Source organism: Silene latifolia, chromosome 7 (assembly GCF_048544455.1).
Source record: "Silene latifolia isolate original U9 population chromosome 7, ASM4854445v1, whole genome shotgun sequence".
In the NCBI taxonomy this organism is placed as follows: domain Eukaryota; kingdom Viridiplantae; phylum Streptophyta; class Magnoliopsida; order Caryophyllales; family Caryophyllaceae; genus Silene; species Silene latifolia.
In genome coordinates, this window is record NC_133532.1 from 128125571 (window position 1) to 128234930 (window position 109360).

Below are 109360 nucleotides of genomic sequence, written 5' to 3' on the forward strand. Positions count from 1 at the left end.
TGAGCTAAATACATGTTTCAAGTTCATGTCTATAGAATGGTGTCATGTCCTCAAGCAACAGAAGTGTGAACCACAGGATGATCAAGCCCTTAAACCAAATACAAGCATGACCTGAGTCCTGACCTTCTTCTCCTTAAACCAAAGCAAACATCTTTACGTATACGCAACATTCTCAGTCGCAAATTCATATTACATCTCAAGGCTATCTTCATCTTCACCAGCCCGAATTCCAATAATCTACATAACACACATCCCTAAAAAAAGCTACTCGTATTAGAAGCAACAAATCCACCAAACCAGCTCCTGATTTCTTATAAAATACGCTTTAACTGCACTGGGATAAGCAAGATGTGGTCAAGTCAAGGGTGCGATAAGTAAGCAGCAGGAGGGTTGGTGTGCAGCAACCAGTGGAAAATTATAGAACGATGTAAAGAGGGAATAACATAATCAGACACTAGAATTATTAAAAGACCTGACCTTGATACCTATTCTCAACACCAAATCAAACAATCAAATTCCTCAGTTTCTGAATCAGATCTCAAAGCAGATCAAGACAAATCAATCAAAGATTATAAGTCATAAAAGAAACCGCCTTGTTAATAAATTCAACACCAAATAAACAAGAATCAAAAGAAAAGAAAACAAAGTAGATGGATGGATGGATGGATGGATGAACCTTGAGAGCTTTTTGGTTGAAGACACCAGGAGAAATCTGCAAGGAGTTAGGGCCAGGGCCATCACTAAAAGCCCAAGTCCTGCAAACATTCAAACCCAATTGAGAAGCTTTCTTGAACAACCTTGAGACAGTATCTCTAGATGGAGCCTCGAACAACCAATACGAGTTCCAACCATTAACGTACAAGGTTGATTTACTACTAGTATGAAGATCATGAACATCGGTGACGGTAAAGTGAGTAGATTCAACAGCAACAAAACCCATGTTTTTCTGCCATAAAACTAAGGTGAAATCAAAATGTTGATCAAAGCTAAAGTAAAGGATGGTGGCTGTAACAGTGATTCCTATAAATGGGTACAAATATTTCTCTCTGTATCCTGAATTCATCGTCCAACTTCCTTCTTTCTTCAATTAACAACTAAAGTATTGCATTTTTATACTACAACAGACTAGTACTACACCGGCTGCTTAATCCTGATGCCAGTCAACGCGCCATTTTCACTGTCGGTGTGTTTGGTACCTATACATATTACATTACCTCCTCTTTTTCTCTGTTTTTTTCCTCACCAACCATCCCACTTATATTTTAATTTTGAATTTGGAAGATTGTTACTTCTTATTACAATAGTACGGGTTAAATATGTATCACTTGTCTCTATAAGCGTATTTATTTATTGTTTTTCTTAATGCATTTTAAGAGCATGCACAATATTGAAGATTTATTTAGCATCCCCTCTTATCTAAAAAGTGGTATATAGTTGACCCGTCTTAAACTTAGACGGATAGAGCCACCTTAAGGATACTTCATGGTTAAAAAAAAATTAGAATTATAATAAGGTTTTATTTTGTTTTTTTAACTTTCGTATGAACTTTTTCTTATTATATACCGTATATCGCAAAATATACGAAGAATTACGATTTTATGTGATATAATATGGTACACATAGAACAGGTAATCGTGTGGGTCGAGTCGTGCTTCGTGTCGGCCCGTCGCGCCCATCCCCTTACCAGGCCCCACCTAGACACGGTGGTGGGCCGTCCGTTTTGTGCTCGTGCATGACACGCATGCCAGACGGCCACCGAGGCATGGCTGGCGGTACGGCTGCCGTCGTGCTCAGGGTATTTTTAATTTTTTTTAAAAAATTATTTACCCCTAAAGGCGTCGTATTGGTTGTGTTTGACCCATCGTTCCTCAGGTTGTGCTTAGGCACAAATGTATGCCAATTGATGTGTTGTGGGCCGCTATCCAGCCCAACGTGTTGTGCTGTGCTTGGCACACACTGTACAACGGGCACAAGTGCACAACCAGCGAACGTACTGCCGACTTGGGCCAACCCGGGTTGATTGGACTTTGGTGCAAAGTAATGGCAATTGCACAATGGATAATTTTGACCTTGATTGTTTTGATTTTATGCTCAAAAACTCTTATTTGGATTCAAAACAATAGACCAAATATGAAAATATGATGCTGGTACAAAAAGAAAAAGAAAAAAAAAAGTAGGATGAAATCGGGCAGAAACTGAGCGCGAGACGATCATCTGATTTGGATTCATTCAATCATTCAATCATAAGTTGAAAGTTGAAACCCTAGTTCGTAAATCCGATCAAATCATAAAATCAAGGCCTGAAATGTCGTTTGATTTGATGCTGAAACCAAATTGCGGCGGATGCGGGTCAAACACCGATCTTTATGGCAGCAATTGTAAGCATTTAACTCTGTGCTCAACCTGCGGCAAAACCATGGCCGAAACTCGCGCCAAATGCTACCAATGTGGCGCCACTCTCACTCGTTTAATCAGGGTCCGCAACATCTCTCTCTCTCTCCCTCTATCTTTCATTTCAAAAGATTTCATTTTTATTAAAGGAGGGATGATTCATTCATGTTAGCATTTAATCTCAATTTGGTTGGATTTATTATATGTGTAGGAATATAATGTTAGGCAGAGTTCCAGCATTGACAAGAATTACTTCATTGGGAGGTTTGCAGCTGGCTTGCCTACCTTTTCTAACAAGAACTCTTCTCAAAATCAATGGAGTTTGGTTAAGGAAGGCATTAATGGTCGTCATTTAACTGACTCTTTGAAGGACAAGTTCAAGAACAAGCCTTGGTTGCTGGAAGATGAAACTGGTCAATCACAGTACCATGGGCATCTGGAGGGCACCCAATCTGCTACTTACTACCTCTTAATGTTGCAGGGCAAAGAGTTTGTTGCCATACCAGCTGGTTCTTGGTACAACTTCAACAAGGTTGCTCAATATAGGCAACTTACCATTGAAGAGGCTGAGGAGAAGATGAAAAATAGGAGGAAGACTGTTGATGGCTATGAAAGATGGATGATGAAGACTGCTAGCAATGGACCTGCTGCTTTTGGCTATCACCCTGAGCTCGTTAAGGAAACTCCTGTCGTTGGAGGTAAAGGACGCAAGAAATCAGATGCTGAAGCTGATGGTAATGTGTCGGATAAGGGAGAAGAAGATGAAGGCGAACAGGCTGCTCGCAAGTCTAGGCTTGGGCTTAATAACAAGAAAGGTAGTGATGATGAGGATGATGAAGGTCGAAGAGGAGGTGATTTTGATGACGATGATGACAATATTGAGAAGGGTAACGAATGCATTTCTTACTTTTATCTTTACAAAAAAATGAATGTTTAGATTAAAAGCAAAGAGGAGAGGAGGAATTGGGTGAACCTACAAGGGAATTAAGAAGAGCAATGAACATATATTGGTATTTTATTCGATTGAAATTAAGGTCTATGGATGATCTTTGAGCAATGGCTGATTGAAACTTGAAAGTTTTGTTGTCTGTGGTCAATCGTTCTATTTTTTTTAATCTTACCTCTGCTAGGTGATGATTGGGAGCACGAGGAGATCTTCACTGATGATGATGAAGCTGTTGGTATTAATCCTGAGGAGCGAGAAGACTTATTAGCGCCTGAAGTTCCTGCTCCACCTGAAATTAAGGAGGTTTGTTTTCAATGAGCTGTTTTCTCTCTTGCTGCGTACTGCTAAAAGTAAACAAACAAAGAGGGCTTATAATTAAGAAGGAGATGAATGAGACAAAATAATTACAAAATGTAAAGGTAGTGCTCATTGCTGTTCAGTGTTCAATAATTAGTGATTGTTTTTAATCTTGATGCCTTGGTACCTTAACAAGGTTTTATACTCTCAGTAGTTATTGAGTTTGTAGTATGACATGCAGAGATTTGCAAACTCTTTTTTTTCCTTTTTTGAAAAAGCAACCTACGCTCATGCTAATAAGTGCCATGTTTTAGGACGATGATGAAGAAGAAGAAGATGGTGATGAAGAGGAAGGCAAGCTGAGTAAATCGGGAAAAGAGCTGAAAAAATTGCTTGGACGGTCCAATGGACTCAGCGATTCTGACTCAGAAGAAGAGGATGATGGCTCAGGCAAAAGAAAGAAAGATGAGGATGAAGACGATGATGTAAGTCTACTGTCACTCATGTAATTTTATACATGCTAAAGGTGGAGGTGGTAAAGTAATTGTAATTTGTCAGGAGGATGAGGACCGCCCTTCTCCTGCTGTAGCTCCAAAATTGAAAGATCCTAAGGAAGAACCTAGTGATAGCCCTGCAAAACCAGCTCGAGGGACTTCTACCTCAAAATCGGCTAAAGGAAAGAGGAAACATGGTGAAGATACAAAAGCTGCTACTGGTGCCGCATCAAAGAAGATAAAGGCAGAAAGTGTATGAATCCTTTTAATCTGAATGCTTTAATTAATCTGTTGATTATTGTCTTCAATTACTTATGAGTTTTTGTTTGAGAATAGGATGTTAAGCCTACCATAAAAGAAGAGCCCTCAAAAGGCAGTGGGGCCGGGGCTTCAAAAACTACACCATCCTCTTCCAAGACTGGTACATCCTCCACTCAAGGGCCTGTCAGAGAAGAGGAAATTAGAGCCGTTTTATTGCAGAGAGCACCACTAACTACTTCTGAACTGGTTGCCACATTTAAAGCTAGACTGAAGTCACCAGAGGTACATTTTCCTACTTCTCACTTGTTCTGAAAAATTTCTAGCTTGTGAATTAGTTTGCTATGAAAATTTAAGATGCCTTATGTAAGTAGTTCTGGTTTTGTTCTAATCTTTAATAATTCCTTTTCTAGCTTGAATCTTGACATTGTCTTACACTCTTGGGTTTGATTTAAACCCTCTAATATTTCCATTTGCAAAATTCTCCTGGCCGCTTAAGTTTAAAAAACAGTTGAGGCTCTGTGGGATCTAACCTAAACGCCTCGAGGATGCTTATGTGCGACTTTTGCACAAGTTGTATCAAACAAAGTGTGCTACTATAAAATCTTCATATTTTCTTCTTTTAATATTTCCTTCCATTTGATCCATTATAGCTTAGTTTTGATACTTGTACTTGTTAGCCCTTTTTAGAAATCCAGAAAAAGGTGTTGCCGCAAAGTTTAATTTTTAAAATCCGTATATATGTTTTCTAAAACATTGCCATACTCATGTGAATGAGCGCCTCTCCGCCTTGGTGCGGCTCTCGCGTTTTTAAACCAAGGTTAAAATTTGTGTACCAGAATGTTTGCATTTTGTGCCAATGATAAATAACATTTGTGCTTTTCCATTGTGAAATTCCTTTGTGCAGGACAAGAAGGCTTTTGCCGAAATTTTGAAGAGGATATCCAAGATTCAGAAGAATAATAATCTGAACTATGTTGTGTTGAGGAAGTAACGTGCACTTTACAACTTAAAGCGCTCAGAGCTTTGTTGTTAGCTATTGCCGTTTGCACTATATAGATCGATATTTTGGTCATATAAGGATACTCTATGTGAAGAGCTTGGATCATTCTCGGCTTTTTGTTCTATTCCGTGTGTTCCAGGTGTTGATGAGGTGTTATGATTAATTCATTCGTTGCTAATTTACCAAGAGCTCAGATATGAAGGGGCAAAATTACTACTTTATACGGTTTATATATAGTGAATAATAACAAAGTCGTGAGGTACGTTTTTATTGAATGTTTTGATGGGGCGTTATTTGATTTTAGCGATATATTACTATCATATTTTTGCCAAACGTTTGGGGCTTATTTGCCCGATCAACCGATAATCCCTGTCTTTGTCAAAAGCTTTGCCATGGATTGAAGTAAACCAACACGTTAAGTAATTCAAGTGGATAAATGAGAGTGATTATCACCAAAACATAAGACACTCCCACGTTTCGTTATTTTCTGTTCTCAAAAGTTAACAAAGATGATTACCATAAATGAACGTCATTTAAAAGAGCAACACTGTGAAGATGATCAAACAAGTGAGCATAATAATGGATCCACAGATGCGGGTTGAAGAGGAAAGAGCAGAGGGTTCCTGGGCCAAGAATGCAGCATTCTTTGTTGTTAAGGGATGAAGAGATTGGTAGTAAGCGGCGGCAGTTTTGGACTTGACCTCCACTGGGAGCTTTAAACCTTGCTTACAGCTCTCAATGTTGCTGCTTGCAAAGTATCGATGTCCTTGAGCTGGAAGCGAAACCTTGTCAATGCCTTGAGTGAAGATGAGTATGGGGTTTGCCAAGTCACATGACTCCATCTCCTCTTTGGTCCTTAGCTCCACCACCTTGTCTTTGTCTACCCCATCCGAGTATGCAAACCCTGTCAATGCAACAACCTTTCTTCACTTAATATTCAGGTCATATCAACTTTAAAACTGGTAAATTTAACACAATCATATTTAATGATACTCGTAATAAGTAAAGATGGTAGGGTGGGAGGACATACAAAGGAAGTCGCCAACGGTGAAGGTACGACCAGCGGCCCAAGAAGCGATATCAGAAGCGAGATCCCAGCCACGGTCATCTCCGACCACATGGTGAACCTGGGCTTGAGTCTCTTTCCATCCATGCACAGAGAGTAGCAGTAGCACCACTAAAAGCATAAGGTTGTATTTTGCACTATCCATATTTTCAGTAAAAATGAATGAAGAAGAGAAAGTTATGAAGTGGAATACAAGTCCGTACTACTAATAAAGAGGTTATGATTTTATAACCACAAGTCCTTTTGTCCTATACACTGTGTACACACACATACTTTACTCTCTTTAACAAAAAGAAAGAAACTTCGTGACTCAAACAAGACTGGTTGCTTTTAACTTTTATAAGCTAAGCCAATGTGGCTTTGTCACTAGTATTTATATTGGCCCTTGTTATTTTGTGATAACGAGTGTGGGCCGCGTGCATCCATCATCCATCCCTGCTTATTATTCACCACCTACCAGATTAACCCTATGGATTTGTATTAAGTATGGATACTGGATATGAAGCAGCAATGGAGCTGAACGTAAAGGAACAACTCCTGTATAATCTAAATCAATCATGTTCACCACGTCGTCTGTAAGAAAGATCCAATCAGAGTAGGCAGAAATGGCCGCCTTAACCACATATCTAAGTCTACTAGTACAACACTGATTACCTGCATTGTTACAGAATCTCAAACCACTATATTACATGTTGTATTGCCTATCATAAAACCCTACACAGATTATTACATCAGACGTATAGCCTAGAGAAGAATAGCAATGATCCCAGCAAAAACCAACGAGTGAATGATGGTCCCTCTCCCGCGCCAAGTGGGACCCGAAGAGGTATCAGAATCTGCAACACCGACAAGAAATCGACATTGACCGACCGAGGGATCCAGAAAAGTAATCATACCAAGACCATCAAAATCACAGCTTACTGCATCTTGTTTCTGGAGCTGATAATAGCTATTGAATGCATAAGACACATTTCCTTTCAAACCAATTCCATAACATGAACTCCCATAGCTTAATGTAGTACAGTCTGCGACAGTACAAGCAAGTTTAATGTAGTTTTCAACACCTGAGAGGTCCTTTGCTGGGTTCGCGACACACCATCTTGACGGAAGATACTCAACATCTCTAGCATTCTTCAACATGTTACTGCCCAAACCAAGGTTCAGTGCATATTTAGCCTGGCCATCAAAAGAGAATATGCCCCAATGTCGTTCGAAGTTTCCTGGTAGGGTGTTCTTTTCACCTTCGTCGAGTAGGCCAAAAAGATAAACATCGAGAGGAGGAGAGCCGGGCCTCAGGGGAGTTCCCTTGTTGCTAAGTAGATGATTTACAAGGCCTTGGTTAAAAGCCCTGGCAGCAGTAATATTGGCGGATATGGCTCCATCCGTAGGCCAACCCACCTCTCCGATGAGTATAGGCATCTGACCATACCCGATTCTGTCAAGTGCAGCAACTAAAGTGTCATAGTTTCCATCAAAAGCATTGTAGTAGACATTGGATCCGTCTATTACGGGGTGGTTTGTTCCTCCAAAGAAGGCATAGTCTTGGGGGAAATCTGAATTTCCATAGAGGCTTAGAAAGGGGTAAATGTTGACCACAAAGGGAGAAGCGTAGGAATTGAGGAAGGATAGAAGCTGAGTGATGATAGGAGTGAGGTCAGTGCGAAAGGCGCCTTGAGAAGGGAGAGAAGACTCATATGCATCAGCATTGCAAGGAACAACCAGTTTGACGGAGCGTGCAAGGTTGGCTTTAACTAGTGACTGCTGCAAGTTAACGAGTGCTGGCACAACATAAGACTGAAACTGGCCAGCATAACTACTTAGGAAGGGTTCATTCCCAACTGCTACGTATCTGGAAATGGGTGCAACGGGGTGTCATTAAGGGTGGTGTTTGCATGAGTAGATGAGTAAGCATAAAAGTAAGAGCGGAAACACAATGAATGAAGAGATAATGCAGCAACAGTATGTTGGTATCAAGTAGAAAGGTATTGTCTTTGAAGAGCGGAAGTAAAGTGAGGAGCTGGCAATAATTAATTAATTAAAAAAAAAAAAAAAGCAAAAAGAAAGGGAGGAGACCTGATGTCGGGGGGAGGATGTGCAAGGAAGTGACGAGTGAGATTGGCCCTAACCCATGAATCTGCGGCAGAGGGTGAGGATGACAGCAGTTGGATCATATGGTTTGGGATACCGAGCATGAGCTGAATGTGGGTCCCCCTTATTGCCTCCACTATTGTAGGGTCCGCATCGAACAGCTTCACCTTTGATATACGGTTGCGGATGAGCAGATCCACCACCGTATCCGCCGACACACGGTGGTCAGATAGCGTCCCCCAGTTCACTCCTATTCCCACCGCTTCTCCACATCTTATTATTAATATTAATATTGTTACTATTGCAGCAACTATCATCACTCTCGCTTCTACTGCTCCCTTCATTCTCCAACTCAATTCCATTATGCAACACCTACAATGATTTTATCAATTTCTTTTCTGTTTCTTCAAAGGTACTCTACTTTTTTTATTGCAGAATGACGAAATGTACCCCTGTTTTACTAGTGTATTTTATTTCAATTCCGATTGCCCAGGGGCAGTTTCGACAATTCCTAACCAAGGAAGAACAAAGAGAGGTTTTATTTGGAAGGAGACGCAGAATGATGTGATGAGGGGGGTAATAAGACAAATAGGGAGGCCTTTGGTTTTACTATCCCTCTCACTTTTAACCTCACTCCTATTCATCTTCCTCACTGATCAAACACCTAAGCAAAACCCCAACCTCATGGCGACGGCGGCGGGTAGGAGCAGGAGCTTCGTATTGTGGCTTCATGGATTGGGTGATTCCGGACCTGCCAACGAGCCTATCAAGTCACTATTCACTTCGCCCCAATTCAATTCAACCAAATGGTCTTTCCCTTCTGCTCCTTCCAATCCTGTCTCCTGCAACTGTATCTTTTCTATCTATCTATCTCCCTCTTTTTCTTCTTTTTTATTTTATTACTAGTATTATCATATCTTAGGGACTAATATTCAGGGAACCACCAATGGTGATCACAAATTAGGTGCAAAGTTGACTACTTTTTTCATGAATTTTTAGCCACACATTATTATTATTATTATTATTACTCACTATTTGTTTTCAAATTCAATCTTCCCTTTGAAATCAACACATGGGTATACAAATTGAAGTTACAACTTACAAATACCTGATACTTGACTCATGACTGCACTAGTTGCTCAACAACATGAATGCCGAGGTTGCAACATTGCCACATCTTATAAACTCATCATCTTAATTCATAACCTTCTTCTGCTCACGCTCCTTCATGATTCAAATTGTTTCCAGATTAGCCTTGTATCTGTAAATACGGCTATTATCTGCTGCGTCATCATTCATAACACAAGCCAAAATATATTTACATCATATAATGGAGAATCTAGTTTCTCAACTAGATTTTTTATGATATCACAAACTCAAAACTATAAAGCTAATATAGTCGGGCTTTGATCACTCCTGTAGGCCATAAATGACGCATTTTGACTACTCTATAGATACACGCACTAGTAAGGGGAAACAAGAGATTTATACACTTGAATGAGTCCGTCTATTGATTCAACTGTTTTCTTTTTAAACTGTGCCACACTCTGAGAGTTTGGGCGGAGATCAGCACGTAGATTTCTTGTTTTTTTGTTATCTTTCCCTCCTGAAATTAAAATGCCTTCCGGGAAGTGCTGTAAGATCTTGCTCATCCACTTTTCTTGTAGATGGTGCTGTTATGCCCTCCTGGTTTGATATACATGAGATACCGGTCACCTCTGTAAGTTCTTTCTCATTTATTCGTGTTCATCACTTACAACATGCTCATTATATTTGTTTATGAGGCTATGGGTTGCCCTTTTAGCTCAAACTCTTACAATGTGTCCCCTGAGTCGTGGTTTTTTCCAAAACTTGTTTCTTTTTTACTTTTCTTTTCCTGAATCATAATAATATATACCAAAATAAGCAAACAAAGGAAAACAACAAAACGAAGTTGAAGAGAACACATTCTTGCTGCTTTCGCAATGTGTCACCTTTCTCTCCTAGGTTTTGTGATTATATGTTTCTGCACTAACTACTTTCCATTTCTGATGGAGTTTATGTATCACTATTATTCGACTTTTGAGTATGAAGCAAAATAACTAAATGAGCTGTCTTCTCTTATTTTATGTGAAGTAGGCAAGTAGCAATCATAACATTTAATGCAATTCCTATCTCATATTCATTGTGTCATCTACAAACAACCTTTATGCATTGTCAACAATTAATGCCGGGGTAACTGTAAGGTTGTGTAACTCAACCTCCCCGTTACATACCCATAGCCGAGAGCCTTTGATGCACTATAGTAACATCACTTTTGTTGTTTGGCACTAACTAAGAGAAGACCAAAAATGTGATGTTCAAGATCGGATTACGGTATTACTTGCTTAGAATTGGGTGCTGTAAAATAGGGTGGACACAGTTAGGCTACTCGTAGTATTTTGTTGATAGTGTGATTTTATGTTTGATAGCCAGACTCTGTGTTAACCATGGCAAGCCATGCGCTTGTCTCACCTTTTTAACCATTCTTGTCACACCTTTAAAATGTGGATCATCTTTATTATCTTTGAAGTGTCAATGGTGCTTATTGAGTTGTATTTAGATTACGTAGGACAATGGCACTAGCCCTATGGTCCTTGGTGGCAGTTCATATCTTACAGTTACTTAGTGTCTTTCCTACTCACTCGTGGTTTTTATGTTCTCTGTTCTGTCAGCACACCCCGAAAGATGAGACTTCATTGATGAAAGCAGTAAAAAATGTCCACGCTATGATAGACAAAGAGGTTGCCGCAGGCACAAGTCCTGCTAATATATTTGTTTGTGGATTTAGTCAAGGAGGTATCTCCCACTGACCCCTCACCCCTCACCCTCAAGGAAAATTGCATTTTTTTACTCTCTAATTTACCAATACTGCATGGGATTATTAAACTTGAGGTCTACTGTGCAGGAGCCTTGACCTTGGCAAGCGTCCTTTTGTATCCAAAGACATTAGGAGGTGGTGCAGTCTTCAGTGGATGGGTTCCTTTCAACCATTCCGTGGTTGAACAGTTTCCCGAGGATGCGAAGAAGGTACAAGTTATCTCAAGTACCAATGGCTTTGTGTTTTTATCTGCCTATGGGTTGACTTACAAAGCTTGCTTTCTAAACTTCAATGCTTGTCAATAGCTAATCATGCATAATGCATTCCATATTTATCCTCTTATGTCACCCAGTCTTAGTTAGATGTGTAAGACTTGCTTTTTGTGAAAATTCCACTGGTTTTCAGCTTAATATCTGTAGCCTAGTGTCGTACTAATCTCCAACTGTTGGACATGGATACACGAGTTAATTCAGAAAGTTGGAATACCATAGATTGCACTGCTACTCCGTACAAGGTGTTTTTCAATTTGTTGGTGAACACTTATGTTGGCTTGGTGTAGTACATAGAAAGCCCGTGAAGATGGGGTTGTGGTGGTGGTGGAGCAAGGGCTGCCGTTTTGAATACCTGAGCACATAAAACCTGATATATGTTGATTCAGATGTGCAGAGTCTTCAGTCTTACCCCTGTGTTAAGGGCACAAAAAAGGGTGTTTCTATATAACCCATATATAAAATGAAAATTGTGTCGAGAAGTGCATTGAGGCAGAGCTAGTTTAGTGGGTCATTTTGCTTTATTACGTCATAATCGAACAATAAAATAGTTGGCTTCACTGGTAATGGAAACCCGTCATAACACTTGCCTTCCACGTCTACAAACACCTTTTCTAAACTCGGCTAAGTTACTTTTGTCTCCTTTTTGTTTATCAAAGACTGAATGAGGTTTACTTGTATATGTCTAATACTCTTAAAACCTTTCCCAGACTCCCATTTTATGGTCACATGGAATGTCGGATCCAACAGTATTGTTTGAGGCTGGACAAGAAGGGCCTCCCTTCCTTGAGAGGGCTGGTGTTAGTTGTGAGTTCAAGGTACTAACTGAAACTCCTATTACTAATCTACACATATGAAGTACTGTAGTTTTTATCCATGGCTAGCATTAAGATAAGGATAATGAAAATGGCAGGCGTATCCTGGTCTAGGACATACTATAAGTACAGAGGAATTGAAGAATCTTGAAGCATGGATCAAGTCGCGTTTAACAAGCTCCTCTTAGCCCCCTCTTTCGATTTCTCTTTGCGACTGACTTATCCTGTGTCTACAACAATGGTATTTTTTGCCTTTTCAGTATGAACCCTGCCTTTTCTTTTTTGGAAGGCTTGTGTGTTTTCAGCATTCTTGGTCTCCTTAAGGTTTGTGTATCCCTGGAGTCATTTTTTAATTAATGGCAACCAAAATATGCTTTTGGTTCGAAGAATTGTTTCTCCCTCAATTATTTTTTCTGGCGCGGGACTACAACCTAATTTCTGTAAACTTCTCATCCCCCTTTTTGTTGGACAGCAACCACCACATAATCTGTCTTGACTGTCTTTCATCAGGTGGAACAGAAAATAGGAAGAATCCCTAACTCATATCTGTAATACAACAACAACAACAACATCAGAGCCTTAATCCCAAAATGATTTGGGGTCGGCTGACATGAATCATCCTTTCGAACCGTCCATGGGTGAACGCACGCCTCAGAATGCGAATAAAAAAGGGAAGATGAAAAACAAAAAGGGAGAACGAAAATGTAATGGAAAGTCAAGGTGAACTTAGAGGTTTTAAAATCGAATTCCGTCTTTCTTTTATAAAAACTTAAAATTTAAATCGAGAGAAAAGATTAAAGCGATTTTTAAAAACCGAAATAGAGTTAAGGATCCGGAATGAACCAGGTAAAAACTATAAGAAAGTGGTTGTTGAAAAAGTGTGTAATAAAGGAGAGAAAAATAAATAAATTAATTGCTTTAAATTAAATAAATAAAAAAACACTAAATCTGTCAAAAACATCAAATACTAAAAAACCACATGTATCTTTTCCCTCCATTGTGCCCTCTCCGTCACCATACTCTCCTCAAGCCCCCTTAACTCTCATATCGTGCTTCTATCACTCTCAACCATGTCTGTCTCTGGTCTTCCTCTCGCTCTAAGGACCTTTTTTCGTTCTCCAAGTCTCCGGCCTCCTAACCGGGTGCGTCTATAGGTCTCCTTCTCACATGGCCAAACCATCTTAATCGGTTTTCCATCATCTTGTCCTCTATTGGCGCCACTTTTACCTTTTCCCTAATCACCTCATTCCTTAACCGATCTTTCCTTGTATGTCCGCACATCCACCTCAACATGCGCATCTCCGCCACACTCATCTTTTGAATGTGACAATGTTTCACGCCCAACACTCGGAGTCGTAAAGTAGAAGCGAGCCTAATTGTCGTGCGATAAAATTTTCCCTTTAATCTTTGGGGCATATCTTTATCGCATAGAAACCCCGAAGCACTCTTCCATTTCAACCATCCCGCTTTAATTCTGTGAGCCACATCTCCGTCTAACTCCCCATCTTTTTGAATAATAGATCCTAGATATCTCAAGAAATCCGAACCTCAACAACATTCCCATCGAAAATAATACTCCCCGCCTCTGTCGATCTCAACCCCGCCACCTTAGTGAATTGACACCTCAAATACTCGGTCTTACTCCCGCTCACTGAACCCACGAGTCTCTAAAGTCCGCCTCCACAATTCCAACTTTCTCTCCACCCCCTCTTTTGTCTCATCAATCAACACAATATCATCAACAAACATCATACACCAAGGGATGTCGTCACGAAGATCCCTTGTCAACTCATCCATAACTATAGCAAAGAGAAAAGGACTAAGTGCGGAACCTTGATGCACCCCGATGGTAATAGGAAATTCTTCCGTTCTCCCAACATTAGTGCGAACACTTGCACTAGCCCCCTCATACATGTCCTTTATGAGGTCAATATATTTTCGCGACACACCCTTTCTCGCCAAAGCCCACCAAAGTACTTCTCTTGGTACCCTATCATATGCCTTTTCCAAGTCAATAAAAACCATATGCAAATCCTTCTTCTTGTCCCGATGGTATTCCATCAACTGTCTCATGATAAAAATCGCATCCATAGTCGATCTCCCGGGCATAAATCCAAATTGGTTTTCCGAGATGTCTACATATCTCCTAAGCCTTTGCTCGATTACCCGCTCCCATAACTTCATTGTATGACTCATAAGTTTAATTCCCCGATAATTGGAACACTCTTGGACATCACCTTTGTTCTTGTACAAAGGGACTAGAGTGCTTTTCCTCCAAGCCGATGGCATCTTGTTGCTCCTCCAAATCTTGTTGAAGAGCATGGTTACCCATTCAATCCCTTTCTCCCCGAAGCACCTCCAAACTTCTATGGGTATACCATCCGGTCCCTCTGCTTTCTTTGACCCCATCTTCCTTAACGCCTTTCTAACTTCACTCTTTTGTATTCTACGCACAAATTCCCGATTAACCATGCTTGGTGTTACCTCTACATCCCCAAAACCTTGTTCCTGATGTCCATTGAATAAATTATCAAAGTAAGAACTCCATCTAGCCTTTATCTCGTTATCCTGAACCAGAACCTTGTCGTCCATATCTTTCACACACCTAACTCTCCCAAGTCCCAATATCTCTCGTCTTTCGGTCTCTTATGCGGGCCAGTTTATAGATATCCTTCTCTCCTTCTCTCGTGTCCAACCTGGCATACACTTCTTGGTTAACTTTTGCCCTCGCATCCCGTACGGCCTTTTTTAGCGGCTCGTCTAGCCTCCTTGTACTTTTCAAAGTTCTCATCACTCATGCATTTCCCCAGAACCTTATAGCATTCACGTTTAGTCTTTATCGCTTGTCTCACCACATCGTTCCACCAAGATGTGTCCTTACTTGATGGTCTATTCCCTTTGGATTCCCCTAACACCTCCCTCGCCAAATCCTTTACAACATGCTCCAATTTATCCCACGTTGCATCAATATCTTTCTCCTCGCAATCCGACCAAATATCGCTACTTCCAACCTTATCCAAAAACGCTTGTTGGTTTCCCCCTTGTAGCTTCCACCACTTGATCCGTGCCTCACCGATTATCTTTCTCTTCCTCAAGTCTCTCTTACCCCGAAAATCAAGAACCACTAGTCTATGTTGTGTTGCGGCACTTTCCCCGAGTATGACCTAACTCATATCTGTAATCTGACGTGAAAAACAGTGACCCTTGCCTTCATTGGTAAGGGGCCCCTCCCCCTGCAAGTTAGAATATACCAATATAAGTAGCACGGTGAACCTGGCTCCTGCCATTATTTAGACCCAATGTGGGATATACCCCTTCAAATACGTCACCCTTAACTGCTATTCCTCTACCACCAATTCTTATTTCAGACCAAGGTATCCGTCTTATTAATAAGACGGATACCATATTCTCTCACAAAATACCCATTTAGGGTGAGTGGAGAGCACATGGGAGGTCCCACCTTTGTCCCCTCTACCCATTTCCTCTCACACAACAACCCGTCTTAAAATCCAACCCGTTTTAAGCAAGACTTACTCATTCCTCTACCAACATACTAGTAAGTTACTACTTGCATTATTGCACTCCAATCATTTGCATAGTAGTCGCATGCCATTAAAATGTAAATTAGGTAACATCATGTTTCTTAGTAAAACCTAATTTACATTCAAATCAAACGTTGATTTGACTTGATAAGTTATAATTTGCATTGAATTTACACTTTGAATATTTCTCTTTTATTGGAGACGAGACGATGACGTTTTGTTATTGTTAAGGTTAGTTGCTTACAAGTGAAATATAGAAAAGCGATAACGTGTTTTAGTAAAACCTCAACATTATTGTATGGGAATATAGTACATAGTTGAATGCACTTAATATTATTATGTTTGAGAAGAAGACAAGAGATTAGAGAAGCAGAGCAACCCAAAAGACACGAAGGAAAGACGTGACATTTGTTTGAAATTGGGATCATATTACACGGAACATTGTTCAACCATCCTATACGGTCCAATCTACTACGAGTACAATTTTGACCATTTCAACAATTTCCTCTGCCCTTTTTTGCTTCTCCTCCACCCTACATTTTCTTCTACACCAATAACCCAATCGCATTTTATGTTTATGACTAATTATTTCCTTAATCCTTATATTTATTTATCTCTAATTTTCTATGTTCAACAGAAAATGACATGAGTGGACTTGGATTATATTAAATTGTTTCCTTTAACACTAATGATAATATGTTATTAAATAACATTTGTTTTAATGGATATTATCTCAACCTAATTACTCGTATCGTATGATTAAGTTAGAAATATTAAACAATAATGTTTCTTATATCCTCTTTGATACTAACAGCGACCATTTCGAAGATGACATCAACTATTAAAGGATAAAAATTATAGGAAAAATATACTCGTATATCATTCTATGTATGTACTCGCATATGTAAGAATACTTGTTAAACATGAGTTATTATGTTTGTATTTCACCCTAACCTTACCCAAAATTCATATACAATGATCCTTATAATATTCAAACTGTAAAATATATGTATTCTTAACCAGTAATCCTTATAAATAAATATTAGTCAAAATGGTAGATGAATTCAATATATAACATGTCTTACTTAGGGTAATGACATGGTTTCAAAAATCCTTGGGAAGCTTACGTTGACATAAAGTCATCTCGGTGGTAGATAAGAAGGCTATAAGAAAGAGTAGTTGTTGCCATGCTCTCTTATAATCCTCTCAACTAAATCATACAACGACCAAGTAACCCAACCAACAAACAAACAAACACAACCAACACGCACAATAATGAAGAAACTCTATCGCAAAGGAACTGTCCACCCTTCTCCTTCTCCTTCTTCACCTTCTTCATCATCATCCTTCTCCCTCTCCTTCCTTCCCGCCGCGATCCTCACCCTAGCCGCTTCCCTCTCTGTCGACGATAAACAAGTTCTTGCATACCTACTTTCTTGCCCTCCCACCACCCCTTTTGACTCTCACCCTTCTAAGTCTTCCTCTTCCAACAAAAAACACCTCAAAACCAGCATTCATGATAACACCCATCATCATCCAAATTGTTTTTCCTGTTATTGTTTCACCTGCTACACCAGTTACTGGTCGCGTTGGGATTCTTCTCCTAATCGTCAACTCATTCATGAAATTATCGATGCTTTTGAAGATCATTTGTTGGAACAAAACAAGACCAAGAAGAAACAAGGGGTCAACAGGAGATCAGACAAGAAGAAAAATGTGAATGCTCGTCTACATGTTAATTCTCAAGGGTCTGGCCGAGCTAACCCCGAATCCAATACAGCTCGATCGGTGGAAGAAGACCGGCATGGTGATGAAGCAGGGGACAAACAGGGGTCTGTTAGGAAAATGGTGACTTTTCTTTGGCAAAATGTCTGGGGTTGATTACTTATATATCATCAAATCAATTGAAGATTTCTTTGCAAATTGAGCTTACTTTATTCCCCCTATTTTCAATCTTGTAAGCCTCCGTCTCAATCATTTATTTACCTTTTTTTTCTTTGTTTGAATTATTTTTACTAAATGTAAATAAATGATTGAGACGATGGAAGTACGTATTAGCTATGTTTTTTGTCTTCTAATGTATAAACGAAGGGCCGTTTGATACTCTCTTTAATTTCATTTTCCGTAATGTCAAAAAATTGATGAAGTTTACCTCTGGAATCATGGTATGGTATACCGTATACTCATGTGAATAATACATACTCATACTGTATAATTATTTGCACATTGGTTCCTAATATCTTGTTCTGTAGGGTAATGCTCTAGATATGTACTGATCCCAAAAACATTCCTTCCTAAAATGTTGTTACAGCGTAATGCTCTAGAAGTGTAGTGGTACGAAAATCAGTGATTCACTCCTAATATCTAACGACAGGTACGAAAATCAGTGATTCACTCCTAATATGTAACGACAACGTTGTTGTAATTTGTTGTTAGAAGTGGCAGTGATGTTGTTTGTTGATCTAACAGCATGTGTTAGGGGTTGCTTTGTCTCCATCTACCTAATAATTACGAGTTAATTTCATGCAGCATGTGTTAGGGGTTGCTTGGTCATTGTTGTTTGTGTTTAATCCCTCCCTCTCCATTTCTAATCGGAGGTTAACTCTTAGACCTGGCCGGAAATATTGAGTTGTAATTCCATTAACACCTTTGGTGCGTGTGAGAAGAATCCCAAATAACTTAAGCTTAATAACTGAATAATTAGCGGAGCACAACAACATTATATTTAAGGTCGTCAATCTATTACAGATTTACAGAGTGTACGTACCTCTAGTACTAAATTGTTTTTGTTTTTACATTGCTAGTAAGTTGAATATTGTTTATGTTTGAACCAGCTGACCGGAAGTCAATATCAAATACTGATATGCAAACCAAACTTGACTGTCTAAAAGTGTCTAGTCCGTCAAGAGTACCCTATTTTGACTAACATAAGCTCACCTACCTCGACTCTAAATTTTGACTATATATTACCATGCATCCATATATAGACTTGTTCAAACCTATTTTACGTATCAGTAGACTTGATAAATATGTAGGTCAATTAGATTGAATTACTTACATTTCAGATTTTAATTTAATTTACTACTACTGCTATATTACAGTCAATACTTGCAAAAATAATCTGTTTAATTAATCCTTTCAAAACAATCCCTTTAATTTCAACTTTATGATAACCATATATATATTGTCATATATCAAGTTCCTTTTTTATTTACCGAATGAGATCCGTAAATAATAGTGTATAGCCCCGACCGGCCTCGGGACTAATTTGAAATGAGTTGAAAATGATAGTGTAATTTATTGGATGAATTAAAATCATGTTCCCAAACAAGTCAGAGCATGCAACACCTCTATCTAATCTACTGCCCAAAAGAATCAACACTGAATGAAACCACCTTACATACCTTTGCAAGTTTGACGACATAGCTTAATTAGCAGCTTAGCATCTTCTAAGCCCTAAATCAATCACACTTTTTTTTTTTTTTTTTTTTTTAAAATAAAAGTAACTCTAAAATAAAACAGCATGAAGATAATAAAAGAGATGCAGAATAAAAGGTTAGTGCTAGCTAACTAGTAGAAACAGCAGAAACTACTACTTGTGCTGAGCATATGGGGCGTAATTGCCAACAGAGTTTCCAGCATTCGCAGTCGTAGTAGACTGATGAGTTGGACCAACAGTGGAAGATTCCTTAAGGTACTCGTTCATGGATGATGATGATGATCCCCCATAATAACCAGGGGGTCCAATGTGAAACACAGGCCCATAGGCCGCCGCATACTGATCCATCCCAGACCTACTCATCTTAAGGAGGGGGTCACAAGTGCGGATGGAGCCACGGTCTCCCTCAAGCTCCCTGTAGCGGTGTAAATAAAGGGTGAGGGGCTCAATGTAGTCATCAAAACCGAGTTTGCTCATGGCCCATAGAACGTCTTCTGCGGTGATGGTCTTACGTTGTTCTCTCTGGCATCTCTCGTTTGCTTCTCCTGTTATGAAGCTGATGTATTCAGATACACACTCCTGAATGGTTTCTTTTGCATCATCCGAGATTTTGGCGTGTGGGGGTAGAATCTTTCGCATTATCCTAATCACATTGGCGATGGGCATAAATCGATCTTGCTCACGGACAGTGCACTCATTGTTGTTGCTGTCTTGTTCCGTTGTTGCACCCTGATTATTATTATTATTCCCATTCCCATTATTGTTGTTACTGTGGTGGTGGTGGTGCCGATTCATCATCTCGTGGCCTAGTAAATTCCCATTCACATTATTTAAGTGCTTCATCTCAGCTGACTGTCCGACGTTCATCGTCTCTAATGATACTTAGCGCATATATATCTGTAAATAAAATGGCCTGGATCGATCATCAACCAAACAATACCGGAATCTCTAATCAAACACATGCACTCATATTTATACACCATTGAGTTAATACTTGTGATCATGTAATTATTCAAGAAATCAGCCCTAAACAAATAACCTACCTAGTAGTAAAGGGGTAGCAGTCGCAACATCAAATTTTCAAAAATTGGGTAAGACTATCGTTGTTTGCTGCCCAAAAATTCTCAAATAGAGACCTTAACATAACTCTAAAACAACACTACCCAAAATTTTAATTCTAGGTCCGCCCTACCTAGTATGCTTACAGCTAAGGATGTTAACGAGCCGAGCCGAGCCCGAGCTTAGCTTTGCGTGGCTTGTGCTCAAGAACCAAAATTCGAGTTCGAGCTTGAAAAAAATGTGCTCGTTATCTAGCTTGCGAGCTTTAACGCAAGTTCGACCAAAACTCAAGCCTATACATATTTGATATTTTTTTTTCCCTTCCGATATCTTCAATAACAAGCCTTGGAGATTATGTATAAAAATATTTGGCAAATTAGTGAGACATTTGATATGTGTGATCTAACAAGATATAATCATGATAAAATATTTTTATAAAATATGAGCAATATCTTATCTAATAACACAAGTTCGAGCTCAACCGATCTCGAATTGCTCGCGAGCTGTATGTCTCGTCTCATTATCATCAATACATACAGGGACCAATTTAACTCCAAGGAAAAGGAAAAAAAACAGTTGAAGTTGAATGAATACACAAAGTCATCCAAGTCAAAGAAAGACATTGTGGAATGACTTGGGAGTGAGCAGGTATAAGTATGTATCACCACATACATCGTATTCGCAGAGCATGGAAAAATCTAAAATCAAAGAAAATAATTATAGAATTCAACTTGCATGTAAAAAACAAGGCTCGCGAAACTAATTAAAATCATCATTTAAACTATATTAATCCTCTTTTAAAATGGATACATACATGCAAAAAAAAAACTAAATTGTCGAGATTTATTTCATCAATAATACAAAAACTTAAGGAACTTTGTTTAAATCATCATAATAAGTTGTTAATAGATAAAAAAAAAGAACTTAAATATATTTAAAAAAAAACATGACATATATCGAAAAGAAAAGAGAGATTTAATAAGAAAATACTTACCTCAACTTTAAGCATATATATCAAATTAAAAAAAATGAAAAATGAGAATCTTGAGTGAGTGAGTGAGTTTGTTGGAGATGATGGAAAGTTAGTGAGAGAGAAAGAGGATATTGTTATGACTATAGCTAGTGAGTAAATGGTTATAGTGAAAGTAGGATGGTAAATATAGGTGAAATATAAGTAGGAGTATTAGTGTAAAAAAGGGTGCATGGTAGACAAATGGATAGTAGGAGAGGGTTGAGTAATTACTGACTTTTGAATTTTGATCATCACCATTGGCTCTTTCCTTTCCTTGTTTTAATTTACTACTTCAACCCATGCATGCTTCCTTATTGGCTCTACTATTTCCTCTCTCCATCCTTTTTTGCTCCTTTCCTATATTTCCATCTTTTTAAGCAATGCAACAAGAACAAGATTCCATTTCCATTACTTGCAACAAACATGCATACAACAAGACCCCCAACCTAAGAGACGTATGTATAGTAGGGCTCAACATTTGAACGTATTTGTATGAAAAGGATTACAAATTTAACCAACTTTATATATCGTCTACATAAGAATTTACGGGTGCGTGGAGCTGAGCTAGAGGGAGTTAGTATGGGGCGTTCGTTTCGTTAAAGGATGAAATTTTAATATTTATAATTTAAAATTTTGAAATTTTTCAGAGTCTACCTTATACAATTAGTCGTTCAATGTGGTTGAAATTGTTTGGTCTCACTGAATTCAAATCTTGCCTCGCAACTACGTAAGATCGCATTTTATATCCTCATGGCACTTTGGATGCAAACATTATGCAACATAGGCTAGCTACTGACTCTTATGATGCCATTAAATTAACAATAATATATAATGAAGATACAAGTAATTAAGAAAGAAAACAAGGTATGGTAACGCACAAACAAGTTGATGAAATCACGTTTGATTCAATTCTCAACTGATTAAGTTAAAGGGAACAACCAGCTGGTGACCGGCCGCAAATATTTAACAATAATGATTAATGAAAAGATACAACAATGAAAAAAATAATAATACTTTGGATGAAAATATTTGTAACAAGTAAGCAAGCAAACTTGTTGTATAATACTATAATCTAGTTAGGATAATATATACTGTATGATGCATCGTTTGAAGTTTGAAGTTAGAGGCTTGAAGCGATCAACGACCAATCTAGCTTTAATTATTGTACCATATTTCATCTTTTAGTTTATCATTTAGTTTCATAATTCATTAAACCTTTTTACTTAACTAAACTAGACTTAAACAATCTAAGTAGTAATCCCAATCATACTTGTGATCGATCCCAACTTTTACTACATTATTAGTTGGGTTTATAAACAAGTCTCAAACGAAATTTATGTACTCCTTAAAAGTAATTGAATGCTTGTTATTTAGGGCTAAAATTATCGAATATGATAATATTATGAAGCAAATCAAAAGACGTGGTACAATAGCTGGGAGAAAAACAAACGTGACTTGGTACTGTTGTCAAAGGGCTTAAATTCAAGTGTATAATACACGGTTTTCAGGATTTTAGGGTCCAGTAACAAAAATGTCTGTAAATCATACGAAGGTTGCTCGGGTCAGATAAAGCAGTCACACAAATTTTGAGAAAGAACATAGAACATTTGAGTGTGCTAGTATGCGATAGACTAGTCTCAGACGAAAATCGGTTACTCCATAAAAATAGATTAATACTTGTTATTTAGGGATGAAATCGAATACGTTAACTCATGAAGCGACCTCTAGCACGTAGTAAAAAAGGGAGAAAAGGTAACATAAAACGGTACGACCTTCCAAATATCTCAAATTAAAGTGTATAATACACGGTTTTCACGATTTTAGGGTCCCAGAACAAACGTGTCCGTAAATCATACGGACGGTTCCTCGGATCAGATAAGCAACCACACAAATTTCGAGAAGGAAGAAAAGACATTTAAGGGTGTCGGTACACGATAAACAAGTCTCGGGCGAAAATCGGGTACTACTAAAAAATAGATGAATACTTGTTATTTAGAGTTAAAATCAAATATTGTAACTCATGAAACGACCCAGACACATGGCATAAAAATTGGAAGAAAAAGAAACATGATCACATATACAACCTCCTAAACGAACCAAATTTATGTGTATAATATAGGATTTTCAGGATTTTAAGGCCCTGGAACAAAAATGTCGTTAAATTAAAAAGGACGGTTTCTCAGCTCAGATAAAGCGGTCACATAAACTTTGAGAAGTAACAGAGGACATTCGAGTGTGCCGGTGTGCGATAAACTAGTCTCGGACGAAAATCAGATACTTATTAAAAATAGATCAATATTGTACTTGTTATTTAGAGCTGAAATCGAATACGTTAAATCATGAAGCGACCTCGTGCACGTGGTAGAAAAAATGGAGAAAAAGTAACATAAAACGGTACGGCCTCCCAAATAGGTCAAATTAAAGTTTATAATACACGGTTTTCAGGATTTTAGGGTTTCGGAACAAAAATGTCAGTAAATCATACGGACGTTTCCTCGGGTCAGATAAAGCAGTCACACAAATTTCAAGAACTAATAACGAAAGACATTTAAGGATGCCGGTACGCGATAAACGAGTTTCGGACGAAAATCGGGTTCTCCTAAAAAATAGATGAATATTTATTATTCGGGGCTGAAATCGAATATGGTAACTAATAAAGCGACTCCAAACACGTGGCATATAAAAATTGGAGGGAAAAGAAACATAACTCAGTACGACCTCCTAAACAGATCAAATTTATGTGTATAATACACGATTTTCGGGATTTTAAGGTCCCGAAACAAAAATGTCATTAAATCAAAAGGATGGTGAAGTACATGATATTAAAGTGTTATCTAAATGGGAATCGTCAGTCATACTCTGATGATGATTAAAGTGTCATGTTCTACCAAATCTAGAGAAAAGACTGGTTATATAAGTTTAATAACATAGCTTAGGATGGTCCATTAATTATTTACAATTTATGTTTCCTAATATCACCATAAACTAATCAAAGTGGAAATATAATATCGGTCCTATGTTGACATTTTTGTCATTAAAAACTTTTCGTGTTTTTTTGGCACAATGTCATTAAAAAACATGATCATACGAGGTGATTCTTGATACCCTCCCCTTAATCGACATACCATGCTATCATGAGCCATGTCTTGCACCACTTGTCATCGCCTGGTCAAGTAAGTACCTCCACATGCTCCTAAACTTGCATATCCATGTGCCCTTCTAGGGAATTTGCTACACATGCATATCAAGCATCCTCTACATCCAATATATCCTGGACCGGGTCCGTGACTTCAAAATTCTTAGAACACCAACGATCTACGGCATCCAACCTGGAAAAGACCCACTAGACCTGTGACACCCAACCTGATAAGAGTCCACCTGATCAACAGTTCTAGTACACAAGATATGAGTTCCATGCCTTATAGTGTACGCCACCTTCAAGTCTTGGCTCCATGCTTCTTCTTATGTTTAACCCAAGCCAACATTGGCTCTGATACCACTTGTTGCGCGGAAGCGTGAATACCTCGTGTTAGACTTATGTTGCACCAGTATCCACCGTCCATAATAGTACGATAATATTGTTCGCTTTGGGCCAAACTCTCACAGATTTACTACTGGACTCATTCCCAAAAGGTCTCGTACTATTATATTTTGTAGACACTTATAAAGATGATCTTAACTTCCATCTTTATTCTACTGATATGAGACATGAATTTGTACCCTAACAATATCCTTATTTATTTTCCTTAGTAAGTTGGACAAATAAATGCGAATGAAAATATAATACTCCGTTATAATTAAGTAACCTTTACTCCCCCCATTCAACTCCACTTTGCAAGTATTTCTTTTCGTTCATTCAACTCTACGTTACATGTTTCCTTATTTGGTTAAGAAAATGATTATTCTATCCTTGCTGAAAATCTATATTTACAAAAAATGACATTCATATGGACCATATTCCATACTAATCCACCATAAAACTCCACCTTTATATTTATTTAATATTTTTAACATCTCCATTCTCTTTCCCGATATATTTTTAATAATTTTTTTAATCTGTTTCTTAACATGGTTGTAAAAACAAACATGTAAAGTGGAGGTATTATAACAATTGCCTTTGCTTGAGATCGCCTTATTTCGCATCAGTAACAAGACCTCTCATGGAAGAAGACATGGGTGGTGGGACACCCCACGTGCTTTCCCACTCACACCCTAAATGGGTTTTTTATGATGAGAGAAATAAGATCCGCTCAACAACGATTTTAGAGCGGATATGGCGATCTGAAATAAGAATTTCAGATTATTATAAATGATTGTATCTTACCGGAAGGCCACGGGGAAGCTTGTTTAGAGGATGAGCTGGCAATTGTTTTGATTTTTAAATTGGCTGCCCATAAAGCATGGAGAGCATACACACTGTACGTACAAAATACAATTAACGAATTTCACCAAAATGAAAACAAAAAAACACATACTAATACAATAACAATGACAAAAAAAAATGATAAAAAGAGGTGAAAAAAAGCAAAGGGGGGAAAAGAGACAGAACCCGACCCAAAGCCCAGCCATTGACAGACAGTAAAGCACCGACTCCTTCATCTGACAGGGGTATTCTCGTCATTGAATATCATCATCAACAACACCATCCATCCATTCATCCCCGTCTTCTTCATTTGTGTCTTTCTCTTTCTCTCTCTTCTCACTTCACTCACTCTCTCACTTTCCACTCCTCTCTTCTTCATCATCATGTCTTCTCGTACCCAATCCCACAAACTCGGCAGCGGCCTTTACGTCTCCGGCAAACGCGACAACCACTCTTCCACCACCACTCGTACCCCAACCATGTCCTCCCGCTCTGGACCCTACACCGCCGCCGACCTCTCTAAATCCGGCGAACTCGCCAAAATGTTCGACATCTCTCTCTCCTCATCCTCCTTATCCCAACCCACCACTCCTAAACTCCCTTCTCGGACCCCTTCTCAGCCCAACTCCGGATCCGGCCCACAACCCGCCGTTCCTTCTCGCCTTTCCAACTCCGGACGCGTCGCCCTACAACCCACCGGCCTCATCATCTCTGGCCCACTCACTTCCTCTGCCGCCCCCACCAGGAGATCCGGTCAGCTCGAAGGGAACTCCGGTCAACAGCAACCCGGGAACAACCACCAGCAGGCTTCCGGCAAGATGGTGTATGGGGCGGCGGTGACGAATATGGGGAAGGAGAAAGGAGGGAGGTATGGGGTGAAAGTGTCTAAAGCGATAATGTGGGTATTTGGGATACTTGTTTTGATGGGTTTGTTGGTGGGTGTGTTTCTTATGGTGGCGGTTAAGAAGCCTGTTATTTTGGTTGCTGTTATCGCGGTTTTGGTTCCGGTGATGGCGGTTTTAGCGTGGAATTATGCGTGGAAAAAGAGGGCGGTTTTAGGGTATGTAACTAGGTTTCCTGATACTGAGCTTCGTGGTGCTGTTGATGGTCAGTTCGTCAAGGTTACTGGGGTCTGTATTCTTCTAAATATCCTATTTTACTTGTTCGATTGTCTTTTTTAGTAATTCTATCTGTCACCTTTTATTATTGTTTATTATTAATTACTCCTTCTTTGATTGATTGTCTTTTTTAGTAATTATTTGTCGCTGTTATTAATGTTTATGGCCCTTTGATTGTCTTTTTAAAGTAACAAGTTTAGTGGTTGAGAAATGTGGGCTGTGTGTGTGTGACTCTGTTGTAGTAGAAGCTTGAAACCGCGAGCAGATAAGAGAGCTTGATTGACAGTGGAAGGGAACAATTGGGTGAAAAAGCCGATCAAGAAAGGTGGTGAGAGGTGTGTTTGCTTTGGAAATATTTGTGAGCTCTTGAGGAAAGAAGAGTGAGTCGTTTAGGAGTGTGATTAAGGCCATGGCATTGATGAATGCCTGAATGTGGGTTTCTGCACATGTTTACTTGTAGTATTGGATACTGCAATACCGTCTGTTGTTGTGATTGTGTAGAGAAGGTTAAAAAGTTGTAGGATTAGTCATGTGACATTAGAGTTCTGAATAAGCAAAGTGGAGCAGCAGTTCAAATCACATGTTGACATGTAGTTTTAGCAACAAACTTGTGTTTAGGGGTGGGAATCTATAATGTTTATCATGCTTAATGACACTCGTATTATGTTGGCTTCTATTGTCAAAGGAATTTCATGCTACATTACTTAGGTAAGCTACAAGTGTCCGATGCTACATGATGTTGGAGTGTCCGACACGGCTATGTTATTAAAAAGTTCCATGTTTTTGGTTTAAAATGAAGTGTCAAGGTGTGCTGCCGTGTTGTGCCAAGCTATCAGAGTGTTGGATTTGCCACACGTCACAAAAGCGAAGTGTCCAAGTAACATAGATAACGTGCATAAATGTCACTTTTGTTTCATGTGCAGACTGCACTGCAAGTCGTGTTACCAACTCCCAACTATTGCTATGACCAGCTATTATAATCTAAATTTCTGATGCAATAACTGAGTGCTACATCTGCAACTTTAAGTTCGATTTGAATAAAAGGATTAAGCTTTCCAAAAAAAAAAAATATTTTGAAGAATTAACTAAGAAACCTATTTATGATATTGTAAGTCAGATTACTTTGCGTGCAAAGGATGGACTTGGTAGCATTCTAGTACCCGCTTTGTTTATTTAAGACTGATGCATTGTTTTTATGAGATTATTGGTGATATAGTATAACTTTATAACCCTTTTTATCAGTGCCATTTGTGTTCTAGTATCCTGTAGGCTACTTTTATTTGTCTTACGGAGAATTATGTACTTATAAAGGGATTGAATCGGTTCGTAGCGTGCTTGCGTGGTATACAATAACAGCAATACCAATAACAGCAAAAATATTACCCCAATACCTCAAGAGCTACAAATGATGGGATAAGCCGTAAGGGGGTCAGATGTACACAAATTTACCCTTGTGTTAACAACAAACACTGGTCGTTATGGACTGGACGGCCTAGAATGAAAATTGCTTCGAGAATTGCTCGAATGCCTACTTCCCAATGAAAACAAGCGCATAGTTTAGTGAACCATTCTTGCTTTTTTCTACCATAGTCTAGAACCAAAATATATCTGTCTTGACTCTATATTAGAAATCGAAATTAAACTATGTTCTCTTATCAGAACTGATAATTTACATGCGCATATCTGAATGTACTGATAATATATGAAATGCTTGTGTGCTATTTTTTTGATGCTCTCTTTTGTTATTCACTAGCTGGATTGAAGTTCATGATCTATTTATATGCAGGTTGTTACCTGTGGCAGCATACCTCTTGAATCATCCTTTCAGAGGGAACCTCGATGTGTATATGTGTCAACAGAACTATATGAATATAAAGGGTGGGGTGGAAAATCTGCAAACCCCAAACATCGTTGCTTCTCATGGGGAAGCAGGCATTCTGAGGTCAGTTTATCTGCTCTCATTCCGACTTTTCGTATCGGCATGTGGTTGGCTAAATTAATTCTTTGTAGAACTGGTACATTTGGAGTCTCTGCCCTATTAAAGATCCGTCATTAAACCATAATAAGCTATTATGGCGTAATGATGGATCTTTCCATTCTCGACTCTGGAACTCAATTTATGTCTGTTGAGAAATATAATATCACTAACTTAGTTTGCCCTGCAACAAAATGAATTTCTCTTGCTTATTGATTATTGAGTATTACTGGTTTGTTACAGATCGAGAGATGGCTTATGTAAACGTCTGCTTGTGATGAACATGATACTTGTTAGTGTCAACTATTTTGGTTCAATTTAATATATACGAAAATGTCATGTATGCTCATCTTTTTGGATTTGAAACCAATCGTCTCTTTTATTCACTTGGCAGAAATATGTGGCTGATTTCTACGTATCAGACTTTCACTCGGGATTAAGAGCCCTTGTAAAAAGTGGTAATGGAGCAAAAGTGACTCCTCTTGTTCAGCCTGCCACTGTAGCTGACATAACGAAGGAGAAGCGAGACTTATCTCCAAACTTTTTGCAATGGTTAGCTGGTAGAAGCCTTTCCAGTGATGACCGTGTAATGCGCCTTAAAGAAGGGTATGGACTCCTCTTTCACCTGGTGCTCCTATCACGTAGATTCCCCGACTAAACTTTTCCGTAGTTCTTAGATAGCAAAATGACATTATTCCTCCTTGCTTACTCAGGTATGTGAAAGAAGGTAGCACTGTCAGCGTCATGGGAGTCGTCAGACGCCACGAGAATATCGTCATGATTGTACCCCCTGAGGACCCCATTTCAACAGGTTGTCAGTGGTTACGTTGCCTATTACCGATGTACATTGAAGGCTTGATCTTGCATTGCGAGGATAATCAAAATGCAGAAGTGATCCCAGTGTAGAAAGCCCTCTCGTTTTCTACGTGGATTGTCCTTATGTGAGTGACTCCAGGAAAAGGTAAATATCTTGCACACAAAAAACTTGGGAAAAAGGGCGAAAAATTACATAATGCCTAGCGTAGCCCATCTCTGTCAATATTGTTCTTGATCTATTTAAGTTGCAAGTGGATGTTTATAACAAACAAACAAGGAGATCCAAAAGGCGCAGAGAAGGCAAAATGGTTTAATAAGTACGACTTGGTGGAGTCGTGTACTTGTAATGATCATTGTGTTTATAATCTGATCAAAGGGAGAGTTTGTTCTCTCCATACACTCTTTAAGAACGACGGATCGAGATGTCTTTCATGATCCATAATCTATCACTTCTGTATATCAGCCAAGGCAGATTTGCCAAGTTATGATGTTTTTCTGTATGCATTTTTTGTTTATTGGAGGCTAGCACACACCTAACAGGCTCAAAATAGAGTCTGTATTGATTATGATTTAGAAATGAGATGTTTAATCTGTTTATCTGTGATGTGATGTGATGTTCACTCTAATTTTGCTGATGTTCACCAAATCAAAAGTTTCTATAAGAGAGAATTCGACGCGAAATTAGCGTGTGACATGTCTGTTGTTGCCTAGTAAAGAAAGCGTGGACTCAATTTAGTTAGTGATTGTGCTTTCTTTTTGCAGCTTAGCTTTCCCTTGAATAACTAACTAGGTAGTGTTTATTGTTTACCATTTGTCATACACTCGTATATGAGACGTTCTCACTATAAGACATTTAGTGAGACATTTCAACAACTAATTATACAGATACGGAGTATAATTTTGGCATGGCGGCTACTCCCCGAGTTGTTTCGTCAGAAAATTCTGTGCATGTCATGACAATCCTTGTTATGAATGAATGAATGAATGAATGAATGGCAGCATTTTCCCCTGAACTAGATAGATAGATACGCAGTAGTAGAAATACCAATTACATTATGGAATCATCTTTTGGATTGTCAAGGTCAAGGATGGTACTAGTAGTCTAGAGAGGTCCATACACCATTGACTTCGTCACAGATCATTTTCCAAGTCTGCAAACACTGTTTGTATTATAGCAGGTTAGTATGTCATCGTACCTTTGTAGTTGAGGACTTTCAACTTTACATTCTCCAAGACTTGAATATTGTTTGCCACTTACTAGTCTTCCTTAAAATGGATGTATCCGTCTTAACATTAAAACGTGTTAAATATCAACCAACGTGTTCATATAAAAGAAATTTATTATTTTTCCGATGCATTTTTCTTTTGTCTTACTCACCCTACTTGAAGTATGAAGGTGTAATTAACCATCCCTAGCATTTCCCTCTCGAGTTATTTTCTGTGAGTAAATTATTACTTTTCTCTTTCACGTTAATCCCGTCTCGCCCACTCCACAAGCTGCCACACCTCCGGTGATCGATGTCATATGATCGTTTATTAAAAAGTAAATAAAGCAACCACCAGTTACGGAGTATTATCTTCAAGTCTGTGCAATAGAGTAGTATTGTTGAGTCAAATAAGTAAACAGAAGTCGTAGTAAACCAGAAATTTGCAAGCAGACTCTGAATAGTCTAAACTCTAAAGCAACACGTCTGCCACTTGTTGCTTGTCATCTCTGGTAATTCCTAACAAGAATTTATGACTAGTAATTAGTACTAACTTGAGCGCTGAAAATAATAGAATAAAACCCAAAGCCGTCATTAAAATATTCCGTACCTCATTGACTCCTTATCACCATAAAATGCAACCCATGTAAACTGTAAACACCATCATCATCTTTCCCCATTTATTCAACGTTACACCAAACTCCCTAAAACATGTCTTATTCATTTTCATATTCTATACTCATCTTCTTCATAATTCATCATCTCCTCCAAATTTCTTCATTTTTATCAGCTGCACAAACCATCTCTTCTTTCTCCATACAAAATTCACCTTGGAAACCTACCCTAAACATTACTCTTGTTTCTCCTAACTCCAGTTTTGCTGCAGGTTTTCACCCTTTAACCCCTTCATCAAAACTTTACGTATTCTCTGTTTGGTACGCCAACATTTCTGATCATGCTCTAGTGTGGTCTACTAAATGGGATGTTCCTGTTCAACAGACAGGATCATTGACTATCACCTCCAAAGGTGTGCTTCAGCTCACTAACGGCTCCTCGTCTGGTCCAAACCCATGGCCTGGAGCACCTCCTCCTCCTGTGGGTAATAACTCGACCCGATTGATTCTCAGGGATGATGGGAAGCTGGTGTTTGGTCCATGGGATAGTTTTCAGCACCCTACCGATACAATTCTACCCACACAAAGTATGAATAACACCATTTTGACATCCCGGAATGGAAAGTTTCAGTTCACTGGCTCGAAAAATCTGGTATATAACACGTCGGATTCCTATTGGACTTCAGCTAATGGGTTTTTAAGTCTTGGGATTGATGGGCGGATTGCGCAGGCTGGTGCAGACCCGCTTCTTACTTCAGATTTTGGACAAAACCTAACCAGGAGGCTTGTATTGAGTAATGATGGGAACCTTAGAGTCTTTAGTTTTGACCAGAAAAACGAAGAATGGGTGACTGTTTGGCTGGCGGTAGTTGTCATTTGTCAAATACATGGGTTATGTGGGCCAGGTTATATTTGTTATAGTGACGGGTCTACTTTATCGAATTACGAGTGTGTGTGCCCACCCGGGTTTAGACGTAGCTCCACGTCGAACTCCTGCGAGAATGAAATACCCATTATTGATACAGCAAGTAATAAGTTTTTACGCCTTGATTATGTTGACTACTTAGATGGATCAAATCAAACTGATTTACAGGTCCATAGCTTTGACCACTGCCAATCTAATTGCTTGTCAAACCCAAAATGTCTGGGATTTGGGTTCAAGTTTGATGGTAGTGGCTATTGTGTGCACCACTTAAACAGACTCTTAAACGGGTACTGGAACCCTGGTACAGGGTCTGCATTTTATCTACGGGTGGACAAGTCAGAGACTGAACCAACTAACTTCACTGGGATGTCGGAAGTTCTTGTAACTACTTGCCCAGTTCGTATCAGCTTACCAAACCCACCTGAAGATTCCAATGAGACAGCCCGCAATATAATAATCATAGTCATTCTATTCACAGCTGAAATTGCGAGTGGGGTACTCTTATTTCGGGCATTCCTCAAAAGGTATGTGAAGTACCGGGACATGGCCCAAGCACTTGGACTTGGCCTACTGCCCACAGCTGGACCAAGAAGGTTTACGCTCAGTGAGATTAAAGCAGCAACTATGAACTTCTCAGATGACAATGTGATAGGGAAGGGTGGGTTTAGTGATGTTTACATAGGTAAGTTGCAGGACGGCAGACCAGTGGCTGTGAAATGCCTGAAAAATGTTTCTGGGGGTGATGCTGAGTTTTGGGCTGAGGTAACGATCATAGCTCGTATGCACCACCTCAACCTGGTACGTTTATGGGGATTTTGCAATGAGAAGGGCCGAAGAGTTTTGGTTTATGAACATGTGCCAAATGGATCACTTGACAGATATCTGTTCCGACCCAGCAGAATTCCTGGGTCAAATGATGAAGAAAACAATGATGATATAGGTTCAGTGGAACTCCAACAAAAGCCGGTACTTGATTGGAATATTAGGTACAGAATTGCCATAGGTGTGGCCAGGGCAATAGCATACCTGCACGAAGAGTGTTTAGAATGGGTATTACATTGCGACATCAAACCTGAAAATATACTCCTAGGAGACGACTTCTGCCCTAAAGTTGCAGATTTTGGTTTATCTAAGCTCAGGAAAAAGGAACAAATCGTAACAATGTCAAGGATTCGCGGAACTCGAGGTTACCTAGCACCAGAATGGGTCAATAAAGAGACTATCACCTCCAAGGTTGATGTGTATAGTTTTGGGATGGTGTTGTTAGAAATTGTGAGTGGGGTAAGGAATAATTCAGTACAACTAACTGATATGCCTAGTGAAGAGTGGTATTTTCCAAGGTGGGCTTTCAATATGGCAATCGAGGAGAAGAGAATGGATATGATTTTAGACCGTCAGATTAAACATGCTTATGATGACAGGGTACATTTTAAATTGGTCGATCGTATGGTGAAGACGGCAATGTGGTGCGTGCAAGAGAAGCCAGAGATGAGACCATCTATGGGAAAGGTGGCAAAAATGCTTGAAGGTACTATCGAAATTATAGAACCTCCAAAACCGACAATCTTCTGGATGTGAAGTGATTGATTTGTGAATGTATGACCAAAGATGTGAATTTCTTTTTCTTCTGTAATTTGAGAATGTCAGTAATTGTTCCAATCGCCTCTTATGCAACTGTATTATACAATTGGTACTTTTATGTAACTCGGCACCAGAAAATGTGAGTTGAATATGGTCATCGTGTATAGAAAGAAGGAAAACATAACAATGCTTGAATTAGACAGCTCAGGGCTCTCACTCCGCTCAGGCCCTTATTATGATCACCCTTGTTCTAACAATGCAGCCTAAACCAGAAAAATTAACAACTTCAATTCTTAAAAGGGGGAAAAGTAGAGATTCAGTTGCAAGGTTCACAGATATTAGTTTCCCTTGAACAGCCATATTGAAGATAAAAGGCCACTATATAGGTGACCTTGTTTTAGTTGCTAAAGTTAATGCTCAGTTATCCTAATTAGGTGACCTTATACTAGTTTCTCAACTCGAATCTCATCCGTTGTGGTCGTTTACCAGGAACACAGAGCAACACATGGTACTAATTCTTAAATCTTATGATTGTCAATGATTCCAAGAGTTTAAAAGACAGCAACCCTATATAGTACTAGTAGTATAGTAGAACTGAATCAATGAGGAAGGTAACAATATCTAAAAAGCTTCATAAATAGTTACCAAGTCGCGGTGATTAGAAATCATGTGATTCATGAAAAATCAAGAATAGCTAGGAAAACTCTCAAACAATGGTTAAAGAAATGGTAGGAGTAACATACTTGAGACCCTTTCTTTACGCAATCTTCTTCATATCGAGCTCCATGTATCCAACTGCACTCTAGCATGCTCCAACATCTAGCACACTCTTCAGTTCTGAACTCAACATCAATTCAATATCCTATTGGTGCACCGAAAACCCACACCAACGCATGTTAATAGGAATATTATTTTCAGTATCCTCACCAGCAGAAAATAACTAGTTCCTGTACTACCAAGTAGCATTGCAAAAAAAACTGGTGACTTTATGATACATAGAAAAATAACTGCGAAACCAATGCTAACATAAATATGTACATGCAAACATGGCGATTTTGTGGAGGAACTGATGATATTAATGAGCTTATTAAAGGAATTGATGCAGATTACTTCAACATGCCGCAGCTAAATCATTCGACAAATCCGACAACAAAGCTCAGAATAATTACTGTATCTATATTGCATCAATCCTTTCAGCAAATATTACAGCACAAACCCCGAGATATAATAAAAAATAAACATAAATTGCTTTCAATTACTCCCAAAATTACTGCATTCTTGAGAATCTAACAGCAAATACGAAGACTACAATTAAAATATAGGGGGAGAGGAATCCAGATGAAAAATACAGCGGGGAATTAAGCAGACAGAAATAATGTGAAGTGAGTAGTGAGAGAAAGAGATGCTAAGGAAATACCAGTGGAAAATTGGCAGAGACCTGAGTTCACTTGAACAGAGTTTGACAAACACGAATATTAACTTCACGCTTCACTCTATCTTAATCACTCCTGCTTAAGACGACTTGTTAAGACTTAAGACGGTCGTAAATAAGAATTGGCTATCAAAGAGAGGGTCCGAGGAGTTCCATTCAACTCATGTTTAATTGTTTATGTTCTCACTTCTCACTCGCTGCTTTATTTCAGGTTAGTGTCCATAATTTTATTCGGTTTTATCATTACGACCGTATTTTTTTTATTTTTTTTCTTTAAGGCAGATGTTGTGCAGCTACGATCACGCTCAAATCCCATTAACTAGCAGCTCACCAATTATCGGACTTCTGTTTGGGTGAAAAGAATCGGATCAAGTCCACTAACAGTCAACCCTCGTCTCATTTTTGGTTTGACATACTTCGAACATGGTCAAATTTTGCAAGCTCCGATCACGCTTAAATGCCGTTAACTAGAAATGAGGGTTGTCAAGTGATCGAGTCTAAAAGCCATGTTGCTGATTATAGAAAGGTATTGTATATCCTTTCATGAGAATCACTTGGCAACCTATGATCATGCTAATCATTTCCAGATAATTGGACAGCTTAACTAACACATTTTATGGGAAACATGTGGCGTGAATGACCAAAATTTTACCAGTTTTATAAGCACCTGAATTTAACGTTGATAATTTCTCGTTGAAAAGAAAAAAAAAAGGTGCTCAAACATTTGGTCATTTCCTCACATAAGTTCTTCAACCGCTGAAAAGTGGCAACACGGCTTGCCAATCTCCAAAAATACAATGATATACACAAGGCTTCATAAAAACTCAAGACCATAACTGATCACTTAACCCACTTCACCTTTAGTCATACGGGTTTCTGAAATTCTTCAGTAGCTCAGGGATATCGTAGCCAAGCATGTCATCCACGGCTTGTATCATTTTAGGCTTCAGTTTCTCAAATTTGTCAATACTATAGCCACCGAGAACTTCTCTAAAATGCTCAACATAAGGAAAATCTCCCGCCGGTAAATGGAATTCCCTTTGAACCTGATTGACAATTGCCACATATAACACGTCAGAAGTCGGCAATAGGGAAAGGGTTGAGAGGAGGGATGGTGAGAGAGTTGTAAAAACACGTGACATGACTACTAGTCTCTTGAAAGAGCATCTTGCGTTGGAGTAAAATTGTAAGACCAACTCATTTAACTCATAACTCTACCTATATGTCCGTGAAGGCACTAAAATTTAAACTACCCAGTACCCAATTTATTATGAACTATGGGTCAGTGTAAGTATCGTTATGATCTTATCTTCTGACCATCTCATATGAAAATTTCTGAAGATACAAACCTTAGCGAACTCCCCCTCAAGATTGTCAATTAGACGTTGTTGGGCTTTGCCCTTCCCTATCATGGCAGGCATCTCTTTCTTGAGATGGCTAATTATGTAAGCGTGAATCTTAGCTGCTCTGGCACGTTTCACAAATTCATTTATCTGCATCATTAAAAATGAACAAATTGGTCTGTGTATGAAGGAAAAGGGCAAATGGATATGGTACAACACCAGAAACAACAGAGCCTTGATCAAAAACTGATTTAGAGTCCCCTAACATGAATCATTATTGGAAAACATAGATAACAAGTAAATGTTTTTTTTTTTAAGAAAAAAATAAAGAAATAAATCGCGATAACAGGTCAATATACAAATAAAGCCCAATGGAGATGGTACAAAGGCGTATATATGAAAACATACTCGTCGGTCACAAGCTTTCTTTGGGATATCCTTTAAATCAGCTAGAAGGTCATTCTGCTCTTTCTCAAAAAGTTCCCTTCCCATTGGACCAATTGAATCTTCCTTGATGGGCTTATCATTAAATGAACTGCAAAGATGGAAGTGCTTATTAGTATATCACAAAATATAATGACAGTTTCAAAAGTTGCGTCAGAGATCAGCCTACAAACGCTATTAGTTCACTTCCAAATTCCACAATAAATCTTTGCCCTTTCTCGCATAGAACTTCCCATAGATGGGAAAAGAGATACAGACACAAACAAAACCGACATTTTCATATTTGCTGTTTCATGGACAACCCAGTACACCAGTATGCATCAAGAGACAGAGACACCTACCCAATATAAACACGGGAAACCTCAGGAGTATTTAGGACTTTCCCAAGCGACCACATCAGTGCACCATATACTCTCATTAACTGCAAATGAACACAGCGGAAAGACAAAAGAAAAGAATTAAATGAAACTTGTAAAAACTAGGAATGAACACACAATAGCCTACCAACTAAGATCTTACTTGTTGGGTATCAACTTGATCAGCCTTGTTAAGAACAACTCGTATCTTGTCATCATGACCACGTAAAGATGAAATGACACGCTTAAACTCGTCACTAATGTCGAGTTTGTGAGGATCAAATAAGAGAAGAATAAGGTCACACTTGGCTGCAAACCACGATATAACCCCAGTAAAGTCATAGCTTCTCTGAGTTCTCTGCTTCTCTCCAGACAGAACTCCTGGAGTGTCCACAAAAGTAATGTGCTCCAACAACTGTTGATATACCAAAACTCATTAAAAGGAAAGACAATCTTTGCAAACTAAAAAAGGACAAAAATCTTTGCAAAAAAAAAAAAAGTTGACAAAGATTAGATACATACAGGATGTGGCATTTGTGAACACTGGAATTTTGACAAGAATGCCCCTCCAAAGTTTGAGAGACCACTGAATGGCATGTCGGCTTGAACAGCAATTGTGTTGCCAGGAATGCTCCTCTCATCAGGTCCAGACTGAGCAAATAGGGCAGTAATTCATCAAAGGGTAAGAAAATACCTCAAAATATGTAAATGCGTATTATATTTGAAAAACCCTCTACAATGGCCATCACTGCATGGCAGCCTTTGACCTAAAATGGTCATGAGCTTCATTACTGTTAGTTTTGAATGAGAAATTGAAAAGAACGCTCTTTTGAATTTAGGAGATTGTTTTCAAGCCTCAATATAACAGGTTTTAACGTCAAACATGAAATAAAGCGTCTTTTTTGGGTTCAACACATAAAAGAAAGAGTTAACAATTATTGAGACGAAATATTGCTAATGACCTTATATAAGGCACATCATAGCTTTAAAGATATATAATTACAAAATTGAAAGTATTGACAGACTAATAGGTTAGAAAAAGTGGCTTGAAAAAGACATAAAAGAATTTGTTATTTCAAATTTCTCAGACAAATACTCTACTAACCTACCCTCAACCATGGTAAGGACATTATAACGATTTCTCGAGGAAGAACAATACAAGGCTCAAACCATGATCAATTTGCAGGGTAACACTGTGGGTGGGCTCAATCACATAATTAAACACCAGAACATGAGTACACAGACGAAACCTAAACAATTATTGATCTTCGGGATTGTAAAGTTGGTAAATAGGATGGATGATGACTCGAGAAAGTACGATAAAGTTGAGCAAATACCATGACGCAAACAAAACGGTCTGTTGTAGGCTCCGGTCCAATATGAGCTCCTGTCAAACAAATTTGTGTGGAGCACAGTAGATCAGTAAACTAAAACAATGACATATCAATACCAAGCAATTAGCAAATGAGATCGATAGATGACCTGGATATTCACACTGTAATAAGTGTTTTATAAATGTAGTTTTCCCAGTGGAATATTGTCCTAAAAGCATGACCATAGGTTTAGCATCAAAATCACTACTTGCCTGCACATTAAAAAAAAATCACAAAAGATTAGCAGGATAATTGGAGAAAATAAGTCATAGCAAAAGAGCACAAATTTTGGCCTTGCTTACCAGTGGAGGAGAGACAAAGTCGTGAAAGCGATAGGTAGTCTCCAATGGCTTTAGCTTATCCAGGTATAATCTCTTCAAACCATCAATAATAGATGTTACCGCACTAAGCGACACCTAAGCACGGGGCATGTTGCTGTCAGACTATCGACATTATCATAAATGAATCTAATCTATTACATAAATATTTTCATAGGAAACAGCAATATCCAACATGACAACATTTTATGACGAGGAAAAGCCCACCAGAGAAGGGTAACTTGTGTATAGATGTTTAATTAGTATTTTTAGATTGCAAACTTAGGAAAATATGAGAGATTTATTAAAGGAGATGGGTGGCATGATTAGTCAAAAAAAGTACCAAGAAACCAAGGAACAATTATCTCTTTGAATAATCGTCATCAGTTTAAACAGTACACAATTTATTAAATATTCAGGTAGAAGAAATTTCTTTTTCTAAAAAAAAAAGAGAGAAAAAACTATATATACAGATACAAAGATCATTCAGGTACAGAAACAGATGCATTCACTACCATAGAAGTAAAGTACAGGTTTTTTCTTTTTCTTAGTCAGGACTCAGAAGGAAAGTTGGTAAGTGTCTTGTGTACACAACTAAATTAGTGACAGTGAAATGGCAAATTGGTAATCTTTCAGAAGTTTATTATCGCAGAACATAAGCTTCTAGTTCCTGTGAAGAATATATATTAGCAGTGGGAAAGGGAAAGGAAAGTAAAGAATAAAAAATGTGAAACCACAAATGAGAGCTACGCATACTTTCTTTGATGGCTTTGAGCTGAACCAATTTGACGTTGGTGGTGATTGGCGCTGAGGAGATCCTGCATTAGCAAAGTAAGATTATTATGATGCACAGTTATTGTACAACTTCACACTTGTGATGAGTGTTAACCATTTAGCTCAGGTTCCACATATGTTGAGGTCTTCTTCATCTTCTGCAATAGAAATGAGTATGTTAATATATCTAAAAAAATTCTACTCCAAGTTAACAAAATTGTAAGACATGGCACTTACAGCTATTAATGTGTCCAACCCTTCCATAACTGGAAGTTGTATCTCTTCCATATCTGCAATAGAGTAATACAAAATTTTACTCATGCACAATGAACTTCAACACAGTCGAAGAGCATAAACCATCCTACTTGCTTCTCAGAAACTGCCAAACGGGAAACAACTGGGGTTGCCTCCTATGACTAATAAAAATAGGCTGTTTTTTCTAGTTTTTTTAAGACTGAAGCTGTCGTGTATTAAAAAAAGAATCTTCAGTGACTTCATTGTATCACAAGCTCACAGCTAAGAATAAGATAAATTCTATCTCAGGCTACTACTCAAATCCTAAGAACATATGAGAGTGCATTTTTAGACAAATTTGACCTAACTTATAAAATGAAGATTACAAAAACAAAATGAAAACAAAAAACTAAAAGAGGTTTAAATTCAACCAGATGGAATGATGAAATATTACTTCAAGGGGATCAAGTTGCACACATATACGAGTATCAAATATGTACAGTGATCATCATATTCTGCGGACAAACAGATCAATTTTTTAATGCGAAAGCTACCCAGTTCACAGCCAAATAGTAATAGCTTCCATGTACGAGAGAAACAATGACAAACCAGGACAACGAAAATGAGAATATCATAATCTTGAAAAATAGAAAGGCCTTAAATGTGTGATACAAGAAAAAATAAACTATGGAACCTACATGATAACATAATCTATAATGCCCATTTTAACCAAATGGAGGAAAAATTAACTGACCAGCACTACTCAGAAGATCAGCTGTCAGCTCATGACCAGCTTGTGCTAAAGAGATTAACTGCAATGATGTAGGTATAAGAAAACCTGAGTTTAGGACTGTAAGAGGGATATTAGAGTGAAACAGTCTGTTATGTTGTGAATAACAGAATCAATATATTATACTCCCTTCATTTCAGTCAGTTAAGCCCAGCGTTTAAAATTCTCTTCACAACAGAAGCAAATGAGGCAAATTAAGTGAAATAGAGGGAGTATAATGTAATGAGTAGTCAATATAATGCAATTGGAAACCTGCATTGCAGCAACAAATTGCTTAAAACCCAGGTAGCCCTCTCTTTTAGTGTCTGCAAATGCCCACACCTGTAAACAAGTACTTTGTTAGACCAGGACAAGAAGTCGTCCTACGTATGACACTCTATGAAGAGTTTAATAATAGAAGGGAAGAAGCAAAGATGTAAATCCCCACTCCTTACGGTCTAACTAACTGAAGAACAGCGCAATCCCCCAGAAAACTAAAGGCGCCAGTCCATCACTGTGAAGAAACTAATAAACTATATAGACAATCTAAAGACTGTGTGTTGCCATATTTCATTCACAACAGTAGTAAGCTTAGAAAGCAAAGATTTCCATATTCATTCTGATCATAAGATGGAGACCCTCCAGCAAAAAAACGGAACATACAAATATGAATTTCACATTTATAATCCCACTGACTTGAAACAGGAAAATCACACAGCCTTTGCCCAGCAAGCATATACACTATAGACGGTCCATGGGAGTGAACAACCCCAGAAACACCAAATGATGATCAGCTGTCAAGGTTTTAAAAGTAACCACAGCTGCATTTAAGGTGGTATAGACCACGATTATAACGTAATGACCGCAACCAAGCCTTGATGACCAATTCCAAGAACATCAAATTACTATGAGACAATCACATAAGAAAATACTCGGTATTCCGCAAAGTATAACACATTGAACGCATACACAGACAATCGTTTAAATAAAATACCTTGAAACCAGCACAATAATTGAGCTGAGCAACCAAACAGACTGAAGCAAAACGACGCAAAATTACTAGAAAGTATTGACAACCAGCAAAATGAAAATATATGCGTCGAATCGTACTTGACCGCATAAATGTGAATTTACAGGAATCGATTAACAACAGTAAATATACTCGAAAATGAAAGCAGTAAAAAAAAGGACCTGTTTGAGGTCAGATCTGGATAAGTTGGACATAGCAAAGAACTTAGTCGCATCATTTCCTGTAATACGCCCATCTCCATCTACACACACAGATACAGAAACACAGTTAATATACAAATAATAATCAACTAATAAACCCCAAAACTCATAAAATCAAACTCAAAATAAAAGAGGAAGGGAGAATATAAATATTAACTTGAATCAGCAACAGCAAACCATTGGTGATATACTTTCTGGTGTTCTTTCGTGCACGACGCAATCGGGTCACTCGCTATCTCCATTTACTTCTTCTTCTTCTTCTAATACAAATACTAGTTAGGAATAATCGAATGTGTTGATCAAATTTAAGCTGTATTTTAAAGTTGAATAAAGTGGAAAAATATGCGGTTGTAACTTGCAGATTTGGCCAAATGCCACTAGTTACTACTATTTGGGGTTTAGGGTAAAATTCAAGGGAAAACAGCTTTGTTCAAATTTTTGAAATTGAAATTTGTTGAGGAAAGAGGACAATCAAAGGGAAAAAAAAAAGCATAGGTAACTGGTGGTTTGACTCAACCATGCGACGTCGTTTCTTTCAACTGCTTATACGCAGACTGATTCCTTTTTCGTTTCTACTCTTTACCAAGTTCACCGCTATTCTTGCTTAAAATCGTCTTTTTATTTTATTTTCCCTACTACCGACTACTGCCTATGTTTTATGATTTTTTTCCCTTGTGAATTTGATGACGCAGTGGACATTGTATGAGCATAAGACATCTCACAACAAGCGCTATATATTTTAATGTCTGGACGAAGATCAAAGCTAATCGTGTCGAAACAGGAGACTGCGTATAAAAAACAAGGTGGATTTTTTATCAGGTTTTACAGCATCCCTTCAGCATATCAATAATCAAAAAGTCATTATCAGGCTAAACAGCTGACGATATGCAGCAGTAGAAAGGTTGCCACTTGCTATCAATACAAATCTAAGAGACTACAACCAACAGTCTCCATTTGCATTATTAGAACAATCAAAAGCTACCAAGGTCCAAGGATATTACCCCCCCCCTGAAAACTAGAACAATCAAACTATTACATAACAGAATAGGTCGGTCTCAACTCTCAACGTAATATCATGAATCAGTCTCCCTTAAAAATTTGTAGAACATTCAAAATTATTACAGTATCAATTAAGAGCTCATGCCGGCAATTCAACAGCTGGCAAGACTTGGCCAGGCTTCATCTAGACATGATAACTCAACTGCTACTGCTACTGGCATACGACTTCTGCTGTGGAAGCGGTATAAGTTTCGGGTCTAAACGTGTCTTTGAAAAGATCTGGACTTCAAATTCCCCATCAATAAGTCGATGGCGCTTTAACCAGAACAACTTTTCGCGCAATTCATGCCTTTCTGCCTTGATTTCCAGTATTTGTTTATAGGTCCTTATTTCAAACTGTTCTCTTGATTTTTTGTGAACATGAGGTCCCCTAATGACGGTAAATAATTTCTTTGTCATGGGTAAAGCAATCTTGCTTGTGTGTGGTGGAAGACCCTCCGTCAGTTGTTTTCCAAGGGAGGTTACAATCACGCGAATCTTGGTACTCATTATTACACCTGTAACAAATCACAAAGCAAATCAATATATAAACATGTCTTTAACTCTTGAAAAGATCTTTAAGATGGATATTAAAGCCATGGAGGGGGTTCCCTTCCTAATAGTTACAGGTGATTCCTAATCATGAAAGGATTTTCCTTGTCTAAGGAAATAAACAAATAAATGAATGCCTCGTTTTCAATTTCTCTACTACCCCCCGTCGCCTTATCCAAACAATGGGAAATGGTTTCTCCCTCTCCATACTTCGTGGATCCCCAAATCCATATATTCATTTACACACACATTACAGGAACTAACAATTCCATTATTTTGAACGATCTAAGACATGAAACAGTAATTTTGAAGAGAAATCAACCTTTGAACACATAGCTAAATCTCTTTATCAAGTGGGAAACTGGAAGTTTTCGTAGTCGAACTTAAGTCAGATTGATCAGACCGGTAAATTATAGAAGTAATTTTAAGTAGCAACTAGAACAACATTAACATCGGAACAGTTTGAACTTAAGTTTACTTTATCAAGATTAGCCTCATTTGCATAGCTAATGTTTTCTCGAGAATAATCATAAACAACAGATTCAATGATAAGAATATTCAAACATTAACATCGAGAATTAACATCCCTATTTATAAAATTGAACCAAAACGACAAATAAGCACCTAGTAAATCAACCCACGCCCTGACTGGTCCAACAAAGGAGACACACATTGATTGTGAAAATATAGATTTGTTTGCGTAAAGAATGTGCATCTTGTCTATGAGACACACGGCTTCACATCATGCCTTGCGCCTCATTGCCACAGCCCTTTAGTGGCCACAAGCCCTAGTCCCCACAATGCATCTTGCACCTTTTAAAGCTAAGCATCCAAGCTCATTCACGGGAGATGGAATAATCCATTTTCCCTGCTAAATTGAAACACTATTATATTATGCGAAAATTTCCCATTCCCTCCTCTCTGTGTATTCAAATCAAAAATAAAGCAATTCAAAAAGCTCTATAAGAGTATATTAACCTCAAGCGTCCTGAGACACTTGAGGTAGCGTCCTGAGACACTTAAGGTTAATTGAACTCCTAAGGTGACACCGTCTTACGGAATAACAACACCAACAATAATCATAACTCCAAAGTTTCAAAGGCTTCCCGCTTGCGGCAGACTAAGGGTTCGAATGTAAACAGCCTATCGGTTGAGCTAAATACACATAAATAAGCATAGACATATATCAAATCGCTACGCCACAACTCTAGTAAACAGCATGATTCAGTAGCACAGCACAGAAGGTTTGTACAATCAAACCCGCAAAATCATTTACCAGGAATATTCTGACTAACAATCCACAACCCTAGTATGATTAAAGATAAACCCTAAATGGATTACAAGATAAAGACAATCCTGCACAAATTAATCGCCAGTATCCGATGCAAGAGATTACAAGGTCAATTCAGCGACAATAAAGAAAAAAGCAAAGACGAAATAATAGAGAGATAAAGGAGATACCAATATGAGTTTGATGCTGCTCGCGATCTACGGCTTTCGATTGCTTTGATTATAATGTTCAATTCGATTGGATTTTCTAGGGTTTTGCTTCTATTGTTGAGACTTTACTCTTTAGTCTTTAGTAACGGGAGAGTAGTGTTTGTCCATCCAATTAATAAACTTTCTTTTTGTCACTTGTTTTATCCTTTTATTATTCCACAAGTTGAGTTGTACTCATGTCACGCTAAGCTTATTTTTTTACATAATGATATTAACACTTTAATTACGAGTATTTGATGGTACATATTAACACTTTAATTACGAGTATTTGATGGTATATATTTAGGTGATTTAGTTGCGCTCGTTGAACCCCGAATAAAAACGACGGACTACATAGTTTTATTAACAAAGCTTACAAACTAAACGCTTCGTTGTACTATAATTTGTAATCATCAGATCGAGAAATTTCACCGAAAAGAATATATTATCAAGTCAAAATCACGAACTTGAAAACTCAAATATAAATGATCATTTTCAATATATTGTTTATAACTTGTAATATACCTAACCTTCACGAGTGAGGCTCGAAGATAAACGTTCATAAATATCCGGAAAAGAAAAGGAAATGGAATCACACATGACACAATCACACCCATGCTCAGGGAATACGCGGAAGTGTATCAACCAAGAGCTAATTGCCGCCTACAATTAGGCGTCACGTCACTTATATAGTTAGTCCAAACTCGAAACAAATCACAAAATCCCTCCTTTGTTTCTGCAATTTCTTCTCAAACTGTCTGCTGCGAAAAATTCAGAATTTCAGCATACACACAGAAAAAACAAGGAAGAGAGATATGTCGGCGACGTCACTTTGTCCTCTTCATCAACCGTTGCCTGAAATTACAAGGATTTCATCTTCACGATTAACTAAATCACACTTCATTATTCCTCTTAATTCCGTTACTTTCCCGCGCTTCTACCATTCTCGTCCTACCATTTCTAGGTAACTACTCCCTTACTCCCTCCGTTTCAATTATTTGTTTACTTTTGATTAAAATACTGCTCACGAAGAATAAAAAGGTAAATAAATGATTGAGACGGACCAAGTATTATTTACACTTGTTTCATTTATTGCGTTATTTTGATTTGATTATTCGGATGATCACAAATTGAGCCGTTATGTATTTGATCTCTGCTATATCAGTTCCGATTTTGATTTATTTTTAGTATACGATTTCAACTAGCTTATTTGAGCTCCACATGAGGTTATTGGCCTGTTTGGCACGGTACTCGAGCTGAATTCGGTTTGGTGTCCGATTTCTGCCTAACTGAATTGATTAAGCTGATGTAATTGAGTTCGAGGTTGACTGATTTCGAGTTATCAGCATTGCTGCACCGATAATTTTGAATTAGATAGGTTTGGTCAGTTAACTCAGACAGGCTTAATTGCATTTCACCTCTATGTGATGAACTGAATGACGCAATTTCTAGCTCTCATTAGCTATAATGGTTTCCTGTACGCGTTTTTTGCTCCCAAGGAAGAGTTGTATGATGTGAAACCGGTGCATAATGATACTAGCAAATAGTTGTCAATATTGTTTTATGATTTAAGTTTAGAAATTTGTGATAGTGGATCAAGGATTTCTAATTAAGATGAATCTTTTCCGCTGAGATTTAATGCATATTTACGGTTTCCACCATATTTATGTATTTCAGCTTGTTGTGTATACACAAATGTCTACAATATTCTCTTCTTTGTGAGAAATGAGAATGCTTTAGACAGAAGGTACTCAATTATACGACATTATTTTACTTTGCCTGATCTGCTTGACTTGCTCACTCGAGCTTCTTCACTGTTTTTATCTGTTCATACTTCATATAGTTCATACTAGAGCCATCAGTATTTGGCAGCTAAGCTGCTCCACTAACTAGCTTTTTATATGCTTTTAATTCAATTTCTGATGTTATTTATATGATTATATGTACTTCTCTTTGCTCCTGTATAACCCCAGAGTCTATATATAATTTATATGTTATTTGTCACACTTGTAGCAACATTCCCCGCTTCAAAGTCCAAGCCACAATTTTACAAGATGAAGAGGAGAAAGTAGTCGTCGAGGAATCATTTCAGCCAAAGACCTTATCAGATAGCAACCAGATAGGAACTAATGAAAAGCCACCATCAGGAGAACCACCCTCTAATAACTCTGGGAAATGGATTATCAAGATTGAGCAATCCATAAATATCTTCCTTACTGTATGTTCCTGTTATTTCACTCTTATATCCTTGTGAGCTGCTTTTTTATCGTATTTACAATTCCCTGAAGCAACTGCCGTCTCATTCTGAGTAATGTGTCTTTATCTTGTAATTGTGCAAGGTTATTTCTTTTGTGAAGCTGGTGATGGAGGCTTTTTAATACTGTCGATATCATCTGTGTATTCTTAACCAATTTAAATTTGGTGAGCCCTGAGAAGTTAACTTGCATCTTCCAAGTAATGGATCATTGTGTAAATAAAAGTTCGAGACAATTATTATGCAAGCTTATAATGAAATTTTAGAATTATTCTGAGAGTTGTATGTATACTGGTATTAGGTCAAACCATGATTTTATCATTGCTTTATTTTTATATCACGTGTGTTTAATCAACACTCGGTAAATATCCGCTCGCCCTTCTCTGATACCAAGCTGTTCCAACGTAATGACTCACTTTGAGCTTTCTAGATAGTGCTGCACAATTATTCCTCTATAAAATGGCACAATACCACTCTCATTACTCTCTGCTCTACTGTTTGTCTTGCTTAGTCTCAGAATGAAGTTACCATTAACTTGTTCGTAACTTTGAGTTCGCTAATTATTTCAGGATTCAGTGATAAAGATACTCGATACTCTGTATCATGACAGAAACTATGCAAGGTTCTTCGTCTTGGAAACCATTGCGAGGGTTCCATATTTTGGTGAGTCAAGATGTTTGCTTGATTGTCAAACGTATCTTATGTGATCTCTGAGTCATGAGCATAGCATTAAACGTCAGTTTCAGCCTTGATCATGCAGTCAGTCGTCGCGACATAATTTTTGTGTCTATAATACATCAGATACACCTCAAAATGTGCTGTGGGAGTCCGCTAGCCTTCTTCAAGGCCTTAACAAAGCAAGTGTGATGAAATGCCATTATCCAAAGTGGTTATGATGGAGTGTCGCTATCCAGAGTTAATACCATACCATAGTAACGAGGTCTATGTGTTATATGTTTATTCAAAAAGGAAATAACATGCTGAAGATAAACAACGGGTATAAAAGCATCACTTATTCATCTGCCTGCTGATATATGTTGAGTCTGTGGTAAAGCACTCTCACCAGTATTGTTCATGCATGTGTGCACTGAACAAAATAAGAACTTTACTTGAACACTCATTATGTACGGATACATGATGATTAAACAATCACTCAAATACAAGTTAATCCTTGCAGTCTTACACTATACATTCACATTGTCCTATCACCTTATGGACATTTCTTCTAAAATATTATTCAAGATGTGGAACATGATCTTGTGGCGAAGTAAAAAATCCTTTCCTATTAGTTATGCAGTATATTCTTAGTGCCATAACATGAGAGGTAAAACAGCACTGTTGCTCTTGATCCTTTTGATTAAATATGTGGAAACAAATCTTCCCACTTACCAAAGTACCAAACATCATTCTTGCCATGACTGCAAATTCGCAACTAATTGACATGACTCCGACTCTGTTTTTGCCAGCATTTATATCTGTTTTGCATATGTATGAGACCTTTGGTTGGTGGAGACAAGCCGATTACTTAAAAGTTCATTTTGCGGAGAGCTGGAATGAGATGCACCATCTTTTGATCATGGAGGTAGGTCCTTTCTAAGAGAGGGCACTAATAATTTCCAGACAATCTCTTCATTATCTTATAAATGATGCACTCATAAGTGGCTGTATATTGTTGGCTGGCATATTTTCGTTGTTTATAATAAAATACTCTGGAGTTCAAGAGCTCATAAATTTACCTATGCCTAGATGAACAGGGATATTATGCAGAAGGCCTAGGGCCAAGTTTGTAGTGCTAAAACGTTGCACGTGCAACCTTGTTGAAGCCTTAATAGTTGCTATATCCCATTCTTGTTTCTTTCCACATTTAACCGATAAGGCGATAAGTGGGACTGAGCCCCTCTACTTATTGTGTTTTGGATCCTTGTCTTGCAAATCATAAAATTGGGTTTTTATTCCTAGAGCCACTTAGCCAAACTGGAAACAACCTCTTTCGTTCAGCACAGGGCGAGGCTTTGTCCCTCTTATCCCTTTATCTCACAAAGAGCAGTCTCTTTTAAGCTACTGGGCACTGGGGCAGTGATGTTGAATGGCTATATAGCCACTTAGCTAGGAGATTGAAAATTTAGAATGATATCATAGGCTGAATCGGTGGCTTCAACAGAAAAATGTAATAGGAACAATTAACTAGTGTCACTATGGGGTGCAATGGTGCATACAAAGTGAGGGTAGTGGGTGATTGCCTGTCAAGATTAATACTAATATGAAGGCTCCTTTTTTTATTAATGGAAAATTTAATGTTACAGGAATTGGGAGGAAATGCTCTCTGGTTTGACCGCTTTCTCGCTCAGCATATTGCCACCTTTTATTATTTTATGACGGTTGTCATGTATGCAGTTAGCCCAAGAATGGCTTGTAAGCATCCTGCAGCTCTTATCTTGTTGCTACTTTTTTCTTGCTAAGCATCCATTATTTTCTTCATTGTTTTCAGTACATAGCTGTATTTGGCTCCCCGACACACTCGTGAAATTTTAATTTCACTTGTGCTTTCTTGTGAGATACGGAGTATGAAGTAATAATTGTGATATTTTAGGAATGTTGTTATTTATATCTTAAATTAGTACGAGCGAAAATACTCAGGTGGATATGCAGGATTGTTGATTTTGATAGAGATGTAATTGACACGTGGCTCTTCAATTGAATTTGCAGATCATTTTTCTGAATGCGTTGAGAATCATGCGTACGAAACTTATGACAAATTTCTGAAGGCACAAGGAGGTGAGGCTGACACTGACTGGGTTCTGTGTGGATTAAAAAATTTTGGATCTTTGATGTGAAGTTTCTTGTGTCTATATTCTCTTTATGACTTTTTTAGTTAACTAAAAGTCTATTTAGAGTCGCAAATATATAAAGGTAGCCGTTGTAGGTTCTGTCCTTGGCTTAAAATATGACTGTATTTTTCGCTCTTAAGCTTCCCTGATAGTGGTTATTCCACGTGTTGGGATGCATTGGATTTGAAGTTGCTAGTTCTGCACTTGAAGAACCAAAGTGAGGGAAATCTGACTTCCTTAACAAATACTTTCATGAGTTTTGTGAAAGATACTTTAACACCAAGGAAAATATATTTACCTGCTGTCGTGTAAATTCACCATTCTTTTCTCTCACCGATAGGAGAAACTGCATTTGTTGCAAAGTAGTCCATAAGCTCTCGTTTCTATTTTCCGTTGTTAGTTGAGACCCTGCTTTTTCGAAATATATCAGTACTTGATGATCTCCTTCCATGTAGATGAACTGAAAAATCAACCTGCACCTGATATTGCCGTAAAATACTATACCGGAGGTGATTTGTACTTGTTCGGTAAGAATTTTGTACTTGTTTCTTTTTGTATTTCCCTTACTGAAAGGATTTTCAACAAGTTCACTGCTGAAATTGTTGTTTGTTACCAGATGAATTCCAAACCTCCAGAGATCCTTGCTCGCGGAGGCCTAAGATAGGTAGGTTCTGATGAATATATAGGTTTGAACATAGATCCAAATTTGGTAATTGCCATTCGTATCTTGCCTCTTGAAATCAAATTAGTAGTGGATTTAAGGGTTTTTTGTCAAATACAACCTTTAAAAAACTTTTTTCTCCAAACACCACCTTTAAAAAAAAAGGTTGTGAAACACAACCTTTAATAAAAAATTTTTTGTTAAACACGACATTTTGGCTAGAGTTTGAACACTTGCAATGGGGTGACTTTCAGTCGATATTTGAGATAGCAAACGAGATCGGTTTGGGGTGTTTTTAGACTCGTTGGAAAGGTGGGAGTACAAGCTTTCCAGGCGTTATCAATACAGCGGTGATAGGTAGCCTTATGTGGGGTCTATTGGTGTGTAAAATAAGGGTGGTCAAGGAGTGAATTTGTGTTTTCCTGATTTGTTTTTACCTCAAATTCACTCTTTGACCAACCTTACTTTACACACCAATAAACCCCACATAAGACCACCTATCACCACCATATTGGTAACCTCTAAAAAGCTTGTACTCCCATCTTTCCAAAGAATCTAAGAACACCTCAAATCGACCTCGTTTGCTACCTCAAATATCGACTTAAAGTCACCCTATTGCAAGTGGTTAAACTCAGGCCAAAATGTCGTGTTTTAAAAAAAAAAATTTATTAAAGGTTGTGTTTTACAAACTTTTTTTTTAAAAGGTGGTGTTTGGAAAAAAAAGATTTTTAAAGGTTGTGTTTGACAAAAAACCCTTGATTTAACAATCTTTGATCTTGTTTGATGTAAGCATATTGTTGTGTCTGCCTATTGTCGTGTTTGCCTATTATCATTCTAGCTGGAAAGAAATGAAATAATATGAATTTTTCTGTCCATCCATAGTATGTCAAGTATAGTTGATAATAAATGATAGTGTGATTTTTCATGTATGCAGAGAATTTGTATGATGTGTTTCTTAATATTAGAGATGATGAAGCTGAACATTGCAAGACAATGAGAGCATGTCAAACTCACGGCAATCTTCGGTCTCCTCACTCTAAGAAAGATGTTGATGAATCAGGTTGTGTGATACCGCAAGATTGTGAAGGTATAGTAGATTGTATAAAGAAATCGGTTACTCCACCTGGAAACAACCTGTAATGCCTAACCAAGCATGATGCCACATACATAACGCTAATATAGTAGAGACTCTAGAGAGTAGTATATAGAGTATAAAATGTTTGCAACGAATTTTTACACCTCTGATGCTGTTACTTACAAAATTGGCCCCAGTATTAACCTCTAGGCACTAGTGGCAGTAGAAAGCATGTAATTTGCTTACAAGTGTAGAATTATGAGTAATGAGTAATATGCAAATGCTGCAGGCGCACAAATTGCTATGTAAAGTATAGTTCCTGAGCATGTTTCTCCTTAAGTTTGGCTGAAAGTTTGGCTACTTCCTCTTCAACATGCTTCTTTTTTGCCTTCTGTTCAGCTTTGCTACCTTTCGCTGCTGCTTTTTTCATCTCAGTCTCTTTGTTCTGTAATTGTCCAATTTCCTTCCTGTTGAAAGGTTAAAGTATAAAACAACAAATACAGTGAGAAACTGAGAATATTGCTTGATCAGTTGATTGTCACTAAACGCCCGTGCATCTTGTGAATTAGTTCCAATAACTATAATCAGTTAATCACACAGCTGAATCGACTGTTGTGACAATTAATTTGCCTCGAAATTGTTTCTAGTAGAAATAACCCTGTTTACTGACACTAACAACTTTGTTAATTAGTTATCAAAGCTGGGCAGAACCAAGACATGAGTTTAGGTTTTCAAGTTTACTGCAACCACATATAGGCAGGCCACATTAACGGAGAAAAGACCGAGATTAGTCAATTAGAAGACCAGTAACTGAATAAGCACTTCCAAGCATCCCTATGACACGTAGCCATGGTAGGATAGCAAGTTAAGAAATTTACATATGGCGCCATGGCGGAAAAGCTCAGACAGCGTGCCGATGGCCCTAAAGAGCAAAGGCAATATATGGCACATCTCAGTAAAGAAACAATGATGCTTAACGTTAAATTGTAATGTAATAACCACCTACTAAAAGATGTATTAGCTACCTAATAATATCAAATTTAATTTTTCTGACGAGGGCAGCTGTTGTAGCTCTGTTTCTTCTCGAGCATTGTATATAATAAAAAAAATTAATGAATTGACAGGTCCTATTACATTTTATTAACAAAGTAAACACAAAGTTATACACGAATAAACAGCTATTTTAACACTTCAATAATAGATGATTAATTCCTTGTTTTCACATAACCTTTTGTCAGTGTTCTCTAATGCTAGATAAACTATATGACGTGAATTATTTTTGAAGTAGCATTATATAAGGAATATTTTCATTTATTGTCATTATGTAAGGAATACATCCTATTCATTGAAGCCAACAGTTAATGGGGGAGTGTGACAAACAATAAACTTCTTTTTATATGTGAGATCTAAAAAATGTGTAAATGAACTATCATCTTTTGCTTTATGGATGGTTTTTTATGTTTGGACAAACAAGATTTGAGGAAGCAACCAGCATGATTAGGAGGATCGATTAGAACGATTGAGGGCCGACAGGAAGGTATAACTAATGGTTAAGGCTAGTTCAACTTCAGAGCTCGTAACAGGGACATAATTGCTTCTTTTACACACGACTGCACTTGGTTTGGGTTCACTCCACAATGACAAAGAAACTTTGTTACCTTAATAATGAGGAGTCTAAGGGTGCAGAGATAGGAGGGATACGCGTAATCAAGGGAGAGTCAACGAGGCTCAAGATTCGGGCCAAGATGGATCGTTAACATGGTTGAGATTCTAAAAGACAAACTGGAGGAAAGTGCAAGGACAATAAATCAAAAAGAGTGACACAAGTACAAGGGGTACTCGTACGAAGGGATATTGCCATGGATACCAAACATCAGCACTAAAAAGGAGTCAAGTACGCTTACAACGTTGCCAGAGGCGAATGTCACGGGTGACTTTTTGTCCTACTGAAGGTGATACATTACTCGGGCATAGGCATTCATCATGAGCAACAACTTGTTACAGGCGGTCATGTTTAAGTGTTTAAAGAATAGTATGGATCAACTAGAGTATTGCAGGAATGTGGGGTATATTTAGGATAGTGTGAAGACATGTAGCTTATGACAAGCTGTTCTTTTACATGCTAGAAGTGTCCAAGAGGTTCTTGTATGTACTATCACATTCACGTATACTCAAGTCACGTCTAACAGGGATTACAGCACCCTTGATTGTACTAGGAGCATGTAGCAGTGTTGGGATATTCTAGGCGACTCTAGGCCGAATATGTCTAGGGCCCTCAAAAATGATTTTGTCTAGCATGCCTAGGATAGGAAGACCAATAACCACGATAGATATAGGTACTCCCTTCATTCTTTAGCATCCACCATCCTTAGTTTTACCCCAAAAAAAAAAAACACTAAGCAGTGTGGTCAGGCGTGTATTTTTGGATGGTTAGGCGAGTGTGGTGGCGCAAATAAGCACGAGGCTCAGTGAGGTACTAGCCTAAAGCCCTAAACGTCTCGATGCACCTTAAGTGCAGCTTGTAGATAAGGCCAGGCCACTCTGCAAACCAGCAAGCATATGCAATAGTATGCAACTTTCAACCCTTTTCTTTACCACATTATCTTTACTCTTTTGCATGTTATGCTCTTTAAAATCCGAAAAAGGTATTTATTCACAAAATTTTATTTATCAAAACCATATTTGTTTTGTCTCTATGAGGCGCATGCCCACGCCTTATCTTTTGTTGCCATGAGCCCTCATAGACTCAGTTTGCCCTGCGCCTTTAAAAACTATGCCACCATCCAAAAGATCATACATCATCAAAGCATCCGATACACACACTCACATAAGTTCTACATATCTCCAAGCCTTGTAATCTTTAGTTATACAATCTTTAAGGTAAGCTTTCTGCATCATTGGGACTAGCAGTCTTGCGTTCGTGCCTTTATCGTACGACTTAAGCGTAGCGTAAATGTTTGGGGTTTGCCAGGCTTGAATCACAATGTTTTTGAGTCGGGTGGCATATGATTTCGTGAACAAGGGTGAAGAATCATCTCATTGACAAGCTGCTCAAAAAGAGGACTCTACCTACTAAATCATATTCTTAGCAAAAGAACGGTAAAAGCATTTGGCTGCAAGTAACAAATAAAATTGATCTTCTTGGATACTAATTTTAGGATTTTAAGATATCCAGGCCTTCAAGGTGCTTTACCAACAATTAGAGTTTGACACCCGAATCGTAAACAGAAAGTATAAACACTTAAATTAAGGCAAATGTAAGCGATAAAGTCGTAAAAAGAATTAACCTTTTATCACCACCGGTACCGGAGTAGTACTTTAGCCCTTGCTGTCGGTACCATCGTTGAAGCCACATCTTCTTTGGACTCAGCGGACATTCTTCTGGACTCACCTTCACCTTAGTAGTAGCCTGAAATTAGAAATTCTTACATGAAAAATCAGATAGAAGAACAATTACCCACACACAAATTATATAACTACCTTACCTGATTGGTGGTGCTGGTGGCGGCGGCGGCGGCGGCGGACTCCACCTCCGTTGCTGATACACGAAGTATGTGTAAGTTATTCTCTACCCAAGAGAATCTCAGATAATCACCGACTTTCAAAGTCGAACCAAAGTTAATCCAGCCACTCAAAGTGCGACGTAGTGAATTCTTCTTGTCGCAAGTATGCCCAACAGACAAGTTAAGCACGTTCCCCGTCTCACCGTTCACGGCATTGATAGCGAAGGTAATTTTCTTGGAAGCTTTTTCTTTTTGATCGTCGTTCAGATTAGGTTCGATGACATTGTACCAAATGTCGTTTGAAAGTCTATAGGAGTGCAATAGATCAGAAGGGATGATTTTTTTGGTTTCCATGGTGGTAATCAAGAACGAAGGTAAAAGGGTTGAGGAAGGAGATGAAATGTGTGGGAACTGGGAAGGAAGAAGGTGTTTGTAATCTGTGTGTGTGAGTATTTGAACCAGGCTTCTTGGGCACGCTTTACTTTTAATTTTGTTCTACTTCCTACGAAGCTTCTTGAAGACGCTTTATTTTTAATTTTGTATTTTCACCAACAGACTTTGATGTGAATGGTGGTTTGTAGACCTTATTTTAGGAGGTAATTAAGGTGATTGTAAAACGGTTTTATATAATACTGTAATTAGTATAGATTCCGCGCGAATGTACGGTATTTTAGATAGAAATATTAAAGAAAACAAAAATATTTAACTCAATAACAGATATGATATATACTATTAAAAATTCAATTACAGATATGATATAATAAAACCCTAATTATAGTCGAATTCATTTAGGCTGGAATATTTTGGAAAACTCTTATTCTTTTAGTATAATAATAATATAAGGGATTTGTCATTTTCTTGTACTGTATCTATTTTTGTTTTAACAGTTTTACTATTTAGTTGTCCAAATTTTACAATTTTATATACATCTTATATTGTCTTGTCCTTCCCAATGAGTTTCGCTTTTTAGAATGCTTGACGGTAGAGATGGCAACAGGTCCTTACCTATAGGGATGTCAGTGGGGCGGATTTTGGCGGGTAGTGATTTCCACGGGTCGTGGGGCGAGGATGGTTTCAAAACTGTCATTCGTCGCGGGTCGTGGGACGGGTGTGGGTATCATGTGAGACTCGCCCCATACCCACTCCACACCGCCCCGCCCGCCCCGCCTCGCATGTCTCCGCTCCGCTTTTACCCGCCTTACTCATAACTGACAAATTTGTACTATATCAAAATAAAATTTATAATTTAGATAAAAAAGCTTACACCATTGTTTTCATAAACCTAGACAAATTCAATCTACTTCTTAGTTCTTACCCATCCAAATACCCAACAACTTAAACCCCTAAAAAAACCGTTAATCCTGAAATTATTTCGTAGTTTAAAAATTTGTGTATTAGTTAATTAAATGTTAGACCATTTTGCGGAAACTTATTTGTATAATATGTACAAGAGTATGAGACTAGTATGTTTTAGATTGAAGATTGATATTTTTAAAAATAGTTTTGCGAGGAGATAGGTAATTTGGAGGGTCAACGGGTCCCAGCGGGGCGGGAACGGGTTTGAAAAGTTCAACCCGTTGCGAGTCGCGGGGGGGTATAGGTACGCATTATAGTTCGCCGATGCGGGTGCGGTTACCCCTCATTCACACCCACTCCGCCCCATTGACATCCCTACTTACCTAGACACTCGGAGTCTTATTTTATTGGGTCAGGTACCGGTCTTTTGATTTTCAACTCATACAAATATGGGTCGGGTATATACATATAAAAACCTGGGTATGGGTCAGATATGAGACCCATATGGCCATGCCCATGACCCTTAAACCCTTGCAAAATTTTATACAATATATATATTTTTTAGCTTAGTTTTTCCAAATAAACGTCTGAAATTTTAAGCTGTCTTACATTATTTTTCTATCAATCATCTTTCCCTTATTCAACATTCATCCTTGTCATCATCTCGATTGACGTTAACATTTATAATTAGTGTCATGAGTGGTTATTTTCAAGTTACGTGTATGGTGTTCTGATATTTTGTGAATGTAACATGGAAGATTTTATTATTTGTCTTTATAATCACACTTATTAAATTTGATGAGTTTTAAAAACAAATTTGTACATTTTAAGTTTTTAAGTTCAAAATGAAACGGTAATCTAAGCGAGATCAAATCATAGGTAAACCCAGCCCCATTCAGAGGGTTGATAATATTTAATGAACTTTCAATTTTTTGCTCCTTTCATAATGATTCACTTAACTTCTTATTAACCTCCATCCACGTGCAATTAACTTTGAAAGTTTAAAAAAAAACGATTTCATCATGACGACAACGTAATCAAACAAATCGAAATAATGAATTAACATAATTAAACCAATCGATCAATCGATTCAATCTTTTACTCGCCGCTTTGAACGACTATTATGGTCATGGATGGCCAAGGTAAAACATATGAAAGAGGCATACACTAAGGGTCCCAATGACAAACCAAGTGTCAACACGCCATAAACGAGCACTAGAACAACAGCTTAGAACTTTGAAGCATAAAAAGCAAGAACATAAACCCCAATCCCAAAAGGAAAGCAAGCTTCGATGTTTAGAAGGATTCCTTGAGTCAAGTGGTATCCATTCTCCACTCTTGTGATATGGAATAAGATCTGTACGTAGTCGAAAACACGTCTAAATGAAGAAAGCCAATAGCCCTAGCCCAAAGAAGTGCTTCACGGATACCTTTTGCTTCCGCCTATAAAGCAGATTCAGACCATAACCCTTTACCACCTTCATGAATAACAGTGAGAGCTCAATCATACGCCACCCAACCCGCTGCTGATCTTAATGAGTTTATCCAACCGGCATCCACTTTCACCCTAATTGTATTACATCTATGGCCCGTGTCGATGAGATAAATGGGGATGTAGTCCTTAAGTTTCTCACGTACCTCATTAAACGGTAGATGTACACCACACTCATCAAGTCTTGGCCTCCCAAGAGAAGACTTCGTCGCAACTGATAGTTAAATCTCCGATATCCACATGACTATCGTTACCGGTTCGTATTCCAAGAAGACTAGAAGCAGCCCAAATCCATGTGACAACCATTACTTACTGTCTCCAAGCATCTCCAAGCAGTCATTACCATAGCAGAAGCGACGGTAGGGGTCTACATTGAGGCCTTTTTTCACAGACGTCGTTCCATTTGAGATAGAATTAGTAATAATTCTCCAGATCAAGACTTTCCACGTCTGAGGCCCAGGAAGTTTCCACACATACCCTACTAGCTCTATCTAAATCCTTTTCTCTACATGTCTTATTCAAGTGCAATCCCATATAAACTTCAGATGTCGAATGCTTCCAATAAACTTTATCATTAGGTTGTGAAATACAGAGTGGGAGGGCTAGAATTTTAGACCTCCATTCATCACCAAACAGATCATAGACAAGATCCGAGTCCCACTCTCCCGATACTATGATTAAATCCTTAACATAGCTAAACCACGTTATAATATTAGCATTTTATAATTACATTAAAGATTACATGAATCCTTTTCGACTTAGAAATAAGGCGAGGTGACTGATCAGAAAGTATGATTTGATCAGCGAACTGTAATTAAACAGGTGGTTGAGGCCTTGGGTAACTTCATCAATGTGCTCTCAAATGATGGCTTATCTACCCAATCCTCCTCGCATATAATTAATAATTCCTCTAAAACTAATGAAATTTTTAGAAGAAATCTGATCAACTCTACTTCCCGTTCTGAGCCCCAGCACTTTTTGATATAAATTCTTTTTAGATAAGACTTGCAGCAAGGAGGTATTTCTTGATTTGTTCTAAAAACCTGTTGCTCCGACTCAGCATAACTATCTACATCACCATCAAAAAGAGGAATATAAGCAGGGCCTGAGACAAATCCCTGAAAAACAACAAAGAAATAAGCTAGTATATTATTGTTAAACAACATGTATATGACTTGGGAGCTAAATTTAAAACTATCCCAGATTTCAACTCTTGACCCGTGGTTGGAGCATTTATAAGAATCAAAATTTTCATAATGTCATAAACGTGCCAATCCCCTATCTACTACTCACTTCATCCCAATTTTATTCTTCCATTTCCATTTTGGAATGATTTAAGAAAAGATGATGAAATATCAATCTCACCCCTTTAATTAAAGGGAATGGGGACAATATCATTGAGATGAAGATGGTGGTAGGAGTTAAATTATCAAGGGGCAATATTACAGGTTAAAACTTTTCCTTACTAAATTTCAAAAGGGGACAAATTTTGGGATAGATTTGGGGGGCGGGGGAGTGAGGTGTCTAGTATATGTATAATAAACCAAGTAATTTCGAAAACTAACCACTGGGAACCCGAGTGTTTCTAAGTGAGGTGAGCGCTTAAGAAATTCCAACAAAACTGTACCCCATTTACAAGCTGCACCATGACCTAGTTTCATAAGTCTAAGATTATGAAACACAGGCAGTTGATTCTTCATCTCTTCACGGTCCAAAACCTTCATGCAAAGGGTAACAGAAACAAAATCACTAACAAATATAACTCGGAAGTAAAACAAAACAAACTTGATGGAGATTAGTTGGAAGCCAAAGAAACTGAGTTGTTATTGGCTCCATTAGACATGATAACTATAGGTAATCAAGTTACACACAAAAACGGTTATAGTATAAGAGATAAACTAACCTCCACACATGAGACGCGCAAATTTAACCGTTCAACATTAGACACGGCTCTAACAAGGCTAAGCATGCTGTCAAAAGACTCGTCGGGAGTGTCCAAACAGTCCAAAACGTGAATTGAAGCTTCAACAAGAGCCTTCATACTTGGGATAGAGTGATGAAGAGCTAAATTGTCACCATATTTGAAACGTTGCAAATTAGGAGTATCAATACTTATAAGGTCACTGTATTCATCAGCTCTATAAAGAATTAGAGTCAATTTTCGTAGCGAAGGTGAAGATATGGTTACCGAATTCCCATACTTCCAGCGGCAATTCATATAAAGCTCTTCAAGTGAAGGACAACTTGAAACTAGCCTAGACACAAAGTCATCCTCCGGTATGAGGATGGAACAGAGTTGGAGCACTTTTAAGTTAGGCAACCAAAAGGATGTCATACTAGAAACTAGTTCAAAATCAAGATTAGTGTCGAGCTTCAACACCTCCAATGTTTGACAAGCAAAGAGGGCCGAGGGCAGCTTCCCGGGTATCCTGACATGAATACGCAGGTCAATCTCCTGAAGACCATTACGATTTAACGGAAAGTCAATCCATGCATTAAGGAGGGTAGATTCTACGTGGGGGAAACAAGCTGCGCCACAAACTCTAGACGAGTGATGAAAGTGAGACCAACTGATGTTCAAATCCCCACCAAACCCAATTCTAAACCTGCTAAGATGAGGGGATTTGGATGCTTGGAGTACATTAGTGACAAAAGTCTTAAAAAGCTGAAAACGGTCAATGAAAAGAGGATGATTCTCAGCACAATAAGAAATAGGAGAATCATCAAAGTCGAGGGATGTCAAGCGCGTAAAAGCGCTCCTCATCTTCCTGGAGGAGAGGCTGGCAGCAGCAGCATCCTTGGTGGGAAGTAATGAAAGTATTTGACATATCAATTCATCCGGTAAACAACTCAAAAGATCTTCTCTATTACATTTTCCAAATCTGAAAGTCTTAATTTTTTTGAATGTGGAATCCATAGATGTTTTATCCCTGAATCAGAACAATGAAACAAAAAATATCAATCTGATGACTCGTAACAAAAAAATTAATAGTATAGTGTCTGAAATAACATAAACATGCAGTCCAGTAAACATAAACAAACTGAGCTGAATTAATTACTTATATACTCCTTCTGTCCCAAACACTTTTGATTAATAGACAAACTGAGGTAGCTAGGCAGCTAAGCTAAATAAATAAAATGATTACTTTTGATTAAAATACTCATCCTGAAGAATAGACGAACTGAGGTAGGTAGGTAGCTAACTAAATAAAAGATTGGGACGGAGGGACGGAGGGAGTATATGGATTTGACAAACACAAATCAAGCCATCTGGTAAACTAGCTAACCAATCTATATGTAAATGATTAAGTCAAGCTAGTTGTTTATGATGCTGCATTCGTTGGTTTAAATCAAATTTCTGGTGTAACAAATTAATCAATAAAGTAAAAAGAGAGGGAGACTTACAGATTGAAATTAAGGAAGCGGATGAAATTAATAAGCAAAAAATACTCGGATATATATATATAAATAAACAACAGCAAACTCCATGTTACATCGGCGAATCCATATGTAATTAGGAATAAATAACATGTTCCCTTTATTATTCCCAACCAAAATCAAACATCTACAAGTTTAGGAAATTTTGATACAACTTTCCAGTTTCCATCTTAATTGTTATAAGTTTAGGAAAACTGGGTTGAGACTTGAGAGGAAGTCGGATATACTTTAGGTAGATATGGAGGTTTGAGGGTTTGAGAGGAGATTGAAGATTGAAGATTGAAGATTGAAGATTGAAGATTAGAGAAGCAGTAAAGGGGGTGGTTAGTGGCTAAACAAGTTTCCGGGTTAAAATGGCTCACAAATCTTTTTTTATTTTAAGAATAAAAAAAAAAAAAAAAAAAAAAAGCAATGTTTAAATAATTAAAAACGGATCTCGGGATAAATCTCGGTCTAAGCATCGGAATTCAAATCCATATTTGTACTGAAACCGACGGACCTTGATCCAGAGACAAGTCTAGAGATCCAAGTATCCAACCCATCCGAATCTTTTGTCATCAACCGTAACCGACCCGAGTGCCACTCACCCGCTTCAAATCCACTCTTTCCCTCCTTTTTTTGCACACTATTCATAATAAAGGAAAATCAATCAATCAATTAATATCTATCAATCAATTAATCAATCAATATCTATCTATTCCCTCCTAGTTTGAGTTAGAGGTGGCACTCGGGTCGGTTACGGTTCGTATTATGTTGGGTCAGTGACGGGTTCGGTCTGGTTCGGTTCGGTTCATGTCGAGTCATCTTCAGGTCATCAATGGGATGAAAGACGGGTCGGGTCAGCGTACCTTGGATCGACCAGTCTGGTCTGCTCAGTAGTCAAGACTGGGGGTTCTAAAGTACCTTGGATCGACCAGTCTGGTATACTCAAACACGATACAGCCGGTCCGACCTTTGGTTCCCAAAAAAAATTAATGGTGATGGTATGTGGTCCAATCCGAACCAAACTGGAACAAAAAAATCAATTTACCCTTTAGAATGGAATCGGTACGGTACAACCTCGAAAAAGACGAACCTAGAGGTTCCGGTCCAGGTCCGATATTAGAGTATGTAATACGAGCGGAGGGACCTGGGGGTGCGTACCCTCAATTGCAGATTTTTTTTTTTATTAAAACAAAGTATTGATGAAAAGATATGTATATAATGTGTGTGATATAACTAAGGTAAAGCAAGTGTGCCTAGTGGATAGTATTGGGCTTTCTAAGAGAATCTTCAATAGTTTATATCTAGAGATTTGCTTGTAATATTTGCAAAATTATAAACATGTAGCTTATCATTGGAGTGGAAAAAATCAAGAATAGCTTGCAAGCATCTGACAAAGCTACATGGCTTGGTTTTGAAAAAAAATGGTAAATTATTTCAATGGATGAAAGTAAGAATATGGACCCATGCAAACTACAAGATCCGTTGGAGCGGTATGTAGCTGAAAAGCAGCGTAACTTGAAAAATCAATGTGACAAATCAAGCTACATCGTATTATAGTTGTCAATTGGAGTTGCTCTAAGAGTCTAATTTTTCTTTTTTCCCCTTTCTTTTTCTTTATGGTCAATTCTCAACTTCCTTTTTTAGTTAATTTTTTTTTCCAGTCTCCCCCCTTTCTTTTTCTTATTTACTCAATTTATAATATAGAATATTAATATTAAGTTCTCTCTAATGATTCAATTGATAAATAAATTTGTTTTATTCTTTTTGTTGTGAATGCTAATTATATGTTAGTTTAAGTGGTTAACTCATGACTTCAGTTATGTAAACGCTAATTTCGAGATAATTATTAACACCACTTACATACCGTTTTTACCAATTTCAAATAAGTTGTATGTTTCATTTAATAATAGGTAATACTTTCTCATTACACGATGACATTCACTAGTACTTTCCCTATTAAAAATTGCAGCTTATTTTAGACATCGATCAAAATTTGGGTCAATCTTTATTGCAGGACCTTCAAATTTTACACTCTTTATCCCAATAACTTAGCAATTATTTTACACTCTTTATCCCAATAACTTAGCAATTACGTAATTTATTTGCATTTTTTATTTTTATGAGAGATATTTTTTTTATTCTTTACGAGGGGTATTTTAATCGAAAGGCAAATAAAGGATTGACTCGGAGAGTTCTCTTTAAGGTACAAATCAAAATTTCACGGAGGGTATATTTTACTTGGGTCGATCAACTTCATTAAAAAGTGTGCCTCTGTTCTTAAATCCTGGGTCCGTCATTGTGTAATACTAATACTGATAGATCTATCACTGCCCACAACAACCTTCCCCACAAGCCACGCCTCGTTACACCGCCATCTTAACCTTTTTAGTGACGTTTTTTTCTTTAATTGGAAAATAAAATCCTTAGTTAGAAATTAAGGAGTAAAATGTATTAAAGTCATCTAGGCCGTGTTCTATTATGAGCTGAAAATAACATGAATTTTAAATTGAAATTATTGTCTTGTGGTAATGTGAGATGGTAATTTGACTTAATTCGCATCCTAGTGTCAAACTAGTAGAGTCACCCCTGCTTTTCATATACGGACATGATAAAACAGCTGCAAGTCTGAAATCTGAATGCTATAGAATAGAGGTGATGCTCAGTGTAAATGCTGATACTGTCAATGCTATGCTATAACATGATTTTACAAGCTCAATTAATTCTCATTCTGATGCCCCCGCGCATTATATATCGGCAATGAGAACCAACATTCAGAGCAACGCTGTTTAACTGAGCTAATATACAAATGCTGCATACCAGCAGGGCGTTCTGTTAACTGGTGTTGTTTACAATAGGCAGCAACAATATAATTTGTTCCACTATATCAATCTAAATCAAAGGTTTTCATTTTTAAACTTCCAAACTAACAATCCAGAAATCAACCATTTTGGTACAAAAATAATCAACTTTTCCTCTTTCATTCTAAATTGTTTAACAATATGTAGAGCGCATCAGCATATATAAATCTTCCACAAGGAAAAGTTGCAAACTTTCCCATTCGTTTCAAATTTCTGCATAACCATCATTTACGCCTCCATTACCAAAATATTTTAAACAAACCTATGAAAATGACTCGAAAGGAAGGACTAATAAATAAATAATGTAGGCGAGTCAACAATCGAATCGTCAATTTCATAAAAGAATCATGACGACTGAAACGATAGCTCGTCTTTCACTTTTGCCTTCTGATTATTTGCAAGACTTATATCAGTATATATGTCCTCCATCATCATAATCAATGAGGCTCCCAACTTATAACACTTTTCATCAATCATTAATAATATAACAAGCAAATAAACTGCAAATATGATAACAACTTTGATGTTTATATAATACTCCCTCCATCTTAATCAATTATGAATGAGACGGAGAGAGTAATAACATTAAAAGAGCATTAAGAAGATGAAGGAAACTTAGAAGCACAGAAGAGAGTGGAGAAGATGTGAGAAGAAAAGGGGGGAAATATATAGGAAGGCAAGTGATTGGGGTTAGCCGCCATCTCCTTGATACTACTTCCCAAACCCTAGCTATGTGCTCCAATCCAACTTGTGAATTTACGTTTCAACCCCTCTCTCTTTGATCTTTTTTCGTAAACAAATTAATTCTATCAACTTTGCCTAGAAAAAAAATATTAATTGTATCAACTTCTAAACGATTGAACTTTTTCAGGCACTAGCTACCTTTTTAGTTAGTTTAATGAAAAGATAATTAATTTAAGGTTTAACGAGTTCGAGTTTATGTTCTCGTAACATTCATAAACTTCATGTATATGAATGAAATACGTATATCTGATAAATTATGTATTGTAATTTGTAGGTAAAAGAATTCGTTTTTATTAGCGGAAGCTTAATCTATTTCTTTGTAAGCCTAACTGAAACATGAAATGGTAATTGATTACACAGTTGGAAAATATGAGCTGATGAGGTTACTGATTATATAAAAAGTATTTGCAAAGTATCAATGTTCATTTTTATTTGGTTAAATAAAATATTTGCCAAACAAAAAAATAAGCTACATAAATTTTTTGTCAAATCAACTATCTGAAAAGCCTTGTCAAATAGAGCCTGACCCGTAAAAATTTTTGAGTTGATCTCGAGCTCAATTGAGACAATTCACTAACCCGTCAAGTTTTGCGCCGATCTCGAGCTTAATTGAGCCAAATCAAACATAAACGAGCTACTATGAGTTACTTGGTTACACCATCTAGCCATGTTGACATCAACTAGTGAAACCATCTGGAATAAAACTACTAAAACTTGAATTTGGACAGAAAAAGAGTGCTAAAAACGATTGCAAAATGCTAAGGATTGAGTGATGGGATATGACTTAAACCAAGCACAAAGCCAAGGTTTAAGACTAAGAGTTTGTTCAAGCACTAAGCAATGAACTTACTCAGCCCCTAGCACTAAGCAAATGAGGGTCTTCTAGCACTAAGCAAAGAATTGTAGAGAGAAAAACTAGGTTTTCACTTGTATTAAAGTTCAATCAAATTTGAAGTTCTCAAGTGCCTAGCTTGGTTTATATAGACCAAGACTTACAATCTTGACCCTTGATTATAAGTTGCATCTAAGGGCCACAAAATGAGCAAATAAAAAGAGCACAAAAACTAAGCGACAAGGACTCTTACAATCTTTGAAATGAAAATGACATAAAGAAAGAAAGAAACTAATAGTCCAATCTTCCTTGTTTATAGCTCAACTTCTTATTTATGATTATATGGGTGATTGGGGGCTTGTGGAACCGTGTAAGACTCCCATCTTTCTTGACCAAAAAGTCTCTTGAGCTTTGTTGGAACAAAAGAAGAAAGATTGATAGTGACATTTAGCTCATTGTTCAAAACCGGGTCCCCTTGTACCTTTGCAATGTTTCTTCAATTAAAATCTAAATGGTAGCTCTAGGAGATAAAAGATCCTACACAAAAACGTCCCAAACTCACCCAAGATAAGAATTACGACGGTTGGAGCCATGACTTCTTAGACGGTTTTGGTGTTAGACCTCAAATTATACCGAGGTCCAAAACCGGGTGAAATAGGGCCTTTCTCGGTTTGATTCGTTTCACCATCGTCACTGGAGAAAGAGAAGGTTGAGCTCCTTAATCTCACCACTTCACCAAATAAAATTCCCAATTCTACCATTCTAGGGTTTCTTTCTCTCCCATAAAATCTTTCTCCTTAACTTTTATTGACGATTTTTAAGCTTTTCATCTGATTTTCCCAACATTCGCAGAAGAGGATCAGCTACTTGTATGAAAAAGTCTCAATTTTGGCAATAAAGTTCACAACTTTGTAAGTGAAATCCATTTATTTTGCTTTCCCTAGTATAATTCTTCATCTGGGTATAGATTTTTCAGATACCCAACTGCTAAAATTCAGAAAGATTGCACCTTTACATTGAAATTGTCTTTATTTCATCATTTATTTTTGTGGGTCAATCATATTTAGGATTTTAGGTGAGGTAAATTGTAATTGGATATGGGGAAATCTGGGGCAAAGAAAAAGAAAGGAGGAAATCAAGGTGCAAATAATAATCCTAACCCTAACAATGGTGATGCTAATTTGGCATCAGAAGTGTTTCTGAAAAGAGCAAATGAATTTAAAGATGAAGGGAACAAGAGATTTCAGGATAGAGATTTTGTGGGTGCACTTGAAAAATATAATGATGGTATTAAGCTCGTCCCGAAAACGCACCCTGATAGAGCTGTGTTTCACAGCAATAGGGCAGCTTGTTTGATGCAAATGAAACCAATTGATTATGATACTGTCATTTTGGAGTGTAATATGGCTCTTCAGGTTGATCCTCGATTTGTTCGAGCCCTTCTTCGTAGGGCTCGAGCTTATGAGGCTCAAGGGCGGTATGATATGGCAATGGCTGATGTACAGGATCTTTTGAGTTCTGATCCTAATCATGGGGATGCTTTAGAGATTGCTCGTCGGCTTCAGACAGCTCGTCAAGAGGTCCAACTGGATCCTCAGAGCCGCCCGTCTCCTGCCGCTCTTGGGGCCTCTGCTGTTCGAGGTGCCCCGGTAGCTGGTCATGGACCGAGTTTGCCAGCCAGGCCTGTGTCTAAGAAAGGTGTGAGTTCTGTAGGTGGGATCAGTGGTTCTGTGAATATCAAGAGTGAAAAGCAACAACCGAATGCTGTGACTGAAAATGGACCTCCTGACAAAACTCATTTGCCAAACGTTGTTTTGAAACCAGCGTCCGGTTCTTCCAAGGTACAAGATAAATCATCGAAGGAGAAGTCTCTTGTTTCTGCTCGTGGACCATCTACCGAAGTGACAATTCAATGGAGGCAGTTGAAGCTTGTCTATGATCATGACATAAGACTAGCTCAAATGCCGATTAATTGCAACTTTAAAAATCTGAGGGAGATAGTTAGCAAAAAATTTCCATCATCCAAATCTATCTTAATCAAGTACAAGGATAATGATGGTGATCTGGTGACAATAACTTGTACCCCTGAGCTTAAGTTAGCTGAAGCTTGTGTGGATAGCCAGTTGCCAAAAGACCCAGAAAGTGATAAGGTCAATTCTGTTGGGATGTTAAGGTTGCATATTGTGGAGGTGGATCCTGATCAGGAACCACCTATTGTAGAAGAAGAGGAGATACCTATTGAGAACGAGGAGGCTAAGATACACAATAGTGGTTCTCATTCTTCTTTGGGTGAATCTGGTGTGGATTCCATTGACACTGAACCCAAAAAGACTAACGATAATGTTGTGGAGGAAATGCCTAAACGAGATCCTGACCCTTCAGAAGAAGCCGGGAGCAAGGAGGTGGAGATTGATGATTGGTTATTTGAGTTTGCTCAGCTTTTTCGAAACAATGTTGGCATTGACCCAGAGGCTCACATTGACTTGCATGAGATTGGAATGGAGCTCTGCTCTGAAGCTCTTGAAGAGACGGTGACAAGTGAAGAGGCACAACCACTCTTTGACAAGGCTGCAACCAAGTTTCAGGAAGTGGCTGCATTAGCCTTCTTCAACTGGGGAAATGTCCACATGTGTGCAGCTAGAAAACGGATCCCAGTAGATGAGAATGCCCCTCAGGAGGTGAAGGATGCACAACTTAGAACAGCTTATCATTGGGTTAATGAGAAGTATTCTTTGGCAAGGGAGAAGTATGAACAAGCTCTTTCAATTAAGCCTGACTTCTACGAGGGATTGCTGGCATTGGGTCAACAACAGTTTGAGATGGCAAAGCTTCATTGGTCCTATGTCCTGGCAAAAAAGGAGGACCTCTCGAGCTGGGATGCCTCGGAAACATTTAATCTCTTTGACAGTGCGGAGGAGAAGATGAAGGCTGCTACTGAAATGTGGGAGAAATTGGAGGAGCAGAGAGCAAATGAGATGAAGGATCCAACCTCAAATAAGATGGAGGAGTTTCTAAAGAGAAGAAAGAAACCAGGAAATGACGGTGAAGCCTCAGGTGGGCCCCCCATTGAGCCTACTCCAGAGGAACTGGCTGAACAAGCTGCTGTAATGAGATCCCAGATACATCTTTTCTGGGGTAATATGCTGTTTGAGCGCTCTCAAATCGAGTTTAGATTGGGAGTTGATGTATGGAGAAAAAACCTCGATGATGCTGTTGAGCGGTTTAAATTAGCAGGAGCTTCAGAAGCTGATATCTCTACTGTTACAAGCAACCATTCCTCAAATGCTGATGTTTCAGGAGGAGAGGGAAAGAAAAAGTAGCTCAATTAGCATCTACTGAAAATGAAAATGGTTTTCAGGGTGAATCCATAAAGTATATGAACTTGCAGGATTTTCTGAGCATTTAATGGTTCCATCACTAGTATTTTGAGATTATGGTGTGGGTGTCTTGTGAAGCAAACGAGCGCAATGGTAAAATTTAATCCCTACAGAGTGCTGAAACTTGGTGTACCAATAACCCTTTGGTCCTGTTGTGGGCAAGATTTTTGGTTTGTCAAGCCACGGATTTGATTTAAATGCTACTTTAGATGTAGCGTTTTTTTCTTCCTTTTGATTTTTTTTCCTATTTCTCATTAGCGTGGTTTGCTGAAGCTAATTAATACTTGAATGCGAATTTCTTTGCTCCTGCATTGTGTGAAAACATCTATCTAACTCCCTTTGGTTTGATGGCTAATTTGCCAATGGTGCCTTGGATTTGTCGTCTTCGTTTTTTTTTGCAAAATTTAATAATCACCTGATAAACTTGCTCTACAATAGGAGCGAGAGTGAAAAGCTCGTGAATCTTGTTGCAGAACAATTTGTTAATTCAGTGATCATTAAATTAGTTCACCATAAGATGAATTTGTCTTTGTTTGAGTGATTGTGATGTGCATGAAATTGGAAGTGCAAACCTTGCTTCTCCATTTGTGAAACCATGGATTTGACAGGCGATTTGGATTGCTCATGTACTGGTTTAGCGGTTGTGTTTTCATCAAGATCTGGAAAGGGACCTCCACAGACTCATAAACAATTAAATAAACCTCAATCGACATTGTAAATCGAGAAACGATTGTGCAAGAAAAATAACCTTGCAATTATACTGTTTGTCAACAAATGTTATTTGTTAATTGATCTTTAGGGCTGCTAGGTGTATTCTTGGCACTCTGCAAAGTATATTACTTCGACTCGGTTGCAAATGTCTTTTACGACAGGATTAAGGTAAATTTTATCCAAGCTACTTTACTCTTTAACATTCTTTTCAAACTTTACTTTTTGCTTGTATGAAAGAATTTGAGTATGCACTATGCAGTATCCAAAGAAAGTGATGAAAATTATAAAACTTCGATTACTACACCGTATAATTTTCTGTTAGCCACTCTTGATAATATGCTTGCTGTTTGTTGAGAATGACCTGGGGTATGATTGTCTGAGGTAGATGAACAAGTCTTTCGTAACTTGAAAAAAATTAATACTCCGTATAGCATATGATTCTTGCTTTCCATGGTAGTAAAGTAATATGGATTTGACTTGGCCTCCTTTAAAATATATATTTTTTTTAATTAATTTTGTGACCAATGTTGGTTTAGTCGTGATGACCCTGCAAAGAACTGATCTTTATGGTGGATTCTCATGAATCATGAATCATGATTTCATTCTGGAAATCCATAGCTAATCTGGTGGGACTTGGGAGTCCCATGGTCGGGTGCAGACCGATCACTGTGGGACTCATGGCAGGGATTGAGGGATGTTACTTTGTTATTCATTCATAAATTGCATGACATTAGTGCTTGATTTATTATTCTAAACTTCTGATTGTTGATGCGGATAAAGATAAATTACACTTGAGACACTTTATTTTAAGCCAAAATACGAGTGTCCTAATAAAATACCCGAGTCTTGACTCTCGAGTAAAAGCAGTCAAGATTACATGACAACTGCAGATATGGCTGATCTGACAACAGGTGGGTAGTACAGATTTGATCTTATCTGACTGAAGATGATCATTTTTCACGTGTGAATCTGTGCAAGTTGAGATTTTTCTATAACTCTGATGTTTCTACTTCAGGTAAATATTGTGCATGATATAATTTCTGCTTTAATTACCAAATGTAATGCCATGTTCCCATCTCTCTTGCCTGATGTTGGTGAATTCTTAAATGAAGTAGATCTACAGCTGTTTGTTTTTCTGACAGTAGAACAAAATATTTATTGCTTACTTTATTTTCTGTTTCTATCCTATCCCCTTTTTCTTTGGTTGTTCTTGCTCAAAACCGTCTTAACTTAAGACCTCTCGCAAGTTGCAACCTCCTTTTATTTCCACCTCTATTTTAATCGGGTGTGAAGACGGTCTTAAACAAGAATCGGTTTTCTTTGAGCCGTCTTGATGTTGAAAGAAATAATTCGGGCCAGAAATTTCTTCCCCAGTCACATTCTTACCTTGATATTGTATATAGTAATGCATGATTTTGTTGCTTGTAAGGACCAAACAACTTGTACCTAATAATCTAATAGTAAGTTCCAAAAGAACAGTCAGACATGATTGGTTTTATTTCTGAACCAGTGAAAGTAATGTGAGATATTGTATGTCATATTCATGACCGGGGCTCAAAACCCCGCATGCATCATGACTCCCCTAGTGGCTCCCTTTGTGTCATGTCCTGGATTTTTTTTTGGTACGCTGGATTTAAAACCCGTCAGCATCATTAAAAATCTTTGTAGACCTCTTTACACGAAAACAAGGTTGCTGCCATTAAGGCGTTTTTTTTTTCCCTTTTCACTAAGGTAATAACCAAATTATTATCTCTTTTTTTTTTTTTTTTTTTTTTTTTTTTTTTTTTTTTTTTTGTGTGTGTAAAATTCGGTGATCTCGTGTTATTTTTGTGCTGTACAGTTGTACTCATCCAGGTGAAAACTGAAAAGCCAAAACTGTAACAACCTGAAAGGAATGGGTTCTCTTTTGGTCATTCCTGAAGAACTAAAAAGGATACACACCAGAAAATCCTAATGAGCTCATTTCAGACAAGGTAATTAATATTTTAAGTCATTTCCTTTATTTTATTTTTGGCCTTTTTCTTTGCCTACAACTCATCACTTGTAGATAAGCTGCAGTACAATTTCAGAAGTACAAGCAAATTTACTTTAAGATGTCTTTTTCATAAACAAGCATTAACACTCTGCTTTGTTAAGGTAGGAAAGCGATTAGGTGAATATTTAAATGACGATAAACACTCGACTTTTAATCACTTTATACATAAGAAACATACTAGAAAAGCTCTTAATCACCAAACACATAATTTGAGAACATCAAACTTTCTGTTTAGTGCCAAGCTTTGAAATTCCCCACACACTAAAGCATACCAACATATATCTAGAATAAGGTTAACCTTGACTCGTAAATCTTAATTACTCCTATATAACGGAAACCAATAACTTATTCAAGCATTACTCCGTAATCTTAAACAGTAGCTATTGGACCCATGCTCACTGTGCTTTCCATTGCCTTCATTGCCTCAAACCTAGGCTCTTTCTCCTGGAACTTGACCCTTAAGTAGAGATTCATGTAATCCTCGAACACAAATTTCGGGTATGTTGTGCACTTGTCATCTTGTTTTCCCAGTAATGTAGGCGCTGGGTAAATCACGGCATCACTGCCTGGATTGTAGAATGATGCTATGGACATCCTGTTGCCGTCTGTCTGCGCTATCACCCGGTGCATCACACTCTTGTACTTACCATTAGTAATAACCTGAGGTCATCAAAATGCAACACTTCCATATTAGTAATAACCTGAGGTCATCATGTTGTCCGACTCCAAATGATTTCAAGCTTTTTTTTTTTTTTTTTTTTTTGCATTTAAATTGTCAGGGAAATAAATTTTTAATAAATATAGAAAAATTTACGTCTCTTCTATTTTTCGCATTTTTGAGGTGTGCGTTCACCCATAGACGATTCTAAAGGATATTCATGTCAGCCGACCCCAATGTTTTTGGGATTAGGGCTCTGATGATGTTGTATACAAAAATTTACGTCACAAGAATGGTACCTCAAGTTGGTCACCCAAGTTAACAACAATGGAGTGTCTCATAGGAGGAACATCAATCCATTCTCCATCTTTAAGGAGCTGCAGGCCACTGACTTTGTCATCTTGGAACAAGAGAATGATACCACCGGCATCGGTGTGGGCCCGGAGGCCTTTGATTAGGTCAGGCTTGGGGCATGGTGGGTAGTTGCTGACCTTGGTGCCAAAAGTTGGCCCATTGGCCCCATAGAAGGCCTTCTTAAGATAGCCTTTCTCAAGGCCAAGGTTCTCACAGAGCAAGTCTAGGAGTAGCTCTGATAACCTCTCTATCTCTGCTGCAAATTCCTTCATCACCTTCCTGCCATTTTACCATAAACATAGTTTAGTTATGTTATCTTAGACAAACTATTTAAGGATTTCTATATAGGAGGAGTGTGTGTGATGTTTTACCGATACTCGTCCTCGAGATCGGGAATCTCGTTGATGTTGGAGATAGGACGATGGCGAAGGTGAAAGGTGCTCTCCCAATCAATGTCACTGATCTCAGTTTGAGCAGCCTCTAAGCCCTTGTTCTCTACCATCTCCTTGAACTTTTGCTCCATGCATTTCTTGTAATGCTCTTTTGTCATCCTTTCCACTTTGTCCATGAGTTCATGAGATAGAGTATGGTTCACCACCTTATTATATCCAACACAAAATTACACACACGCACACACACGTCAATTCTACGAAGTATAGTTAAGTGAACTAAATATGGTTTCTTTTTATTTGTATACTCAGCTCGTATGGTTTCAATTTTATCAGATGGTCTCGAAAACAAGTATAACTAAATAGTATAAGATGATTGCTTATGTTTTATTAGTAAAGATTACCTCAAAAAATCCCCAGTTCTCACAAGCATCCTTGAGTTTCTCCATAACGACACTCCTCTCGTCGCCATTGAGCTTCTCCATATCAACAATCGGGAAGTTCTCGATTTTCGCCATTTTCAACTATAGAGTTGTTTCTTGTTAGGATTCTTAACTGCTTACTACTTTGGAGATATGTTTTGTTAGTTTTGCAACTGTGAGATATGTTGTGAAACAAATGGCCTCTATTTATAGGCAAATAAGAATATGTAGGATCTAAAGTTAAATTCTTTTTCCTAGCAAAAGAAAAAATATATTTTGAACTCTTATTTTAATCTTAAATCAAACAAGGACACGTGGAGCATTTATGTAAGCATATCTTACTGGGCCACTTCACACAAAATACTAATCTTACTTGGTATGCTTGACCATAATGTGCCTCTGGTTTTACTCTTCTTAGACCATCTCTGTTTCAAGTGAAGGTGGGTCACTCACTCATAACACGAATCTACATATTTACTCATCTTTTACCCGAGCATGCGCCTTTCTTTTTGCTTTTCGTTTTATATCTTCTTGATCGCTTAAACTTTATCGTCTTTCTTCTGATCTTTAGATTAAGAAAGTCGTATTGCTTGGCATACATCATACATGATGTTGAACTTGTGTTTTTTTAGCCGAATACTGGACGTTATCTCGTAACATGGCATACGGCATGCTCTTTCCAAGAGCGATGTTGCCAATTGAAAGAAATACGGAGTATAAATGTCTGTATTAGTCTTTGTTTTCTATGAATTTGGATAACATAAGATTTACATATGCTTTGGTGCACTAACAAATGTGTATGCGATCCAAATGCACACGTTTGGAGTGCAATACTTGCACTTTCGGTAGTATGTTGGATCTAATGTAGTAATAATTTAAGCATTTCTGATTCTTTTCCATTTTCTTTGTTTTTGCAGAATAATTCATCATACATTATTGGCTTATTGAATGTATGTATCTCAGATTCTTTTCCCTCTACTTTTAACTATTTCCCTCTCATTATTTACTTAGTTTACCTTTACTTTTAAATATTCCCGGAGTACTTCGTATTTGTTATTGGTTATGACCGAACTTGAACGTATAGTGCAAGCGAACTATTTTCCCCTGTTTTACCAAATAAATGATTCCTTTGAGCGTATTGACAGCTTTAGCCACGAACATCTCAGCTCCAAGTCCTACCGTCAAAAATTACTACTAAAATAATATACCTTCTAGAGTTCAAAGCTTTTACCTCATGCAAATGATTTGATTTGATTTGATTTTCCACTTATCATAGATGTTCTTCATTTATGTTTAAGAGTACTTTTTGAAATATTTTATCTTCATGTTTATTCCTTGACCAGATGCTAGTGAATATTTATGTACTTATACAAGGGATAAGGAGTTAAAAGGGCGACGACTAACTGCCTTCCTTGGTAAAATGAATTGATCCATTTTCTCTCGTACACCAAACGCTTCTACGATTACATCCAAACACGCCTTAAGTTTCAATTATAGCGACTATTCTTTATGAAAACAAACTTGTATGAGTGTGAAGTGTCTGTTCGTATTTTAGTATCGACCATTCAACACGATTATTTGCAATAAAATGAAAAATGGAAGCAACGGTAGAATATGCTCAAGGTGAAGGGAAGGGGTCCCATATGAACATAGACACATGGTTGATTTATGGAGTAAAGACCCACTTTGAATACTTGTTGACACTAACTGCCGATCTAGGCTTCAAATATTAAGTTAGGCGTGGGGCTTTGTTAAAAGGACAGACATTAATGGGTGATTTGTACAGGAGTATTGCATTGGGGCCGAGTGAGTTAAACCACCATTATATGCAACCTTATCTATAGTCGGTAGAATTTACTTGTATGCACAAACTCTGTACGTAATTCCTTAAAATCAAGTGAGTCAAAGAAGGAGAAGTGGAACAAGTAATATGGGATTCTATTATAAGTCGAAAATAATGGAAGTAACAGAATTTGATGGCGGATATTTGAAGAAACGTTATCTATACATAATTAGCATGTCTTGAGAAAGGTATTATATATGGTACATACAATGAATCGAGCCTACAAAATATCAGGCCGAGCCTTGGGCAAGATATGAGTTGGATTCATGTATATTTTTGGCACGTACATAAGAAAGCTTGCGGGTTTGGGCTAAGTTACTAGATCGAGTCTACATGAAGGCACGGTGCTTTGGTCGTATTAACTTCTTTTACGGGTCAAACAGACGAAGTTTAATGAACGATACGCCAGTTAACAATTCCGATTCAGCTGATGTCTCGATGGAATAATTAGAGTAAAGCCAAGTGTTTTATTTTCACAGTAGATTAATGTAAATTAGTTTGGTTTTATGTATTTTTTTACCCTTTGATTTGTTCAATGAGAAAGGAGGTCATTTTCTACAAAATCAAATCTATGAAAGGCATTCAGTTGCTATGTTGACAATTTTTTTTTTTTTTTTTTTTTTTTTGACAATGATATGGTGGCGATTTCGTGTATATGCTACTTAGAGTATTATTACAACTTAGAAATGACTTGTTAGTCAATTTTGCAGCAGCATCCAAAAAACTAAAGTCTGTCTTTTGTGAAGTTGTCAAGGTACGATTAATCTTTTGATTTGGAAATACTAATCACCACTTCTTACTTGTATCCTTTGTGTTGCTCGTTTATTTACAAGATTGTTTGTAGTCGGAGTAATATGATAAGGTGGTTGCGGACAACTTAAGTTTTCTCATATAAATATCAGTACATGTTAGAAGTCCGGGATGAGCAGTACTACTTGTTCTAAGTCCCGGGCAATAATGGGGCCCGGCCCTTACCGTGTCCAAGACGATGTCGATGACAGGTCCCTTACCGCGTGATCTGTAATAGAGTTATGAATTGTTATGCAGGCACCCTGTGGTCATCTTCCTGGAAAATATGAGTGCGCCGAAATGAATCAATGAATGTAAGGGGTCACTCTTGCAATTGATCATTCCCTATCAACCCAAGTGGCTCACTTCCTTGAAACTTCATTGCACCCCCCCCCCCCCCCACCATTTCGCAAATCGTACTCGATTCCGACTGTGACGTCAACAAATTAACCCACTTTTAAAAAATGTATATTATGTACAAACGATAATATTTGTTTATAGTCAAAACGGGTAAAGTATTACCGACTTGCATGACTGCATATCTGAAGACAAATGAATAGTAATATCTAAGGAATAACAAATGTTTGTCTCATTCATTCAAATAGAGTATTAGTGTATAACCCGTTTTAGATATAAAACGTCTTAATTAAGAGAGACAAGTTGAAAAACGTTTAATATAGAAAATACAAAGTAGAACTTTTTACTTGGGTAGAATTTTCCATTTTTACTCTTTCTAACAAGAAAAGAATTACAGTACTAGCATTTGCCATTTGCCTTGAGAAATAAAGTCTCCTTGACGAAACCAAAGAAGAAAAATATTCCATGTTTGAGTCTTTATTTATGGTTTGGAGTCACTTTCGACCATTCCACTTTCTTCATGATGATGATCTACTATGATTCTTTTCTTGTGAAATTCTAAGATCACCAAAATGTAAAGTATGAATAACAAATTAAACAAAAGTACCAAGTATAAGTAATGGTTATCTTAATACACTTACAAAAATCGGCCAGCAATATAATCATTCTTTTCTATTACGGCAATGTGAGACTCTTACATATGACACGTATTTGAACTAAGGCTATTTCTTGTGAATAATTGTACTTGTATTCAATGCAATTGCAACATTTTATGAACAGTAAACGTGTACCATGCATGCTAATGAGTAATGAAGATGGGTTGGGCCTAGTACGTGTACGTACAACTCATATATCAACAAATCTGTTAATTAGATGCATGATTATTACTGTTCTAATGCATGCACAGAGCCATAGATTATTGATGGAATGTATGTATCATGTATGAATTATGATCTGCATTTTGTGAGCATCACATGTTCTTCTTATTTCACTAATCTACGAACATGTGTATGTACAACAATACTTGGCTTATTCATTCACTCTGATTACTACCTTTCACTATTTTGTACATGCTTGTTCTAATTGAACACTTCCCATTCCATGTATAATCCTATATATATTAACAAACTTAATTGAATAATTGTTCCACTTACTTATTATTATTCGTTGAGTTGATTGGTTTTCACAACACGATTCAATCAGTTATATATCGAAATCTCTCATTTTATATTAATATAAATTATACATATGCAGTATTACTCGTACAGTCGTACATAATTATATGATGACACTAAAATTAACAATACGTATTGACTATTGATACAATTTAGAGGTTATTAAATTTGCAAATCAGAATTAAGTAAAACGGATCAGTAATAAATAAAAGAAATCGCTATAACATACTAGCTATATTACTAAATAAAATTATCAATGTCAAACTTTAAAAGGTGACCAAAAGTATATAATAAGAGATCAACTTCTAAACTTTATGACAATTTGGGTGCGTGACTTTATTCACAACTTTAACGTCGTCTTCATAAAACAAGATGCACCACGAATCGAAAGTAAGAGTTCATTGGAACAATAACTAAAGATGATCGACATTTTATGGCGTGCAAATTAATATGCAAATTAAAAAGGCATGTAAAATAATGAAACATTTACTCATCAATATATAAATGTCCTTATCCAATAGTTGTTGTTCTTAGCTTATCAAGGGTCCTCTCATTAAAGCTTATTCTTTATTTGATGTGGATCATCTCTTGATATGAGTTGTAATATTCAGATTGTATTCCCTCTTCTCTTGCCAACAAATTCCAACATAAATATCAACTATTTTAATTGGTAAAATCATGAAATATATTGCTCGTTATCAGATTTTAAGCTTCACCAATATTAAATTAAAGTAACCTTTATAATTCTCTTTACACAAAAATAAGGACAAACTCCGATCTCTGTTCGACGGAGGAATTCTAAGGTTCCTCATCAACATAACAATATTGATTAAGTGATACTCGTACATCAAAGTAATCATTTTTTTTTTCTTATTGACTCTCTCTGGTTAATAAAAACAATGTCGATAACAAAAAAAAATATGTTCTCACCCAAAAATAAAGAATACTTTAACCAATTCTAAAAATCGAACAGTTATATTAAGTGATGATCATCCAACCCAATTTACTACTGATTATAAATTTGCAGCCTATCAATTTCGAGAATCTAAACAGCTGTATCAAGTGATCATCGCATTGATTTGAGAAAATGCACCAAAATTTTAAACCCAACAAGATATTAAGTATGAAAAAGAAATAAGCACCAAATATAAAGAAAAACAAAGACAAAACATTTGAATGAAGAGCACCAAAAGAATAGGACCACCCAACAAGGCAAGGCAAGGCAAGGAGTGATGGAAATGCATAATAGACAAATAGTGAGTGCATGCCTTATGTTTGGGCTACGGGCCATATGACCCGGTTGCTTGCTTTGATGGGGTTGTAAACTTGTATGCATCCATCCCTTAACCATCTTGTCCAACCCTCATCTCATCATCTATTGATCTTCTTGATAAATCTCAATCTTTTGCCAACCCCACCCCCTAAACTTTTCGTCCTTTTTCTTCTTTTGCCCAAATTTAGCATGCTCTAATTGTGCATGCATGCTCAAATTGAAATGATTATTAGCTTTAATCATTATATCATCATTATCCCCACTATTTCTACTTTTTTAACATTTCATTTTAAATTTGAAGTTGTAAAGAAAGTCACAAGGGCAATATGTTGTTAATAGGATGCTCACTCCTACTCATGAGTCATAACTTTACCGGCTAAACTAGCTGATATCTGCTACATTTTATTTCAATTTGAAAACCTGATTTTTAATAACAATGATGGCCTTATTTAGTTATTTAGCTTAAAATTACTCCAAACACATTAGTTAATCAACTAATCATGTAAAATATTAACTAGTCAACTATTTACACAAAAATGGATGAAAATTTAAAATGGATGGAAATTATAAGAAAATCATATTATTATAAAATCTATAAGTGTTTTGCCTAGAGTAATATTTGAGATTTCAGGTACCTTATTCTAATTTATATCCCTTTTTTACCCCTTCAATCTATAATGTTAAATAATTATTATATGCTTTTACGTCATTTCACTAAAATATGCTACCTTTTCAGTTAATTTGTCAAACATTTTTTTTATAATCGGTTATTTTATTACATTTTAATTTTCAGTTACCTTATCAGCTACCTTTTCAAATTTTAATTAATTTTTCAGTTTTCATGTACTTTCCAGATTTCAATTATTCTTTCAGCTAATTTTACCAAACAACGCCTACACAAATATTTGTATATTGGTAATATCGTCATTTTACTAGTAAAGATATTGGTGGGCCTGCCCGACCGTTCGGAGGATATTGAATTGCTTTAGCGGTGCTTATCATGGGGCTTTATAAATCCTGGCTGCTAAAGGTCGTCGACAAATTACTAAATATCGTCGACAATTTTAATGAACTTCCAATTTTGCCCCTCCCTCACACTCCCCCTTATATTTTCCTTTTTATTCAATAACTACCTTTCATATTCCAAATTTTGAAAAAAAAAAACCCGACTCAAATTTCAACAAAAAAACGTATCGACCGCATAATTTAAAATCACGAATTCAAACATTAACCAAGGTATGTGATTAGTATTAAAAAAATTTTGTATTATTTTGCTTAGTTTGTAAATTTGTGACGGAATTAGGATAGATGCCAAAGTTGTGACGGAATTAGGATAGATGCTTTGATTTCAATCGGATTTAGTCGTGTTTCGCGAAAATCAAACGGAATAATCGAAAAAAAAAAAAATGAAAACACACGAATGGGCCAGACGAGGAACTTCTTCGTCAAGTCCAGGCCCAGCACGAAAAGAATTCCTCGTCTAATATGGGCTCTGGACGAAGAATTCTTTAAATCTGGGCTCGGAGTTGGACGAAGGAGTTCTTCGTCCGGCCCATTTGTCTTTTTTTTTTTTTTTTTTTTTTTTTTTTTTTTTCTTTATGTTTTAGAATTTTTCGATACTTTTTTTTTTTTTTTTAAATATTTTTTTTCCGTCTTGTTTTGTTATCGTTATAAACTAATAAATTATTAATAATAGTTATCGTCCGTGGCGAAGTCGTTGTAAATTTATATTTTTTCCGTCTCGTTTTGTCGACGTAAAGTATTAATTAATTATTACTAATAAACCCCTTTTGGGGATATTTTGTTTTTTTATTTATTTTTTAATTTACTTAAACTTATATTTATAAATTCTTTGTTTTATAAATTTAAGTAATCAAGTTGTTGTAAAATAATTTTTGTTGCGTCTCGTTTAGTTTACGTAAAATATTAATTAATTATTATTAATAAACCCCGTTCCGGGTTATTTTTTTTTTTTTTTTAATTTACTTAAACTTATATTTATAAATTCTTTGTTTTATTTTTTGAATAGATGGCCGGTGGAGGAAATGACCGTCAAGTTCGAGCTCGAAAGGGGCTCCGGTTTGAGTCCGAGGTTGGAGATGGTAGTACCGATTCGTGGACCGATGAGCGGGTGGAGGAGGAGCTGGTTCGGTCGGTGATGTGATAGGTGAGGAGGAGGCGGGTATTGAGCGAGTGCGTAGGGTGCCACGTAGACGGACTGAGGAGGGGCGTTTCGAGCGGAGGTCGGATGGTAGTTCTAGTAGTGTGGTGGCTCCGAAGAAGAAGTCGGGTAAGGATGTCTCTTGGTTGATCGATCATCGTGTTCCTGGTGGTCCGACTTTCCCCACGTGATTCTTAGCTTCGGGGCCACATTGCCAACACCATATGGTCGACTCCTAATGAGGTCGGTCGACCGTTTTTGACGGTTACCACCGGTTTGGTAAGACGAGGTTGTTGAGTTGTTGGCAACTCCCTCCGACCGTTAAGACTATTTATGACAGATCGGTCTTTCTCACCTATTAGATTCCATGACCGAGTATTATAACATGCCCCTTATTTCTGCCTTTGTTGAGAGATGGCAACCCGACACCAACAGTTTTCACATGCCTTTTGGGAAGATGTCCATACTCCTTCACGATGTTTGAGATCTTAGGCGTTCGGGTTCTTGTGCTTGTTGTAAGGTGGAGAGTAATGACGGGACGTTGGCGGATCCCCTTATGTATGTATGTGGCTTCTTTGGGATTTCATCGTGAGCGATTGAGGTTGCCGTTAAACTCTACTAAGAAGGTCCCTATTTACAAGAGTGGGGGTATATTGGTAGATGCAGTTTGTGAAACGGCGAGAGCTAATTGTGATGTTGTTTTTGCTCGGGGTTTTTGGTGTGGTGTTGGGGTCGACACTTTTTGTCGACAAATCGTGATAGGTTACGTCCTCGTTGTTTCCTTTAGTGTATGATCTCGATGAAGTACACCACTACGCTTGGGGAGCCGGTGTACTTGCCTTCATGTCTTAAACGGTTGGGGGTAGCTTCACGTCTTTGGTGTGAAGACTATTGGTGGTTGCTTGACCTTGTTGCAATCGTGGATCTATGAGTATTTTCCTATGTTCGGACCGGTCCACCTTCGCAATTGACCCTACTCGGCCTCGGTCGTGTTCTTGGAGATCCGTTCGTCCTTTCGCTCAAAATGCGGAGAAATTGTTGGAGTATCGGAGGTTGTTGGATGGGCTTACTTGTGCTTCCATTAGGTGGGATCCGTACGGGCCGCGTCAGGAGGAGTATCATCCTCGTACTTTGTATACCGGTTGTATTCGTTTCATGGACATAGCGGAGCCGTACCCGGCTGATCGGTGTTTACGACAGTTTGGGTATGTGCGAGATCATACCCAATCCCATTATGAGATTGATGGCGCGTCGTCGTCCCGCCGGGTTTCGCACGAGGTTAGTGTTGGGGTTGGGGAGAGCGATCATCTTTGGGATTCTTTGGCGGGATCACGTGGTTCGGCTTTCTCGTAAATCGAGACCAGTTAGCTTCCCGGTGAGACGGAGCGAGTATGAGGCTTGGTTTAATGGGAATTCTCACCCGTTCATCATTGATCCCGACCACCATGATGCCCCCCTGCCACATGAGGATTTTGATATTCCGCGAGGTAATAATATTACTTACGATTGTTGTAATAATCGATATAATTTTCTTCTTGTTCCTCGATAATGTTTATAATGTTTTAGTTGTTCTTGTCAATTTGCAGATCGCACGTCTTGTAATGTTTCGATTTTACGAGGCGAAAAAAATTAAGGATGACAAGAAACACTTGCCTTCCTCCGCAAGATGATGAAGAACGTCGACCCATTGATTGAGAGGGCTGGGGATATCATACGTCGGCCGAGGACCTCGTCAAACACCCGGTGATGTTGTTCGGCGTAGAGCAGATGGTGTTTATACCGATAGCGAGGAAGAGGATAATCGGTGAGTGGGAGACTAATTTGTGTTTGTTTTCATTTATTTTGTACGTTTTTGAAGACATTATTTATGTTGGATGATTATGGTAGTTTACTATTATTTCAAAAAAATTGACGGTTTTAAATTAAAATTTCTTAAATTTCTTAAATTTCTTGAATACATAGCAATCGATGCAAATTCATACATTTCGAAAATAGTAACTACTTCATGACAATGGCCAACATAATGAAAACAAACAAATACAAGATACACTTGAAATAAAACTTCATCATCCTTGTCATTTCCGAAATCTCCTTTTTTATACCTATCACTTGCTCTTTCATGACATTTCCACTTGATGCATCATCACCCGGGATGTAGAAGTATTGCCAAAATGAGTTATGTTGTTCGTTCTATACTTGGCCCATTTTTCCAAGTGCGGGAACCATTGCCTCTCAATATAAGCCGCCACTCCCGCCCATTCCCTTGCCAATTTGCCCCACGCAACATTAAACTTATCTTCGGTCTCCGCCTCGACAACCGCAGTAAACAAGTTAAAAGTTACATGCTTAGCCCAATTATCTTGACCCGTGATATCAAGTGCTTTCGTCTCCACGTTAGAATATATATGCCAAAGACATAGCAAGTGAGACGAATCCGGAAAAACAATAGGAATCGCGTTCAACAAACCTTTCTCGCAATCAGTAACAATAGCATTAGGTTGAACGGCATCATTGAGCGGGGCCTTTGGTTTCCGTAGGACCCACGAGATATTTCTCCTCCGACTCATGCGTCACAAGAGCATACGCGATGACAAAGCTCTTCCCGACGGGTGTGACTCCAACCATCTCAACAAGCGGAAGACGGTAGTCATTTGTCTTGTACGTGGAATCGTCGTACCACATAATAGTATGATCGAAACATCTTAACCGCTTACGGATGAGCCATGAACACGTGGGTTAGCTCATCGGTCTCTTGATCAGTGACCCAATAATGAACGTACTTATCTTTGAACCGCAAGTGCTAACATCATTGTCGGGTTTCTCCCATCTCTTTCCTCGACCCTTACTTTTTGAGAACGGTTGTAGATTTGTCGCCGATTAGGTCTTGACTTTTCCAGATTCCGCTGATGTAAACCCGCACTAATAATTGCCGGTCTAACGTGAGCTCTAACTTGGGCATCGATAAAAGCCAACTCCTCGTCATCAAACTTTGCAAAGTATCTGTCGCCGTCACAATACAACGTTAAACCATGATTATGAAACCCGGATCTCATCACAAGCTGCCACTTATTCTCTTCTAATTCAACAACTTTCATTGAAAATTTGCAATTGCACCACGCGGTAGCGGTGTTACCCCTCATTAAAGAATCGGCATCCTTATTTACGGGACCTTTTCCACCCATCCGACAAACAAAATAACGTTGTCTCAAATTCGTGTTACGACCAACTTTCTTGTTGCTTGATTTTTTTATACCAAACCCGAGTCGGAGCCCGATCTCATATGCCCAATTAAACGCTTCAGTACTAGTAGAGCTGATCAAGTGCGGGTCGGCCCGTTCGGCCCAGCCCGTTCGGCCCGCTAAAAGAGCGGGCTTGGACAAGATAAATAAAAAATTAAACGGGTAACGGACAAGAAAACTAGGCCCGCTGGAATAAATGAACGGGCTTGGACTAAACAAAATTGCCCATGGACGGCCCGCTAGGCCCGCTATTAAAAGTATCCTCATAAAAGTCCTCAAAAACCCACAATCCTCCGACGTTCTCTACTCATTTCATTTACAATTTGTACACTCTAAACCAATTAGGTAGCGCAAATGAATACTTATGTCTTACGTATAAGTGGAAGATTGTCGGTATTTACACTTGTCGTATAAAGATTCTTCGAGAATGGACATGCTAACGGGATTGTCAGATAAAGATAGTAGCTTTTAAGTATTTATTACACGGGAGTGTATGTAACCGCTAACTAGAGGTGGCAATCGGGTCAGTCGGGTCGGGTTTGGGTCGGGTCACGTCGGGTCGGGTCATATCGGGTTCGGGTCATATCGGGTCAACATACCCTTTCGGGTCGAGTCGGGTCGGGTTCGGGTTGTTATCGGGTCGGGTCATTTCGGGTCGAATGATATATCGGGTCGGGTCGGGTTTGAGTCGGGTCATTATCGGGTCCGGTAACTTAATCGCATTACTATAATTTTTTACCATTAAATTTAGTTTTTAACCTATTATTTGGTTTAATTAATCTATTACTAAGTCAAACATATCAATCTAAACACAAAATCACTTTCATTTTGATCAATATTAAGCTTAATAATTGTCGGGTCATCAATTTAATCGGGTGAGTATCGGGTCGGGTCAATATCGGGTCGGGTCTGGGTCGGGTTCGGGTCACTGATAATCGGGTCGTGTCGGGTTACAGGTCGTCATCGGGTCGGCTCGGGTCGGTTTCGGGTCACAATATTTTCGGGTCGGGTCGGGTCGGGTTTGCTCGGGTTCGGGTCGGGTCACTCGGGTCGGGTCAGACTTGCCAACTCTACCGCTAACAATGCCGCACAAAGACCAAGGCAAAAATGAACTTTTGATGTTTGTAGAACATTGTCAAACTTGTGTTTTTTCCAAAATCTAGTAAACTTATCATTAAAATTAATATACTTTCTTAAGGGCAAGCTTTTAAAGTCAATTGTTAAGTTTTAGTGGGATGTAGCGATAACAAACTCGTGTTTTAATAGAAACACTAATTCTATATTTGATTTTAGTCAGGCCCACGGGCCGGCCCGCTCTTTTGAAGTGGGCGGGTACGGACAGTGGAAACTTGCCCGCTTAGCGGGCTCGGGCTATAAAATAAAGCCCGTTGGACACTTTTTAGCAGCTGGGCCCGGCCCATGTCCAGCCCAAGCCCGCTTTTGATCAGCTCTAAGTACTAGATGCAAAAAATCTGGTTGGCGTAAAATGATCTGAGTAATCAACACCGTCTCCATCGTTAATCACCTGCGCACGCATTTCAACAAGTTAGTTATTAATTCAATTATTTGCTACGGGACTAGTCGAAGTAAATATAAAATAATATAAAATTAATACAAACACGGTAATAAGTTATTTTTTACAAAACGAGTCGGAAATGTTAAAGATAAAAATTTCATATAAAGACGGTAATTAATTAATTCAATTGTTTTATAATACAAAAACGGCATTTAATTATTTTGTACACAACGAGTCGGAAATAACGGAAATTAATTATAATTATTTGAATTGTCGGAAACTATAAAAAATAAAAAATTTTAATACATATACGGAAATTAATTATTTTATACAAAAGCAGTGGAAACAAAAAAAAAAAAAAAAAAAAAAAAAAAAAAGTAACGAGAAACTCTAAAAAAAAAAAAAAAAAAAAAAAAAAAAAAAACAACAATGGGCCAGACGAAGGAAACCTTCGTCCAACACCAAGCCCAGACGAAGGAATCCTTCGTCAACACAGCCGGAGACGAAGGATTCCTTCGCCCGTCAAGCCCAATATAAGGCGACCCATTTCTTCGTCCTGGATGGGCCGAGACGAAGAACCCCACGTCTCAGCCCAGTTCCGTGTTCTTTTTTTTTTTTTTTTTTTTTTCAATTGCTTTTTCATATAAATCCGTCACAAATTCTATCATAATTCCGTCTACATTCATGGCATCTATCCTAATTCGGGATTCAAACGATAATAAAACATAAATTTTTAACAAAACTAAATCGTAAACTAACCTCGTTACTATCTTCATTGTTGAAATCGTTGTTAAAATCGTTCCCGTTCATGTTGTTAATTACAAAACCCGACTTTTTTTTTTTTTTTTTTGAAATATTTTAGTGAGACGGTGACTTGTGTTTTAGTGAGACGGTAATTTCATTTCTGTTTTGAGACGGAAATTGCATTTTGGTGAGACCAATATGGAGTCATGATATGGAGGGCAAACTTGGAATTTTACGTTAATTGTCGACGATATTTAGTAATTTGTCGACGACGTATAGCAGGACCCTTATAAATTTGAGTATATGAATGAGCAAGAAATCAGGTCTAACAAAGCCCATTAGACTAACCTAGTACTTCTGAACCCACCTAATGAATTTTTTTTTTTCGCATATTATCTATATTCATTTTAGTCCATCAAAGGCCCAAAAAATTGGATCAAAGGGAAGTCCTGGACTATGAGGGACGCCGGACGTGCATTTAGTATGTATAATGGTTAGGAAAATGAAAGGGCGCCACCGGGTGACACCCAATTTGGGCGCCACCTTCTCACATGGGGTGAGTGGGGACCCCTTCAATAAACAATTGTTGTGAGAGGGTGGCACCCAATTTGGACGTCACCCGGTGGCGCCCTATCACTATCCGGTTGGTTATTAGATGTGCGGCAACATAAAGATACGTAGGGTTCTCGACCAGGGGCGTCTAACACCCCGTGTAACCACGGGCGGAGGAACCAGGCCTCCGGTTTTGGACACCGAATTTATAAGCCTTATTGATTAAATTCAATACAAAAATCAGAGTATAATACCCTTGTGTATTCATATTTGGGGCCTCATTTTTTCTCGGTGCACCGGGCCTCCATTTGTTTTAAGACGCCCCTGTTCTCGACGACTACGGACTGCGAGGTTTTCGGTGGTTTCCAGAAGGAATACAACTGCACCACCACCACAGCGGTTAAGGGTGGAATGGTGTAGAGGGTGGTCGCTGTAATGGGAGATTGCCAAGGGTGATGACCGAAGAGGACGGATATGGGTAATAGACATACATAAGTAAATACAGAGTATAAATTAAATTTTTTGATAAAGGAAGTCTACTCGATTAAAAGTCTACAATCCATCCCGCTTATTAGTGTCTTCCATACATGAACGTAAATAATCAACATAAGTACTTGTGTAAGGTTGCAACTTGCATGCATGCATATCTCCCTAAACTACTATACTTTTACCCTCACTAATATGATAATGTTTGATTTGTTTTTCACTATTTTTGTGTAAAACCGCTTTATACAATACTAACTGAATTAATCAAAGACCCAACGGAGCAATAAAAGGCACTAATATGGAGCGGAAAATTAATTCAGTAGATCCACTATTTTATTTAATTGTATAGTATTATTCTTTTTACTCTATTCTATTAGGTTACATAGGTTTTTGTTGTTGAGTAGTCTTTTTCATGTCAAGTAGCTAAACCATCACTATCCTTTGATTAGAAGAAGAGATTTGGATAGATATGAAATTACATATGACTAATAGTTAATTTGCATGCATTTTATATAGCAAGGCCGATTTTTATTTACAGGTTGATTCCACTATTTTGATATCCTTTGCGATTGCTTATTAGTCCTTTTTCATAAATGAAAAAAAAAACAAGTAAAATGGAAGTTTCATGACAACAGTTTTGGGTATCGTTTAAGATTGTGTACTAGTCCTTTGATTATTAAACTTTTAAGGGACTTTTTTTTTTAGGTATCAAAAAAGTCTCGCCTAGGGTTTCCTATGGAATTTAGTCTTTGTTCTATCCTTCTTATTTGGGGCTGGTTTGAGTCTATTTGGTTTTCTTTCGCTCGTAGGAAATATAATAGTGTCGCTCATGAACTAGCTCATTTTGTTCCTTGGTGGATAGGACGACGAGCTTGCTCGAATGATTTACCTCAATATATTGCTTGTATTGCGGATGCTGATTTAGTTAATACTCCGTAATACATAATTTAGAACCCGTTTTGTGGGGTTTTTCAAAAAAAAAAAAATATTAGAGAAGAATAATTATACGAACGTAAAGATTCTATTAGAGAATAATTATTTTCTTCTTGTTTACAAACTCACAAATACTTTTGACGAATTGTTGTAGGTGTGGATGTGTGATCAAGTTTGCGCTAAATATTGAATATTTAGGAAATAGTCAACAAGAGCCCGTCTAGCTCAGTTGGTAGAGCGCAAGGCTCTTAACCTTGTGGTCGTGGGTTCGAGCCCCACGGTGGGCGCTTTATTTTTATTTTCCCTTTTTTTCTTAGAGAATTTGTAAGTTCCCACAGGTTTGCACATATGAAGGTCTATAAAAGTATAAAGATTGGGTGTTGACTCTTGAGGTTGCAAGATTGGGCCTTGCTCCTTTGGTGTCTTGAAAGAGAAAACAAAAGGGACATTTTTAACCATAGGTAGTGATAGGGCGTCACCGGGTGACGCCCAAATTGGGTGCCACCCTCTCACAAGCATTCTTTATTGAAGGGGCCCGCACTCACTCCATGTGAGAGGGTGGCGCCCTTTCATTTTCCTTAACGGATATACTCCCTGAGTCTCACTGATATGTATTTTTGTCAATTTGCCGATAAATTTGACAAAGATGTTAGGAGTACACGGGGTGTACAAGGCCTTTGTACACAGGCCATTCATAGCGCGACACGTGTAAAAGTTGAAAAAGATTCCATTTTTTGTTTGGAGGGAAACTAAGAGGGAAAATTTTGTGATATTGGAGGGAAAATTTTGGGTTAGGTGGGAAAGTTGGAGGGAACTTTTATTAAAATCTATTTTTTCATTTCAATAATAATAATATTATTACTAGTATTATTATACTCCCTCCTATTCTCTATTTTCTTCCCTATTTCCTAAAACGGATTATTCAGGTTTTCTTCCCCTTTCCTTTTTTGGAAACTTTTAATCTTATTTTATTCATTCCTCTCTCCTATCACCAAACCCCACCCAACTCACAATTCCTTATTTAATTCATAATTATTCATTTCTCTCTCCTATCACCAAACCCCACCCAACTCACAATTCCTTATTTTATTCATTCCTCTCTCTTATCACCAAACCCCACCAAATTCACAATTCATATTTTATTCTCTTCCTTAAATATTGTGCCCCATCCAAAGGGGAAGAAAAAGAAGAATAGGAGGGAGTATATTATTAATTCATACTTTATAATTTATAATACTCTTATTTTTTTTTTCAATAATTTTTATTCAGTTTTCACATATTAGGTCCCCATTTCACTTGTCCCACCCCAACAGTCGTCCTACACCAAGTCACCAATCTAGCAACCCCATCGTCGGAACCTACCATCAGCCCATGGCGCTGGCAACCTCCACCGGAACCCACCATGGCCGGCGACCTCCACCGAAACCCACCACCACATTAACTCATAACCACCAAATACCACCAATATATGGCCGCCATCGGAGCCCCACAACCACCCAACAACAACAATTGCAATATTATGGAAACACAAAATGACCAACAACAAGAACAAAAGGATTCTGTCTTCGGATCTGAATCGGAAAACAACCTCGAATCCATCGAAAATAAAACCCAACAACCCTAATCATACTATACTCGCCCAGGCGCTACAGAAACGTACCCTAATCCGACAACAGCCCAAATCATACAAAGAACTTCTCAGTTTGATTGTCGTCGGATTGTCGGAGAATATCGCAATATTGCTTCTGTCGTCTCTCCGGGGCCCTAAGAATGTCGGCTTACCGGCGAGTTTAGGGGTGGCTATCCAGTGGTTGTTAAAGGAGGCACATCTTCTGTCGTCACTTTCGCCGATTACACAGACGAGTGTTTGTATACTGATTTTGTAAAAATTTTGATTATCATTAATTAGCATTCCGTAATCAAAGGGAATGCATCTGATTTGCAATCATCCAAATATCCAAACCTTTGTCTTTCAATTTGGGGGTCAATGGACTAAAGAAACGACAGATGCAAGTTGGGAGTTTGGGTTATGAATAATTAAACTAAGAAATTAGTATTACTAAATCATCTCAGGGTATCCTATATTCCTATTATTTAGTTTAGTATCATTATTATCATTATTATTCCATATACATATATTATCTCATATCATGTGTATAAAATTTGTATCAGTACATATTTTTCTTTAGTATCATGTCAATAAACTATTCTTAAGTGTGAATTTGAGTTTAGTTAACTTGATTTAATTAAGTTAAGTTATTTTTAATTGGTTTAAATTCAATAAAGTCTAACAAAATTAAGATTTGAAAATTCTAATTTTTTTTAACTTTTATTATCTTGTGAGAAATATTTTAATCAAATATAAACAATTTGTTATATGTCAAGACAATATATGATATTATACAACAACAAATCTACAATGATCTTGACTTGAATGAATTTTCAATTAACATTGTCATTTGGTAAACTTAACTAAACTATTATAGCTAAAATTATTTCAAATAAATAATCTTAAGTTTTATAATAAAGAGAAAAGGAAACAAACATTAACTGAGACACCCAAAATTGAATTAACCGATTAGGTAAACAAATAACCATGACAGAGGGAGTATAATTTAAGTTAAATTAAAGAAAAAAAAGAAATTTTAAAGAAACAATAAATCAAGTTCACTCGATCAAGTTAAGTTTAATTAAGTTAACTAAAGACGTTGAAACGTTATTCTGGTTCATTCAATGACATTATAACGTGTTATTGATTGAATAACGATGTTACAATGAAACGAGAAGGGATGAAATGTGGTATTTAGTATTGAGGATTATTAATAAATCATCTGTGTTTAGTTTAATTAAGTAAAATTAAGTATACTTCCGATCAATGGTCGTGAGACACGTTTATCTAAGTCAATCTTAATTTGAATGTGTTTTTAATTAACTTTGTCATTCGATTCAGTTCAGCTCAGCTTCATTAAGTTTAGTCCAGTTCAACTCTTTTCATCCGAAAAGAACAAGACCTAAGTTCAGTTCAATTCTTTAAACCAAAAAGAACAGAGCCTAATAATTAAGTCACTTAAATAATTGGCATATTGGGTAAATTTAATTAAATTAAGTGAAATTAACTTTGGTTAAATTAAGTTTAATTAAATAATTAATCCACACCTCAAACTTTTATCCATTAACGGTAAATGAATGAATTAGACAAGTAAGATTTTGATAAAAAAAAATATAAATATATGTAATTCAAACCGAATATCAAAACTACTAGATACCACTGACACCAACACCACGCCGCCCACCTTACAACACCACATACCACCACCAACCACCATCATACACAAGAAAAATAACATATTACTCCATTTTTTATAGATCAAAATAAATCGATAGGAGTACGGTAATTTGGTAGAATGTGCCATAAAAATGTCCATTGAAGTATTGAATTGAGAAAAAAATGGTGGAGATAAGCAAGTGAAAGGATGAAGATAAAACAACAAATGCAATCTACATTATCACCATGGTTATTCATAATCAAATCCATCGACACACAAATGCAACCACCAACTTTTCTGCCGACAATCACCGCTCTGTCGTGACCGATAACCACCACAACTCCTCCGATCCTCCATCTCACACAAACCACCATATCGAAGCTGTATAATCCCGCAATGAGTCGTGAGCATTACCTCGGATACCACAGTTTAACTTCTCAACATCAATTACCAATTCAATTACTAACCTCACTTCACCAATCAAACACCAGCCGGGTCTCCTCTTGTCGAATGCAGGCCTGCTATGTACCTCCTGCATCTCGGCTCGATGCCGAATCAATTTACAATTGCCTAGCTTAATTCTATCAGCCAACCATCGCACATCGCCTGAAACCAACCACCACACATCAATAAATCGATGGAGACTGTCATCTTCGCACCTGCTACACCCATCTCGCCTCCACCAATTCGTACTCTATTCAACAACCAGCAGGCTCGCATCTTGGTCGTATGTTATACCAAACTTAAATAAAATGCTCAAATGATCGTAAAAGGCCCCTGTCATCGTATGTTATACCAAACTTAAAAGAGGAATGAAAGGTAATATTAGGAATAACAATTAGTAGCTACAAAACCGAGCAGGTACAAACTCTTAAATAATGTTATGCTCTCAACAACCAAAGAGCGCAAGCAGAAGCCTCTACAAAAACACATTACTATATAATTCATTTGTTCAATATTGTCATAGTTGAAGCAAATTAATCATACTTGCAGTACTTAGGACCCTTGCCACTGCCTAACAGATTAGGCGGTTCAATTAAGGATCAAGACGCAAAGTGTTGCTCCGGCGGTGGGTCGATTTGGTGACGTGGTTTCTTTGGTGGATCTGAAATTGTTAATAATGAGTGAGGAGGTGGGTCGATTTTGTGGGGAGGCGGAAAGGAGGTCGGGATAAGGGAAAAAGCGGCATGGTGGTGACGTGTTGCTCCGGTGGTGGGTGCAGTGGTGGTCGGAAGATGGCCGGACGGTGGTAAAGAGAGATATAGGTGGGTTAAAAAAATGGATTAAGAGAGAGAAAATATTAAAATGTTTACTAAAAATAATAATATTCATAAAATAAAACACAATTAATTTTTTTTTAAAAAATAGATAGACTAATAAAAATAAATGACTCACCAACTTCTTCAAATTTGAATTTGAAATTCAAAATATTTCAATTTAGGTGGTAAAATTAAGCATTGAAAAAGATTCCATATGGTCCCTCTACGCTTTCACGTATACGTATTCTTAGAGGCGCACAGAAAAAGCCTTGTACACCCCGTGTACTTGTAGCCTTTTCGTAAATTTGATAATGTTCAGCTTGTATCTATGTTTGAGCCGGACTTGCTTTTATCACCTATCTATTGATAGTCGAATGACGGATAAGAATACAGTGCCATTATGAGATACAATCATTGATTGTGTTGCTTTGAGTTGAATATACTGGTGTTCGGTGGCGTTGATTAGTTGACCGTCTTATAAGTCATCGCAAAAATATTTTTAATTATGATTTTACGATTTTTATGTAAATGTTTATTGGTTCAAAGCGTCTTTTCTTTTTTAGTCCAGACTACTCAAATAGTAGATTTGAGAACAAGACACCTAATTGGCCGTGTATATTAGATAAAGTGTTTCTAAGAGTTGGGTTGCGGTGCAAATCATGGAAGGAAAATCTACCCTACACCCTAGAAGATTGGTTAAATAATTGGAAAGCAATGAGATCATGGAAAGAGAAAAGGATAGCACAAAGAATGACCTTTCGTCTTGGTGTTTGAATACGTGTTGTTGTTCTTCGTCTTTGTAGTGTCTTTGTTGTCTCTGTGTAACTTTGTGCGGGACTCTACTCGCTGTAGATCTCTGGGTTTATCCCTTCTTATTAATCAAAAAAAACTCAAATAGTAGATTTAGACATGTTAAAGAGCAAATTAGTGTAAACAATTCATATATCAAGTCATAGACTATAACTTCCTTGGATCCATCTAGTCATCTAGATACGTTGGGATTCCAATAAGGACTTTAACCAGCATGATTTCACATCCACATAACTAAATCACAGGCTTTTACTTGTACTACCCTAGACAGTTGAAACTAACAATCTCCCTTTACGTTCCAAAGCAACTCCACGATAATACATTTCATCTGCCATGCATCAAAATATATATCGCAAATAAATCGCCTTGTCGACTAAGATCCGCTACTATTTTACTTTGTACTCCGTATGTCTTTTGACAGTTTGTTTATACGGTTTTTCCAACGTGTGTCTAATTGGACATATTAATAACTTAAATGTGGAAAAATTTACAAGATATTCTCACTAATTATGGCAGGAAGTAATCAAAAATGAGTTTGAATATCGTGTGAATACTTCTACATTTTAGGTTATTAATGTTTGTCCTTAAAACTTAGGACACACATTAAAATAATTTAGAAATACCGTTTACGTTTATCATTATTAATCTCTATATTGCTTGGCACAAAAGTTTACACCGAATATAAGCATGGAATAGTAGCATGGTAACTGAAAGAGAGTTTTATCACGTTGTTAACTTTTTTTTATAGTATTTGAGTAACTTACTAACTTGTATATACATTATTTTGTGTGTTTTTGAAAGGTATTTGTTTCTTCATCTACTTGAGTTGATCATAAAAAGAATAGAGTAGAGGATTTGTCGTCAAGGACTAATTTCCACGAACTTTTGACTTGTACTGGTTGGATTTTATAATGCAATCCTCAAGATTCGTGCTGCGTTACATAAAAAGAACATTTGAAGCTTATTTAACTATAGTGATAGGTCAAAATCAGGTGTCTCATAAGTCGTCGCTACATGTAATGTATTAACAACTAGGGTTTAACATTTTGTTTTTTTGGGATTTGAGACGGGTTGCGGATAGGATCATTAATTAGGGTGGTTAAAACTATGCACTCCCAGTCTCCCACCGTTGAATTTTCAAATGTCGTAAAATGTAAAGACATTGTCATACTCTATAGTTATTATCCGTATCGTCAGCAAAAACTACAGCGCTAACCAAATTAATAAAACCAAATGCTTGTAAGACCATCCCCAAACAGTGGTCACGCTAACTAGGTCATGACCCGATTTTACTCTTAATTCCACCTTATTAACCTTGACATATTTTCACCCTCCCAAGCAGAAAGTCGCGACCTAGGTCATCAACCCAATCATTTTCCAATTCACAACATTCACAATCATACCCCACTATCATATTATATACTTTTTTTATTATTTTTTTATTGTTCCACCAATCAAATTTGGACACATAGGATGTCACATAAGTGGTCAATTTGTGACCAAAGTGACCAAGTTTGGTCACAAATTGACCTTTGGTCACAAATTAACAACTTTGATCACCAATTAAGTACCTTAATTACCCCATTAACCATGACCAAGCAAGGTCATGACCAAGCAATTGACCTTGCTTGGGGATGGTCTAATAGTGTAAGATCGAGGATGTGTGTCATCCAACATATACATATATATGGAAAACATGAGTTATTTTGTTTTGATTCTGATTGTTGAGAAAAATTAAAAGGACATTGGCTACTTAAAATTTTTGTTTTTAAAAAACTTTTAGAGGATGACACCTATTTATTATAAGGATTTTTCTAACTTATGCCTACTACACATAGGATAAGAAAACAAAAAAAGAAATAAATAAATGTATTTATTGTAAAGAAAAGTAAAAGTAATAGTATATTCCAATTTCCTATAAAAAAATCAATTAATCATTTCCTTTTTTATTTTCTTATACTATGCCTAGTGGGCATAGGTTAGAAAAACCGTTATTATAAATAACTAGCATTATTTACCTTAATTAAATATACTGTCCTCTCATAGTCTCACTGTACTAGTCATTTGGTTTACTTTAATTAAAAAATACCTCTCACAATGACTATAAAAGATAAGCAAATACTACAATTCAACTACTTACCAAATACCAACCAGTCAACCACAAACACTACTTTAATTAATAAAACTAATTATATAGCCCATCATCTTATTCATTGAGTGTGTGGTGTGTCCCCCGTGTAAGGAGATAGTATCTGTCAATTTTTGTAAGTTTCCTACTACTTTATATGTGTATTTTGTTCTGTTTATAAATACTTTGATAATAATCAATTAATTATGTTGTTCCAACCGTACGTGGAAAATTTGCTTTTACATTGTAAATTATACGCCACACGGTTGGAGAGATTAGGTTGGATTGTTGGCATAAACATATAAGTCAAACAAATACGATAAAATGGAATATTAAGATAGTTTTAATTATTAATATATGATTTTTCTTATTAGCATTTCCATGCTGTATCATTCTCTAAGCATGTGTATGTCTATGACTTTGGACAACATATTTGGTCGTACACCCATACCTCTAAGGGTCTAAAGGCCATTGGCTTTCACATAATTCGAGTTAAAGTCGTCAACGGAATCATAATCATAATCATAATATTTTTTTAATCTTACATAGGCATGTTTTTCTATTTAAACTCTGTATTAACAAATTCCTCCAAAAAATAAATAACGTAATCATTTGAATGAGACGCTTTTCGTATTATTGTTCGTGTTATTATTCTCGCTAATTTGACTTTATTCTCATAAAAATGATTTACTGTATAACATATAAGGAACGAAGTATAAGTCATGAGTTGATCATACCGAATTCTCGATCTAATACATTGGTTTTAGAATTCTAATACGATTACTCCCAGGATGATGTTAAAATTATAGAAGATGTTAAATGTCAATGCTCAACTACCACAAAGTACTCCGTACTTGATCGATATACACAAAGGACTATATATATTACTCCGTGTCAATTATCATAGTATTATACACTATTACTTCATCTTATTATACTCTTGATAACAAAAATATACCTGTTCCGGGTGTAATTCCAGAGCAAGTATCGTTACCACCCGTGGCTTGTAGAATAATGTCTTGAGTTGAACCCTTCTTGCCTTTATCGTTCCTCTCGGCCTCTCCTGCAACAATGAACGAACTGAGGGCTTGACTTTGTGTGCGATTTACTCCGACGCTCAAGTCGAGAAACTTAAAGGATTAAGTCGTGTTACTTGGCTAGGTATGTATTGTAGAGAGATAAGGAAGATGTTACCAGATGAATAGTGTATTTAGGTTAAGTTGTGGGATCCTTTCCTCAATGAAGGTTGAGGAGTATTTATAGGCTTTCACCTTTTGTCACGTAGTGGCCAAGTGGCCAAGTGGCTAGCGGTGGAAAGATCGATCTACCCCTCGGCCGAGGGACCTATGGCGACCGGCGGGCCATGTTGACTCACCGCCGAGGGGTCTTGGATATGAGTACGCGGGTATGTGTCCCCGATGGTTGTCACGCCGAGACCCAGCTAACAGCCGATGGCCGCACGGCTAGTCTGTCTAAGTCGTTGACTTCTTTGTGGATATCTTTGACCTTGTTCAATATGTTGACTTGGTCACGGTGCGAATATGCCCCATCAATTTGCCCCGCCGTAGTCTATGCCGTGGTACGGGGCTCGATGTATGTTTGAGCGTATATTCGCGCAAGTAATTTGTAACAAATGTTCTCGTGATCGGCTTCTTCATGCGGCGGCTTCTTTTTCCTCGACCGGTCTATCCTAGGCCGTACCATATCCCCCTCCACATGGATGCGTAAAGGGTATCCGATGTGGAAAAGAAAGTGACGCCGGGACGAGACCGGGGTTGAGAGTACGGTTGTTTTTGATTGCCCCCGGCCGGCGCTACCTAACTTGGTTGATCGAGTGGCCGGCGGAGAACAGATGCTTGGGAATTTGTTGAGGAAGGTGAATAGGCGGAGAGATATGAATGGGCGTGTTGAAGACGCTTGGTCACTGTTGCATTGATTGACGTCTAACTGTTGCAACGATTGACATCCCGTGGTTGCATGTCCGACACGTGTCTGCACGCTGATTGGATGACGCTTCATGGTCTGTTCGCTGATTGGTCCTTCTTTATGGGCTTTGCCCTATAAATAGGGCAGTTATTCCGTGAAATTGGCCACCAATTTCAGTTTCTCAAATTTTTCTCCAAAATCTTCATCTTTCTAAACTTTCAAGAGCTTCCTTTTCTTCCAATCTTCAGAGTCTTTGATCCGGCGAGTGTTTTTCTTCGAGGTAAACAAACAAATTTTTCTTTTATCTTGCTAGTGTTTTGTTGTGACCATGTCTTCTGCTGATGCTGGACCTAGTAAACCTGCGTCGGAGGGCCCTAGGTCTCCTTCTCCTGAAGTTGATCCTCAAATTCTGGAGGAATGGGAGGATGATGATTCTTATGGTGATTTTGGTGATGATTTCGGTGATGATGCGGAAAGTGCTCGTCCCAAAGAGAGGAGGCGGTACGTTATGGATCACGGTGACGTCTGTAAGGCAAGCGTTGACCGAGCTTGGACCCATGAGTTGGCCAGTTGTTCTGGTGAGAAGTTTTTTGAGGGCCACTTTTTCTTTGGCAGGGGATACAAGATTGTCATCCCTGAGGAGGGTCAGGCCGTCTGTTGCCCTCCACCGGGCCATACCGGTGTATATATGCGACACTTGGAGTACGGGCTCCGGTTTCCGCTGAACGAGTACGTCATGGCTATCATCAAAGCTATGAACGTCGCTGTGGCCCAACTGCATCCGTTGGCCATTAGGACGATAGTCGGCTTTGTGTGGCTTTGTCTCTTCAAGGGGGAGGCCCCGACGGTGAATTTATTCCGCCGGCAGATTATCTCGGCCCGTCGATCTCTGGCCGCGTCGGTAGGTACAGTGTGCACATGGAGAAGGGTTATGTCTCTGTTGACAAACTTACTTCTTGCAAAGACTGGAGAGATCGGTGGGTGTACGTTAAGGTGCCGGACGACTATCCGATGCCCCGTTGCTTTCAGCACCAAGTTAACTTGCGGTGTGAGACTAAGGCGGAACATGACAGATGGGTCTCCCGGAAAAAACTCAAGATGGATGCCAGCAGGGTCCCTCTTAAGGAGGATGAGAGGCTGGCGATGAGGCTCTTTGAGGCGGACAAGGGTGGGGTGCCGAAGAGATGGATTCCCCCAACGCAGATCATTCTTCAGGATGAGCCGCTCTGCCATGTCGGCCTCATACCGGCCTTAGCACAGGGTGAGTAGGGTCGGTATGAGGCCTATCACCGATGTCAATGTTCCTGTTCTTCGAACTCTGATTTAATTCCTCTATTTAATTCTTGCTTTGTTTCCTTCGCAGACCACTTTGGACCGGATTTGTCTGAGGATATCCTCCGGAGAATGGGGCTGCACAAAGACAAAACCGTTGCTAACTTGCATCCCAAGGCTCTGACCCACGACCGCAGGACGTCGCCGAATGATCTTATGGACCAAAGAACAAACGCTTGAATGTGGTAGAGGCCGTGCGAAGGTTGTTAGTAATATGCCGCGCCATACGCGAAAAACAAATCCTTCGGCGATGATGGCGTCGACATCGGCTCCGCCTTCCACCCCCCCTGTTCAGAAGGATACGGCGGAAGTCGTTTATGTCTCCAATGGCGATGATTCCGGTGAGGAGGAGGGATCTCCCCTTGTCCGTAAAAGAAAGCAGACAGCCTTTACCGCTGCCGTTGCTTCTGCTGCTGACGAGGAAATGCGCCCTTCGGCCAAGAAGGCCAAGCACGGTATTGATCTATCCGGTGGCTCAGATTTAGCCGGTTCATCAGGCGCTGCTGATGACAGGCTTTTCGGCATGCCTATGTATGTTGATACTGATGCCCCCCCTTTCTTTTTTTCTTTTTTTTTTAAAATTTTGTAGATCAACCGCTGTCGGCCGCCGCTCTTGTTGAGCAGCAAACGGAGGAGAACCCCGCGCAGGCTGGTGATCATAATGTCGCTACTGACTCTTCATCCCAGAAGGTTTCCCTTTCCCGTCCGCTGGCCGGTGATCATGACGTCGCCATCGACTCTTCATCTCGCCTTGTGGCGGAAGGCGCGAGGTTGATTAAGAGATCGGCGAGGTGGAACGAGCCGACCGGCGCTCGTATCATGGAGCAGAGAAGGCCGTGGCTCAATCCGCTTTTGAGCTTAATGCCACTAAGAAGGTGGCCACGAAGGCGAAGCTGGATCTTCTCAATGAGCAGAGGCTTCGGGGAGAGGCCGAGAAGGCGCTCTTGGTCGAGAGAAAGCTCGGGGAGGACGCCGAAAAGGAGGTCCTGCCGAGAGGGCCAAGGCCGAGACTTCGCGGCCGAAGTTGAAAAGTCGCCGGCGAAGTGTGACCTCGTTCGTAGGCACGCCGACCTCTATCTCCAGCAGAGGAATGAATTCAGGGAACGGTTTCAGATCCAGGGGAAGGTGATTCGGAGCAAGGAGGCCATCATCAGGCAAAAGGAGGACGACATTGAGATGCTCCAAACCAAAATGCTCCCTGACATGTGCTCTGAATTCCGGATCCGCCGGCGGTGCTAGGGAAGTAATTGAGGAGCTCTTCCCTCTTGAAGGTTCCTTTCCGTGGAGCAAATTCGACGAGCTGTTTGACGACAAGCTCGAAGTTAAGGAGAAGGCCGTGGAGGAGAGGGTCAAGGAGGCGGTGAGGGTGAAGATAGAGCAGGAGGCGGCCGAGGAGGCAGCAGCCCTTGCTGAGAGGGCGAAGACGGCCAATGAGGAGGCCAAGAGAATGAGGGAAGCTGAGGCTGCCGAGGCAAAGGCTGAGGCTGCCAGGAAAGCCGCTGGGTTGCCCACCGAAGGAGACGCTGCTACCGCTGCTGATGGCGAGCAGCAACAGACATAGGGAGATGATGTCTGTACCATTTTGCCTTTCGTCTTTGTATTTTGTACAACTTTGGCAGGTTGTCCTTTGGCTGACCCTTATGGGGACGGCCGTCGTTTGTATTTCTTGTAATTTTGTTGAACATATTTAATAAGAGCTCGTTTCTTTTGCCTCCGGCTTGGCCGAGGTTTTTACCTCATTCCCTTTTCCTTGTGCTAATAGTTGAGCATCTCAATCTGTACTTAACGTTTCGCTTTGTCTCTGGCTCGGCCGAGGTCTTTTCTCATCCTTGTCTGATTTTTTTTTTATGTTATTAATTGGGCGTCTCCTCTGTTTCCGCCTTGGCTTGGCCGAGGCAGTCTTAGAGTGCGTTCCTCAACTGTGCAACGCTTCTAAGGCGTTTTGATCACTTTGCGAGTATCAACTGCGCTGGTCGTGACCGTCGAGGTATTTATTTCCTGAGGGTGATTGCCATTCTTGCCGGTGTGACGGTGTCAGCCGGCGAGTGCTCCTTGTTACCGACTGCCGCTCTTGTCGGTATGACAGTGTGAGCCGGTGTCTATTTCTTGATAGCGTCTAACGTGGCGTCTACCACTTGGAGTGACTGCTGCGGCATCTACCTCTAGGGGTGACTGCCGTAACGTCTACTACTTGGGGTGACTGCGAGGGCGCTAATTTCTTGATGGAGACTGCCGCTCTTGTCGGTATGACAGTGTGAGCCGGCGTCTGTTTCTTGATAGCGTCTAACGTGGCGTCTACCACTTGGAGTGACTGCTGCGGCATCTACCTCTTGGGGTGACTGCCGTAGCGTCTACTACTTGGGGTGACTGCGACGGCGCTAATTTCTTGATGGAGACTGCCGCTCTTGTCGGTATGACAGTGTGTGAGCGTCTGTTTCTTGATAGCGTCTAACGTGGCGTCTACCACTTGGAGTGACTGCTGCGGCATCTACCTCTTGGGGTGACTGCCGTAGCGTCTACTACTTGGGGTGACTGCGACGGCGCTAATTTCTTGATGGAGACTGCCGCTCTTGTCGGTATGACAGTGTGAGCCGGCGTCTGTTTCTTGATAGTGACTGGGGAAAAATGAACGTTCTGATGGAAGACGGACGATTTTTCATTAGATAAAAACATGCGTCGGGGTGCCCACAGCTGTTTTGGACACCTCCGCCGTTACACAGTTTCTTCGAGATTACCAGTGTCCTAACAATTTATCAAAGGCACACCCTCCCGGTCAGCCGCTAGCTACATCCATGAGGTCGCCCTCCTGTTGTAAGGATATACTTTTCCCTTTCTCTGATTTCTTTGCTACTTTGAGGGATTGCATGTTGCATCCTCTGGCAGCTATCTGGACGTTGACCACTTCGTCATTCTCGTCTTTGGAGACGAGCTTATGCGCTTCCCCCCGGTCCGAGATATACATCAGTGTTAGGGCCCGGATGGACATCACCGCGTTAGCCTCGCTCAGGGTGATTCGGCCTATGAGAACGTTGTAGGCGGACGAACCGTCGATGACCACGAACTCAGCTAGGACATTTTTAGCCGCATTCTTCTCGCCGAACGTTACCGGGAGTCTGATTGATCCTAGTGGTATCGGCCGGCCCCCGGAGAAGTCTGTATAGTGGGTTGGTGCAGGGCTCAAGTCCTTGACTTTCGTGCCGAGATCGAGAAAGCACTCCCTGAACATGATGTTCGTGTACGCGCCGGTGTCAATCAGGCACCTTTTGACCAGGTGGTTGGATATGTCCAAATTGACTACAAGTGGGTCGCTGTGAGGAGCGATGACTCCTTCGTAGTCCTTCCTTCCAATGGTCATGTCGGGGATGTTGGAAGCGGGGATCGCTGTGTTGGGCACAAAGTTGATGGCCTGATATAGCTCGTTCAGGTGCCGTTTGTGCCCATGAGCGGACCCTCCGTTCTCGTTGCCCCCGATGACAACATGGATCACTCCTATCCGTTCGAAGACGGATTTCTTACCTGAACTGTCGGCGTCAGTCTTTTGGCTTTTGGCAACGTACTTGCCGAGGCTCCCCTTCCGGATCAGCTCTTCAATGGCATTCTTTAGATGCCGGCAGTCATTGGTTAGATGGCCGGTGTGGCCGTGGTACTCACAGTACTGGCTCGTGTCACCGTCGCTTTTTGGCTTGGGGGGTCTCTCCCATTTCTGGCCCTCGTTCTTGCTCAGGGCGAAGACCTCGGCGGCTGATACGACGAGAGGGGTTTTATCGCTATACCGCCTCTGGTGGTACGTTCCTGAACTCCACCCGGCGCCCGCCGAGTCCTGTTTCCGGGTGGATCTGTCCGACCGTGACCTATTATTCTCACGGCGTCTTTCATCGGACCGTGACCCGTTGTTGTCACGGCGTCTTTCATCCGGGTTGTCCTCCCGGCGGCTCTTTTTTTCTGAGTGCTCGGCCTCGCTGGGGCCTACCCAGGTCTTGTGATAGTCTTCTACCTTGATGGCTTGGTCGCCCAACTTTCGCGGCGTCCAAGCCCGTGCCTCCGCACTTAATGAGCTCATTTTTTAAATCTCCCCTTGGGAGGCCCTTCATCGCGAAGGCGCCGTTCGGGATTGATTTCTCGAATCTGCTGGACCTTTCCGTCGAACCTCTTCACATAGCTTCGTAGAGACTCGCCTCCCTCCTGTTTGATAGTTAGGAGGTCCGATGTCTCCACGGCCCTTCTCTTGTTGCAAGAGTACTGGGCTAGAAAGGCGTCCCTTATGTCGGCGTAATAGTATACCGAGCCGTCGGGAAGCCCCTTGTACCAACTTTGAGCCATTCCATGCAGAGTTGTTGGGAAAACTCGGCACCAGACCTCATCGGGCTGCTCCCATACCGACATGTAAGACTCGAAAGCCTCAGCGTGGTCGGCTGGATCGCTATCTCCCTTGTATGATAGAGGTGGCAACTTAAGCTTAGTTGACACCTAGACTTCTAGGACGTAGGCGCTGAGGGGCTGTCTGACCACGTGCCGAACGATGCGCGGCGATCGGCTCCTCGCATTCCTAATCCGGCTCCTCTCCTCGTAGCGGGAAGGACTTCTTCTTCGACTTGGACTTCTCCTCCAACTCTGTTGAGTCGGACTCCTCTGGCTCTTTTGGGGTAAGCCTCGTTCGTGCTGCGGGGACGCTGTCCTCCCATGAGTGCGGGAAGGACTTAGGTCTACCGCGCCCACTTTGGGCTCCCCCGGCGTCTTGGCTGCGTCAGCTTCTCCTAGTGCTCCGTTCAAATTTCTCGGAGTCACGTTTTGGGCCCTGGTCTCCTGGACGGTTTCCGCCGCTCTTGTCGGCGAGACAGTGTGAGCCGGTGTATTACTGATTAGGTCCAGGAGCATTTTCAGTTTTGCTACGTCAACCACATGTCCCATGATGGTGACCTGGTTGGCTGGCAGCGGCGTGTCGGGTATTATTGGCATCCCGAACTCTGGTTGGATTACTCCGCCGGTGGAGGGCTGCACGACTCCACCAGAATTGTTGAAAGTATCATCTTGGTAGAATGCGGTTTCGTCGGTCACGACTGCGTCTTGTTGTTTCGACATTTTCTTTAGCTTTTTGGGTGGGTTTTTGTTGTTTTTTTTTTTTTGTTTGGGAATGAATGTGACTAGCTTCTAGTGTCTTTCCCCACAGACGGCGCCAATTGTTCCGGGTGTAATTCCAGAGCAAGTATCGTTACTGTAATACCCGTCCTTTTAGGGACCCTTTGACCATCGTTGACCGACCTTGGGAGCGGAAGTAGCCTTAGGAATGTATACCAAAACCTGTTTGAGCGGCGTGTAAGAGTGGTACTCGATAGAGTAGAGGCTACTCGATCGAGTAGCTAGGGTACTCGATCGAGTAGGGGGCTACTCGATCGAGTATGTTGGGTACTCGATCGAGTGCCCGGTTTCCAGCGAGGGTTATATATCGCGTTTTGTTAAATCCGCAAATCACTTTCGCCACTTTCCTCCTATCCTTCAGCCGCCTCTTTCCCTTCCCTTCACCTCAAAACCTCCATGGATGCCTCTTGAAGATCCTTATGCCTTAGGAGAGCGTCTCTTGAGTCGGGTAGCGGTCTTTTGCTTTGTCTCTCCCTAATAGGTATGTCATAATCATCACCCATGCCTTTGTCTCTATGATTAGGGTTTGCTTGTAGTAATAGATATTTGTATGGTGATTATAGGCCTTGCTTGGTCGCTGGATATGTTGTCTGTCAGCGTGGATTGGTTGCGGTTGCATAAAGGTAGGTTCGCCTACTCAGTTTCTGTTGACGGTCTAGTGTGTCGGTCGTTGTAGTAGTGGTGTGCTTGTTTGTTGTAGTATTTGTTTGTGTTGTGACTGTGATGGAGATCGTTGTTGATGGTTCTCGAGATGCGTTCTCGGCTGAGTGGGGTCACTTGCGGGACTGATCTCACGCCCTAGTTTCGCCCTTCGTGGAACCCGCCACGGAAGGGGATGTGCACATTAATGAGCAGGGTTATCGCTCGTACGATGAGCGGGGCTTAGGTGGGAACGGCTGCGGTCCCCCACTGGCAGGACTGGTCCAGTGGACAGTCAGTGACAGGTTTGGCTGGATTGTTGTGTTTGCAGTGGGTACTAGTGTCATTGTTTGTATTGTTGTTTGTAGCTGTCTTGTCTTGTCTCAGTACTGACCTTGTGTGGTTGTTTGTTTGTTATGTGTCTGCCGTGATCCCTTGTGGTGAGCAGTCGGTCTTAGCAGGTGTTGATGATGTTGATAGCTGATGTCCGGGCGGGGATGAGTCTTCACGAGATGTGGTGGTCATAGCGAGTAGTCCTTGAGTTGTAGCATTGTATTGTATTTTGGTTTGAATCACTTGTAATATAACTTAACAGTTCTTTTATTGACGTTTGGTAACTGCTTTCCTCGGGCAACCGAGATGGTAACGCCCTTATATACTAAGGAAGGCCTAGCTAAGGCTCCTCTGGATATCGGGGTGTTACAAAGTGGTATCAGAGCGACGGTTTTGGAACCTGTAAACAAATGAACACAATGAATGTAGAGAGTCTACTAAAATGAACCTGGTGTATGTATAATGGGAGCCCGGCTGATGCTAGATTTTGGGTGAGTAGGCGCCCTCATTTCAAAATCTTGGCCCCATGATACTTAAGCCAGTCACATGGGATGGGAATGTGGAGTCCGTGAGTCTATGCGTGCTATGTATGTTAATTGTACCGGAGCTACCTCCGGTTAAGTTTTGTTAGAGTTAATAGAGGTGTGATAGTAATGTTTGGGCCGAGTATGGTAATTATTGACGAGATTATTAAAGCTCGTTGGATGATTAGTGAGCTTATTGGGTAGCTAGGAGTTATGTGACGAGATTATACGTCGAGGAGATGCGTGAAAGAGTGAATTTGAATGTATATATGCTTTATTAGCTAGTTGAAATTTTCCGCTGCGAAATATTTGAGTTAGGCAAAATAGATTGCTTAGAATAACATATAATACATAATTGATTAAGTGATTGGCAAAGTATATAATTATGTGATAAGTAAATATGGAGAATTAATGTGAACTATACGTTTCAAGTTGATGTAAATGCGAGTTTGGTAATAACATGTAAAGTAAGTAAGTAAGTGTAATAAAATGGCACGGCTAGGTTTGTACATAACTCGGTGACAGGTAGACCGAGTTGAGTAATTTGAATAACGTAACGTGATATGTCTCTTAGTTGTTGAAGAGTTGTATTTTGTATGACAATGGTTATAAAACGTGATTGAATGCGATAACTAGTGTCGAGTTCCGAACTTAGTTGGAACCGACACGTGGTGTTGTTTTTGCAGGAATCTTTAAGTTACTTCGTGTTTTCGATCGAGTACTTAACTATACTTGACCGAGTGCGAGTGCTTACTTGACCGAGTAGACCTCACTCGATTTAATTAGGAAGCTATGACGTCGGGATGTGGGAAAATTCCTGCATTTACTCGACGATTCAGCTCCTACTCGATCGAGTAGGGTGGTACTCGATCGAGTACCCAAGGCACTCGATCGAGTAGGTTACTGTACAGTGATTTCTACGGGTTTTCTTAAAACCCCTAACCTTCCTACTTCTACTCCTTATTCCTCTATAATTCGACACTCTTACACCTAATCACTCTAAAATTTCTTATTTCCTCTCATATCCTCTCATTCTTTGGGTTAGTAGTGAGTCTTGGGGGCTAATTTCTTAGTTTGATTTCGTTTCTCTACCTTGTTCATCAATCAAGGTATGTTATTCTTCCTTATGTACATGATTATTGCTTGAATGTGTTAAAATAGGGTAATAATAATCTGAAATTTTCGATTATAATGACCAAGTTGATGTTTTTAATTGTCGAAACTTGATTCACATGTCTTCTTTACATGTTTGTTGGTGATTATATGCTGTAAATTAGATTAAAAATTTGCTATAGTGAGCCCGAAATTTCTAGGGTTTCCAAATTAAAATCGATTTTTGATTGTTTTACAATGATTAGATAGTGAAATTGAGCCTTAATTATGGTTTATATCATATTGGAGGATAGATTTTGATGATTTTACCCTTAGAAAGTTGCCTTAAAACGTCGTCTTAAAAGTGCCTTATGAGAAATTCGTGACTTAGAATGGGAAAATTGATGTTGTAATTGACAATATAAGCATGAATTGAACTTCAATAGGATAATAGAAACAATGATTGATGAATACATGCCACAATTTTCACAAAGTTTGTAAAGACCGTCGAAAATTTTGATTGAGTTGTCTTACATAATAGTGAAGGGTGATATTGATTTGTCGTAAATTATTCATTCTCTTGAATTAGTGACATGTGACTAACAATGTGAATGGAACGACCATTAGAAGCACGCTAGGATATGCGAGTTGCTGGGTAAATGTGTCCACATGCTAAACTTTCGCAATTATGGTTTATAAGAAACTACAATCCGAGACTATATGTTAAAATTGAGGACACCATTGATGAAATGTGTATACCTACCTGAACCTTTAAGTTTAATGATGTAAGTTATGTGCTTTGAATATGGAACTAGCTAATGAGTTAGTAAACTTGCTAAGTATATAGGACTCAAATTTGTCGAACATATGTAACCGCCATGATAATTTCCTTCTCCACCGTGGCTTGTGAGTAGTAATAATTTGACCTGGTATGTAAAATTTTAGAAACTATTGTTAAACATGAGTACTTATCCTAATGTTCAAGGTTAATAGCATGAATTATGTGCTTCACATGTCAAAATTGGTTGGAAAATTGTGTGCTTAGCTGAGTAAGTGAATTTGAATTACATGAAACATATGCTTGCATGTTTATATATAGATTGTTTGAACATATGTCTAAAACAGATGCCGAGACTAAACCTTGGAACCCGTCAGAGTAAACGGGGAAGGGTAGATCCACTTGAGAGGGGGGAGGCTAGTGGACCGGTAGTACCCGCAGTTTCTGAGTACCCTTCTGTTGTTTTTGTCGACTTTAAGCAAAGGGAGCGTTTTGTAGCTTTACAAAAACGCAAGATGAGACCCACAAAGTGTATTGACACCGCTGTGTTGGAAGAATTGGAAATAGAGACGGATGTCCGTCACATATTCGAAACCTTGGGGTTTACGGGTTTGTACCGGTTGAGGAAGCACACTTACCCTTTCCTTACCCTAGAATTCATGAGTTCCCTTAACTATGACCCAGCGGGTCAGACTGTTGAG

At 38.6% G+C, this 109360-nt stretch overlaps 15 protein-coding genes, 2 long non-coding RNA genes and 2 other non-coding genes across 20 annotated transcripts in view; 8 read left to right on the plus strand and 11 right to left on the minus strand.

Annotated features, from left to right (window-relative positions):
* The window catches only part of LOC141593112 (mannan endo-1,4-beta-mannosidase 6-like), a 4448-nt gene extending 3178 nt beyond the window's left edge, over positions 1-1270 (minus strand). Inside the window, exon 1 of the mRNA XM_074414069.1 lies at positions 677-1270. Within this exon, the coding sequence (XP_074270170.1) occupies positions 677-1063 (387 nt within the window). The 5' untranslated portion in view covers positions 1064-1270. The remainder of the gene's footprint in view (positions 1-676) is intronic.
* A 796-nt stretch (positions 1271-2066) lies between these two features.
* LOC141593118 (transcription initiation factor IIF subunit alpha-like) lies at positions 2067-5690 on the plus strand. The gene is made up of 7 exons (XM_074414077.1): positions 2067-2476; positions 2603-3278; positions 3522-3640; positions 3949-4119; positions 4193-4381; positions 4465-4671; positions 5294-5690. Exons 1-7 carry the CDS (start codon positions 2306-2308, stop codon positions 5378-5380), a joined length of 1620 nt encoding a protein of 539 aa, XP_074270178.1. The 5' UTR covers positions 2067-2305; the 3' UTR covers positions 5381-5690.
* A 117-nt stretch (positions 5691-5807) lies between these two features.
* Positions 5808-6787, minus strand: LOC141593121 (umecyanin-like). Its single transcript, XM_074414080.1, has 2 exons — positions 6420-6787; positions 5808-6293 (listed from the first exon to the last, which is right to left on the minus strand). Exons 1-2 carry the CDS (start codon positions 6598-6600, stop codon positions 5923-5925), a joined length of 552 nt encoding a protein of 183 aa, XP_074270181.1. The 5' UTR covers positions 6601-6787; the 3' UTR covers positions 5808-5922.
* Positions 6788-6993: 206 nt separating this feature from the next.
* On the minus strand, positions 6994-9015 carry LOC141593119 (glucan endo-1,3-beta-glucosidase 5). Its single transcript, XM_074414078.1, has 2 exons — positions 8529-9015; positions 6994-8304 (listed from the first exon to the last, which is right to left on the minus strand). Exons 1-2 carry the CDS (start codon positions 8903-8905, stop codon positions 7200-7202), a joined length of 1482 nt encoding a protein of 493 aa, XP_074270179.1. The 5' UTR covers positions 8906-9015; the 3' UTR covers positions 6994-7199.
* A 95-nt stretch (positions 9016-9110) lies between these two features.
* On the plus strand, positions 9111-12855 carry LOC141593120 (putative carboxylesterase SOBER1-like). Its single transcript, XM_074414079.1, has 6 exons — positions 9111-9393; positions 10211-10263; positions 11237-11360; positions 11470-11591; positions 12362-12469; positions 12565-12855. The coding sequence occupies exons 1-6, from the start codon at positions 9111-9113 to the stop codon at positions 12652-12654; spliced, it is 780 nt and encodes a 259-aa protein (XP_074270180.1). The 3' UTR covers positions 12655-12855.
* Positions 12856-17192: 4337 nt separating this feature from the next.
* LOC141591386 (uncharacterized) lies at positions 17193-17979 on the plus strand. Its single transcript, XM_074411689.1, has one exon. The coding sequence runs from the start codon at positions 17284-17286 to the stop codon at positions 17887-17889; it is 606 nt and encodes a 201-aa protein (XP_074267790.1). The 5' UTR covers positions 17193-17283; the 3' UTR covers positions 17890-17979.
* Positions 17980-19403: 1424 nt separating this feature from the next.
* Positions 19404-21627, minus strand: LOC141591384 (nuclear transcription factor Y subunit B-6-like). The gene is made up of 2 exons (XM_074411688.1): positions 21501-21627; positions 19404-20344 (listed from the first exon to the last, which is right to left on the minus strand). Exon 2 carries the CDS (start codon positions 20312-20314, stop codon positions 19601-19603), a length of 714 nt encoding a protein of 237 aa, XP_074267789.1. The 5' UTR covers positions 20315-20344; positions 21501-21627; the 3' UTR covers positions 19404-19600.
* Positions 21628-26024: 4397 nt separating this feature from the next.
* Positions 26025-30394, plus strand: LOC141593122 (putative membrane protein At1g16860). The gene is made up of 4 exons (XM_074414081.1): positions 26025-27011; positions 28786-28941; positions 29369-29580; positions 29688-30394. The coding sequence occupies exons 1-4, from the start codon at positions 26265-26267 to the stop codon at positions 29878-29880; spliced, it is 1308 nt and encodes a 435-aa protein (XP_074270182.1). The 5' UTR covers positions 26025-26264; the 3' UTR covers positions 29881-30394.
* Positions 30395-30902: 508 nt separating this feature from the next.
* Positions 30903-35728, minus strand: LOC141593127 (uncharacterized). The gene is made up of 3 exons (XR_012521286.1): positions 35533-35728; positions 34859-34977; positions 30903-31375 (listed from the first exon to the last, which is right to left on the minus strand). It is a non-coding gene; the product is annotated as an uncharacterized LOC141593127 (long non-coding RNA).
* LOC141593123 (G-type lectin S-receptor-like serine/threonine-protein kinase At1g34300) lies at positions 31608-34193 on the plus strand. The gene has a single exon (XM_074414082.1). The coding sequence runs from the start codon at positions 31707-31709 to the stop codon at positions 34110-34112; it is 2406 nt and encodes an 801-aa protein (XP_074270183.1). The 5' UTR covers positions 31608-31706; the 3' UTR covers positions 34113-34193.
* A 431-nt stretch (positions 35729-36159) lies between the features above and the next one.
* Positions 36160-43091, minus strand: LOC141593125 (EH domain-containing protein 1-like). Its single transcript, XM_074414083.1, has 16 exons — positions 42545-43091; positions 42349-42428; positions 41431-41499; positions 41143-41200; positions 40392-40444; positions 40270-40312; positions 40137-40198; positions 39366-39479; positions 39173-39275; positions 39028-39077; positions 38213-38341; positions 37854-38105; positions 37676-37755; positions 37299-37425; positions 36897-37040; positions 36160-36593 (listed from the first exon to the last, which is right to left on the minus strand). The coding sequence occupies exons 1-16, from the start codon at positions 42627-42629 to the stop codon at positions 36408-36410; spliced, it is 1635 nt and encodes a 544-aa protein (XP_074270184.1). The 5' UTR covers positions 42630-43091; the 3' UTR covers positions 36160-36407.
* Positions 43092-43436: 345 nt separating this feature from the next.
* Positions 43437-45599, minus strand: LOC141593126 (uncharacterized). Its single transcript, XR_012521285.1, has 2 exons — positions 45439-45599; positions 43437-43943 (listed from the first exon to the last, which is right to left on the minus strand). It is a non-coding gene; the product is annotated as an uncharacterized LOC141593126 (long non-coding RNA).
* A 450-nt stretch (positions 45600-46049) lies between these two features.
* LOC141593113 (ubiquinol oxidase 4, chloroplastic/chromoplastic) lies at positions 46050-53330 on the plus strand. Its single transcript, XM_074414070.1, has 10 exons — positions 46050-46420; positions 47470-47674; positions 48280-48373; positions 49177-49292; positions 50014-50122; positions 50417-50485; positions 50994-51065; positions 51155-51202; positions 52134-52286; positions 52966-53330. The coding sequence occupies exons 1-10, from the start codon at positions 46272-46274 to the stop codon at positions 53028-53030; spliced, it is 1080 nt and encodes a 359-aa protein (XP_074270171.1). The 5' UTR covers positions 46050-46271; the 3' UTR covers positions 53031-53330.
* On the minus strand, positions 52379-56220 carry LOC141593114 (uncharacterized). The gene is made up of 3 exons (XM_074414071.1): positions 55760-56220; positions 55562-55683; positions 52379-52741 (listed from the first exon to the last, which is right to left on the minus strand). Exons 1-3 carry the CDS (start codon positions 56129-56131, stop codon positions 52576-52578), a joined length of 660 nt encoding a protein of 219 aa, XP_074270172.1. The 5' UTR covers positions 56132-56220; the 3' UTR covers positions 52379-52575.
* A 1921-nt stretch (positions 56221-58141) lies between these two features.
* LOC141593115 (F-box/LRR-repeat protein At3g59210-like) lies at positions 58142-62388 on the minus strand. Of its 2 annotated transcripts, none has more exons than XM_074414072.1 (4): positions 61971-62388; positions 60469-61495; positions 60131-60283; positions 58142-59683 (listed from the first exon to the last, which is right to left on the minus strand). In XM_074414072.1, the coding sequence occupies exons 2-4, from the start codon at positions 61480-61482 to the stop codon at positions 59366-59368; spliced, it is 1485 nt and encodes a 494-aa protein (XP_074270173.1). In that variant the 5' UTR covers positions 61483-61495; positions 61971-62388; the 3' UTR covers positions 58142-59365. The 2 variants fall into 2 exon arrangements, with proteins under 2 accessions (XP_074270173.1, XP_074270174.1); XM_074414073.1 differs by having other exon boundaries at positions 58142-59634; positions 61971-62348.
* Positions 62389-65148: 2760 nt separating this feature from the next.
* LOC141593413 (small nucleolar RNA snoR111) lies at positions 65149-65278 on the minus strand. Its single transcript, XR_012521497.1, has one exon. It is a non-coding gene; the product is annotated as a small nucleolar RNA snoR111 (small nucleolar RNA).
* Positions 65279-67079: 1801 nt separating this feature from the next.
* Positions 67080-70154, plus strand: LOC141593116 (protein CLMP1-like). The gene has a single exon (XM_074414074.1). The coding sequence runs from the start codon at positions 67520-67522 to the stop codon at positions 69740-69742; it is 2223 nt and encodes a 740-aa protein (XP_074270175.1). The 5' UTR covers positions 67080-67519; the 3' UTR covers positions 69743-70154.
* A 2509-nt stretch (positions 70155-72663) lies between these two features.
* Positions 72664-74627, minus strand: LOC141593117 (putative 1-aminocyclopropane-1-carboxylate oxidase). The gene is made up of 4 exons (XM_074414076.1): positions 74351-74627; positions 73929-74155; positions 73503-73836; positions 72664-73205 (listed from the first exon to the last, which is right to left on the minus strand). The coding sequence occupies exons 1-4, from the start codon at positions 74462-74464 to the stop codon at positions 72915-72917; spliced, it is 966 nt and encodes a 321-aa protein (XP_074270177.1). The 5' UTR covers positions 74465-74627; the 3' UTR covers positions 72664-72914.
* A 15023-nt stretch (positions 74628-89650) lies between these two features.
* Positions 89651-89723, plus strand: TRNAK-CUU (transfer RNA lysine (anticodon CUU)). The gene has a single exon. It is a non-coding gene; the product is annotated as a tRNA-Lys (tRNA).
* The last annotated feature ends 19637 nt before the right edge of the window (positions 89724-109360 follow it).

Coding starts and splice junctions, on each gene's coding strand:
- LOC141593114 (XM_074414071.1), bottom strand. CDS start 56,131: ATGGAAACCAAAAAAATCATCCCTTCTGATCTATTGCACTCCTATAGA. Junction 55,684..55,759: donor CCACCAGCACCACCAATCAG/GTAAGGTAGTTA, acceptor TTCTAATTTCAG/GCTACTACTAAGGTGAAGGT. Junction 52,742..55,561: donor GGTACCGGTGGTGATAAAAG/GTTAATTCTTTT, acceptor ACCTTTCAACAG/GAAGGAAATTGGACAATTAC.
- LOC141593117 (XM_074414076.1), bottom strand. CDS start 74,464: ATGGCGAAAATCGAGAACTTCCCGATTGTTGATATGGAGAAGCTCAAT. Junction 74,156..74,350: donor AGAACTGGGGATTTTTTGAG/GTAATCTTTACT, acceptor GGATATAATAAG/GTGGTGAACCATACTCTATC. Junction 73,206..73,502: donor ACTTGGGTGACCAACTTGAG/GTACCATTCTTG, acceptor TGATGACCTCAG/GTTATTACTAATGGTAAGTA.
- LOC141593119 (XM_074414078.1), bottom strand. CDS start 8,905: ATGGAATTGAGTTGGAGAATGAAGGGAGCAGTAGAAGCGAGAGTGATG. Junction 8,305..8,528: donor CATCCTCCCCCCGACATCAG/GTCTCCTCCCTT, acceptor ACCCATTTCCAG/ATACGTAGCAGTTGGGAATG.
- LOC141591386 (XM_074411689.1), top strand. CDS start 17,284: ATGAAGAAACTCTATCGCAAAGGAACTGTCCACCCTTCTCCTTCTCCT.
- LOC141593125 (XM_074414083.1), bottom strand. CDS start 42,629: ATGGAGATAGCGAGTGACCCGATTGCGTCGTGCACGAAAGAACACCAG. Junction 42,429..42,544: donor GTTTGCTGTTGCTGATTCAA/GTTAATATTTAT, acceptor CTGTGTGTGTAG/ATGGAGATGGGCGTATTACA. Junction 39,276..39,365: donor ACTTTGTCTCTCCTCCACTG/GTAAGCAAGGCC, acceptor TTTAATGTGCAG/GCAAGTAGTGATTTTGATGC.
- LOC141593113 (XM_074414070.1), top strand. CDS start 46,272: ATGTCGGCGACGTCACTTTGTCCTCTTCATCAACCGTTGCCTGAAATT. Junction 47,675..48,279: donor CCATAAATATCTTCCTTACT/GTATGTTCCTGT, acceptor TAATTATTTCAG/GATTCAGTGATAAAGATACT. Junction 50,123..50,416: donor AGTTAGCCCAAGAATGGCTT/GTAAGCATCCTG, acceptor TTGAATTTGCAG/ATCATTTTTCTGAATGCGTT.
- LOC141593116 (XM_074414074.1), top strand. CDS start 67,520: ATGGGGAAATCTGGGGCAAAGAAAAAGAAAGGAGGAAATCAAGGTGCA.
- LOC141593118 (XM_074414077.1), top strand. CDS start 2,306: ATGTCGTTTGATTTGATGCTGAAACCAAATTGCGGCGGATGCGGGTCA. Junction 3,279..3,521: donor TGATGACAATATTGAGAAGG/GTAACGAATGCA, acceptor TACCTCTGCTAG/GTGATGATTGGGAGCACGAG. Junction 4,120..4,192: donor ATGAGGATGAAGACGATGAT/GTAAGTCTACTG, acceptor GTAATTTGTCAG/GAGGATGAGGACCGCCCTTC.
- LOC141593121 (XM_074414080.1), bottom strand. CDS start 6,600: ATGGATAGTGCAAAATACAACCTTATGCTTTTAGTGGTGCTACTGCTA. Junction 6,294..6,419: donor CACCGTTGGCGACTTCCTTT/GTATGTCCTCCC, acceptor TTGCATTGACAG/GGTTTGCATACTCGGATGGG.
- LOC141593120 (XM_074414079.1), top strand. CDS start 9,111: ATGAGGGGGGTAATAAGACAAATAGGGAGGCCTTTGGTTTTACTATCC. Junction 11,592..12,361: donor TTCCCGAGGATGCGAAGAAG/GTACAAGTTATC, acceptor AACCTTTCCCAG/ACTCCCATTTTATGGTCACA. Junction 12,470..12,564: donor GTGTTAGTTGTGAGTTCAAG/GTACTAACTGAA, acceptor TGAAAATGGCAG/GCGTATCCTGGTCTAGGACA.
- LOC141591384 (XM_074411688.1), bottom strand. CDS start 20,314: ATGAACGTCGGACAGTCAGCTGAGATGAAGCACTTAAATAATGTGAAT.
- LOC141593115 (XM_074414072.1), bottom strand. CDS start 61,482: ATGGATTCCACATTCAAAAAAATTAAGACTTTCAGATTTGGAAAATGT. Junction 60,284..60,468: donor TGCGCGTCTCATGTGTGGAG/GTTAGTTTATCT, acceptor CTTTGCATGAAG/GTTTTGGACCGTGAAGAGAT. Junction 59,684..60,130: donor AAACACTCGGGTTCCCAGTG/GTTAGTTTTCGA, acceptor GTTGTTTTTCAG/GGATTTGTCTCAGGCCCTGC.
- LOC141593123 (XM_074414082.1), top strand. CDS start 31,707: ATGTCTTATTCATTTTCATATTCTATACTCATCTTCTTCATAATTCAT.
- LOC141593122 (XM_074414081.1), top strand. CDS start 26,265: ATGTCTTCTCGTACCCAATCCCACAAACTCGGCAGCGGCCTTTACGTC. Junction 27,012..28,785: donor AGTTCGTCAAGGTTACTGGG/GTCTGTATTCTT, acceptor ATTTATATGCAG/GTTGTTACCTGTGGCAGCAT. Junction 28,942..29,368: donor GGGGAAGCAGGCATTCTGAG/GTCAGTTTATCT, acceptor TTCACTTGGCAG/AAATATGTGGCTGATTTCTA.